Here is a 121436-nt window from a genome sequence, read left to right on the forward strand (position 1 = left end):
GAGTTTGCTGCACAAGGCTCCATAGCTGGGCTGATCACTAAAGCACCATAGCTGGGCTGTCTGAAGTCACTGACACACATACAGCAAGGAATAGAAACCTACAAACTTCAGCAACAATGTGGCTGTGACCTCAGTGTAACTCCCAGCAGTGTATTACAAATGCCTGAGAGTGCCTTACCCCCCTCCTCTCCCTCCATGCTCAACACATTTCCTTAACTGATGAGTCAGGGTGTTTTTTTGAGAGCAGTTTTGAGCAAACACAAACTGATCATTGGCTTTCTCCAGCACACTGAGCCACATTCTTCTCCTGTATCAGCCATGGACTCCTGTAGCAGGCTTGATCACTGGCCTGGACTGAGCACAGCCTACAGGCGCAGGCTAATGGGAAAGTCACAAATTATATGGAATCATTCCCATTTTTGATTCCTGGAACTGGGGAAGGGGCTGTTGCAAGGCAGTTTGATCAGCTCCAGCAAAGCAGAGAAATGCTGTAACAGAAATCTGGACAATTACATTTGGGAAGCTTTTCTAGTATTTGAAAGCTTTACTCCTAAGGCAGATCTTCATCACCCAATTATATTCCTTGTTCAGTTCCTAGCAGGGACAGTGCTATCCTACCATATTTTCCAAAGAAGGCAATAACTTGGCCTTCGTTTTGCCTCCTCTGCACATCCAGGGATGTTTTAAAATGAAATTCTTTACGACACTGATTTCTCCAGAAGGTTTAGGAAACATCTGCAACCTTCAAGAAAAATAGGCCTTTTTGCATAAGCAGTGAAGCAAAGCCTAACATGAATTGCCATCTGGGGACATGACCAACCTTTACTGAAGTGGAGGTCAGATTAGCAAGAGCTTTCATGCAGCTCATTACAAAAATCAATGCAAGAGACAGGAAGCTCAAGTGCACAACTCTCCTTTTTCTGCCCAACATCTCTGTATCACTCTATCCCAACAGAAACTGCACTGGGGGGCATCTGAATCTCTACAGCTCCAGCAAAAGCAGAGCTGACATGTTAAACCCAAGAGCAGAATTTTCTTTGTCTGGTGCCCACAGAGGATGGCATCACCTGTTAACCCCATAAGTGCTTACAGGATTGCATTCATGCTGGCACATCTCAGACAACAGCAAAAACATTTTTAAAAGAGCAGCAGATTTTCTGACCTGGAAGGTACCAGTAAAAATACGAACATCTGTAGAAATAAGAAGTGCAGTTACCAGTTACATGTACTCTGCCTGCACAAGCAGTAAAAAGTAGCTCTAACGGGGGGCACACACTCTTGGCCTGTTCTGTGGTGCACAGGCAGCTGTGTACAGCCTAAGCACACACAGGCTGAGAAACCTCTCACCTACCACCACACAGCTGCTGGGAGGGAAGGCGACTAGGAACTGGCGCCCACACAGAAGTCAGGTGTATGGAGAAAATACTTATAAAGACCAGATAAAGAGAAAAATATAAGAGGAAAAAGGGAAGAACCACAACATGAACAGTAAGTCAGATGGCAATTACTCCATGCCATGATGGGGTAGGAGGTTCCTGCCTTGCAAACCGTTCAGTGGGGCTCTGAATGGAGCTGCCCTAGAAAAAGAAAGGAAGAAGTAGGAAATAGCATGTGAATGTGCAGCATTCAATGCTTCTTTGGCAAGCACGTATTTTGGAGGAGGAAAAGGATTCTTTGAAAGGCTTTTAAGTTATTAAGTACAATATTAATCTAGAGCCCTATGAAATCAGCACTCTCCAGTATTTGCATGACCAGTCTCATGCTGACCCAGTGCTGAATAAATTGCAAGCATCTGTCAATTTCTGATGTTGATTACATTAAGACACTGCCCTCAGAATTGTCAGGATAGAGAATCCCTTTATTGGGGCTTTGTTCTGTGGTTGTATTTCATTTCATTATATTATTACTGATGCTTCTGTTTTCTCAGGGCCAAACCAATTTTATTCCTCTTGGTTTACTAGCATTTCTCAGTCATCCTTTTTCTTGCAACCCCACAGCATGGCAAGATTACACAGCATGAGAACTAGTGGTGCTATTCCCACCCCACTTTATTTCTCTCTTTCTCACACTCACACATACTTCTCACAGGATATATCTGCTCTTCCTGACAGATATAGCTCAAGGGAGGGAAAGACACTTTGAATAAAAATATCTATATATAGAGAAAGGCTTTGTCCTTGTGTCTCCAAGGTCTTATTTAGCTAGGATTCACAAAGAAGCATTCCACGGGATAAGAGGGGCACTCTTACCCAGCTCTGGCTGCTACTGTAAAGAGGCTGGGTTAACCAGAGCTCTGTCTCTGACTAGCTGACACCCAGTAGTTCATACATACGCCACTGCAAGGTTTTGTTGCTTCCTTTGCAAAGGTTTGGCCAGAGATCCAAAAGCAAATATAAAAAAGACATATAGATTAAATCTACTTTAATATGACTACTGGTTGAATTAGAGAAAGTACCCAAAATAGACATGAGGTTAAGAATATGGAAGGTAAAAAAATCTGGATATAAAATTCCTTGGCTGAGTAAACTTGGTGCCAGTATGATTCTCGTTAAGACCCTTGCTCAGAACATCACTGCTGGCACTTTTAATCCCTTGTTTTGCTTGCTCTTAGCTTCTCTTAGACACTGTTATCCAGGCTTCCTCCTTTGGTGAGGTTACCAGTTCGTATTTTGCCTCCATGACTTGTCCTTTCACTGGGTGGAGATACAGCTTCCTTACCAGGACACTCAGCAGAACTGTGGCCACCATATAGGCAAACCTGAGGGAAGAATCAGGAGAAAAAAAATAAAAACCTTGCTATGATGTAAACTTGCCAAAGGACAGCATCCAGCTTGAACAGGTTGTCCCAGCAGTAACACCAAGATGCTGGAAGCACCTTCTCTCCTGTCTACCACACAGACTCACTAAGACCTCCTTCCCTATGCTCACCTCAGCTCTGGGCACTCCTGGCTTCCTGAGAAACCCAACAAGGAGAGGTTTTTCATGGCTAATTCCTCATTGAATCTGTCTGGGTCAAACCTATAAAAGATGAAACACATTAGGGTTTTCTGAGCAGGCACAGTATCCTTTTCCCAGAAACACGTACACGTACACACAGTAAAAAACTGGAAATGAAATAGAGAATCTCACTAATTTGTTCTCTCCAGGTCATTCCACACAAATGTATGAAGGTAATTGTGCATCCATTCCATCAATGTTCCCAGCTGGTCAGCTGTGTCCCATCTTGGTCAAAATGCTGACAAACTGAGGTAATGTGAGACAGGGCTGGAACTAATGTGCAGTACACAGCTGAGCTGCTGCTGTTACCTGCCCTCTATTCCTCTCCAGGGCACATGCAATCTCATTTGTCTGTCTCTCTCTCCCCCTCTCTCTCTCTGCCCCTCTGAGTCCCTTCCTTTATCACTTCCAAAAAAATTTCCCTTTTCTCTTTGCCCCTCACCCTTCTCTTCAAGCAGCTGGTGTGTATGTGTATGTGCTGGGGGAGGGAAGCTAGTGACTCATTCAGGTGAGAAAAGTGTTTTTTTAGGATGGTAGAGGCTGTAAGAAAACTATTATCGAGGGCTGACATGAGTTAAAACAAGGGACATTAATAAAATAACATTCAATTTCAATATTAACCCCCCTCCAAATACAAAATTTGATGGACAGAAGATGGTTCTTTTAAACCTTTCTGCTAAATACTTCAAGCCTTCATTTCCCTGCTTAAATAGCCAAACTCTGCTTCTAACAAGGTGAAAGGGCATATGGGTGCTGATCTTTAGATCAAACTTACATTTCCCCTGAACTAAAGTGAAAATTACAGATTTTGTAATAGGAGAGAAAATGCAGTTGCCTAGCAAAGAAGTAGGGAGGGTAAATAGTGTTTTTGTATAGCAGATGGGTGAAAGGATCACAAAGTCTCCTACTTCTGTCATGGAAATCTTCATCTACCTCAAGCTAAACCTCAACCCCAGCCTTCCTGAAACAAACACACAACGTTCATAGCAGTCCTCACTGTCGGTCCCATGGGGCCCCAGCAAACCTGAACACAGTTGTGACCAACCTTGGGAGGCAATCCCTGCCAAGGTGCTCACACAGTGGTGCATCAATGCTTGACCTCTTTCTAAAAAGTGTAATTGCAGGAGAGGACAAGCACTGTTCTAAAGGCTCAATTCTTTCTCCTAAATCTCAGCTGTCTATTCTCTCTGTCTAGAATAACTGACCCACATTTTTTTGCAGCCCAAGTGAAGTAAATCAGATACAGGTTAATATTTGCCACCTGGAGGCCACAGAAAGCTATAGTGATTTTTTTTTCTTAAACCTCCAAAACACTGGCCTAGATCCACTTCCGTTTTCACAGACAGACCAAAATATTGAGGTAGCATTTCCCTTCACCCTAGAAACCCACAACCTCACACTGACATTTCCTCCCTTGCACCACTGTTTCATGATGACAAACAGTGATTTCAAAGCCATTCAAGTCACTGTTTCACAGAAAACCTTTAACAGAAGCTACCAGGATTAGCTAGGGAAGCTCCATGTATACACACAGACAGGTTTTTACTAAACCCACACGCATACAAGCCCCAAAACCATGCCCATGGAGACAAACAAACCCAGACCTTCATGAACTGATTTTCTTACAGACTCCCTTTCATCTCCAGAATCTGCTTAAGGCAGGCCCTGCAGCACAAAAGGCTGTGCTGTAAGATCTAATTTAACAAAGCAAAGGAATTAGCTGCAATTCAAGTCGATTCTACATACTTGTATGGTGATGGCCAAGATGAACTATCCTGCTGCATCACACCAAGAGCATAAAGCACGAGTGTCTGCAAAGAGAATTACAACACATCAGTGTGGAAGGAAATGCACAGTTAAAGACACCTCTCAACAGTTCTGCTGGATGATGGTTATTCTGAGACTACTCACATTTAGGTGGATTAAAAAGACAATTATGCAGTATTCATCTACAGATTTTCATAATCCATGCCCACATGTTAGGATTTTAACTTCTAAGAACCACACTGCAACTATTGGTGGTTACAGAGGGTGTGACCCCATTTCTCTATGCTTGCTGAGATGTATGTATGGACTACTTTACTCTCTGGAAGGCGATATGATGAAGCCTGAAACAATGCTCTTTTAAGCATAACTGAGCCCATAGGCCCCTTCAAAAGCTTACTCATCCCTTGTGGAGCCAGAAGCAGAAGCCAATCTGCTCAGCAAGAGAACATGAATTTGCAGAGCCTATCCCACAGAGAAAGTGCAAGCAAACTTTGAGCTAAAGTGTACTTTCAGATGACAGAGCACCTGCTCAGGTTCAACATTGTCAGCAGAAATGGTCTTCCTGCCTTATTCTGGTCTGGAAGAAGAGGAAACAGTAAATTCCCCTACAGGAAAAGAGAGTGGCCTAGTGCTCCCAGCACTGCCCTACCTCTTTGGGGATAGTATGCTGGTCCACTCTGCCCTCCAGCTCCTGCAGCTGTGCAGCAATGGGAGTGAGCTTTGCTGTCCGCACTGTCTCACACAGCACTTGCCGACAGTACCTGCAACAGTAACCCTTGGTCAGTGTAATTCCCAGAGAGAAGCTTGTCCACATCCTTGTGTCAACTGCTGTATTTAGAGGCACTTCCTTTTTTTTATTTTCTGGCAAGGAGTCCCAACATCTTTGCAAGAAGCATTAAATCTCATTAACAGCCTTTTAGAAGGTTGTCGGAATCTCTCTCCTTTCAGATTTTAAACCAAACTAAATCTGCTAAAATGCGTGAACATACCAGCCCTTTTCCTGTACCTCTAACTCATACAAGAAGCAGCAAGAAAACACACTCAATATTCCTTTACTGAAACTCTTAACACTAGTCCAAATACAAAATGCACCTGGTTGCAGCAATGTAACAAATGCAGAAAACCTAAATGCACACTGCTGACCAGTCATCATTACTTGTGGCCCTTTGAAAAGAAGACTGGTCCATGCTTTCTCTATAAATACCTCTATACTCAACCATGAAAATGACTGATTACTTCTACTACTTCTGGAAAACTAGGACAGAAACCAAAGAAGACAGTGAACAAAATGTTGGCCTGGCAGCCAGGGAACTGATTCTGTGCTTTTCCTCTGCTGATGAACCTAATGGGTTTCCTACAGACACCCTAAAGTGAACACCTTGGTCCCTCTGTCTGGAGCGCCAGCAGATTCTGTGTTGCAAGTCATCCAGTGGTTTTATCACTTCCAGAAAGAAAAAAGGGAGTAAGTAGCTTTTGGATGCCTTCTCCTGGCCTAGTGCAGGGTAGGCATCAGACTCCACATGAAATGCCTGTCCCCACCACATGACACAGCCTCCCTCTGTGTTCCTGCTGCAGGACCCACCTGAGCTGCTCAATTTTCTCATGTGTAATTGGTCCCTTCCCCAGAACACGGTCCATCTCCTTGTAGAGATTCTGCTGAACATCTTCAGAGGTTGTCAGGAAATAGACTGCCCAGGTACACACTGGGGAAGGAATCAAGACAAGACTGGACCCAGAAAATTCAATCCTTTACAAATGGCATTCAGTTCTCTTACTGCCTGTATTTTCAACATTACCTTTTGGCCTAAAAAAAAGGTGACCTCTGTTTACAGCAGGCTGTGGTGATTCTGTATTCAGTGGTAAGAACAGAGGCTGAACTCCTGTGTAACAAGAGGCCCTACAGGCTACAATTCTCCTTCTGATGCTATAAGGAGCTTAGGAAGCTGTGCAGGACACTAAAGCACTCAGCCCCACAGCTCTGGGAAAGGGACCACACAGCCCAACAAACCCTGGGGAATCAGGGCTATTACACCAACCATGCAAACAAAAGGCTGGATTGTTCAAAGCTCTAGAACATTCTCTTATGTGGGGTCTTCCCTAGCACATCTCAGGCAAATGCTCCAGACAGCCAATGCCTGGGGCTCCTGAAGGGAGCTCTCTGCAGATGTTGGCAAGCAGTTGTCCCCCCACATCTATTTTTTGAGGTACTTGAGATTATCTTCAATACCAGAGTGAGAAAAAAAAAACAAACAAAAAACTTGCATAAGAAATAAGTGTGTAGGATGCAGTTTCCCTAAAGCTACAAGGACATGTTTCTAGCTCTCGAAAATGTCTATTCATAAGAACTATCTGGAATCTTGGACTTGATGATCCTTGTGGGTCCCTTCCAACACAGAATATTCTGTGATTCTGTGAATCCATGTGGATTCAAGCCCCTTAAAACTACAGTCTTCCTGGAGTACATGGAGAGGATATTCTCTGGAGAAAGTATTACCATAGTTGCCTGATTTACCTTCCACATTCTTTAACACCTAGATGCACCTTGGAGGTCTTCTTTGGAGTCCCAGCCCCACTGGCTGAGATAATCAAGGCCAGATAATCATCTCTTTATCATAAGGTATTTTACACAGCTTCAGTTTGTATTTTTATTTGTTTGGGGTTTTTTTTATAATCTTTGCAAAAATCCCAGAGTAGCTTCTTTGAAAGTCCTCCATGCATGGAACACATCTATCCTCCAGAAATTCAAAGCACCCAGGCAGCTGCTAGCACTCTAACTTTCTTGCTATGTGCCTGAGCCTATTTTACAACATGATCTTTGTGGCTTATTTATTTTGGTGTTCTTTTCATCAAATTTAGCATCAATTGCCGGGGTTAAGAATGCAAGCAAAAATCAATAGGGAGAAATTCTAAGGTTCACCATAAGACTGGAAAGGTTGTCAAACACAGCTTAGGTTCAGCTAACTAACTGAGGCTGTGTCAACAGTCTGATGTAAAAATTAGCTTCTTCTATATGTCTGTAGTTCAAGAGAAAGAATAATTAATACAACTTTTTATTACTCTAGGGGGTAAGTCTCATGTCATCACACCCAGGAATGTAAGGATGGGAAGTTACGTACAGTTCCTGTACTTACAGTTAGCAGTGATTACACATCCTGCCAAAGAGAAGATCATTGTATCCTCCAGAATCTAGGAAAGAAAATCTACTTCAGGGAACAAAGTCTATAAGATTGTAAAGAGAAAAAAGAAGTGGCATACTCTCCACTCAAGCATATTAAATCCCTTTAGTGCAGAGAGCAGGAAATACATCTAAAAGACATAAACTGAGTTCTCTGTAGAACTTCCACTGGAATTGCACAAGACATACTTAATATTAACATACTTCTGGTTTATAAAAATAGCTATGAAGCAGTGGCAAGGACATCTACTGAAGTCTAATGCAATCAAACATTGCAGGACTGGAAAAAAAAACAACTAGAAGCCCTGCTTTGGTAAAGAATCTAAGCTAAGATGCAAAACCTTATATTAATCAAAGGCTACCGTGTAATGAATTGCCCATCTGGCAAAACTCCATTACTGTGTAAGGAGGTAACAGCTGCACAGACCTGCTGGTCACTCAGGCTCCCCTGCAGCAAGGTGTCTATAAAGACATGCCTGTTGAATGATCTGCCTCGGCGCTCCTTTGTCACCTTCCTTAAGATGGATTCCATCTCCACCAGAGCTTTGGAAGAAAAAAGAAATGTTTATTTTAAAACTTGGTCATCCTGGTGCTGCAGAGAAGCAAATCCATCTCCCCAAGCAGATTTTCACACCAGCTGTCCCTGCTGGGCTCACTTACAGAAGCAGCCTCTGTTACATGTTACTGTCAATTTGGAAGGCAGTATCCCCAATTTAGTTGAAAATGCAGGAACCACACAACACAGGTTGCCTATAAAAAGCCATCCTTACAGGTATAACTGAGATGTATACTCTGCCAGCTGAAATCACATAAGGGGAAGACAAGTAACACTGCTGAACCATCAGAGTTCAACATTTCATTATTTCTATTCATTATTCTATTTCATTAGCCCCCATAAAAACATGTATGAGCTGTATGAGCCACACAGCTCTGGTTACATGACGTGCAGAGTTACAATTACTGCAGCACCAGGACTGATGGAGCCCCTTTGGCCAGGCAGAGTGTGAAAGGATGGCTCTGTGCTAAAGAGTCTGCAGAGACAGACAGAGGAATGGGAGGAAATGTGGGAGGGTTTTGGCACAGAGCCCACATATCTGAAGGTATGTGAGTGCCTAGCTCCTGGTGACTGCTGTGGGAACCAGGGGGAATTAGGGACCCAGATACCATTGCCTGTCTGGTCTAAATGACCTACTAAGGACTATCCAAGAAACATGGAGCAGAATTTAGGTCTGAAACTCCATTTATCAAGGCCCAGTTCAGATGCTTTGTCTTAGAATTACCTTCCTTCCTCCTCTCTGCGTAGGAAGGCCAGCAACACCCAAACACCAAGGCTCACTATCTGGAGTGTGTGAAATTGTGTCCTCATGCAACATCATACTACAGCTCAGGAGGAGAATGACCATGGGAGGAACCCAACTCGATGGAGCAGAAGTTGTCCTAAGGTTCTGAAACCCACAGAACCAGAAGTATAAAGAAGGAAACACTGGTTTTGGAAGATTTACAAGCAAAACTTTAGTTCCAGATACAATCTACTTTAGTTTAGTGTCTTATCAATCAATACTGAAATGGTGTAATTATTAAGAACAAAAAAAAAAAAAAAAAAAAAAAAAAAAAAAAAAAAAAAAAAAAAAGATAAGACAACTTAAAATTTGAATAACTTACTATAAAATATATGAGAAACAAAAGTACTGCTGTAACAGACCTGAAAATCATGTTATCTTGTAAGAATACATCAGGGGCTCCCTGACGGTGTATCCAAGAAGGTGGATCCAACAAAGCAGCACCTCTGTACTTGTGTCTCCCAGCCTGTGAGTGACTGTCTGGCAGTACAGGCCCCAGATGGTGCATCATCTGAACGCCCTACAGGCCAAATCCAGGGGCTCCATCTGTCTCCACCTAGCACAGCTGCTTGCCTCCAAGAGAGGGCAAAAGTGGACACCAGGGGACAGAACAGGAAGGGAGGAAGCACACCCTGATTCTTCCCCTCTGTCACTCTCCAGACCAGACAGACCCTAGAACTGGACCTGGAACTAGAGTTCTAGTCCTACAACTTCTCACATAAAGGCAGCTTGCCACTCAACTCCAAAACAATGATCTAATGTGAGAGTAAGTATCTGGTAGCTTTTGGCATGATGAGCAACTCTGAAGAAAAGCCAAGACAACTGGGCAAATGAAGTGCTTTCACATGCTAGCTAACTCCTAAGGATTAATCAGAGTGGGAGGAAAACTGCAATTTTGTGAGAAACCTACCATCTTCATAGTGCTTCTTCCTAGTCATGTTTTTGTCAAGAGACCCATCCAAGAAACCTTTTCCAATCTCTGACCAGATCTGGAAGAAGAACAGAAAGAACAGCACCATCATTCACCATAGGCTGAGACTGCTGGGACTACTCTCTTCTTCCCTACTCAGGAAAATGGAAACACTAAATAAAAATAAGACTTCCTGTCAATATGGAACTGGTCTTCTCTTTAGGACACCACATCCCATTTCAGACGCTATGTCTATGATAGCTGGAATTAGGCTGAAATTAAACAACTGTAATTACAACTGTAGAGAAAACGCTACGGGAATCTTAAATGGGAGAGGAAACTGGTTTTTTCCCACCCTACCACCAGCATATTTAACATCCCCACATGTGGATGCAAGTGAGATCTCCTCAGATTTTCCTTTCTCCACAATGTCACAGAGCCTTCAGAAGATCTTTGAAAGGGAGAAGTTCCACTGGCAGTCCCAACAGAGTTTAACTGATTTAGGTACCAAAGACCTCCTAACTGCCATTGGATCTGGGTTCCTGACCCCCATGGATCCTTTAGAAACACCCCCTACTAATGACAGTAGGATCAGCAGCAGGATGTTTCTAACAGTTTCAGCTTGGGACAAGTGAGGCAGAGCCCTCAAGCTTGTACTTGAAAGACTCAGCAGTAGCTTGTACTAAACTGTACACAGATACAAGCTCTGTGTTTTAGTTTGGAAAAATGGAAAAGGAGGTTTCGTGGCTCTTTGGGACACTTACTGCATCATGGTGCCTGCGGAATCGGATGACTTCCCGGTCATCTTCAAAGCTGCTGCCCATGGCTGTCTGCGTGACAGACTTCATGGCAAAGCCCAGCATGTGCTGGCAGAGTGGCACATGTTGTGCCTCAGGGAGAGACAGCCATTTGGCCAGTAGCTCTTCTGACAGCTTGAGAGGGAATGAACCATTAGTTAGGAGTAACACCAGCAGTCTATTTACCAAACACACCCTGGACACATTCCCACCCGCTTCCTCAGGCAGACCACACTTCCATGGCTATGGAATAACACTAAACTCTTTCCAGGTTTCTTCCCATTATTAAACAGTAACACTTTAGCCTCCAATCTTCTGCTTCTTTCAAGGCTCTCCCCCAACAAAGCAACCCTATTCCCCTCTCTTGTTTCCTCTATCACAAAAGAAACCTTAAATCCTTTAATAATGACAGCTCCAAAACAGGAAAACAGATCATATTCTGGCTGCTGGACTAAATCAACATCATCTCTTTGTGGCCCCAAAAGCTGGTTCCTTGCTCCTGTCCTGGGAATCCAGGTGCTCCAGTATCTATAACTGCATCTGCTATCCTGGCATAAAAATTAAGCAAGTTCAGCCCTTCCCCCAGGCCACTGGAGCTAAGAAAATTCAAATATTCTCACCATGAAAGGCAAAGGCTGTTTGCTACCTCAGATGCTTATAGCTCCAGCACTAATTTGAATGCAGATCCTTTATCCTAGTGATCATTCTCACTAAACCTTCCTCTGTGAGCCATACAGGGCTTCTCTGCTGTACAAAGGCAGTTACCTTCTGGATGAGAGCAAAGTTACTTTGCAAGGACTTGGTCACACCATTTTCATATAGTTTTCTCCTCATGTGGCTCTCTCCTGTATCCCCATTCAGGCTGGACTGGTACCTCAAGAGGGATTTCAGCATTGTCTCAAAGGGATCCACTGAAAGCAAACAGATAAAACACCATTCAAAAGCCACACTACACAGGGCTGAGGAAAACAGCAGCCTCTTGAATAGGGTATTGCTACTTCTGGGCAGTGAGCAAGGCTCCTTCCCCCTCCCACAGTCTTTTTTGTGTGCCAAATTTCTCTTGCTCAGTGTGGGCTTTTTTCTGGGGCTGATCACCGTCCTGTGATCAGCTCTCCCTGCAGAGCTTGCCTGCTGGCTCTACCAAGTAACTCTTTAGCAACAACACCTTCAGAGCTTGTTCCCCATTTGCCAGTTGCCAGCTGGTTCTGCCATCTACTTGGTGACAAGAGTGAGTGTGGCACAGCCCTTCCCCTTCTCTTCCAGCCTGACCTGCAGTCTCTTTAGCACATTCCCCTTCACATCTGGTGTGCTCTCCTGCCTGAAGATGGCTATGCACTCAGGACATACCAGCTCACACGACAAACTTAGCCAGAGGTTGCTCTCTGCACTCCTTCCTTTGCATCCCAGACCCAGGAAATCTCGTTTGATCCCCTACTGCTCCTGCATTTCTCTTGTGTGCACTGAGTTTCCTGCTGAAGAGCCCTTCCCAAACTAGCACCTACCTGCCTGCCAGGGCTGCCTCCAGCACAGAAGCTCAAAAGTTCCTATAGAAAACCATACCCCACTAAGCTACAGGATGCTTTATACTGCTGATCACCTTCTTTCCATCTTGAACACACAGACACTTGCATCAGAGTACGAACTAGACAAAACCATGTCACTTCCCTATCCCTGACTCATTTCAGTTGGATTTTTAACTGAATTTCACCACCAAGAATTTCTATTTAATAAATTTGCTAAAGTATATTAGGTGTCAATGCAAAACTGAGCAATATAGCATGGCATATGTTTTTCCCTTTCTGTAAGCCTTTTAGCATGTCTTGTGGAACCAGCAGAGTCTTTAAGGAACTATGTGGTAGCAGCAACCATGGTTTTCAAGAAGGATATTGTCACTATTGATCACACAGTCTGTTATTTCTCCCAGATGGAGAGTGAAACCTCTGAGGCACCAGAAAACATTAAGGCTGGGCTAGGGACATATGACTTTACCAGCTGTGGATGTATCCAGGATTCCCCACAGAGACTGGGGCCTCATTATGCTACTAGGCAAACTTACAAGAAGAGAAAATTCCCACCTGCAGAGGACTTACTACCTAAGGACATAAAAGCAGCTAACGAGGCCAGAGGCATGAATATGGTAATCTTTCCCAAATGTTTTTCTCTCACATCTTTTCCTTTCCAATGTTTTTAAGCTCTGCATCTCACCCTCTTTCCCACTTTGAATGACAAGGAGCATGAGCATGTGTCTTTTGGCAGAGCAGATGGTACCTGCGGCTCTCCACGTGGCGCGAGCTGTTATGTGACTCTAGCTGCTGCTGCTAATTCCTCCTCCAAGGTACTTTGCCACGGAGCTGCTATTCATGCCACAGATCCCTGCTGACTGGCACTGGCACAGCCAGGCACAATACTGGGTAGCCAGGAAGACACATGGCAGGTGGTAAAGCCCACACAGAAAATTCGGCACGCAGAGGCATCTGAAGAGCTGGAGGATGCTTAGAGGCAACACCTGCTGAAACTGCAAAGTTTTCCTGCTGCACATGAAAGAAAACTGCTGGATTAGCCATGGGCTCTGGGTTTTTCTCTCCCAATGTCCCTAGACTAAACTGGCAATCCCACACCACCAATACACACTCACTGCTGTGCACTGAGGGCTGCAGAGCCTGGGCTGCCCTTTTGCTGAGGGCTGGCTCTGCCTCGCACTGTTTGGGAAAGGGCTATTTCTGCACAGCTGTGGGAGGCCAGTGACTCCACAAGGCATGAACTGCCTCTGTTCTGCCAGCACTTGCACAGACTTCATCCTTTGTCTTTGTTTTGAAAACATCTCCAGGGTCACAATTTCGGCCCTCCTAGTGATACATATCAAAATTTCAACTGTTCTTTTCACTTACTAGGAAATCTCCCCATCCCAAAAACCTCAGACTGCTGCCCTGGACACCACTGCAAGTAAGTACAGAGGAAAAAATCTAACTGAGATCAAGCACAACTGAAGATCAGAGACAAAAAGGACCTCTGAACCTGCACAGTAAAATGCTGACAGAACAGCAATGAAGTCCTGCTCAGACAGGCAGGAGCCATGGCTCCATCTGCAGCATTCAATGTGCTTCAGGTTCACTGCCCCAACCCAAAAAGCAACATCAACTCAAGTGAGCTTTCCAAGTTGGTCTCTGAACCCACTGCTCCTGGCAATCCTGCATTAGCCCACCCTCTTCACATCCACATCATCTGTAGGCCTGAACTGCTTCCCCAGAGCCACCCAGGGGAATCATCAGTACCAGCTGCAAAGTTTTACTTCCTTTGAATTCTCCTTGCAAATTAATCTCAACCAAGCTTTAAGAGGCTATGAAAACATACCAATTTCAAACACTGCTTGAAGCCTAAGGAAAAGGAGTCTCCTGGCATTGGAAATGCTTATAACTATGAATCAAATTAGATCAAATTAGTCCAGCTTCAAGGCTTTGATGAGAGAAATGCATTATCTGCCTCTCTCTCTCTCTGTCTCCAAGAAGTTTGGCCACACCTGTGACACACATATGAGATGAGAGGAACCTTTGCATGATACTTGGAGCCAAATCCTGTATCTCAGCCTTGGAAACCAAATGTCAGATATCCACAAAGAAGGATGGTGGCCTCAGGCACTCCAGCTGACTGAGGAAGAGTCACAGGGTGTGGGTTTTCAAGTGGGGCTGAAGAGTCAGGAGTGGGATATAATGCAGTCCACTGTGGGCTGTCTCCTGTCCCACAGCACTGTGCCACAGAAGAGATATGGGCAAGACCACATCTCCAATAAAACTTGATGCTCCCCAGAGCCAGTTTGTGGCTGAGACCTACTACAACCCCTATTCCCACTCACCAAGAAAGAATACAGGAAGAGCTTTGCTATAGCTACTCAGCTACTACTGTTCATACCTCGACACTTCAGGAAATATAACCTCTAAGATTCCTCACCTCTAATAAAGTTTGAGCACCTCTGGCAAGCATGAGTGCTAAAAGGAAAGCAGTGATACAACTTATATTGCTGCTCTTCCAGCTCTGAGATCATAAGAACCCTCCTTCTCAAGCCTGTTGCCTTTATGATGACCCCCTCACAAGCCCTTTCTTTGTCTGGGCTGAACACACTTTCCCTGGCTTCTCCTGCAAGACAGGCTCCTCACTTCTCTGAGAGCACCGGCAGCCTTTATTTGCACTTGCTTTATTCAAAAGCATGCCTGAGTACAGAGGTCAGAACCACACACAGGACTTCAGGTCTGACTCATGCTCATTTTGTGCAAAAGTCCTCTTTTTACAGAAAATCCATGACTCAAAGTGTCCTTTTTCTTCCATGGCCATTTCATCCCACAGGCAATTCACTCAGCCCTGTTTCTGTTCCTGCTATTCCAGCCCACAGGGATATCCATCTCACTCTGCTGCCCTGTGCTGACAAAGGGTTCCAGAATAATGCTATCAGGGTAGGACACTAACGTAAGATGGAGTATTTCATGTCCCCCGCACTGCCTTTCACTTTTCCAAGACAATCCAGCCTTGATCCCCCTTTCATTTATCAGTATCCAAGCAAATTCTGAACTGAATCCCTGACATAAACACAGTTCCATCACTTTCCTTGTCTAAAACTCTAAGTATCAAAGTATAACATTCATTTCCCATTTATCCCCCAATCCTTAAAAAAGTATGTTTAGCCCTTGACATAGCAGGATACTAGGCTAGCTCAAGCTGTCTGGGCCACCTAATTTCTTGCATTTAAGCCCAGGCACTGTATTTCTCTTTCTCTGGTACTCAGATCCTCCCAAATTCAGAACATTTATGAGAACGTGCCTGTGCAGGGGCTTGTCACCACTTCTCTGAGCTTTGAGAAAGTGACTGTCTGCTTAATTTCCCCCAAACACATTTGAGAGCATTCAGATCTTTCAGGGTGGTTTTCCACCTTCTGGAGTGTCATCTTTATCCAATGTGTCTTGCTGATCCTCGTTAACTCCCACTTCTTTCCCAGATTGTCACAATTTCTTTTTTTGATTCTGTCAGGCATGTACATGAAGCTTACCCCTCACGACCCCAGCATAAAGTGAGCTGAGAGACCTGCCTGTGCCTAAAGACAGCCTACAGGATCAGGTCAGAGGTGTGCACCCAGCACCTCAGTCAACCTTGTGAGATAAAAACTGGGAAAGCAAGAGATTAAACCCAAATGTCAACTGAGTTAACTTATTGAGTGTGATAACCTTAGGAAGCAAAATGCCCTAAGAGGCTTAGGCCATAAATTAAAATACTCTCCCATGACTAAGAGGGTCAACTCAGCTATCAGCACCACCAACCACTTCCAAGACTGGAAGATCCTTAGGAGTTTTCACCACAAATGTCTACACACCAAAAGAAACATGAAAGGTGAAGAACTTCTCCAAATAATAGTTTGAAAAACCTCCATGCTGAACCATGCAAGGCAGTTATCACAAACTAGCAGAGCTATTTTCAGACTTAATTTAGCAAAGTTTACCCTCATAAACTGTATTTCAAACTGCTTTTAAAATGTATGCCAAATGGCTACAGGATGTTCACCTTGCTCTATGAAGTGACTAATGAGCATGATGTTTGCCTGTAGAGAGATGGTCAAAGACACAAGCAATACTGATTTCTTGATGGCCACTGGCCAGCAGTAATCCTCGGTCACTGATACTCAAGTCCAGTAAGCCGGACCAAAGTCAGACCTGAACCACCATGTCAGCTACAAAGTCTCCTTTTCTTTCAACCTAGAATGAAACTCCAACTTCCCCCGACAACCCTCCTTTGGTGCCCAGCAAGGGCAGAACAAATGGACTCAAAGACAATATAAAAGACACTTACACGACCGGTTGGGGTTCACGTGTTGTTTCAGGAGATCAATGGAGCCGAGGCTGACAACAAGACGCCTTCCAAACCAGAAGGAGACCAGTGGCCCATATTTCTCATGAAGGTTCACAAGAAACTCATGTAAACTGCTGCTGACAATGATATCTGGCAGGTTGCCATCCCTGAGAAACACAGAGGATATCTGGTCATGAATAGCATCCTCTGCCAATGCTGAACTTCACCAATGTGGAGACAGAAAACACTTACTTTTCATCAGTTGGAGCCAGCCCAGGGATACCTGATGCTTGCCTAGATGCCTAGAGTAAAAGGAAATGCATCAATCTACATGAACTTCACATTTTATACAGGTCTCACAGCCTTCCAGCAGGAGAGATGAGTTTTCCACACCAATGCTACTACACTACGTACAAACATGAGACAGAAGCTGGATATGCTACATCTGCAGGCTTTTAACCTGCTAAGCCGATAAACCCCAAGTGTGTGCCTGGTGCCACTGGCTAAACCGGGATTACTCATTTGGTTAGATGAAAGATGTCTACATAAAGATTTAAAGGGTCAAGTCTGCAATGTAGGATGTTACACAGCGATCTGCCCCGGGGGCCTGCAAAAACGCGAGGCGAGCAGAGCGCGCCTCTGGAAAGCGGGATTCAGTCCCGGAGCAGCAGAGCCGCGCTGTCCCTGAGCGCCCTGCCCGGCAGCTCCTCCGGCAGGCCTGGGCCACGGCCCGCCCGGGCCCGGGTATGGGCCAGGGGCACCGCCCGAGCCCGGGGGCACCGCCCGAGCCCAGGGGGCACCGCCCGAGCCCAGGGGGCACCGCCCGAGCCCAGGGGCACCGCCCGAGCCCAGGGGGCACCGCCCGAGCCCAGGGGGCACCGCCCGAGCCCAGGGGCACCGCCCGAGCCCAGGGGGCACCGCCCGAGCCCGGGGCACTGCCCGAGCCCAGGGGCACCGCCCGAGCCCGGGGCCATGGGACGGGCTATGGGACGGGCCCGGGCTGCCCCGGCCCGCGGCCGCTCGCTCTCCGCCCGCCTGCACCGGGGCCGGGCCGGGGCCCCCCGCCCCACGGCCGCAGCATTACCGGGTACAGGTAGAGCACGGCGCCCACGAGGATGAGCAGGAAGGTGACGGCGAAGATGGCGAAGTCCAGCATGGCCGGGCCGGGGCGGCGGAGCGGCGGCGGCTCGGCCCCACCCCGGGGCCGCCGGCGGGGCAGGAAGGGGCGGGCCGGGCCGGGCCGGGAGCGCCTCAGTTCGGCTCGGCTCGGCTCGGCTCGGCTCGGCTCGGCTCGGCATGGGGGGCCCGCGGCGCCTGCTGCTCATCTCCAACTCCACCCTGCACGGAGGGGGGTACCTGGGCCACTGCCAGCAGCACATCCAGAGCTTCCTCGGGCAGTAAGCGCCGTGCGGGGCTGCGGGAGCGCCCGGCCCCCGCCCCGCCGCGCACACCGCTCTCTCCCCTCTCCTCTCCTCTCCCAGGAAGGTGAAGCGGGTGCTGTTCATCCCCTACGCCCTGCACGACCGCGACGCCTACGCCCGCACGGCCAGGGAGAAGTTTGAAAGCCTGGGTAAGGCGGGAGCACCGCCGGGCACACGGGCTGGGCTGGGCTGGGCTGCTGCGGGACGGGCAGCGGGCAGCAGGAGGCGGCTGCGGACTTCTGCCTGGAAGGAGATGTTTCTCCCGGAGGCCATCCTCCTGCAAGCACTTCTACCCACTCCGGGGAGGAAGAGTTTATCCCTAACTATTCAGTGGCATCTTTTTATCCTCCTTAATCACATGAGGGAACATTTCTTCCCATCTATCTTAAACCTCTGCTTAACCTGTGCCACCACTGGTGTTAAGTGAAGACCATTAGTTAAAGCACATCAAGGAGCCAGATATGATGGACAGCAGCTGAACTTTGCTTGGAGCAAAGATCTCTGCAGAGCAACCTACAGGGAGACCTCCACCTAGTATCTGTCACTGTCGAGGGTAACTTTGGACCCGTTAGTGTAGTAATAATCATTACTACACTCATAGTGTACTAATCAGTACTCACTTCTTGGGCAGCACTTTGCTCCTTGACTTGCAGGAAGATTGCTGCTATCAAATGCCCCTGTTCTTCTGTCTCTCTTGACACTTCCTGTACTCAGTGACATTTCAACAGAAACAATACTCATATCAGGTATTTGCACAAGCAGTGCTAGAACCAACACATCCTGTCGGACTTCAGCACAGTCAAGCTGAGGACTAACAGCTTTTTCCTCATTTTCTAGTTACCTGGTAATGCTCAACAGGATATTGTGCCTTGGCCTGCACCTGCTGAGTGAAATGCTCTGTTCCCAGACACTGAGTGCATATATCCACAAAACAAACATTTCCTTTTGTAAGCCTGGATGCCGACGCCCTGTAGTAGTATAGGATAAACGTTCTGTGTTATGTTGTACAGTTCCAGAGAAATTTCCCTGGTTGAAACATTTGGCTCAGGGTTGGAGGAGGTGGGCAGGGAGGGATTGAATGTATCACATTCTTCCACCAAACTGACGTGGCAAAGGTAAATACTTTTTCATTTAAGGTTATGGGCTGGACAGCATTCATGAATCTTGTGATCCAGTGGAAGCCATAAGGAAATCTGAAGCAATATTTATCAGTAAGTTTTAGTTCTTACTCCCCAATGAAGGTTTATATAGGGCACTGGATTAGTCCTGCTCAGAGGTGGCACTGAAGACCAACAACTAAGCAGTTAGGCCTAGTAATTAGAAACTACAGAAAACAGTACTTGGGAGCCCAAAGACCCTAAATTTAGTGGTCGCCTGGGAAGTAGTTTTATTAATAGAACTTCATGTCCAGTAAATTTCAAATTATTATTTTCAACAGTACCTCAGTGTAAAAACATGATCATAACAGCTGTATCATCACTTTAGCTGTATCATCACTTTATCATCATTAGTCCTAATACCATTGTCCTGGGTATTGGAAGAGAGGTCACTGTCAGACCGTGGCAGCCTTACAAGGACAACTCAGGGCATGCCCGTGGCCTGCCCAGTGACCTTTCTTCTGAAGCTTCTGGTTTTACTGCTTCTCAAAGCAGAATACTGCCCTGCACCTGCCAAGTTTGTAAAGGCTTCAATTAAAACTGATGGTGAAAGCATGTTAAATAAGCTGAACTTTCTTTCTGCAGGAGGTGGGAACACATTTCGTCTCCTGAAAGCTCTTTATGACAACAGTCTGATACATGAGATCAGGAAGAGAGTTCTTGAGGTAAAACTACAGCTTCTGGCCAAGTCTGAATGGCAGGATCTCATGCATGAGCTTTTGTTCAGACAAATCCAAGCTGATTTTGCATTTTTGTCTCTAATACACTTCAAAATGTCAAGCCATCTCAAACAACCTGGTGAACTGAAAACCATGGCCAAATAAGTCTGTCATTGAGTCACTGAAAAGACTTAAAGTCAGCAGTCTGTCTTCCTAGAGCAGTTTTCTAGATGCTGGATTGCAAGACCTTGGGATGTACAATGCTACATAGAACCCTAGAAGTAAATCCCTGAAAATACTAGTCAAAAGACCAGTTCAGGATTTAATCTGTGTCCAGAAACCCTGTTTTTCAGCTTGAGATGTCCACTTTTTATCTTATTGATATAGATGTGTTCGTCTTGCAGGTTGTCTCCTAATGAACTGGTGATAAAATTGGATCCATACATGCCTTTTAGACAGTGTCCTGTTGATGTTGAAAAAATTACGTAATTTTTGTATCTCCTTGGAACTGAGAGGTGTGAGTGCCATTGAGCCCCTCTGGTCAGCAGCACCAGTCTAGCTGGTGACTCTCCTAAGGCACAGCAAAGATATACCATCTCTGGAGGAGATTAGAAGCAAGGTATTCCTTAGCAATGTGGAATTGCAAATGACTTTATGCAGATTTATACAAGCCACAGTAAGGCCAGATGCCAAGAATAAAAGTCAGCTAAGTTTATCTTAATATATAGAAATTCAACGTCTCTTGTGGGAATGAAAGCCAGAAAATGTCCAAATTACCAGTTACTACTTGGTTATAACAGAGCTGTCTCAAGACAGCTCTGTTTTTACAAATTGCTCATCATTACCTGTATAGTTGCATATTTGTGCAGCATTCTTCTATGTACTGCATAGTACTCAGTACTAATACCTAAACAGTGCTAAACTGGTCATGGTACTGGTAAGTTGATGCTGTGACAACATTGCACTGAGCTTCTGAGGGTCTACTCTCTTCAGAAGCTGGTTAAAAGCCAGTTCAGATATTTCCTGTAACTGCAATAGAGGCAAGTCTCTCCTCTTAATAGCGAAGTCCAACATGCACTGACAGCCTGGTAAGTTCTCTCTTGGGGGGAGTCACAGAGTTTTGAGTGCAAGGCAGGAAGCAGTTACTTCTCTGACACAGAAGCTACTGCCCACCTCAGAACATGAATTCTTGTTCTGCTTTTCATCAGTAAAGTTAGCAGTGAGATGAGCTAGAAGGACTAAGTCTGATCTGACTGATGAGTCTGACACTGATAGAAGATGCTATAAAATTGAGTTCCTAGTTGTGATACTGCAGACTAATCATTGCTTTTGTCTTTCAGGATGGTATTCCTTACATGGGATCCAGTGCAGGAACGAACGTTGCTACCATCAGCATCAATACTACCAATGACATGCCAATTGTTTATCCACCTTCCCTGAAGGCTCTAGGATTAGTTCCTTTTAATATTAACCCCCACTACCTGGACCCAGACACTAAAAGCACTCACATGGGTGTAAGTAAAGCACACCAGAACTAGCAGAGTGACCAAGGTGTGGAGGAGTAAAAAGAGTGTACATTTTTGAGGCCCTACAATGCTATAGAATGTCAAACAGCTGCTCCCTATAGAAACTGTAAATGCCAATGAGGTAATAACACTTTACTTCCTCCTAAAACTTAACTTTGCTTGGGAAGAGGAGTTGGCAACAGTGTTACTGAACAAAGTGTTTTTCACAAACATAAGCTCTGCAGTGTCTGAAATAATGTTGAAATGCTTGATATCTGGCATGAAATGGGGGAATTAAAAAAAAAAAAAAAACAAAAACAACAAACCCCAAAAACCTTAAGCGTTAAGTTGCAAAGCACTGTGGTTCTGGAAAGTTCTATCTTACCTGCTGCTTGGGAAGACCTAACTTAAACATAGACTAAGAGGCTTAAATATCTGAAAGTCTGAAGAAATGATCAGACCAGGGAGATCTTGAGATTCATAGAGTTGTTGTGTAAGAATGTATCAGGGCACTGGCATCCTTGCAGGGAGCACAGCCTGTAATGTCCAGTACAGAGCGAGCACATGCACTATAGCTGAAAGAAAAACACTTCAGCCATCAAGCACAAAGACAGATTTCCATACAGTGGGGAGGAGCTCCTTCTTGCATAGCATGTCAGCTAATTGCTCAGGGAACAAGCTGTGTGGTGCATCCTTTAACAACCTAATACTTTCCTCCTTGTAATCAAAATTCCATGGTTACAGGAAGTATTAAGGATTAGGGAACAATGAAGAGATGGTGGATATGGGTGTGCTTCTAGAATTTAGAAGAAGTTGTCGGTATTCATTTAATCAGCTTGTCACTAGATAAGCAGGCAGTCTATTCCCTATAAATAACTTCTGCTCTTTCTCTCAGAGGAGGCTAGAAGCTCTGTGCTGTACCAAGTCCCAGCTGTGTTCCCGTTTTTATTTCTTTGCTGTTGATTACTTCAGCAGCAAACCTCAGGAAACATGACAGAGCTGTTCACAGAAGGAAATTCTTCTGTGTAATACCTACTTGAAGGCAAACAAGCAAATACTTAATCACTGAAACTCCATGATTCACTACTCTCTTTCACAAAGGTAGCACCTCAGGCATTTGCTTCTACCACCTTCCTGGTAGTATTAGTACTACCTCTGCACACACAGATAGTTCTAATTAAGGAAAAAAAAAAAAAAAAAAAGAATGAACTGAGCAGAAGTAAGTTTTAGGCTTTTCAGGGTTGGGACTGTGAGTTCTGTTTGATCAACCTGCAGTAAATAGCTGCTAGTGATGAAGAGTAAAATACATATGTATTAAGAGCCAATCCTGCCAGCTCATTGTGCTTGAGGGGAAGTGTCTGCTTTGTTTAATGTTATGAAATTGTCTTATGTCATGCTGCCTGGATAGCTCCAAATCCTACCTTATGGCCTGGGAAGCTAAATCTCTGCTCATTATTGGCAGGAGACAAGAGAGGAAAGAATCCGCCAGTATCATGAAGAACCAAACACCCCTCCAGTTCTGGTGAGTAGTAGTTCTCCATCAGAAAGCTGTAGCATGATAAAGATAAAAATTTTAAATGCATTCATGCTGGCTCTCAGTGTGGGTTCCCTGCCTGTCAAGACTTACAGAACCATGGCTTGGAATGATAATTGTATTTCTGCTAAGAGCTTCAGCCTTGGATATTGCTCACTGTAGAAAACGGGTTAGGGCCAATGAAATGCAGACTCCTGTCAGTGTTGCTCAATGCTATTTTAGGCAGCTCTGATCTTCCCAGTCACTGGCCACCATATATTGTGTATTGGGGGTGGTGTGCATGAATATGGTACAAAACTCCCCCAGATACCTTTAACTTTAATCTCTGTAATACAGTTTCTGAATTTGCACATTCAGTAGTGTCTATGTAATTTCATTATGTCTGTCTGGAGAAGTGGGACCCCTACATTTCCTGTCCCTGTGTTTGATCTTGTAGCATAGTCTGTGCAACTAACAAACCCAACTGACTGTTGCTCAGCCCAAACTGGATCTAAGAATAACTGGGGTAGAAAACAGTTTCCTCTCCTCCGGTTTCTCCTTTAAGAGTGTACACTGAAATAAACAAGAAAATCAACTTCTAAAACAAGATAACTGACATAAAATTTTGTCTTTACCTCTTTGTTAGGTAAGCGAGAAGGTTTAGTCTGTAGCCATGGTGGCACTAAGACTGGCCTGCTTGTGACAAGCATTCTACCCTTTCACTTGAACATAATTTTAAATGTTTTCACCTCCACCAGGGCTTGCGGGAGGGTACGATGCTGTTAGTGGAAGGAGATAAAGCCACGCTGCAAGGAGTGACAGGAGCACGTCTGTTTTTGAGGTAAATGCTTCACTTGAATTGATATCCTCCTTCAGACAGAAAGGAAAAGAGGCTTCTGTTAGACTCCTGGCACATGCTGCCTGTCCCCCACATCAGAAGTTTACTTAACCCCTTGGCTCCATTTCTCTTTGGGGAAAATGTGAGTATTGTTTAATGCTCCAAAGGAGCCCACAGCACTCTAAAGGATGTCTGACTTAGCCAGTGCATGCTTTGGCATCGCTTCCATTGATACTTACGTTTCCAAATTCCAGTTACCTTTCACAGAAAGAGCCCCAATAACCAGCTCCTTTATTGAAAGCCAGGGAAATTCCAGTTTGGCCCTAATGCACTGAACTCCAGAACAAGGGAATCTATATCTAGAATTACATGGACACTATTAGGAAATCTAAAATAAATGTCACATGATGTAGGCAAAAAAGGGAGTCAAAACTCTCTTGTTCGGAAAAAGGGTGCCTTGATCCATCCCTAGTAACAGATAGAAGCAGAGTAGTCCCACCTCCCACTGAAGTTCACAGCATGGTTTGTCTTGTTTGCAGGGGTAAGAAACCAACTGAACATGAGCCTGGAACAGATTTCAGTTTCCTCCTGACTGACAGCAAGCCCCTCAATCCGTAGCCTTCCATATTCTGCAGCAGAAGTTACTATATGGAGAAGACAGTGAGGAAGAACAAAAGAGATGCTTGTAGTCCCAGGGTGGGTGGGGAACTTCAGCTTTATAAATAAAGATAAATGTGCATTAGTGGACTCTTTTCCTCACCCCAATGCATGTCTTGGACATCACCTTCCTAGCAAAAAGACAGGTTTTATTGCAATACTTGGATAATCATAGCTATTCAAAGCCTGAAGAGGCTTGTACAGTCACATATCCACTTTGATTCCTTCCCCACCAAAAAAAAAGTTGCCTTAACACAATTAAGACAGGAGGACACTGAGTCAGCTGTTCCCACTGCCTGCTTTTACCTGCTAAATAAAAGAATTGTTCATTCTGTGTGCTCCCACACTTAGTTTAATTTTTGTGCTATTAATAAAGGGAGAAGTTATGCATTCAGTTACTTTTATTTGCTTCAGACTCAAATATATACAATGCTAATTATGTACAAAAGTGTGCATGTTAAAAATTTTCAGGTTACAAACTTGCAAATCCTAGAAAAGTGCAAAATTTTAAAACATCTTCCACCATGCTGTACAGGAAAAAATCCATCATTAGCCAATATACACACTCTTAAAACATATTGATCAAAACAAAGTAAGACATACAGTATACTCTTAAAGCACCCAGAGGGAAAAAGATATTGCACAGAAGACAGACAGCAAGTTCATTACAGTGCCTGAAGGCTCATTTCTGAAAGTAGCTATTTCCAACACTCCTTAGAACTAACATTTAACTCTTTAAAAAGGCATTTTTTGGCATTTAAAGATCCATTTGTAATCACATAATTGCACAATCTGTAAGAATTATCAGAAGATATGGTTAACTGTTGCTGTAAGGTCTTTGCTTCCACCCCGATTAGTGGCAGCAGAAATTCATCAGGCAAACTGAGTAGCATCACAACACTGACCAAAGGGAGGTTAAGTCTCACATGCAGCATTTCTCTAATCTTGTACTAAGCTGCTCCTGCAAAATCAGAATATGTATTGCAAGTTTTTCTGGAATTCCTTTCTCCCCTCATGGCTTTCTTTAAGAAACAGCTCACAGCTGTGTATGATTAAAGTAGTATTGTCAGGTGCAAGACTTAAGTTTATTTTAAAGCTATTTCAAGGCAAAAGATACGCCTCCCTTGAGAGGAAAATACTGACTAGATAGGAAGCTAAATAAACAAGTGGCCTCCAAGTTCTGTTAGATCTATGATATATATGGCTGGATGTTTTATATTCCAATCTCAAAACACCTTAGCAGCTTTAAACCGTAATCTATACTGACAATCATAATAATCTGCTTCTGGGGCAGAAGATGTGTGATGAAATTGTCTGTGTTGAGTGTAACTACAGACCTAAACTCTAGAAATACCTGCCAAACTTCTCAATTCCACTGGACAAAACTAGGAAGAACACACACTGAATGATCTCTACTGAAAACAATTGAAACACCTGTTTTATTTGGGCCACTTAGGTAAATGGCAGCTAAAAGAAAAACACATCACTCTTCTTCCACAGATGCACAGCAAAAAGGGGAGTTAAAACTGAACAAAGGCTACCTTGGACTAAACACTGCAAGCAGTTCCTCACATATGGGGTGTTCAAGACTGCAGTGAGGTGAACGGCACTCAACTGAAATGCAGAACATGCTATGGTGCCATTCAGAGGCATTTTTACATTCAGGCATCTGATGATTAGAACACTGAAGAAGGGAACAACAGGGTTTTACCAATTTAATTTATTTTTTAACTGTATTTATCTTTTTAGAAAACCCTTGCTTCCTTCAAAAGTATGTGCATACAAGGGCAATTTAGTAATAGTAAGATTGGCTCCTTGGAATGAAGGGAAAGACATCTTCCAAACACTTCAGTTGACTCTAACATTGGCATACAATGTACTCACATGTAAATTATACCATGGAAACTTACTCTCCCCAAAAGGAGACTACCAACAAGTGTCATGTTTGCAGCCAAAACCAACACAGCTTTTAAGACAGAAAGCATAAAAAGACCTAGAAACCACTGAAGTACATGCTTGAATTTCCATTCAAATAAATATAACCCTATGTAGTGCTTTCACATAACAATATTTATTAGATCAGGCCCTAGGCTCACATTAGGAGATGCATTTATATGTGCACACTTCTTTTCTTTTAATTCTTTGAAAGAGGAAAACAAATATTCACAGCACCTTGGCTCAGCATTTAAACATAGTCAGCAAGGTGCCTTTAGCAGTGGAAGACAGGAATGTTCCAGGTGACAATACAGATCATGTGTCTACAGAGACTCTCAATATATGAGCAGGAGGAGATTGACATCTCTGTACCCCTTCTAGCTCTAAAGCTCCCTACCATTCTATAATCTGTATATAGATAAACATTTTCAACTACATACACGTACACAGTAAAAGCTTTGTGCAGCATTTGGTTCCTTTGCTTATCTTTAATGATTTTGTTAATTAGGACTGGGAAAGGTTTGCAAAGGATACGGAGAGGAGGAAGACATGGTTTAGGGAAGTGAGGTATATAGCTTCCATTGACTAAAGCAGGAGTTAAAATACCTACCTGATCTGTGTATTACAAAAATAAATTTATCATTCCTGCAGGACTACTTTAAAGCAGACTGATGTTACCAGTCCCATACATAATTTTTCCAGTGCAGAAACTTAGTTCTTTGCACTTATTTAAAGGACAAAGAAATACAATTTTCAAGGGGATCCCTATAAAACAGCCAATGGACTTGGCTATTTAAAGCCTGTGAAGACTGACAGACCTGTTTTGTGATAATATGCATGATCGGAGGTATGCAAGAGGAGAAACTTGTTTAAATCAATGTTGTAGATTAGCAAAACAATTGTAATATGGATGTGGCTAAGTTTGGTTTTTTTGGAGGTGAAGTTGTGGGGGTTAGGGTGGTTTTGTTTTGTTTTGTTGATTTTTGTTGACTTTTTTCTTTTTTTTTTTTTTTTTTTTTTAATATCAATCAATTATTTTCCTACAAAAACCTAATTTCCACAATGTGTATTAACCATCAGGACAAATGCAGTTACTTTAGGACTGGGATTGTTATGTTGTGCTGGTAAGGTACACGGTTGATAGAAGACGTGGGTTCTAGATACCCTATGATAAGTATATTGGTACAGAAAAATTTACCTAAGTCAGATGCTAACTTGAAGAGCATTTCACTTCGTGTATGCTTGTATAGTTCAAACCCAGCAAAGACTAGATGGGATTCTTCACTACAGCTAAAAAGACAACTAAAAATACTATCAAGAATTATAAATAAATTGATCTAGAGAAATTTAACAAACATTTCACCTGAAATAAAAGAGACATGTCTTCTAAATATCCTTTGGTACGCAAGTTCAAAACTGTGCTACGAAGAAGTTAATACTGCTAACTACTTGATCTCACTTATATACAGGTATGAAAAGTAAGTCCATTTTCAGTTTCTTTTAGATATATATATTTACACTCCTACTTACTTATCTTCAAAGGTAAGCATACTTAAGCTTTGATAAATATTATTAGAGTTGTTCCAAAAATTAAACAAATGAAGACATCACAAAGAAATCTTGACAAATGTAGTGCCATGAAACAAATGTCACTTAAGACTTGTTTGTTCTAAATTTCTCATTGGAATAATCTCATCTCAAAACTTTACCTTTTACACCTAAACAAATCTTTGATCAAAACCAAAGGAGAATCTTATTTCACCAACGCTACCTGAAAAACAAAATGGGATCCTAAACTTTATTGACTTGAGGAAATCAAAGAATTATGAAAGTCAGTTCACCAATTCACAGTGCACTGCACAACAGGCTGCAATTCAAGTGACCTAAATGCGGATCAGAAAAATTATTTTCTATTTTTAAACATTATTGTCTACTTTGTATTTAAATAAGGTAAACCTAAAAGAAACAACATACCAGCTAATGCTCACACTTACAACTCATCTTTTCTTTAAAGCTAGCTTTAAATAAAGGCAAAGTGCACACCTTCAGAGCTCTGGAGGTCCTTCCAGATGGCCTCTGGCAAGTATGCCAAGTGTGATGGTGTACACCTCCTACCCCAAGGACCAGATTCAGATTCAAAGGCCATGGATGCTGCCATTCCACCTGGGGCATAAAGCAGCTCAGAGCTCACCTGCCCTCTCCTCATTCTGCTGCTTTGTACCGAGCACAGACTAGCCTTGAGTTTGAGAGCCCAAGAATGTCCACATTTAAACCTGTCCCAGGTATTTGTGATGATCACCCAGTGCTTGTGATGCACTGAAATTATGGTATTTAAATGTCAAAGGTCTTAATCATAAACTATTTCAATTATTGCAACATTATATTTTACTTAAACTGACACACTGTATTTGGTATTAATATTGAACTACTAAAAATGTTAATTCAGCTGTTGCATAAACGTACCTAACCCACAATAGCATGTTTTCAAATGTCTATGCAAACCGCTCTGTGCAACTGACAATAAAAACTGTGCTCCCACCAAACACTACATAAGACCCATCTTCCTTTTTGCACTTGATTCTCATAGGCTAAAACATGGTAATTTCCTGCCCCCTTCCCCTCCAAATAAACACTTAGCCTTGTCTATGCATTTAAACACAACATTTATGCATACATATAAAACCCATCAATTCAATCGCTCAACTGAGTTTTTTCAATCTCCCCTAACACAGAAAGATCTCTCACTACGAGCTGAAATACTTCTAAACTACTCTCTGAAGAGCTCCCCTGAAATCCCTTCTTCATGAAATCGTAATGGACAAACATACTTCACATTCTCATGAACAAACTTAATACTTCCACAGCATCCTTAGTATTCTTACTGGATTGGTAATTGATTAAAAATAGTGTTTTTCACTTCTCTATAGCTTATTTGAAAATACGGGACGTGGGTCAATTTACTTTTTTATTTTTACATACATGGAGTATGAAAAAACCCACACCACTCTACTTTTGGAAGTTTAATCCTCTCTTGGCAAGTGACTCAGGAAAATAATTCTTATTTTCTCCTAACTTTCCAGACAATCCAGTCTGTCACAGTGATTAGGCAGAATATTGCAACTATGCATAGACCCACTTGTTCACTAATCTGATTTATTATTTCATTTACAAAAGTTAAGAAAATGCAACAGAACTTTCTTTACAAAGTACACCAATCAGCCATCAAGAGGGATTTTTTTTCCAGTAAAGAAAGTGAGGAGGAGAAATCAGTTTGAATGAGACTAACATAACTTGTAAAGATTATCCTTTAGCAAGGGTAAGGAGGGTATTATTATTCATATAAAATTAATAAATATTGTGCTTAAAAGCTAATGAAATGAGATTATATATTATGTTCCTCAGGTAGTTCAACAAATCCCCAGCCACAGGGAATATCTGATACCATTTATGAGAGATACAACACACATTCATTTCAATAAATAAATAAAAAATAACAAGAAAAGCGATGGCAGAGGGAAGAAAGGGGGACCCAAAAGGAAACATAGTAGCTAACAATCACTTACACCTGCCTTGTATCTGTGCTCCCCTCACCCCATGGGATTGATTTTCTTCTTTTAATACATACATGAATATACATATATACACACACACACACATATATACACATACACACACACCCCTTCACATGCTGATCTGGAAATGTGTATTTTTCCCTCAGCACCTAGCTTTTCTAACAGTATAGGGTTTATCATTTCAATCAGTAATATTAGAAAAATATCAGATTGATAGGAGAACACACACCCTTCTACCATCATGTATTGCTAAACAAACAAAAAAAATCAGTAATGGCTTCTCCAAAACATTGTAAGCAATTGGATAATTGGATACAGAACACATAAGGATCTGATATTTTCTTTTACCAGGTCTTAAATGCATTTTGAAAATAGATATATCATCTGTTTTTCCCTGCTTATTTTTACAGAAAAAAAATATGGCTAACAACTGGTTTGGTGAACACCAAGCCAAGAAACAAACAGGTGCTATTTTTAATTGAATTGTGCTGCAATGTTGCATAATGATTCTGCAGTGGAAATTTATCTTTTGTTTGCAGGAGTTGCCTTACTAATGAAGCAGATTGATATTTGACCAATATAGATAATAAGTCTTCCTGGGTATTTCTGCAAGATATTAAATATATAATGGGATTTCTTGGTGTATGTCTTAAGTTTACTTAACAATATAAATAATTTTCAGCAGCAATATTTCCTACCTCCTTCAGCTCCTTCACCACCTCCAACTCCTTTGAAGTTATTCATGTCTGTACTTAAAACAATTTCTGATAAAGTAGTGCAACACAGATGTTCCTTGCAGAACAGCCTAAAACTGGAACTACACAGAAGAAGAGAGCAACATCCATCTACACAAACAAATTGAATAAAGTTCATTAGGCTAATGAATGCATTGAAAAGGTCGTAACCATTTTCTATCCAATTCTGAATCCAACCATTGCAACTACCAGAGTTTCAATTTAGTGGGGAATAACAGTGTTGTCAAAGCAAAGCCAAATATCTTGTTTGTTATCAAGGAGCATCTGGCCCTACTGGCTTTAAATCAAATGCTACTTATCTTAAATTCAATTAGTAATCTGAGGGTTTGGAGACTTGTGGGGGGATTGTTCAGGGGTTTTTTAGCCCTCCCAAAACACAGTTTTAGCAGCTGTTGAGAGAGGGATTTTGCTGTGAACCAGTCAACACAGTTCAGGACAGATCTGCAAGCAAGCTAACTTGCATGAGTACATATGCTTACTACTATACCTCTACCATAGGTTCTTCTCAACAGACTTAAGAATCAAAGCCCTAATAACATATTTATACATTTAAAGTGACCAAAAGATTAAACATCTTTCTGGAATCCATGAGAGAAGGTAGAAGCAGCAATCACTTGGGATCTTGAGTGTTATATTCAGTCTCTCCTGATGAGATCTGGCTGAGCCGTTTGCTTGATCCCCACAGCTTTCGGGAAAGCTGACCTGAGCGCATCTGTTTAAAAGTAATTCAGAGAAACAAAAGGAGGGGGAAGGGATAAGGTGGATAAATTAAAAAGGAATTCAGACACTGAATCTGGTGAAATGCAGACACTACAATGTACTGTATAAACAAAATATACCAACAAAAATTTTTTGAAAATAAACTAAAAGTTACACTTAGGGATGATTCTTGGGACTGACAAAAAACAAGACACAAAACACTAACAAAAACCACAGTCTTCTCTGATTTTGAACAGTTAAAGGGATATTACCCACTAATGTGTACTTATATGCTTAACCTACTTCAAACGGCTTAGAAAGAGTGTTTAGATCGCTATTTAGATAGGAAGGGAAAAGAAGAGGTGAATGCCAAGCAAAAATGAATCAAATGAGAAGAAAGGACATTTTATTTTAGAGATTTCAAACAGAAATTGCTAGAAGTGGAAAAAAGAAAAACAGCCAAGATGCAGGACAGTGATAGCAGAATAAAGGAAAAAGAGAAAGGTTATCTCCTGGTGTTAAATTTATACAGTCTTCCAAAGATCCTGGGTGAAGTGTTCAGAGGAATGTTTAAAGCAGAAGTAATTCATAGTGAGTATTCCACAGGATAAGACAGATAACAAGCAACCAGAGGCCATATTAAATCCAGCATCTGGTAGGTGTGCAATCTGACAATAGTTTGTAAGAAACTCTTAATTACCTAAACACAAGGTTGATGATTGGCCAGTAGTGATCAGCCTGGCAGCTGATTAGGTTCTGAAATTCCTTGCAGTTCAGTAAAGAAGATCCATGCCTTTTCAAGTTTGAGAATGGTTCCTCACAATTACTACTACAAATGTAAGCTGCTTCAGAACTGTCTCAGCACAGCAGCAGTGTTCTGGAAAAGGCACAGCACTGACCAGGATTAACACTAACAACTGATAACTGCCCAGAATTCTGCAACATCCAAAACAGCTAAGTAATGGTTAAAAATACAAAAGTGTTTATTTACTCCATAGGTACTGTCAGTGCAGAAACACTAAAGGCCAATCTTAATACCAAGCAGCATTTCACTTTTTGCACATTAAAGCAAGTCTGTGCTAAGGATCCAATCCTCTGTCCTAAGGATCAGTATTACCACTGAAAGCCAAAACTACAACACTGTCTTCTCTATATGGATAAAGTTCCAGGAATTAACACATTCCTTCCAAACTAAAAGTAAGTCATTCAACAAATGAACACCCCACATACACACACTTTTCAAATATATTGATTGATGCCATTATAGAAAACTAGAAAATCTGGGACATAATGTTATTTCTTATATGTTTGTGTTTAAAAAAAACAAACAAACTATTTACACAGATAAAGCTTGCATATCATCTGATCTGTAAACAGAAAATCCTGGGAAAAAAAGTCATTGGAAAGCCTCTATAAGCAGAAAAAGAATCCAGTCTTTGAAACAACACTTTCTGCATAGTTAGAAAAATAGATGTGATTAAAAAATGAAAATAAGAAAACAAAAAGCCTTCAGTCTAATGATACAGCCAAATTTCAGTCTACAAAAGATCTTTTCTATGGAATAGGAAGCTTAGAAATGACAATGACTTTAAAACTGCTGTTACAACCATATGTTTAACCACATAATAATCATCTCTTTTTCAATTCTACAATAGAAAACTGAAAGTCAGTAGAAAGCTCCCCTCCACATCCAGTGCAAGCAAAATCAGACTACCATTGTGTGAAGCCTTTTTTCAATATTAAACTATGTATCTCCTAGCAAAAGCATTTAAAAATACTGACAAATAAAGTTGCTCTGTTTCCACATTTAAAATATAAAATTGAATTAATACACACTTTTCTGGCATGTACTAAAGATCATGCAAAAGTGATAATCACAATTTCAAATAAATACATAGCAGCACAACAGAGATTGAGTTATAAAGATAATAAGCAATTTTAAGTTAACTCAAGTGCTTTTAAAGTCATGACAAGAAGTAATTAAAGCAAAAACTACGTTTTGCACAGGAAAATTTGGGCATATCTATTTGAGAGATGGATGCTCTGTAATTCATATTGCATATGCAGGACCAACCAAGTTTATGTTCACCATATGGAGCACAGGCATACTGGAAACCTACAGAAGTGATTCCTTGGGCATTGCCATTAGAGACTCTCAACAGAAAGAAATAATACCTTTTTCCCCAATGTCAATCAATGCATATTAAAAGATATCTGATAGAAATCATAAAAAAAATAAAGAAAGTAGCTTGCTCTCTTTCATCTCCAATTTTCTTCTGGAAAATTATTTCATCAAGAAGAGGCTGACAATACTATCCCATTCAGAAAAGGTTAGCTATTATGACTTTGCTTATTCAGATGTGAGTGATAAAGTCTGGAAGTTAGTCCAGCTGAGGTTCCCATCTGCAATCCCTATATATCTCTGAATCTCAATCAGAATTTTCAGTAGAGCAGTCTCAAAAGTTACTTGTTTCCCACTGAAAACTGAAACTTGCTTTTAAATTTACCCTGCCATAGAGGAGACCTCTTGCTCAACTGGAAAGCAGAAATAAGTGAACTTCCCACTGTTCGGTAGAAAAAGTTCTTGATGGTGGGTTTTACCTCTGCTGGTTTGCCAACACCAACGATAATCAACTTGCCGTCCTCCAAGCCAACAAGGATGTGGCTGTACTCTTTGGTGACAGAAATGCAATGGATTGGCAGTCTCATGGCTAAGGGAGAGATGCTCAGACTCAGGCTGAAAAGAACAAAAATCACAGAGAGAAGTACATCATGTATTTGCTTGCACATACTGCAAAAAATCACACACAGGTAAAATTGCCATCCACAGGATGCACTATAAAATACAGTTTCCCAAGGATATAATTTGCAGGTTCAATTATCTAATGGTATCGTAAAAACTAATTGTAGGCCAAAACAGAGCTTCAATAATAAGAACAGATGTGCATAGGTTAAGTCAGTAAGCCAAGACATTTTCACTGAAGAACAGTGACATTAGTCCCATGCTGCCTAAGTGATAGACATCTCTCCCATTCTGAGGAGCAATGGAGCTCTACAGAGCTAAGCAGTAAGTGGAGCTTAAAACTCAGTGCAGAACTACATGAGGCTTGATCCTGCAGTTGCTGAGGTCCCTGTGACTAACCAGGGGATCAGCACAGTTTGCAAACTGACACCTCCTCCTGTCAGTTCTAGGTGTTTAATTGGGATAAATGTCTGGGAAGAAAGAGATCTGTTACAACCTCTCATTTTATTTTTTCTCCATTTATTTTATTTTTAGTTCCTCCAAAAACATTTTTGTTTAGGGAAACACAGAAAAAGCAACAGCTATCACCTATAGCACCATGCCAAGTTTACTACAAAGCCATTTCTCTATAAGCCTCTATACTTGTATCTCAGTAAAAATGGTAGTACATTACCTGTAGAGATCCCGTATGGAAAGAAATCCCTGCAAGCTGCCCATCACGATATATTCACCAGTTACACACAGATCAGACACTTCCTCCTTCAGAGTCTCAGAACCCAGGTATTTCCCATTAACAGAATAGAGATGTAATGCATTCTTGTCCTGAGGAGATCAAAAATAAATATGTCACAGAGGAGTGATAGGATAAAGAGTGTTGTACTTATATATTTTGCTCATTAAAAGGCACTAATTTGGCAACAACCCACACAAATGGTAATGCTGACAACAGCCTCCTTGTTGAATGATACAAGAGTAGTGAGCCCATACTCAATGTGTATGGAGGTAAGGTCCTGTATGGAAGTTTTTGAAGTTACCTCTTGATGGAACATTATAGTATCTTACTCCATTTAATCAATTCTAAATTTCCTGGAAACATCCATGGATTTAATATTCTGGTCCCTATTTTATAAGAACTTTTGTTAAGAAAGAAAAAAGTAAGACTGCACTCAGTTTGAGCCTTGCTACAACCATTGTTCCCTCCCCTGCCCTCCCAAATCCAAAAGCAGAAGGAAACAAGCATATTTCCACAGTTATATCCAGAAGCATTTTCTAGACAAGCCAATGACTTCTTGTTGGATTACAGACACAACTAAAAAAAACTATCTTAAGTTCTTCCAGCCTGGCATTACCTTGAATCTCTTCTCTCCCTATCTTCCTAATGTAGTTACTATGCCTACACCAAAGAGATTTGTTTTCCAAGAAATCTCCCATGTTTAAAGAAATCACAACAACTCTAACATTATTAAAGCAACTATACTGCTCAAGAAACACAAACTTATACTTGTATCTCCAATCTCAAACTAAGAAACTGTGTAGACACTGAGCATCTTGCACCCAGAATTTACTGGTGCCCTTATAAGCCTGTTTCTGTGCACTGTGGAACTTGTTTCCCCTATTTTTTCCAGTCCAAAGTGGCTCTCCCAGGAAGATTTATTATTGTATGCTTGAGCATCTTCGTTGCAGGTGTTTGGAGATTTTCATGAAACTCACAGGAGCACTATATGCCTGTCACTTACCCTTTAACCAAATTTCACTCAAATTGGCTCACAAAATTAAAAAAATTCTAGAATGGAAACTGACACTGCACGCTCAAAAAGCCTCATTACTGCAGGAAATTAAAGTTAGATACACTTATGATTAAAATCTTCAGTGACAGAAACAGAGGCTTTCCACAAACTTAAGTACCTTGAGAGTAGTCTTTCCTTCCACACTGGTGTGGACCACAATATGGCCTTCCCAGGACACAGCCAGATTGGGAACAGTCAGCAGGAGAGAACTCTCACACGGTGGTCGCAGAGTCCTCACGTACTGACCTCTGCGAATAGTGCGGACAATGACAGTGCCGTCCTGCAGGGGAGTGACATCCAGCACGAGAGTTATCACAGCATTTAGGATTTACATACAGAGGATATGGGGAATACTCTGAAAGCACTTAAATCCTTAATGGAAGGTAAGGATTCCTGAGCATTAGGAACTCTGCACAAAGAAGCCTTCCCCTTAAGACCATGTACTATAGGCATATGAAAAAAAAAAAGTAAGTAGGGCAAGAGGGAGGACAGACAGCAAATCATTCATTTCACAGGTCACATTGATGAGTAAGCATTACGTGGAGTACAAAGCCACAGTTCAGCAGCCTGCCTGTGCAGTATAGTAATGCAGACCATGAGCAAGTGGCACAGAACCTTCAGGGTTAACACAACAGGGAAGAAACAAACAGAACACTGTGGCTATGAGAAGCTTAAAATCTCCAAGCAAGTCCACACGTATTAAAGCTCCTCTGTTCAGAACAACACCACATAGCTGGTGAGGCTATGCTCTGCATAGCAGTTTGAGACAGTGTGATTTAAGCAGGCAGCAAAGGGGATGGCACATATCTTCTTGATAAACAGGGCTGAAGAAAAAGATTGTGAAATAATGACTTTTTTGTATTATTTTTTTGTATTACTTCAAACACCTTATATGGTTTGAGCTTGGTTGAGAAGAGGCAAAAAAATGGAGAAGTAGGAAAGTGCTTACCCTGGATCCTGACACTGCCATATCCAGTTCCGTGCTAATGCCAACACTTGAAACTTCATCAGTGTGCCCATAAAGGATCTGTAACGGCTTAGGTGCCAGGCCTACAGGCACTCCTCCCTGAGAGTAACAAAAAGTGCAATGACACATTCTCTTGCAGCTGAAGGACAAACAAAAAATGAAATTCTGGTATCTTCAGTACCAGTTGTGTGAGCTGTGTATTTGACAGAGGCCAAAGCCAAAGGCCTAACTCACCACTCCAATATCAATGTATTACACCTTACTTACTGAAATCTCAAAAATTATGTGTGGGTGTAAGAGACAATGTTACTTAGCTGACTCCTTCCTATCCCTGCAGGTGTCCAGGAGTGCAAGGACAACAGCAAGCAGTTGTAGTTGTTCACTACTAGGAGTGAAAAACTGTCTAGAAGCGCAAAATTCTTATTTGCCTGCTCTGAAAATCATTTATGAAATCTTTAAGAGAGCTTCTAAAACAGTGCACTTCAGCTACACAGTAACTAATATGTTTAGTATTTCAGAGAAGACAATGAGAGTAAAATTACGAAGGTAATTGATTTTAATGCACTATTTCCCTACAAACCTGAAAAGAAATCAATAAAACATAATAGAAAAACAGCAAAAAACCCTCAAACATCCAGAAAGTACTTCGGAGTATGCCTAAATAACCCACCTGCTGAACTATTTGCCATATTATACAGGTAGTATCTCTGGAGCCTGAAATTAAATGAATTCCACAGTGGTCTATTGCCAAGCAGGTCACAATATCTAGAAAAAGAAAAGAAGACAATGTTTTCCCATGGGTAATTAAGACTAATTTCCCACAGACTGACACTGTGGATACAATTTGTCACACTGTATCCTGATTTGCAGTCAGCATAAAATACTCCACTGTGATAAGGGCTGGTGACACTATTAAACAATTAAATCACCATACAGCCAAGTGTAGCCACTTGACACATTCAGCTTTGCTACCTAAAAATAGCAGGCAAGCCTTATTTTGAAACTACATCAAAGCACCACTCCAATGACTGAAAACCCATGCTCAGGTAATTCTGTATAATCACAATTCTAGCATTCTTCTTGAATTCTTCTGTTCTTATGCTGCCGTCCCTTTACAACTGTGTGCCCAAGTGACGTCGCTGTATTCTGAGAACACCAAATAACACACAACCCCTTTCCATTTCCCAACAGAGAGTGACTGACCCATGTGCCTGATGTGCTGTCCCATCAGTTTGCCTTTCGTAAGGGATGTCACTCGGATGCTGTTGTCCCAGTGTCCGCCACTGAAGAGCAGCTTTGCGTCATGGGACACTGCAAACAGCTTGGAGGTGATCTCCAGCCCTGGGGCAAAAGGACCACTCATGCTGCGCTGTGTTCTGTAGGCAAACGATGAGCAGTTAACATAACCTTGCTTCAAATCCATGTATTGTGCACTTCCTCTACCTTTAAACATCAGTTACGAATTTCATCTACAGAAGAAGCTACATACATGGCAAAACTCTCACTGTCACCACTGACTGGAAGCAAGCCTTCATTTTAGATTTTTTTCAGCCTTTTACACAATTGGATAACTCATGTCCCTACTAGGCATTGTAACATTAAAGACAAAAAGGAATATTCTAAAAACAACCCAAATTCACCTCATATATATACCTATATATTACTACAGCATAAGAATGTATGAAGACTATCTCAGATTTCAAGATGAGTTTTTATGCTTTATAATTAGAAAAAAAGTAGCTCTAAGAATGAAACCTAAAATGCCACTTACATAACTCTACTAGAATGCTATTACAGACTAGAGGTAATATTAATGAACATCAGAAGATGCACTCTTAGGTGAAAACTCAGACAGCAAATAGAGCACAACCCACTGATTTTGGACAATTACTGTATTTCATTATTTTAGATGCATTCATCTGTACCCATCCTCAAAATTTGCTTACTTGGGATTTGTCACTGTTGTATCTTTGATGAATGTAAAATAGTTGGAAATATTTTTGTCGTAAGGCAGCCAACCATGAGTTCCAATAATGCAGTTCAGACTTGTTGTTACCTAAAATAGTTCGATGAAAAAGTTGATGAAACCCAGAGGTTTATTTTCTGCTTGCCTTGATGCTAATGGAGCTTGCATAAAGTCCAGCAGAGGCTTCTTGAAAACCTACCACAAAGGAAAGAGCACAGGCACCTCTCCCCAAACAAACAAATCAATAAAAAATACCTCTCAGATGAGTTAATCCACAAGTGGTACATAGAACCACATTAGAACACTATGTTTTACACAGGTTGGAGAAGCTGGGGTAGGAAAAATGAGAGGAAACAACTAAAATTCCCAGCAAACAAACCCCTCTCAAACATTTAATTACAAGTCAGACATTTAGTTTAAGCTTCTCCTCTTCTCTGAATCTAATTGTTAATAGTAAACACTATTAAATAATTAAATAATAATTATTAAATAATTCTTAATAATTAACACAGGAAGTTTAACATTGTACTACAGTTTCATTTCTGAGGAAGTAACAAAGGAATCTAAATATTCAAGGTTATTTTCATTAGATATTTATGAAAAACACAAGGAGAATTTTAGGTGTGTCCAAATCACCTATGAATGTACCACATTAAGCCAAGGCAATAATTGTGACATACAAAATAGGAATATTGAAATACTCTTCCCTGCAAAACAGAGGTATTATTGCACTGGAGCCAGTGTCTAGGCCTTATATACAGATGCAAATACAAATCCACTGTTCTCCTTTCATTATTTGCTATCTGCTACAGTTCAAGAATGTGTCTTAGTGCAAGAGTTAGTTTTAGGAACAGTACTGGCCTTTGGAGTGTGCATGCACCAGATACAGCAGAGTTTAATATATGGCTTGGAAAGTAGTGACAAGCAATGACACCATTAATAACTCAATGCTGTAATTTTAAATCTGGGCTGCATTGCATTAGCAAATTGGTTGTTGCAGGGAAGTTGATCAAGTGGCAACTTGCAATATGCCTCACTATAATTTACAGTCATGTCTCATCGGCTCTTAAATGCCATTCAACAAATCAGCCTAGCTTCTCCTTAGAAGACAAATATTTAACTTGTAACTGACATTTGTCATAGGTTAAAGGAACACATTCGAAGTGGAACAGTTAAGATATGTTTCTCTACAAGCTGCATGAAGAAAATACACCTATTTGACTACTTGCAGTTTAAGAACAGTATTGAAACATGCAACTCACCAAAATCTCTGGGCTTCCCTGAGAAATAAAGGAACGTGACTGATTCCTGGGGACAACAGCTTTGACAATGGGCACACCATCACTAATTCCCTAAGAGAAAGGACATGGGTTTGATCTAATTATATCCAAAAGCTAAACAATCAATCTAGAACCTGTGAAGAGTAAGACCCAAAACTTCTGGAACCAGTGTCATACCTGTAGAGCAGCCTAAGGCATAGGTACCATTCATTTTGTGCAGGTAAGCTTTATCACAAACACTGCAAATGAAACCCTGACCCTAATCAGGGAGTTCAGCTACCAAGTTCAGTGCGTCCTCACACACCACTAGTGAGGTTTGCAGCTTTCTTGCTGTGGTGACTAATTTAATACTCAAATAACAGCCACACAAGCAGCCAGCAGATTATGGGATTCAACCTCTGTGAAAGCCAACTAAAAAGACAGAGCTCATTTAATACACACTGCATTGCAAAATATTTTCTCTAAATAGGAAGCAAATTTATTTTCATCTAGGTTGTGACCTTTTGTTTCAAGTACATCAGAACTTTCAAATTAGACTTTAAACAATTTCAAGTAACACATCTACCTCTATGAAGAATGACTTCAGCTCAGTGAGGTGTTGGAAGAGATTCAGAGTAGAGGTATCACTTTTGGTTAGTCTTTGCACTACCTCTTCTGCTGACAGCCTTTGTGGATGGGGCTCCTAGGAGGCAACATTTGCAGGAGTAACAAATTAGACTAGTTTATCAATTTGTTCAATGCACATGAGATACTCAGTATCTTAATGGGAAAACAGTCTTAAATACCCAATATCCCTTCTTGAAGTAAATTATTTTTATTTTGAAAATGGATTCTTTGGTAATGTGGCTTAATGTTGCTAAAATTACAAACCATTACCTCACAAATCACTGTTTTTTCAGAAGTCCTTGTAATAACTCAGTTGTATTTAACCACAAAGGTCTGGTTGAGAGGGAGCAAAAGAGCAGTACCTTTAACAGCTGACAGGGTGTTTGCCCAAAATTGTTTATCATCCCTTCTAAAGCCTTCCTTTCCTTCTCATCTGTTAAAGCATCCAAATCCACAGCCCCTGGATTACAACCAGAACGATGAAGAGTCGGGGGGAAAAAGAACACAATCCAAACAACTTATTAAGAACCAATATGGTCAACTAACATTCCAAAACTTAATTTATGTGCAGCATTATGACCCTTTACCCCCAGAAAAGCCCCAAGAAAATGCCTCCATTTAAAATACAATCTGAAAACTCTACTCTGCATGTGGAATTTTAAGTCTATCTGTCAGGGCAAGAATTGCAGGCCTCTGTCTTAGCAAATGAATTTAATATACTTCATTGCAAGCAAGAAGCACACAAAACCCATCCAAATGCTAGGTTTGAAATTAAGAGGTTAAATTTGTCTCTAATATTAGTTGCTTTTAAAAAACGTGCCTGAACTCTAAACCACAAGAAACCTCTTCCCACAAAATGCTTAAATTTTAAGCAAGCAAATAAGTGACAAGAAAACCCAGTAACTTTTAGAAAAAATACAAGAAACTGTAACAGCCCGCCTCTTAAAAAAAACTATACTTTTTTTTGATGATACATTACAAGGTTTGCTGCCATATCTCATCTATAGCTCTGCTGCCTTACCATATGCTACTGAATGGTATGCCTGCAAATCAAGTGTCTTCTGTCTAATAATGAAAACTCACAAGCCTGATGACAATGACAAGAGAACATACTGCTTTGTACCTTCATAAGTACAATAATAGAATACATTAAGCGCCTCCACTGCAGCTGGTCCCCTCTGCTTGTAGCCAAAAATCAAATCTATCCATTCATGAAGATGAGCAGAAACATACTCAGATTCCTAGAAGGAAAAAATGCTCTTGTAAGAGTAAGAGAAATACTGCTCCCATCTTGAAGTTTTTACTATTTTCTGTAGAAAAGATTCAATTCCTAAATTAAGAGTATCCACAAATTAGGTATTTAGCAATGTATAGGGCAGAAACATAAGAATATCCTTGTGTGTTATGGGCAGTAACTGCCACCTAGGTAAGAGGGAAAATCAATACGAGTGACACAAGAGATGTGCACTATTGAAATGCACATCTCATAACCTGTCAGCTCCTAACACCAGGCAGAATCATCTTTAAATAGCAAAGGAAGCCTACTCACCTACCTCTGCATTTCATCTCCTAGGACAGTAAATGCCCAAATCATTAGTGCCCAAAATGCCCAAGAGATTGATTAAATGCTCTTTTCAGCATTTTAACAACATGCACAGAGCTTTTAACTGGAAGTTCTAATGGTACTTGTAATGTCAAATGCAACCACAACTTTAGTTTGAATGCTATCCCACTTGTTTTACATTTAATAATGTGCAGGTGCCCTTCCTTTATGATTATGTCACATATACAATCATCATCTTACCAGAGCCTTCCTGTGTTTATAAATAAAGTCTTCTGGGGAGTGGGCCCACTTAGGCAGAACAACATCATTTACCACCTCTTTTGACATTTGAAGCTGCCCTAAGTTAAAACCTGGTGAATAATACAGAAAAGTTTTAGAGTTGCTATAAAATATTTCAAGTACCTTGATTTCTCAATGAAGATTAAAAATCATTCTTTCCTCAATACAAGAGAGGATATTGAAATAACTCTTAATATAAATCCCTAATAACCCTACCACTGACATAGGAGGCTAAGTTCTGTTCTGCATGCTCACAATTCTAAATGATAAAGGATAATTTACCCAAAACATCTAAATGATTTTGAAACTAAAGTCCCAACCATAAAAGTAGTATTAATCTTTTACACACCATCTGTAAAACCATCTGCATTTTCTTTACCAGGGTTAAGAGTCCAAAACACTTCAATAAGGGTTGCTCATAAGAGGGGAGTTACTTAGAAGTTTAAATGGTTATAAAATGAAGGCTTTTAAAAAGTCTGAAATCTCACCAGCTATCATTGAAAACAACTCCAAAACCTTAAATGACTTGAAAGTCGGACTTGGGAGTTCCCGATTTTTCTAAATTAGAATTCTAGTAGATTGTAGCAGCACAAACATATAAATCCATTTTCAAATTATGCAAAGGTAGAGAAACAAATCACTAAACAATTAATGTGAATTAAAAAATGTCTAGGGGTCTCATGTTAGAATGCAGGATACTATCTTTTCAATCAGCATTATAATAATTAATCTCTTAACTTTTGCTAAGTATTTAATCAGTATTAACTATTACTAACTTTTTTCAAACATTCAAATGAGTATCTCTGATACTTTCCATTGGGTAAACACTGTTTTTAGCCATCCTTAAGCCCACAGTCTGAATTTTAAACTATGTGTAGGCTGCTGCTTAACACAACTGGTATCTTCACTAAACAGTTTGAAGACAGCATCATGATTAACGTCTACAATCACACCATAAAATTTAAATAACAAGTGTTCCTCAGTATTCACATGTGGCTGTAACAATTCTTTTCTGAAGAATACAGAAACAGTTTTCTGTGAGAATATTCTTAGCACTCAATTTACCATTTTGATTCTCCAGGAACTCTGGAAAGTAGAAGAACTCTGGGATAAGTTCCTTGACATCATTGGGGTTGTCCATGAGTGCCTGCCAGGTGGCAGGAATAGAGTGGAACTGTCTGTCAGCACAGTCAAATCTGTGGATCAGAAAATTCAGGTTAGACTTTGATGATTCCCTCAGTAAAATGACAAGGAAGAAGCAGAAGAGGCTGCTTGGGAAGAAGCAGGAGGGGCTGCTTATTTGCTCAGCATACCTGCCACTCTGAAGCTGGATATGAAGTGTTGTGAAAGGCTCGACCCGAATGAGGTAATGCATGACACCAGCAGCATTTGAGTAATGTGTGCCATAGTGGAATTTGTCAATCATCCCAAGAGGATCTTCAAAATTCTCGTATCTAAAAAAAGAAATCTTTGTAAATACAGCTGAGACAAAAGCAGATAGGCCTGATGACTTTATAAAACAGACCAACACACTCCACATCACTAAAGTGAATATTTACTAGTGAATAGACTTGAGATGGTTTCCTGCAAGATTTTGGAAGTGTTTTTGACTCTGCAGGATGGAGAAGAGATCTTTTTCACACTCATTCCCATTTCCTTTTCTACTAGCAAACTCACTCTATCATGCCACCATCTGGCTGATACATTCCTCAGCTTCACAAGGCTGGTAAGAGATATTCCAGTTAAATATGCTTACAGAGAATCCATTTCATTACAGTCAGGATAGAACCCAATCATTCAAAGGACATTCTCAATGTTACAAGTTTTCAGAAAATTTTGGAAGATACCTGCAGTCTGGTAAGGTAGCACACTCACTCCCTGAGATCACTACACTGCTGTGTGGGGGTAAGTACCTGCCATTGGTACCCACAGAGGACTTGCTGAAAGTCATTTGAGACATTTATTACTTTGAAGATAATAATCTATGCTTGAAAAAAAGAGGAAGCACAGATTTAGGGTCAATGCTACCTCTTAGCACAGGCAGCTCAACTCAGCAGTATTATTTCATATTCCTTATCTTGAAGCAGACATGGGACACATTATGTCTTTTCAAGCTGCTGGGCCATTAAATTGTTTCTACAGTCTTTCAGTTTTTCATCTCCACGATGGAGAAATAACCGAAAATTTACAACAGTAAGTTCTGTCCTTTCACTGCCATATAAAACAGTCAGATTATACCAGGAGCAACAAACCAACCACATTTTCAAATTCATCTGTTATGTCATAAACCAGCTTCAAAAATTTCACTGTCACAACTTTATTTTTTACATGTTTTATTAGCCTGGAGACTCAGAAAAGACAAAGAAATATAAGCAAGTATTCAAATACGTACTTCTCTTTCACAGTCTTAGCATTCTTCTCATTTACCACACCTATGGGCTTTGACAGGTCCCTAAATACTGCAGGATTATTCAGGTCCAGTTCTTCTGAGGTGTAATCTCGTAAAATCCAGGGGAACTGAAAAAAAAAAAAGTAAGTCAAACATCAGATAGAGATTAAAAATACATCTTTCAAAACAAAAAAAACCCCACAAACCTTTGGCAAAAATTTAAAAATTAACTTTTTAATTACCACAGGATATTGAGCAAGGTCATTGTAAGTTCGTCCTGCCATGGTGTTCAGCTGAATAAGGTAGTCAAAATTGGATATTTCTCTATTCACCCATTTCTGAAAGATGAAGAAAGATAAAATGGAATTCAAAGATATAATTATTGCAAATTACACATCTTGTCAGTATCTGCCAGAGGACAGCACTGGCAAGTGAAAAGCACATAAAATGTATGCATGTCCAGATTCAATTTTTCATACTAAAGTTTTTTTTTTCCCTTTGATTCAGTGACTGTGCTATCTATATTTCATTGAAATTAGGTCCTGATTGGTGACAGTACTGTTTCAAATACAGAGCAGCAGACAATTAGCAGCCTTGGTAAAAAGGAAAAGAAAAATAGGAAATAAGAGAAACAAAAAGAAGGTAAGGACACAGGTACTGATAAAAAAGAGCACAGAATTTGAAATCCATTACAGTGCTAAGATCAAAATTTATTTATAAATTCTTCTCCTACTGGTTAACAGTACAGGTTAACAATTTGCAAACTAAATTGTCTGTGCACCTTTGGTTGCTCCACTCATATTCTAAACCAAAGAACAGACATAGCGGTATTCAGAAGGGCTCAGTATTTGTCTGTAGAGTGATGGAGGTATGTCATGACAGATGATATTTTCTCTGTGTAAATATATAACCCGATAGTTTTTATTGTTAGGAAAACAAAAAACAATCAAAGTATTTCCAATATTTTAAAGTTATTTGTAAAGCTTCCTCCCTCAGAGAAAAAAATTTTGGCCTAAAGATAAAAATACATTCACTATTTGATCAATTTACAATTTAAAAATTTATCTGTGTTTATGGTAATATGGACATTTTGACATTTTCTTTTTTTACCAATATTACTAATTCCCACTTAATCTTCATGTGGGTTCTGTTGAAAGCTCCATCATGAAAAGACAGCAGGGAAAATTATTTGCACATTCAGTGAAAGAAGTTTCAAAATGGCACCAAGATCATAGACTAAAACCAGAAGCAAATTTGCCACGTTTTATATTGATGTTAAAATACCTGTCAATCACATCAGAGCCTGGCTACACCCATTCACCTGACTGTAAACACAAACCAAACCATCCTAACAATATGAACATGAAATTCAGGGCCAGGCTGAGGGTACAGAAGTTGGCAGCTGCCATCTATACACTGGAGGACTCCTTGAAAAGGTAGAGGACAATTCTTTAGACCATTTAGCTGAAGTCTCTTACCTGCATCAAACCTGAGGCTTTGAAAAGCTCCTGTGGAGATCTGGTCCCAGAAATGTTTGGAGAGCGCAGGGACAATATCCGACTGTATACTTTGTTTCGTACCTGTTAGAAAACAGCACTAATGAAACAATCAATGGAGACTGAAGCTGACAATTAAGCAACTTATCTGCTAATTAAAATCTGAAATAAAAAGGACATAGTTACACTTTCAAGTACTTTAATCTCTTGCTGTTTAGAACATTTGGATGTGGATGGATGTGACATCCTCCACATCAGAACCAAACCGCACAACATTTTCTAAGAGCTGCTCATAAACTGACCTACTTGTATGTAACTCACCCTAGGTTCAGAAATTTATCTTAGTCCTTCATAAAAAGTATCACTGATATTACCCAGAGGGGAAAAAAGCTCACTACTCCTCAACCATGGAGTATCAATGATTTCCAATGTTGTAAAAGAGAAAGTCCCCTTTGATTTGTAATTAATTTGCTCAATCTTCAAAACATTTAGGTTACTACTGATGTGATTTTAGTTAAATAATCATTTTGTGTAATAGAGAGAGAGGGAAATGGAGAATCTTGTTTTATCTATCTTTTCACAATTAATCAGTTTCTACATGCCAGACTGCAGTCTGGTTTTGCCTAATGATTGTGTAAAGCAAACCTTTTGCTATTAGTGTTACAGTATTAAGAAATGTACCAGACTCAAATAAAATCACTGATCTTAAACTTAACCTTGAACTTATTAGATAAATCCATGAAATTTAGGAAAGCCATACCTCCTTATTGAAGTTGAGGAAATAGTTGGTCTGATCTGTAAGGAAGATCTCCAAAGCTGACCTCCTGAGGTTGTACCGACGCAAATGGATCTCTCGAATTTGGGAAAGGTGCCATTTGAAATCAAAACCTACCCCTAGGAGGAACATTGTTTATTGAATTGGAATATATATGAAAAAAGCACCTTTTCATATAGAAACAGTGCAGTCAGCTCCAATCACCTCAGGGTTATTCCTAGAAAAGGGAGGTCTTGTAGCTGACTTGATTAACCATTTTGCTAGGAAAATATTAACTTCAGATACTGTTGAGCTGAAAGAAATGAAGCAAGAAATACCTGATGGAATAGAGAACTTGCTTTTGCTTTCTGATTAAAGACATATTATAAACGTATTCTGTTGCCAAAGTATGAACCAACTCCTTTTGCTTTCTTAAACAGGCTGAAACAAACTTTTATGTTTAGATTTCCCAAAGGCTGAATATTTTGGTATATTGATTTGGAAAATTTTACTATTATTTGTCCAAATTTTCACTTCAGTGTTTTCATAGCCAGCTGTGTATGTTCTGTTGAAGTTCCCTAAATTAATATAGATGATTAATGCTTACATACTACTACTACTTTTTAATCAATGCCTGAGTAAAACATTATTTGTCAGGGAGAACAGAGGTGCTGTTTACAAAGCAAATTAGAGGCAGTAACTTTTTTTAGTCGGCAGGTTTTTCAGTAAGTTATTTTTAAGAAATATTAGGAATAGTCAATCAATTTACCAGCTCAGAAAGTACAGCTCCATGCTCTTGATTCTGAAGGGATCAGTCAGCCACTAACCATCAACTGCAGTATTAATTTTAAGTACAGCACAATAATTTGTCTCTTTACAATTACTTTGACACTAGTTTTCAAAACAAACTCACTGTACTGAAAGCAGAATGCTGAACCACAGTGAAAATAAAGAGGTATTGATCATGCTTACCTTCCTCTTTCTCAATACTACCATCAAAGAAATAGATGTGCTGGGTAGTGACCTCCAGCCTGCCTGGTATCACATCAATTACTGTAATGAGTTCACAGTCTTCAGACAATATTAGCTTTTCTTTCTGACTTTCCTCATCCTTCTCATCCCTGCAAAAACACCACTAAGTGTTACAAGGCTGGGTAGATTATACTGTTTGCTTAGGTCCTTGAAAAGATCAAATTTGAATGATGTTCAAACTGCAGCATAAACAATTATATAAATCTGCTTTCATCAGCGCTCTTGGGTGTTTCAGACTAGACAACAAACATCATTTCATCGCATCACTCTTCAGTCTTGATATTTTGGTCTCAGGCACAACGGGCTTGACTTCATCTGAAGTATGAAAACATCAGGCCGCATTTCCCTTCCTTATTTAATTGTTAGGTACTTAAGTCCTCTGGCCCAGAGCAGAGCTGGGTTCCAGTTCATGTGACTAAAGTTATCTTCAGAGTTATACCATCTACAGCAAGCATTTCATAACCTTTGAAGTACAAAAATGTACCAGTATCACTCAGAGTGCCAACTCTCTACTGGACTTACATAGCACAGACACACACAGATGCATGCACAACATGACATGTCCAATTACTGAAGCAAAGCATTTGCTATCCTCCCTCAAGTCCCCTTTCCCTGCTCTCTCTCCCCTGCCCTTTTCTTTGGTTGCAGTCACACAAGTGATGTGAAGGAAGCACAGCAGGCCTTCCCTCTGGAGTGCTCTTATACACAAGGCACTCTCCAGCACTTAAATGCCAATCACACAAATTTTCATGCTCTGCAGCTGACAGTGGAGTGAGTGACCATGGCAACTATGGACAAGAGGCAGCTCCAGTTTGGTCCATGTCCTTACAGGGCAGATTGCCTCTTGAGAATTACAATCAATACACATAGTAGAAAAGCCTCAACAATTCTGTAGCTTCAGCCCACCTGTGAGCAGTGATTCACTACTGGATTCTCACAAACTTCTGTTCTGCATGCTTTCCCTGCAGCTTTTATTGTCTCAGTGGTGACAATAATAAATCCAACAGTAACTTTACTGGTCAAAACTGCCCTGGATTGAATTATTAAGGCTAGACAAAGAAAGAGGGAAACTTCAGATGCTATTCAATTCCCAAAGTTGTTTCTCACTCCTTATCCCTAGCACAGAAACAAATGACAATTGTTTACCATGTTCTACTTACAAATTGGAACTGGCTGCTGTGTCTTCTTCTGGTAGCTCCAGAACATCATCTTCCAAATCACTCACCTTCACCTGCTTCACCACCTCCAGAAGCAGAGACTCACTAGAGGGCTGTGTCTGGTGCACACCTAGCATAAATAGACATAACAGCTCAGAACTTTTTCTGCTGCAATACTTTTGGAAATCTAACCTACCAAGCTTATCTTCTACAGCTGAATGTTGGTTTTAACCAAGTAAGAAGCAACCAGGCTTCTTAAATATTTTTGTGGTTAAGTGGAACACTAAAAACAGTCCTTGAGCTACACAGTAGCTCAATTATGACAGTAGAAAGGGAACACAACACAAGAAAAATTTAATTTGAATTCTGATGTGGACACTTACAATAAAATATTTTGCAGTGTTTTTCCAGACATTGCTAAAGCATGCAGATTTAATAGAAATGCACTGCATTTGCTTTTTGGTTATGTGGGTTTACAAGAGTGTTTTGGTTTTCTTTTTGCTTGAGCCTTGATATCCAATACACCAAACTTAACAGTTATGCCCCTAACTCAGCTGTCTGGCACACTTATGAAACAAAGCACTTCATATCTATACATTTTAGTCACAAATTCTAAAAGGCTTTGAATAAACACTGCTTACACTGATCTCCTTGCTTCTTTCTTGAAGAAATAATCTCATAGAAGAAAGATGTATGACTTCTTATTTTAAAACAAAGGAGTTAACTTCCATTTATTGTGCAACGAGCCCCCACATTTCAATGAATCAGGGCAAAAGAATTCTACTCAGTAAGAAGATGCTGTTTCAGGTCAAAGAACCACTCTCATATTATACATTTTACTATAGATGAAATAAAGAAAAATCAAGATTTAAGTACCTAGCATATACTGCTTATTAAACACAAAGAGGAAAGTGGGTATCTTTTTTTGGTAAGAACTCAAGTGAGATAGCAAATACAACTTTACCTAAATTATCTCTCAGGTCACTAGCATCCTGATGAGAGTTGAAGTTGTAATTTTGCACTAGTTTTAGTCTCATACGTGAAAAATTTTCCACATTTGAAAGTTTCCAGTGAACAGGACGCTGTTTCCTAGGAAAACAAGAATATTCACAAAAACAATATGAATAAAGACCTACAGGAGTGAACTGATTACAAAAGAGAGCATATTTAGAAAAATACTGCTCATCTACTTGAACATTGTAAAAAACCAAAATATTAAAATGCAGTTTATTGCTTTTGTTTCACATTGCAACTCTGATCATCACACTTTATTTTGTAAACTGTATTTATTCTCACAGAATTAGCAAGGTTGGAAGAGATGTTCATGATCATCAAGTCCAACTGACAACATACCACCACCATAATCACCCCAAAATCACTTTCTGATAAGAACCTTCCCTGACACAACTTGAGGCCATTTTCTCTTGTCCTGTCCCTCGAGACTGTACATCTCAAGCACGGTTATTGCAGTCAATCTGACCTGCTCTTAACCACATGAAGCAGTCATGTCAGCAAATTCCTTTTAAGTATCAGACACAGTTTAGGAACTCCAATCTCACCTTTCAGCCCAAGGCCCCCGCTCAGAGAACAAGTACAGCTGGGCTGCTCTCCATTGTCTCAGTGTGGCTGTGTGCTGACTGCTGAGCTGTTTCAGCATGCTGTTGTACCGCAGATTCTCCTGCCGAGCCTTTCTGCTGAACGGCTCCACAAAGTGCTCCTGAAAGACCATTATCAATAGATCTAGCACTGAATTAACTCTGACCTTGGAAAACAGCTTTCCAAGAATTCTCATAAAATAAGAAGAAATGGAAAAGACTTAGCAATAAAACATTCTGAAATTTTAAGGTAATACTTCGGAGAGAAGTTTTAAAAAGCTTAGACCTACAAGAAATAGTGCCAGACTTTGACTCAAAGATGTGAAGAGAGCATTATCAATGCTGAATCCACTCTAAAGCAGTTTTTCATCATCAGAAAAGCAGTCAGTATTAGAAATCCTACTATAATAGGTAGGATTTTTCTTAAATTCTGGTATTCCAGAATGTGACTCCCATTGTATTTTTCCTTTAGCTACTTAAATAAAATAAAACTACAAGTTTTGTTATTAAGAAAGCAAAGAGCTGTAACTTCACTATGGTATTTCCTGTAATTACCCGTTAGCCCTAATGCTGAAACTCAATCTGGACCTTATATAGAAAGGTCAGTTTAGAAGCAATTTTTCCACACATTAAATAAGAATTGTTCACTGTTTTAAGTGTTTTAATTGCACTGAAATAGGGCTAAAGAAAAAAAAAAAAAACAAAAAACAAACAAACAAAAAAACACCCAGCTCATAATGGAAAACAGGTTTTAATAATTCAAAACACAAATGAAAGTAAAAGAGGATGCAACTTATGGCTGAGCATATTTCTACCTTGCTGTATGAAAAGGAAGACTTATCGTACTGAAATAACTTTGATTGCACATAAGACTCTTAATAGACGGAGCAGAATTAGAAAGCATATCCTAGAAGTGCATATAGTCCCACTGCCCATAAAATCTTAATACAATTAACCTGTTTACAATTACTTGAACTGGATCATCCTGGAATTAATTTTTTCCATCTTTTAGAAGGCAACTCTTGAGAGAGTTCTTTTAAGAGAACCTTGCACTCACTGAAAGCCTTACCTGAAATTTAAGCTTACTTTCTCCTCTTTCTCGGTCTCGCTTGTGCATGTTCACCATAAATGCTTCATAACAATCTTTCCAATAAAGTGCCATCTGCTCATTATCATGTCTGAATGAATTCTCTTCATATTGCTTCATATTTGGAATAATCTGGTTCCACCAAAGCAAAATAAAAAATACCATATGATTTCTGAATTGGTTCCTCTGCTTTAATGGCTACAAAGAGGGAGGAAATGATACAAAGAGCATTTACTACTTACATATTTGTCAATATAAACTTGCCACTCATCAGATCTGCAGTATTCTTGAAAGTCCTCAAAGAAAGACGGGCTGCCATTGGTAGGTGGCAATGAAGGAAGGTGCAGGTTCATAAAGAGAAGTTCATAAATCTTGGATACCAATGTCCGAACAAGGGGAATCAAAAATGAGTAAGTTTCTGTCTTCTCTTCAATTGACCTACTCAAAATGCCTTCCAACTTCCCCAGGAGGTAGCATGCTTCAGGCTGGCTCTCAATCACTTTGGTCTGAAGGAGGGTGTTTAGTTTGGCTGCTGCCATAGCACAGACCTACAAAAACAAACAGCAAAAATAATCAATGTGATCCTCCTTGAACACCTGTCTTTTTGCTGCCACTCCTGCCTGCATATTCCCAGCCTCAAACAGAAGCCCTCCACCTCTTTCTTGTGCTCTGGATGTGTACATTGACAGGACGGTAGAGTAAACCTGCAAAAGGTAAGAACCAATAAAACATCTTCTCAGAAGAATGAGGGACTGCCACTGTCACTGGTATGACATAAACCCATAAACCACAATTGTTACATCAAATGTGTCTTTAAAACTCAAGCACCGCTTGCAAGAATTTGAAACAAACCTGTAAGTTGTCTTGTGCAATGAATCCAAGGAGCAGCTGGACTTGCACCTGTGAAAGCCTAATGGCTTCTAGGCCAGCAGAGTACCAGACTGACAGGCTATCCATGAGAGTCACTAGTTCTTCCAAGAGCTATTATAGAAACAGAAAATTTGCATAAAATTCAAATAAATAAAATAAATAGAAATAAAAGTAACAGTAACTACACTAGCAGAAGACACAATCATTTCAAAGACCTGAAGAGGCTGTGTTCACATTTGTAACTTAACCAAACCCAGAAAATCATCCCAGAACACTGCAGTTAAACCAGTAATTTAAAGAAACTCCTGACAACAAAAATCTACCTACCCCAGTATGTTAAGCCAAGTAACTCCCCTAAGTAAAGCATGTAGATATATGTGTGTGTGTATGTGTTTGTGTGCAGGAGAGAGAGAGATAAAGAGAGAGAATATATATGCTTATTGTTTTTCCTATAAATTAACTCCAGTAAATGCCATATCCTTAGACAATTTAAGAGACTCTACCTCTAGGAGCCACTTCCTTCTGTCAGTATTTAGAAAGCAAAAGTGAGACAAGCCCTGTGAAAGGTGGGTATTCCCAAGGCAAACTGCTCATTTCGCTATTCAGATGTGTTTGTTTATAACTAATACACCTTGATACATTCTCTAACAAATTATTCAAATGTAAAACCATTCTGACTGAAATATCCCATTTAGGATATGAGAGTGCTTTACATTCTCCCTGGGCACAGTGGAAGATAATTTATGACAGTACTGTTTATTTTCAATTCAGAGTTGGCAAGAAGGACAAGTCTTATTGCTCCAAAGTTCAGCTCTCATTTCTAATTAGGTTTCCCAACAGAAGGCAAGGCTTGTAACAAGAAACTTTTTTAAAAACAAGCAATTTAAAGCTTTAAACTATGTTTACTTATAAGCAGGCCTTTTGGAGAACAGCATAGGAGTTACTGTGTTAATGACTCTTGATATTGCACTTTTTTCTTAAAGAAAGAAGCCTTAAAAATATTTTTTAACGATTTCTAGTGAAATAATAATGGTTTCCATATAATCTTTCTCCCTTTTTGCTTAGAAAAACTGAAAAGCGATGACAACTCAGACTGTAAAGGAAGCATGACCAGTGCCAGAGATTACATAGATGTTGAGATAAATTATATGTGTTGCAATTCCAATATGGGTCAAGATCCAGAAGTGATATTTCCCAACTTGCAATCAAGAGCAGAGTTTTGGCTGGTCTTTCATTCAGGATGCTCAGAGTCATAAATGCTGATAAACAGTGCCTAAATCTGTTTAGGCTACAACTGCTGCTGTTTCATTAGCTTTTACATTTTCTAAGTATTTATCCAGTATGTAGAAACCTGGATTCTCAGTAAAGAGTATCAATTCCATGTCTATTTAATTTGCAAAATTAACTATATTCCCTGTGGTAAATATTCACATTTTTATTCACAAAGGGGCACTCTAATCCATTCTACTATAAATCCTTACTCTGTAATATCTGTGGTTTAAAAACATATGACAGTGTCCAAACCAACGACTTTCTTGTTACCATTTCAGCCCATATACAGTACTTCCATTATGCAGTTACTGTACCTTCTCTGTCCATAAATTTGAATTAATTAGTCCTTCTGCCTGCAGAAAACCTTGTACAATTAGCAAGAGCTTGAAGGCATTTTCAGCATGTGTAGGGAGAGCTTTTGAATCTCTGTTATCAGTGACTGACCATTCTAACATCTTCTCCAGCAAGCTGCATGGAAAACAAAATCCCAAAATAAGCATTAGATGTTCTAAGTGTAAGTGGCTTTTTAAAAATCCAATTAAGTATTTAATTCAATCTCTTAGTCTTAGGCAATTATAGAACTGCCATCTTCTTGATAAGCCAATGAGATAAAAGCGATTGAAAGACACATGAAAACAGTGATAGTTTTAAAACCTTCTGACCACAAGACATTCCTAAATTTGCACTGGAATATATTTCTGACAGTATGCGAAGAGACAGCAGAGAAAAATACATCTTGCTGGGAAACACCCACCCCTTCCCAGCTTCACTTGTGTCCCTCACTTCTGTTTATCCTCAAAAGGGATGAACTGTACACTCACTTGAGTTTTATTTCATCAGAAGGCCGCAGCAACTCATTAGACATCCCCAGTTTGGTGAGAGCAGAGAACACTTGTCCTCTCTCAATCCAAGCATCATCATCAGACCTTTCAATACCTTTCCACATTATACACAGTAGGATGTCTGTAAGTAACTGTACAAGTTCATTATCACTCCCCTGCAAAAGAAGTGAAATACTTAAAGTCCTTCTAGAACAAAAAACCTTCAAAACATTTCTTATTCATCACAGCCCCTATGCTTTCACGTTTCAACATTTGAAACTGTTTTTTTTTTAAACATCAAAGCTATCCCAACTGGACAATCAAAAAAGAAGACACATTACAAAAGGAAGTACCCCTATTCACTATGAAAGAGCCATACTGTTTTGCTTTTCTGTTGGATGATGGGAGAGACAAAAAAAGTAATAATCATTCATTAGGGAGATTGAAAGAACAAAAAGGAATTTCCACAACAGTTGGAGAAACGAGTCACATAGTTACTTACTCCTTGGTTTTCAAATAGAGAAAGCTCAGCACTGAAGCCCACGTCATTTGTAACACCCAGCTCTTTGTCAGGCTGCCCAGAGAAGGGCTTTGTGCTCTCTGTGGGTGAGGGAGTGCTGGGCTGGCTGTCTGTCATCTGATTGCCAACATCAGCCAGTTCATAAGAGTCAACACTGGACAAATCTAAACTCAAATGTGAAGGATTACTGTGCCACAATTCTTCTCGGCCATCTGAACCAAAATACATCTCTGCTGTGGATGCATCTTCCAGTGGCATAACAGAGAAATGGGCAGGGACATCCAGGGATTTGTTGTCTTCCAAACTCCACTGATCAAACAGACCATTAACTGATGCAGAGCTGCCAGCTTTCTCTGTCTTATCAGTTTGATGTTTCTGAACCTCTTCAGTAGGAGGCTTTTTTTCCTCTTCCCTGAAGGAATCAGTCCTGTTCTCCTTAAAGCCAATCCGGACCTCTGAGTTTTCTTTCAGGAACAGTCTAACCAAAGTGTCCTGCCAGCCCAGCTGCTGAGAAATCTGTTGTGCAGCATCCAATTGGGAATGCAAAAGGTGCAAAATCTAGGACAGAAGATATTCCATATCTACACATTAATTTTAGCTTGTAATTGCACCCAGCTGGCTTTTCAATTAAACATTTTACAATCTTACAACTTCTTTGCTTTGCCACAACCTTATATAAAGAGCCACTAATAATAAGCAAACCAGTCACAAAGTAATTTTTCCTCATAAAAAATATGTATTTGAGAAAAAAAAAAAAAGGTAAAACATTCTCAGGAGCAGAGGAGAAAAGAAGCTATCAAAGCATATTGGTAAGTTGCTGTATTTCAGCAACTCTTCTGCAACAATTCCTTCAAAAGCCAATTATCTCAATAAATAATCCCATCCACCCATAGTCTAAAAAAAATTTCAAGTAGAAAATATGCTTGATTAGGAATTATTAAATAGATAAAATAAATAAAATTGCAGTATAAATAGCCTACTGATAGTGTACATTATAGTTTAACTTCTTCATTTGGGGAAGACTATAGTCTAATATAGTCAGTACTAATTCCAGTGATACAAGCTTTGAGAAAACTCAGTAATTCAAGCCTACTATCTCAAACCTGTAGAAAATACAAGCTATTTGAGAATCATGATAGAGACTTCACCTTTTGTTTCAGCTTCTAAAAGTACTTGAGTACACAAAATTCAACAGTACGCAACAGATGGATATAATTTTTAAAATAAATCATTGCTAAAGAAAACAGTAACAACAAATACAGCCACTGTGTTCTAAAGAAATAATTTAGTTATCACACTGTAGTTTATAGGCTTGAAGGACAATATTCCAGTTCTAAAGAAGAAAACTAACCTTTCTACAGATAATCACTCTCATGTTTATATCTGATCTGTGAGCCAGATACACGACAGCTAGGAGATCTTTGTAATTCACAGCAGGATCTGTAGGGAAGAAAGAAAAAACCACCATAAACAATGTAACACAAGAGAATGTAATAGATAAATGTTTAAAAATTGCCTTGGAAGTTATGACTGCATCCAGGGATAGTAAAAGGAACAAACTTCAGAGAACTAAGAAAACATTAGCTGAGACTAATAAGAACTTTGAATACAACAGCTCTACAAGTAACATCTCTGGCTTTCCTCAACAAAAACCAGGTATGTTTGCCTCTGAGCAGCAGAAGTGTGCTAATGTCAGACACAGCACTTGCCAATTACCTGCATACAGAACTTGGTTAAGAAGGTTTTTAATAAGAGAAACAGTGACTGGTGATTCATTCAGGAGGAGTCCCAGCCCAGAGTACCCCACTTCTCTGAGTCTCATCCGGTGCTTGCTCCGTTCATAAACTTTGGTGCATTTCAGCATCTCTTCCACAATCTGTAAGGGAAAGTAGACCCAAACACAAACTGAACACAAAAAAGCATCCAGATCTCTCAAACTTGTGTTTGATAAAAACTGTGGACCAGCATGTTGTAAAGTTTATTTGGTAAAATAACTCAAACAACATGGATTGTTTTTTTAAAGATCCAAATACTTTATTTTAAGAGAACACTAATTCCTTTGTGACAATGCCATCTAGCTAACATTAGAGAAAAGAAAAAGGCAAATTTGGATGATTAGTATCTTTGTAATTATATACACTTCTGCCAGACCAATGAAAAACACAAATTTATGTTCAACTGATTAATTTAGGAACATATAATTCAATTCATTACCTTGAACACAAGTTCTCTAAGCCTGTCAGAGTATCTTTGATGCAACAACAGAGCATAAAGAATATCAGCATTCCCCGGTTCAAAGAGCAATAAAAAAAGCTGGTCTGGGGTTGGACTGGAATGAAGTAGGCTGAAGAGAACGCCCAAAATTCCGCAGAGCTACAAAATTAAGACAACCAGATTAATCCCCAGTTCATTCAGATTTTATGCTTTGTTTTAGGAAAACTTTCTTGATTTCTAAGTTTTACCTTTGCTGGTTAATAGACATTTTGTTGCTCAGTATTACTGCATTTAAACAATCTTTAATACATTTTTTCTCTCTATAGAACACCTTATCAAATTAAGCGGAGACACAAAGCAAGTTCAAGTGTTGCTGATGCTACAAAACAGAAACTACACCGTCACAACTCCTGGTCAGTTGAAGGTTAATTAATTTGGCTTTGTAAACTAAGATAACTTTTCTAATGGCACGTCCTTATCTTACCTACATCTCAAAAGAACCACACATCAGTTAACATTTTGCTTTTGGTCATTTTCTTCTTTGCTCACCCTTCTTTTAAGTACACAATGCAAGATTTCTAAATGCCAAGATGCAAAACCAAAACATGTCCTGGTTAAACTATTACTTTATGCCATGTTGCATACCTGCTCCTCATCACTAGTGGCAGCTATGTATCCTACAATGCTCTGAATTTCTTCATGTGTTCCACCTTTGCTCAGGAAATATTTGATCAGTCCATACAGGGATGTCCGTATTGTTCTCAGGTCATCAGGAGCCAAACCACTGTCTTTACAACCAGTCCTGTGTGCCAACAGACCAGAAAAGCAACCTAAGGAAGTTCTTCATGGCTCATTAATACCAATTTGATGGTGCCAGTTTGGTAATTTTTCATCTACCCAGGCATCATGCACAAGTTTTCAATTCTTACTAAACTCAAGCAACTGAACAGTAATAAGCAGATCAGACTTTGCAAGTCTATAAAAGCCCTGAAATGTAGACTTGTACTGATCTGGATAGAGGTCAGGATTGCAGATTCCCACCTCCCACAGGAAACAGCAAAGTCTCAAGCCAATCTTCCTCAGGCACATAACTATATTCATAAGCAGATATAAATCATCAGCACTGAAAGGTTAAAATTATAAATTTCTAAAGAAGTCCTACTTCAAATTCTACAAGCATTTAAAAGAACTTAAAATGCTGAACATTTTATAATGGTAATGATTTACAACATAATTTGCATTGTTGAATATATGTCCTACAATTTTGTAGTTTTAATTACACTTACAAGCATTCCTAGCATCACTGACAAACTTTACATAATCTTAGCATAAAAATTCAAGGCAAGGAAAAGTAGTAAGTCGAATGGGAAAAAAAATTAAACGCAATTTTGTAAATTAAATAAACCATCAAAATCCAACTTGGAGTTTTATTTATTTTCTCATTAGAATGATGGCAAAAAAACCCAAGAGTTGCCTACAATAAATGAGGAGTCAGAAGTAGTAAAACTCATACCCATAATAAATCCTGAGTGTGTCTAGAAGAAACTGCACACCATACTTCTTTCTGAAGAGTCTTCTACTGTCTTTGATGATTGTAGAAAGATACTGTATATGTCCTACAACATAAAGTTTTCTTTTAGAACCAAGATAAAGATTTGTGTCATGTGAAGAGTCCTGTGTCTTCACACACTTGCCCGAGGCCAGGAGCTCACCGATTCTGAAGGGAAAGTCACCACTGTTCCAGATGCTGAAGTCAAAAAGTAAGTGGTGATACATCTGTTGCAAAAGCTGCATGTTCTTTTCTACTGAGACTTGTTCTATCAACAACTGTACAGCCATCAGGACATTCACATCCATTAAGATGCTTGGCACCTTGCAAAATAACAACAGGTGTTAGGACAAATTACTGAATGTCCTAATAAAATCTGATTTTAAAAAATGGACGTTTAAGTTTCTTTTATCTTCTACAGCAATGTCTGCTCCATTACAACAATACAATAAACACAGAAGTAGTCTCATTTGAATAACCAAACAACACAATATCTATCTCAAAACAGAACATGAAAAAAAAGAAACACTGTGTTTCACTTGGCAGATAAAGACCAACTTCTCACATCTTTTTGCTTTCAGAAACACAAGGAAGAAAATACTTACTAAGGAGGCCTTTAAAGACCCTGGCATTCTGGCTATGCTTCAAAATAATCAAGACCTCATCCAAAAAATTCATGACTAAAGGACATTTCTCAAGCTTGCTCACCTTCTGTAACAAGGCTCCTAGGGTAGCAACTCCATGGGAGTGAATGAGATTTTCTTGATTAACATGATGTCCCTGAATAAAGTGTTTTATCATCAGGATGAAAGTTGCAACTATGTTCTTCTCCAGACGTGCTTCTGCAGAACGGAACAACAGTAGCAAAAGTTTTATGGTTTATCATTGGATCACTGCATGAAAATAGAGGGGTAAAAAGTAAAATCCAATGTTTATATTCCTCACTATTTCCTGAACTTCTCAACTTCTGTTCCTTAGCTGTAGACTGTCTTTAGATTTTTCTCCTGTGCAGAACCATAGCCTTTCCATGCCTTTCCAGAACAAAGTGATCCCAGTCCTGACTTCAATTGCTTTATCCATGGCTGTAGGTTACAAACTTCTTTGTTACAATCTTTTGCATATGCTGCAGTTATTTTCCCTCTGGTGTTGCAAACTGACACTTTCTAGCCATGGTATGCAAAAAAATTAGAGACAGAGAGAAGACCTATTTTTTTACTTTACTCCACCATTTCATCTTTGAAACAGACAAAAAAAAAGTAGTGTTTTCCCTTGCAAGTTCTGATTTCTCAGTGGTTTTTGTTAAGGTCAAAGTAAATTCTCAATACTAGCAATTTATTTTTTTTTAATCTATTCTTAAGCATCCTTTCAGTTTCTTTTAATTTTAATTCAAAATGTGACTTCATGTGGAAGAAGCAGGAGCCTGAATATTTTATTAAGAAAATATAAGTTTGGCTAAAGGCTAAATAGCACAGTTCTGTTGCTGCCCTTCCCATGTGGCTGTGTGACCCAGCACTCAAGCTGTAGGAAAGCCTCTCCTGTTGCTACTAGCAGGTTTTACATCAAACATAATTCTCAAAATAGTCAGAACAGAAATTAAAACAATGTCATACCTTGACACTCATAACAGTAAATCATTAAAAGGAAAATAATGCTATTAAATATATGTATACTTGAAAAATGTTGTATTATTTTTAATATAGTGCTGAACTCAGTATCCATGTCAGAGGTATCTAGGAACAGAAAGAGCCTTTCAGCTTTACATAAATGCTCTGGAAAATCCAGCACATAATAAACAGTTTTCTGTAATTCAAAAAAGGACTTGTAAAATCAAGCTTAAAAACTAGTTCACTTCAGCTTCGCTTCCTTACCTGATGCCTTTGGGGATGAAAACACCACCCAGTCACCCTCTACAGGAGTTACTAGTTCTGGAGGCAGAGTTTCTCCTTCAGACTTCTCAGCAATCTGTCCACCAAGAAAGCTGATCTGCTCCAGCAGTGGAAACAGCACATTTATCCCACCAATACAGTTGATCATATCCTGAATCAAGAGAAAAGGCAGGAAAAACATCACCATAAATAAAATCCCTTCAACTGTAGCAAAAATTTACTCAGCATACAGGAGTACTCACAAACCAATCAGAATGTCTCACATGCCATTTACACATGGGCCATCCTGTCAGCTCTTGTTCTAAAAGTATATTTTTTACATTTCCTTCCTGCTCCCCCCCCCATAAACACTGGAAACTGAAGGATATAAAACTTAGGAAGAATCTTCCGCTAAGTATATTTGAAAAACAAGAAAAACATGCATCTGATTTCTAAGTTACTTGCAGCAAGCAGTAAGAGAAGATTAGACACATCTCTGCTTTAAGACAGAGACCTTGGAGATGTTTAAGGACATACTGGATGAGGCACCCAGTGCCACAGTCGTCTTAACAAGATGGTGTTTGGTCCCAGGTTGGACTTGATGACCTCAGAGGACTTTTCCAATTTAATTGATTCTGGATTCTGTTATTCAAACAACGCTTCTTGTGGTAAGGTATAATATATTCAAATCACAACATTTCTAGAAGTGATTCACAACCACTTCAAATCAATTCAAAATCTCTGAGTAGCTTGCTAAGATACTCAGAGACACTCACTCATTTCCCCAGCTTAGTCCAGACAAACACTGTGTGGAGTCCAAGCACTCATTACTGGGCAAAGAGGACAAACTGAAGTGTTTTAGAACTACTCATATCATAGCAAAATTAACCAACAAGTGTCTGAATTTTCTTAACATCAGTCTCAGCAAGTGATTGTAGAGATGTGCACAGTGGATATGTACAGTGTAGCTCCAACAATATTTCCTTATTAATCAGTTTGCCAGTACATCAATTATTCACTGTTCTTGGAAAAAAAGTCTTATTTATTGTTCATGCATTTTCCTCAAGGTGAAAAAACATGGTATTCTACTGACAAGTCACAAGTGTTAACTAAACCCTTTATCGAACTCAGAGTTTATGACAGCAAGAAAACCACGACAGAATTCCCCAGAGATTGCAAAATACTCTTGATACACAACATGCATTCAACATTATTATGAAGAATAGTCAGCCACCACAAAATATCTTCATGTACTATGACAGTAAAAGCAGTGGCCCTCATAAGTTTTCAATAAAGGTAATGTAAATGCAACACTACTCCAGCTACAGCATTAGCCCATGAATTCTCAGTATAAAAACTTGCTGCATCTGTTAAATATAATTTGCATTATGACAATCATTTCCAGCATTCCAAAAGTTACATGAACACACACAACCACTGTCATTTTTACATCAGGTTCTGCCTCTTCACAACACATTTACCTTGATGTCCCAATTCACTACTTTGTTTCCAGTTAGTCTTCCATGTAAAAGATTTGCAGACAGGTCAAGGCAAATTGGGTTTCTGCAGGCCTGTTAAACAAATAAAGAAGCCATAATATCACCTAGGAAACAAGTTACAGATGCTTGAACACAAGATTTTATGCCAATGTGTTTAATATTAAAGTATTTAAACAACATGAAACCCCCAGAACATAACATATGCCATTTTAGATTTGACATTCTCTATTGTAAAAGATAATTCCACCCTTTTGCCAAACCTACTACATCTGCACAAGACTACAGTTAAGGAAAGCTCTCACTGTTCCTTATCTCCCCATAAAAACCACAGTGCAAACACTGAAAGTAATGCACACTGTGTAGTCAAACAGAAATTATGTCCAGTTTCATACCTTTGGTGTATAATGAAGCAGCACCTTACTGGGGAGATCTGCTACTTCAGCTTCTTGAGACTTCCATGGAGTTAAACAGTTTGGACCTATAAATATAAGGTATACAAAATCATATGATATGTATTTAAGAGTCCAGTGGTTAATGCTGCCCTTTACAAATTTTATAGTTCCAAACTTGTTGGAAGAACAAATAGGGCAGTCTGAACATTATCTGAGACATGCTTTGAAGGAGAGTTTCTGCGACTTAAATCATTCATTTCAGAGAGTCTGCTTAAAAAGAAACACATTCTATATGAAAAGCTAAACTACACAAAGAAGAGGTGTTTTTATACCTTCAAACAACTCTCATGTTTGTCTTTACAAATACCTATTCTCATATTTATCACTAATCTCTGCCATCAAGCCTAAATGCCCAGAAAAAGAGTAACCTTCAAGATAGTCTTTTTTAGCAATATGAAATATTTCCTTTAAATGATGCAAGTGTTTCAATGTCAATCTGTGACAACCTTGAGTCATTATGGAACTTAATACTTTTCACACTTTGAACCGTACAACACAGCTTTCAGAGTATTTTCTTTAAAATGACCACTTAATTATTGATTCTTATGGAAAAATCCTCAAGCATAAATAACCTTTAAGTGGCCTAACAAATAAAGGCAATACTTACAGTCTCAACTGTAAGCATATGTAGGCAAACAGTAGTAAAAATTCAGAATTTACAAGTGAAATTATTACCTAACATTTTAATTTTGCAGGTCTGCACATATGATAAACAGATGAGCTTATGCAAATAAAATATTTTAAAATCAAACTTCATAACACGCTTATTAAATGTTAAGCTTATTTGTTTTAAAGCCCTCTCACTTAGGTCAGCTCTGCAGCTCTTCTGGATTGTAAATTCTTAATTATGTCTGTGTAGAGCAAAGCTTAATGGGGTCATGTTCATAACTCATTCCTTTTACTTTGCTAAAACCAGTACAATCACCACGTACCTGCTAAATATAATGCTTTCACCTGAGAAGGCTGCAATGCTTCATGGAAGACAATAACTGATCCAAGTTGGCCCTCCAAAGATGTTGGACACCCCCATTCACTATCCTGAGTCCCTGCTGAGATCATTTTGGTGATGAACTCTGGTTTTCCAAGCGCCCCACCCCAACTTCCTGTAGCGAGAATGCCCCCGAGCGATGTCCGATGAGGCATGACCGGGGAGGAGAAAGGCGGATCTGGGATCTGAGATGGAGGAGGAGTTGTTGTTCTTTGACCAGCTGAACCAATGCAGCAAGAAGTAAAAGACTGGAGGGGGGTACATGGAAGAAGGAAAACAAAACACACGCTGTAAATCTAAGCTTTAAATCTGAAGACTGCATCTGGCAAATCTGAACTTAATAAATGAAACCACAAGCAACAAGTTCTGTCAAGCCTGGAAAAACAAGCAATCCATCGCAGTAGGCCAAAAACTAGAGCATATACTTTTCATAACAGGAGAGAACACCCTTTTTCCAACTAAGAACAATTTGCTTACCTCAAGTGTTGCATGACCTCTGGCACAAGCACAGCCAGGAAGGACAGTGCTCCTGATACCCCTCTGTAAGTACTCCTCTTCTAGGTTATATTCCAAAATACTAGCCCACCATATCTGCTACTGTGCATTTCTCATATCAGTTAGCCCACTCAAAGAGAGGCTCTCGTGGTAAGATTACTTGCCCTACTTTTAATTACCTTGAGATTTATAATGTTTATTCTACAGATGGGCCAAAACCAGAGTTTTATCTTGAAATGAAAACTACACTTACTCTTACTTAATTTTTAAGTTTTATACTGATTTTACCATTACAGCACCCAAATTAACTGTTTTTTCAACATACTTAACAAATATCAAATTAGAACTTAAAAAGAGGGAAGAATGGGTGCTGTAGCCCAGTTGAATATAAATTTCTTCCCCAAAAGGAATGAACAAAGCTTACAGAGGAAATTAAACAGGGCATACACTCATTTTGATGGCTAGTGTATTACTAAATGTGTACACATCCAAAATGGTTAGATTAACTGTATGTAAAGTGCTTGTTCAGTCACCAAAGGAATAAGGAATAGCATATTAAGGAAACATTCAAAAAACACAAGTAAAAAACAAATGAAAATACTGAAAATAACTGGGAATATTCCTCATTGAGTACTGTTACATCAATCCTACTGGCAGAACTGTCATTTATTAGGATGTCACCATAAATTATGTCAATATGCTCAGGCAATTATTTTGCGGAAAACCCCATGATTTAATCAATGTCATCTAGTAGAGTTTTTTGCTTTGTTTTTAAATTGAGATGACTAAATAAGCACTACTTAATGGTTAGTTACACTCCAAAATTATATTCTGGCCAGTATCCAAAGCTGAACATTATTAGCAACAGTCTGAACTCTCATATGAAAGCTCATCCTACCAGGGAATAGCTCAGAAAGGCACTTACTTCATTCATTGCAGGGAATCGAAGCGGGGCAGAGACCTTCTGCTGTCCATTGACATAGATATACACAAGGCTCTGACCAAAGGGTCTCTTCCCAGGCACGTGAACAATAGTTATGTTGTGCTGGTTAAGCAAGAAAAAATAATTAAGTCATTATTAAGAGCAGGGAAATTACTATGTGAAACTATTTAACTTTATCTCTACTAAGCTGGTGAGGAAAGCACTTAAAATAAATCCAAAGCATCAACAAGAATATAAGGTCACCTGCTGCTTCCATTTTAAAGTGGTAAATGTAATGTTTACATATACATAGGTTTTTGAAGAGAAAGATACAGCTCTTTTATAGTAATGCACATCAGTTCCTAAGTACAGGAATATAAAAGGGTAAGGCAGAAACAGCACCACAACCACCTATGATTGTTTTAATTTAATATTAAAAAACTTCTAATGCTGTAACAAGCTTAATCAATAAAAAATGCCTAATATACATGCATAAATTAGCTCAATCAACAACTAATCTATATGAAAATTTCTTGCATTATTTGAGATTAAATCTGCTCTTCTGCAATGGATTACTGCAATATTATAAAACAGACTTTTTGTAAAACTATCAAAAAACCATAATTTTGACTTCTGAGCTAACAATATAATCCTAAACAAAGTATTTGTCAGTATCAAATCTTACCCAGAGAGAGTCAAAAAAACAGTGGTCAGGCAGCATCACTGTTGCATATTCCCTCTTTGTGCACACTGCAACCACTAACACCCCTGAGCATGTAATGAAGGCTTCAAATCCCATACCACTTCCTGTAAAAAAGCTACAAAAGACACACAATCAAGGACTTGCTTCATCAAAACTACCACCTAACAATACATACATTAAGAAGAAAATCCACTCAATCCAGTTTGGTGGTGGTCCAATATTTACTATGTGACTGTTACTCCTCTTATTTAAAAAAAAAAAAAAAAAAAAAAAACAAAAACATTTTGTTTGCTTCTGTTAGTACCCAGAAAGCTGAATTATATCAAGAAGCATTTCTGGCAATATGCGCTACTTAAGCACCATGAAGGTGCCTTCTCACTTGTGCTCTTCTACAAATCCAGACTTCATTGCCTTTACAACAAACTGTGTGAAGGCTGTTCAGGTTTCAGCTGGTGGGTTGGAGGGATTGGGTTTTGGTTTTTAGCACAGCTTTGTTTACGCAATGAACCTTACCATAATTTGGAGTCATGGATGTTGAAACTGTAGATGACAAGACATTACAACAGAGACACTACATGTTATTTCTGTGACAGAACTTGGCTCTGGTGACAGCTGAAAGCTCTCCCTTTCCAGACTAGGCATCAAGGATTGCCCTCAATGAAGACAAGCAGAAGCACCACGTGTCATGGGGCACCATACAGCACAGATGGCCGACACCTGTAGGTTGCAGCAGTTACAGTAACCGTACCTATATAGCTGCTTCCTCTTGCCACTTTTGCCAGCCGTGCCGGGCTCCACGCGGTCCTGGTCGAGGCAGAGCCAGGCGTTGAAGGAGAAGGCGGAGCCCGGCCAGCGGTGGATGGCGGGCAGGGCGATGCCGGCCATGCTGTGGTGCAGGTTGAAGTACTGCAGGGCGCAGGCCAGGCCCTGCTTCCGCGCCATGGCCAGCAGCGCGCGCAGCACCGGCACCACGTACGGGTGAGCGCCCCGCGGCTCCTCCGGCCGCAGCAGCCGCACCAGCTGGAGCAGCTCCTCGGAGCCCATGGACTGGCTCCCCAGGGAGCCCAGCAGAGCAATCAGGTTCTCTGCACAAGCGCAGTGGAGCACCGAGTGGGAATTGAGGGTCTCGATGATACGGATGACCATGTTTGCGTTGACACACGTGGCGCGGCTCTGTCTGTCAATGCAGCAGATTCGCCTCAACCAGTTGGAGATGAAAATCTGCAGCTCATGTGATTCTAGTTCTGGAAGCCACTGGATGAGCAGCAGTAAGGGCTGGACATTACTAATGCCAAGTATCCCAACAGCCATGTGGTCACCTTCAACAGCCTGAAAAACAGCAGGGAACTCAGACATGAAATACAATAAGGCCGGGACAGAAGTACTGTTGAAGGATGTAAGCATTTCTGCTCCAAAGCAAGCACAGCTCACCATATTCATGAGTTCTTCCAGCAATTCCCGAGATGGTTGACCCAGTGACTTCAGTACCTCATATATGTGTGCGTACCCAATCCTCTCCTTGAAGACCTCCTGAGGATAAAAGTTCCAGTCTCACTAACAAATAAAACGGACAAAAAGTGCTTGTCTCTTGCAGCAGGTAGACAAGCAAGTTTTAATTTTAATTTAGAAAATTTAATGCAGTATTAGACAAATAATAATTAGAATGTAATAATTGCACGTTAGAAATCTATTTTTGATAACCTGTTCATTCTACTGTCCCTAGAATGCTGCAGGTGAGAAGCATTTCACTGCAGCACACAGATAAATAAAAGTTCAAAGTATTATTTTATTAATTACCTATGAAAGAATATAACTACTTTGGTATAACCCAAATGTTAATAATATCACAAAGAACAAAAAGCTTCATTTCTCATCTTTTTAGTGCAAACTACTGCACGAAATGTTTACATAGATACGCAGAAGTATTCAAATATTAATCTCTTAGTAAAAGTTTTTCTAGATCAGATTAAAACCACCTGTCCTAAACCCTTTAAAAATTAGAGGAGTGTTCCAATGAAGTTTTCCTGAAAACTAATTGACTTTACCAAAAAAAAAAACAAAAACACCAGCAAAATTCAAATGGTAGTATCCACTTATGGTTTAATTATTAAACAGCCAACACATCATATAGAATGGATATCCTTCTCCTGGCTATAGTTGTGCTGAAACTGGTTTTTTTTAAAGAATAAATCTTCCAGAAGAAGTGAGGTGATTACTTACGTAAACATGGAAAGAAAAAATACATACATTACAGCAGAAGTACAATTGAAAACTCTGACTCTGGTGAATCCCAGCTAGTCCCCACCTCCAACATACAACTCTTCCCAGGCTTTCCAGAGTCAGCGGAGGTATAAGCTTTTTCAGTAATGCTCTGCAGGAGCATAACAGCTCCTGTTGTCTCTCCCTTAATGCGTACCGCAAGTAGCGACAAAATAAATGATTCTCACTCTTCCTTTATCCTCCAGTGTACAGTCACATCCCTTTAACTGTGCCAAGTCAAAGGAATCAGTCAGCTAAGGGTTAAACTTAATGAACTCAGCAATCCAGGAATAAATATACTATTTTTCCACAGGCTTAGATTCCAGTCAGAATCACAAACTAACCACAACCTATCCATTTACCCGATCACTGGTAAAATAACTACCAAGGAAGGGCACAGGGCAATGGCATGACCACCAGCTGGACAGCAATACTGTCCTGGCTTAGTTTAAAGCCATGTGAAACCACAACACAAACAGTTGCCAGAGAATTCCTGCAAATACCCACTAAGTCTACCCTATATATCCATGGGACAAGTAACAATGTACTTCCTTTACAAAGGTTCCATCTGCCATCATACTCAGATCTTCCAGTTTTGGCAGAAAGATGACTCAGTGTCCAGCCATTAGACAAATATAAAGGGATAAGGAATGCTAATCAGCTATTCCTATCTGGCACAAATGTGTGACCACAATCTGCTCATCTCCATTAGCAAGATCTACCAAGGTATTGTGATAAAAACACTAACGGGAAACAAGATCAAGAAACTGCAAACAGCCCTCTGCATAGACACTGTTACCTTTGCAGCTGGAGACTTGTGCATTACTGCTGTGAGGGCTTGAATGGTTGATACTGCCAAGGAGTCCAGGTGTCCCTGAAACACCTGAAAGGAGCAGGTACAGGAGTCATATACAGATATGCAAAGACAGTTCAGCTCCAAAATCTGTGCTGTGCCCTCCTGCCAGGAGGGAAACCAAGAGTTTGGTAACATGCTTCAAAAATCAGTTCCCCAGTCAAAATTTCAAACCCCACAGCCTACAAGAAATTACATCACAGTGGACAACTAACCACAGACTTCAAGAGGAGAGAAGCATTCGCAACACAAAGTACACCTCAAATATTCTGATGGACAAACAAGTTTTCCTCATGCGTCTAATGGACAATCTCAAGAGGGAGGGAGGAAAACAATAAGGAAATCTCTTGCAGTGTATGTGTGTGTGCTGCTGGAAAATCTGCAGTTCATATAAAAGGACTTATTTTCCATCCAAGGCTCTGCAAACCAATGCAGCACCTCACAAGTGTAAGAGATAAGTCACACCAGCACAGTTAGGTGGCTGCCTCACCCATAGCCTCATTGCACTGATTCAACACCTCTCTCTCCAATTTAAGCAATCTCTTGAGGTTTTTTTTCTATAATTCTTATTTATATTGATATTTCTATGACGGTTTTAAGAACAAAAATGCTGGAGCACTCTTTTGCATTCATCAGTAAACCTAATTAGCAACACTGTGCAAACAAACATATTGTTTCACCATCTCTGAAATACTACATGCACCTCAGACATACTTTGAAAGTGAAATGTCAAGAATCAGAAGACTATTAGATGTGAAGAAACATTTACATGCGGTTAGAGCATTGTGCTGTGTCCAAAAAAGCCAAAGCTATTAGTTAAAAATCGCAATTTGTAAATAACCATCCCTTGTATTCAGCATTTTTTTACATTTTTAATCAGAACAAATAATTCTACCATAAAATTAATACAAAAATGTGTATTTTAAACTTTCCACAGTATTTGGGAAAAGTGAAGCAACAGGCTATTCCTACCTCCCTGATTCAGCCTGTCCATTGTTTTGTGAACATCTGTTCTTGATGACAAGCAAAGAATCAGGACACCAAACACAACCATTGAGATTCACAAACAAGGCCCCAGAATCCAAAACACCACAGTGCTGAGACAAAGAGCAAAAAAGAGGAAAAGGAGGGGAAAAAATCACCACCAGGTTGAGAGAATTAATTTGAATCCCATTCATGTACTTCACCTTTTCCTTAACAGAAGCATAACTGATCCTCATTCTATTGCTAATATCTGCAGTTTGAAGCAGATGAATAAAACATGGACTGAATTCAATCTGTTGTTCAGAAAAATCATTTTTCAGAGACAGGAAACACTGATCTGTGCAGCATCGTAAGTTCATCTTGCTGCAGAAAGCTTAAGGAGGATGGTTAAGGTGAAGCACAGGAATCAATTTTCCTGTGATTGTGTCTTGACTTCAATTGAAGCAAAATACAGTTTAGGTAGGTACCTGGTCCTCATTCATTTCTGTCAGTAATTTGTTGGTAAGGTCTTTCTCACTCTTGTCTGCCACTTTATTGTTAGCATTTAAAAACAGCTGTTAGAGACAAGAATAATGGAAATAATTGCATTAAACAGTTACCTGCAGCCCAATCTGTGGAGGCTGCCTTAGATTTGTATTTTACATACAAAAACAGAAAAGGTGGGGGGGGAAAGGTAGAAAATAAAGCTCTCACACTGGCAAGACAATCCTCCATTAGTTTTAGTCTTCTGTTAATTCTTAAAATACTGAAGATTACATTGCATTTTTGCTGAAGAGCAATTACTTTTTTTCCCCCAAAAAAATAAATGAAAATATGTAATCACTGAGACAAAGAGAGAGATTTATCTGGAATTTATACTCGTCTCTGGCTTAGCAACTGTGATTTCATTCACAATATGCAACATGACAGAGTTCTAAGAAATTTACTTGTAAGAAATAAAGACAAGAGCGGGGCATTAACAAGGAAATGGATACAGATGTTTCACCATTTTCCACCCTAGGTGAAAGCTGAAGATACCTAGACAGAATATTTTCATCTTCAAACAGCACAGTAGCAGAATTTCTGGGGCACACAGTCTTTGGGACAGGAAGAAGGGCAAAATATCTCTGCCATCATCCTAAGAATCAGACAGGTTGCAAATAGCTTTAAATCAAACATATACCTAAACTGCACCTTCATCTAAGGAGCTGTTCTGTGTTCAGTAGCTAAATTCCTGGTCAGTACCTGAATTTGACAGTTTCAAACTCACCCAAATTCATAATCAATTGTAGTCAATTTGTGTGCCAAATTTAGCTCTAATGTAATCAGAACTAAAATTTACCTTCTTCTGTTTTAAGATTCTATTGAGGCATTAAAAAAAACCCTGACCAAAATGTTCCAGAAGTTCCTTTAAAAAAACCCCACACTTTCCTTTAGTGAATAAAACCTAAGCATTTCCCCCCCAAACACACACACACATTTTGTTCCATTATCTGCTATCTTAGTCTCCCTGCAGAGGAACAACCTGAGAAATTGACTTCCATAGATTAGGGCAAAACAAAGAACAACACTCAAGGTACAACTTTGACTTACATATGTGTGAAAGCACATAGTTAGAAACACTTTCAAAGGTACATCACAGTTAAGAGCACTTAACAATGCAGAGTAACTATAACATGTCTCAGAGGACTATAACACTAGCAAGAGTAAGAACATTAAACAAAAGCAAATGCAGACAATGCTAAAATGAAGAATCCATCAAGCTTTTGGTATGAGTTTCTTCATTTCTCATAAGGCACATGAAAAGGAAAAATAGATTTCTTTTTACAATGTCTACAAGGTTTTAATTTTTTCATTTTAAAGCTGTTCAAAAAACACATCTTTTTCTTTCAATCAGACTTACTGTCAGAGGTCATTGTGCTTTGCTCAAAGACTGACCTCTGAGACAGTTAAACAGATGAGAAAAGATTCAGCACCGACATACCAGTTTGTTAAATGACTCTCAGTGCAGAATAAGCACCTCCTGATACCTCTAAATTACAGTCCCTCTTTTTGGATATCACTGGCAAAAAGTAACATTCATATCATCAAAACTTAACCAAGCAGTTTTGAAAAGCTTTTGTGTAGATCTAACCCTAAAACATAGTTAAGGAAAGATAGTTTTCCCATGAGCCTTAAAACCAGCAAATATGGAGGAAAAAAGAGGATTTACATCTTAGAAGATCGTTATACAGCAAATGACTAGGAAGTACAAGTAGAAATACAGCCTTGAATACCCCAAGTTCTATGGGATATCTTTGGCAGAAATAGTGGTATGGATTTTCTTTACTCCTCCTTTCCACAGAAATTACTTGCATTTCAAGTTTGCAGAAGATCCAATAGCTTCCTGAGTTTCAGATATGGGTATGGACTCTCATGCTCTCTGTAGAAATGCAGAACATGCTTTCCATACACAGCTTGCTCAGGAACCCAGAGGCAATTTTCACAAATGAAGGAATAAAATCTAGAACTAGGGTCTCCACCCCCAGCTAATAGGGAGAAATCCTAATTCCACAGCTAAATCCATCTTTGCTCTTTGGCTTTGAAAAAGAATGGAGACACAGTATTATTTGGAAGTACAAATATACTGCAACACCTGCCCTGACTCTGTCTCTCCCACTTCTCATCTGGGGAGGTATTTTGCCTGAGAAAGACTAAAAAAGCACACTGTGTACCAAACTGGCAGCACTGATCTCTAAACAACACAGTGGTATGTGAGACTGCATCCTTGGAAAAAACCTGAAAAGAGCGTATCTTGTAACATACAGACAGGCAGAATAAAAATAAAAACAGCAAACTGCAAGAAAAAATAGAGCAGCTGTTCCTGCTTTCTTTAATTTCACCACTTGTTTATGAGGCAGGAACACAGCTAAGAGTCTCCAGGAAGAGGTAAACATCACACTGTTGATGATTTTAGAAGAAACTAAAAAAGGAGTTTCTTATAGAGTACAAGGTTAGTACAAAAATAAGCAGCTTCCCAAACACAGAAGAATGGAAAGGTCAAACAATGTATTTTCATGTATTTTCAGAAGGACATAATAAAACTACAGACTATTCAAAACACTTCAAGTCAGTTGGCATTCTGCCACTGATTATAATTTCAATTAGAACATAATCCAAACACCTTTATTTTTAATACATCATAGCACTGAAATACATTCTAATCCAGAATCTAAATGGATTAGAAACCAATTGCACACCATAGCTAGCATTAAATTATCTAGTATCAGAAGAGCTCCAAACAGCTATGTCACTAACATATCACAAAGAGAGAAATAAAACAGTGCAGAGAGTTACATCATATCTGTGTTCTTTCACACCAGGAAAAATTATATCAGTGCAATCAGTGGAAGTCTGCAAATTATGACCATTTGTGGTTGATATGAAAACCCTAAATCCTATGTAGAAAAGGAAAAATTGAGGAACATTTTTAACAGCTTGAGCTCATGTTTTATGTCAGCCACACACAGTTTGAAACCCTTACAGTGGCATACCAGAAAGATGTTTTTTAAATGGAAAACCATTTCTTTGAAATTAGAATTCAGACCTCCATCTGGCAGCAGTTGTAAAGTGACTTTCTAGTAATCCAATGGTAGAATATAAAAGAAATAGAAGCAAAAAAACCAAACCCCACGATAAAAACCTAAATAAAAAGGCTGGGGTGACTGATTTTTTTAATCAGACATATTCTTAGAGGTCATCATGCTTAGCTCAAAGTCAGACATCTGAGAGATTTTAACAGGAAGAAAAGATTCAGCAGAGATTCAAAGATACAGCATCATAATAGATTTTAGAGCCTGAACAGGGTCTGTAAAGGTATTTTGCTCAGGACTCAAAGTAAGTATGCATTGCTTTAACCACAAGACAGACACGAGACACCTCAACTTCATTAGTACTAATACAAGGCAGGTTTTGTTAAAAATATGCTGATAAGGGAGAACTTACCTTGCAGTTCTGCAGCAGCCGAATGAGATGCTCAAAGCAGTTACTGTTAAGGAAAATTGCCTGTAGAACAGGCCTATCTGTGCAGTCTAACATGGCTGTGATGGTATCTGTAAAATCAAAACAGAACTGCCATTAAAGACAAAACACCTCTCAAATCCATCAAGCATTTTTTCCTGCACATTTCTTAATACACGTCAGGAAAAAATTAGACAAATTATATGCTCGGCATTTTTGATCAATAACTATATGCATTTTAAGAAAAAATCGCTGCGCCTAAAGCTAAACATTTTGACAATTTAAAAATTACCACATAGCCTAATATTATGGAGAAATTTCAGCTAATGAAGATCTTTGCTTTGGGGCTTTGTTTCAAGTCATTGCCAATTGTGAGTACATAAGCAGCATTACTGGTTTTTTTTACAGCACATGAACACTTGTTTCCTCAACAACTAATTACTCTGCATTCTACAGCACCTTATACTGTAAGCATTCTCCATGGCCACAATACTATTCCTCAGTTTTCTCGGAAGTATGGGAAAAGAAACACCTTCATTTCCCACACCAAACATGAAAATGGAATACCTCAAACCCCTGAATTCTAACCCAAAAACTTACACTCAGCTCTTTCACACTACTACTTTTTTGCCAATATTTACAACAATACCATTTGAAAATCACACTATCACAAAAAAGCACCACATGGCTATTTTATTACACAACAGTTTTATTCTGCAATTGCTAAGGTTCTGGTAAGTGTCACTTCTGCTAAGTGTCACTGCCTAGCAAAGTTTTTGTCTTTTAATGGAGACTTTCAGTCTATGAACCTTGACACTCTGGTTAAACGGCAGCAATCTGATGTGGTTTCTTCTATTTTTTTAATTAGTAAATGATTAAACAAGAAATATCTAAGAAGAAAGGATAGACATTTTTCAGTTGCTTAGCCAAGTCAGTATTTTTTGCTTCAGAGTTATTGTCTGAAGCATATTTGAAGAATATGTGAAGGAACTGTGTACTCACTCAGCATTTGGATCTGCAGTGCTATGAATCTGCTCTCCCACTGCCTGCACTTCCTTGGATTGGGTAAGGCTGAATGGTCTGAATTAAGCAACTTGAAATAGTTCTCCAATATTGTACTTGTCTCGACCTGGCGCTGGTCAGAACTGCTGGTCAGGAGGATATGGACAACTTCTGTCAGGCACTTCAGAGTCAGCTCTGCCTTCCTGCTCACTTCCTCAGGGTTTCTGTCGTCCCAATTGTCACAGTCTGCTAAAACACGCATCAAGACTTCCATGGTGGCAGGAGATACTGCTTGAAGAGCATTCCTCTGAAAACCATTAAGGCAAAAAAATAAAAAAAATTAAAAAAAAAAAATAATAATTTAGAAGAATTGAAACCTCTTCAAACCCAGTTGCTTCTACTTGAGTTATCTGAACCATGCAATATACATCATTATACCTACTAACTGTGTAGTGTAGTTGTTAAATAACTAAGAAACATTCTATTTGGATTATACTGATGGCTACAGATGAAATTCATCCCATCTTGTTCACTTAAATAGGATCTCTTTTTCAAAGAGAATGCTTATATAGAAAAGGAAATATAATTTAAATACATGTTACAAATTTCTTATAAGGTAGCCCAGATAAACTGCTAATTTGAGGCAAACCTTCACCTGAGTCTTCATTTTAGGTTACGAGATGCATGATACTTTAGAATATGTAGTAAGAACATAATGATTAGCAAAGGTTTGCCTGGGCCCTGAATGCATTTTCCTCACCTTTCTTCCCGGGGCCTGACTGGATAGGCACAGGAGCCCAGGCTTGTGGTGAGGTTTGAGAAGCCCTGTCAATGACTCCTTGCCCTCTGTAGGGAGCTGCATCCAAGATTTGGCTCTCACCCTTTTCCTTGTTTGACCTACACTGCAGCCATGGCCATGCCTGGCCATGTCATGCCTTGAACCTGACCCACTGACTTCACTGCAGCTTGACCTTAGCCCTTATCATGGCTTTGGATGGGGCTGGCAACCCCTGGCCTCCTGACTGACTCTAGTTACCACCAGTAGAGCAAACCCTGACTCTGATGTGCTGACCAGACTGCCTGGCTTGACTTTAGGCTTTATCACTACAGACTTGTCTAGTGGGCTGGGCTGATTGATCCTAGTTCCAGTCACCACAGCTGCTCCCATCACTCTGTCTGGGTATAGTGAGATCACACCCTTTACCAGTCAGGTCAACTGCCGCTGGCCACCCTGCTCAGACTTCATTTGCCTTCCATGATGGAGCAGAGACTGGCTTTGCAGATCCCTGGCAACATTTAGAAACACCCTCTCTTCAAGATCATCAGAAACAGCAGCTGCTTGTAACCAGACTAAAGAGGACATTACAGAAGTCACATGAGAAAGTGGATGTTGGCTTTGCTGCTGATGAATACCTTCTTTTCCTCATATTCTTTTGAGGACTTTAAACAGCTTCCAAGCTATAAAGACCTCATGCCTCAAACTGAAAACTTTCATCTTTGCAGGTGGAAATTCCTAATCTAGTTATGCACATTTTTTCTTTAAAATATTACAGTAAGTTCATATGAACATGTAGTTGTTCTAAACAGCAAACTTCTATGGTTACTTGAAATCGGGACCCAGCTTTTAGCCTTTAGGTATTATTGCCCAGAATGATCCCAAAGTTCCTAACACAAAAAGAATCAAGCATGGATAATAAATTCTTCTCATTTACAAGTTATGGAGTATTAAAAAGTCTTAAACAAGGGATAAGCATTTGGAGGTTTCAGCAGCTGAAAGATTTAGAGCATCCTTACCTGACCACCAGCCACAATAGCTCCGAAGAGATGCAGCAGGCAACATTTTAGGCTTTCCTTGAGATGTTCACTTTCTTGAAAGCATTCTGATTAAATAAAAAGGAGATTTTCCTCAAAAAAAAAACCCCTACCAACAAATAAAAAACCTCTCCTCTATTCCCTGTCATCATACAAACTTAAAAAAAAAATCAACTGTATCATCTCCACTTAGTTTTATATAACTCAGACACAAACACACCAATTCCAGCATTATCAAAGTAACACAACATTACCACATTTATCAGGAATTCACAGGGCCACACCTTCAGCTTGCATAAACTTCGCATGCCAGCTGACAGAACTATAGACACACAACTTTTGCTCTTGATTCATAATGTAAAAATGAGTCCATTTTGACCGTGCTAATGAGAAATAGAAGGACATTCTAACACACAAGTTATCAAGCATGACAAAGTTCAGAGACTCTTTGGCATGAAAAGTCTGATGCCACAGGCAGTGCAGGTAGCTCAAAATAACACTCCCTGAGTTTGCTGACTTTAATGCCAGAGAATCCTGCGCAGATCTGTAACCTTTCTAGCAGTAATTTCTTTACTGACAACTATCCTGCATCTCTTCTTTTGCCATATGTGATAGAAATTAGTCCCAGACAGCCTCAGGAACTCCTCCTAGCAATAGATATAACCTGGATATTGTTGTTACAGCAATAACACTAGACCTAACACAGCAGCAAGAAACTACAAAGGATTCTTTTTGGAAATACCACTTACTGGCAAGTAAGATTTTTGACTATATACTGAATGTCTAAGCCTGTTTTAAAGGAAAAACGCAGAGCTATTTTTCCGATCTGTTCTCCAAACAGAACAAAGCTTATTCAGATGATCACACTGTTAGTGAGCTAGTATCACCACTCCTTGACTTACAGCCACTGGATCTTTGTAGAACCTCAGACAAAATGAAAAGAGCAGCAGCTAGCAGACTGTGAATAAATCATTAGGCTGGGTAGACTGAAACCACCCCCCCTCAAATTAGCCCTGGCATGGCAGAATGCTTAAGGCACATGCTCAGCAATTACTCTGTCCTTTCTGCCAGCTGGCCAACAAGCAGATGAGTATCTGTTGGCTAATTAACACACTTTTAGCTCAGTGACTTTGTATGATATTTAAGAGACTTAGGAGGAGCCCCAGGAAAAGGCACTGAATAGAGAGGAGAGAACCTATAGATGACATTCCCCAGGAGCAGCCTTTAGAGTGGGTTTCCAGGGCTCTGGCACGTACATAAGGGCATTTTACTGGCAGCAATAATTTGCTCTTTTTGGCAACTATCCTATTTTTTGTACACAGCAATGGCATCTCAAGGAACAGGAGCTATGACTCAAACCTAGAAAAATCAAATTCATAAACACTAGCACTCCATGAATAAAACCTTTTTTTTTTTTTTTTCATTTTCAGCTAAAACCAAGTTAACAGATAGTTGCGAAAAGGGCTGATTTCAGTCCTTCACTGCCCATCCCTCCAGCTTAATGGCAAAATAGTGATGCTCAGAGCAAAGAACAGGCACAAAAAACCAAGCAACCAAAGTAACCCACTTCATTCAGCCTCAGAAAGCAAGTAAAGAACTTCTACACTATCAGGCACGCTTAGGAGAAAGTTACTCGGGCTCACTAAGTTCATTCCTCTAAAAAAACCTATTTTTTAACAGGCTGTTAAGCAATACTTACGGTAAAAGAAAGGGACAAATTCAACAGTGAGGGAAGCTGGTTTATACTTCTGTCTGCTCCTTTCAACTGTACTGAGGAAACGTCTGCAATCACATTAAAAACATACACCAAAGAAATTAGACATGATACCTGTGTTTATGAATTACTTATTAATTTATGACTTATAATATGAAATTACAATATGACATAGTAGAAAAAGCTGCCAAAAATTAGGAGTTATCTTTTGCCTACAGGATGAAAAAGAATAGTGAAGTAGTATTTCATCCTGAAAACATGAATCACAGCTAATCACATATTCAGTCTGCACCTAAAAATGCTTAACATTTTACAAAATGGTTTAATTAAAAAAAATAAAATAAAAAAGCCAGCAATCTCTTATTTAGTCCATGCTTATTGTACCTAGGCTGGAGGGAACACACAATCAAATTAAAAGGATGTCATCCTACTGATAAACTTATAAATTTATTTTCAAAGATGTAATTTATCTATAATACTTCAATAACCTCTTTTGCCTTAAAGCAGGTCTGCCCACCACATTCCTTTTGGCTTCTTTGTTCCACTAGCTTAGAAAAAAGGCCAATTTTTGGAAGGAGAATGTAATGTAAGCACCTTCATGGTGATCAGTTACAACCAATTACCTCTTAATATACCCTCAAATTTAATTTTCTTTTAGCTTTTATATTAACAGTAAAAACATTATAATTTTTGAAAGTTATTTAAATCATATCCAGTTTGAGAAAGCCTAACATGTTTCTGTGGTGTGACTACTGATTCATGGTTAAAGCTCTCACAAACCACAGTATTTGCAATACTAGTCCACACACACCCTGCAATTCGCTGCCTCCAGTTTCGATATGGATCGTACAGACTTTCACAGAAAGCCAATGCATGTCTCACAAATTCTTCTATGGGGGTCTGATCCTCCACTTCTTTTTCTTTTGTTTTGCTTTTTAACTGAGGAGAAAAAGAAAGCTACCGTCAGAATATTTCCAGAAGTTGAAAAGTAATCTTGATCTCCCCCAGAATAGTTCTGAGGCTACAAATTGCTCCCCACATAACACTATTACTGAAAGAGCAGATCACATAAAAAGGGGCAGGAGGTATCAGATAGCAGAAATCCAGACAAGAATTATTAACCACGTACCTGCTGAATGTACAATGTAGTCATGGTGATAACATGGTTAATGTATGAACACATCCCAATCTCTTCCACATTAGCCAAATTCCTGTGAAGACAACATAAAAACCACAGATTGTACACAGTGTACCATTTGAAGATAGTTCAAACAGTGTTTGTTTTAGCATTCTGTCTACATTCATACAAAAGGATGCCAGCATTTTAAAAATACTCTCCAAAAGACTACACATACTTAAAAGTTTATTTCTGTCACTGTTACAGAGCTCACAAGTTTTCATCTAACAGGAAGAAAGATTCAAGTCATTCTGCTACAGGCCAATTCCATCTGGAATTTGGGGTTTCAGAGGTTAAGCAGATTCCCAGGACACTCTAAATAGAAAGCTCAGAAATGGCATCTGATAACAAAGACAGTAACTTCCACTGTACTAGTGCATACAGTTTCTAAAACTTCAGGAAACATTACCTAGAAACATTTACTCACTTTAAATTCTCTGGAGCAAAACAAACACCTAATAAATTACTTTAGAAAATAAAGCAACAACAACTAAGAATTCCTAAGAATTAAAGTTTTGACGTTACAAAGATCAGATACCGAAGTGATGGTGTAGAACTTTTCAGCAAGTAAAGGTGACACCAGTTTGTACTTCAGAAACAGATTACCACCATCCACTCAGCTTATATTCAATATTCCAGGATACTTAAACACTGCCATACAGCTCTTTGTATTGTTTTAGAGGTAAGGTGATTCAAAAATGCTGCTTCAAACACTTCTCACTAAAGGAGATTCTCTATTGTATTTTATCCGCTTCTCTCTAAAAGCATTTTGCAACAGCGAACTGAAGAAAGTGAGGAATGGATTCCTAAAAACAGTTTATTCAGTTGTGTCAACAGAATTACACTATCAGGCAGAAGTTTCAGAAAGAAATCAGCTGCATGAGTAGTGTAATAATAAGTTTCACAAGCTGTTTATGGAATTATAAGCATGTTAAGAATGTGAAACAGTTCTTCCTGTACAATTCTCTCAAGTTATTTCATAGCTAACACTTGTTAGAGTGCACATTTTCTTTTAGAAGTATTTCTTATATGAGGTACATAGTATCTTGAATTCCCATAGATTTATCTTCTATAGCTACAAGGAATTTAGTGCTTAATCTCTTTCTATTCCTATTGCAAACATTATTGCTAAGATGATTGCATTGCTCCCCTCTCTTTTATCCCTCTGCCTTTATTTTGAAGATTGTGAGAAGTGTCATTTCTCTGTATCTACTGGAAGGTATCAAATCCCATCCTACGTGTCATTAAAATCTGTATTTACAGGCTGCATTAAGATTTCTTAAACAAAACAATAGCCTTGCAGAGGTAACAATTAGAACAAATACCTGCAAAGGATGATGAAGAATTTGACAAGTAAAAGTGACAGAGTCTGCTGCTGCTCTTCCAGGCCATCTGACATTTTCTGGACACACTGTAGCAGCTGGAGCCTGAGGACCTGAAGAATGTTATCAGGAAGCAGCGATATTCCTGGTGGAATGTCATCCACCCTAATGACAAAAGCCAGACACAAAATTGTTAATCATACAAATGCCAAGCTGCCAATCGATTTCCATGTACTCATGCAGTGTTCCAGTAAAGTTCTGTGGGAAAGGTCACCCACCTGACACATCACAAACACTTTCTAATGAACCACAAGGAAATATCTGGTGGCAATACGCCACCAGCTTGAGCTTCCTTTTACCCAGCAATGAACAACACTACAAAAAAAAAAAAAAAAAAAAAAAAAAAAAAAAAAAAAGAAGTGTTAAAGTTCCTTAAGTGCCTTCCTAAATCCTTCTCCATGCAATGAGCTGCCTTAACTGCCAGAAAGAAATTGCATGATCTTCATCAGGTAAACAGGTGGCCTGTGAAATCCCCAGCGACAGCCACAGTGGAATGAAACATGAGAACAGAATACATCTGGAAGAACATTTTCAACTTTCTAGTGAAGATTGAAAGTGTCCAAATAAATGAGATGCCAATTATTACATAGTTATTTATACCCAGTTGGTATTTGTCCACAGCGAACCTCATGTCATTCTTACATAAATTTCAAAAAGCCACACAAAACTACCTTTTGCCTACTGTTTCCTGCAAACTAAAACATTTTTAGAAACATACCAGGGGGAACTAAGACATGAAGAGAAGAATGGGTTTATTTGTGGTTGAATTTTTTTTTCCAGTGATCCAAAACCATAGAAGAAAATGACCAGGAACAACCATAAGGAAACCCATTTCACTAACAGTAGAAATCTACAGATCTGTAAGAACATTTTTTGGGATGAAAACTGTTTATCTGCTGTCCACATGCTAAAACAGTTAACCTTTGACAGCAGCTTTTTACTCTGACACATCCTCTATGAACTCTATGCAGGAAAAGGAAGACACAAACAAGAGCCTTACGGGTTACAAAAGCCTTCAACATAACCAAAGACAGAGGAAACTTAGAACAAAAAAATTCAGCAAGCTCAAAACCTCACTAATACGACTGCTGCATGTGTTGCATCTATGCAAGAAAAAACACAAAAAAGACGTGTAGAAATGCAGTGACTAATCCTATGATCACTATTATTGGAGGAAAATGAGGAGCAATCCATTGTTTAGCTTCTACTGTTGAAAAGGAAGCCTTTTATAGGCAGGAAAATCAGAGACACAGTTTAGTAAAACACCTAGACAAGTATAAGTGACAGCTCCCATATCCTAGAAAACGAATGTTACCTACACTTATACAGACAACCACCTGCTGTTCATTCCGTTGCCTCTTCATACAGTCGTGCAATTCACTTTTCAGGTCATGAAATCAAGGGATTCAGAGAGTTATAACATAAATTTTATAGCCTAGGCTCTAAACTGACAGCAACACTAAGCACAAACTGAGAGCAACTGCTTTTTGTTCAACACAAATGCCAAGAAAGAAATTCTAATTTCTGTGATAGCAACTTCACCCCTCAAGATGCTGGCAGATCCACACTCTCTGGAACTACAAGTGTGGTTTCTCATAATACGATAATTCAGATTCTCTATTTCAGATTCTGATAATTCCCTCCCAGTATTGGGAAAACGGTAATTTTTGAGAGCTGAAATCATATCTCCAGAAGCTAATTCCCTAAAATGGCCAACAAGTCTTTTTCAGTAAGATCATGAAATGCTTTACAAGAGACCAAACAGCATACCCTTCGTGCCTCACATCCCAAAGAATGTTTTCCTTGCAGTAGCTGCCTGTGTGTTGCACAACCCATGAGAATTAGGGAGAGATGTATGAGACTGACATGAGAAATCCTAATTGGCATTACACAAAATGAACACACTATAGAGTATATAAATAAATGTACATATTCATAAGTAATCAAGCTTGGTTTTGCCCAGAGAAAATTACTACTATAACACCAAAAAAGCCTTAGATTTAAAACAAAGATTTAAATTTGTTGACACATAGTACCAATTTTTCCCAACCAGACTCTCTGTTTAAAGTAAGTACTCCAAAAGAAAGGAATAAAATTAATATACAAAACATACCCTATCTGACATTGTTATTTGACTGTTAGTACTCTACCTCAAAAATATGAGAAAGAACTCGACACATTTGGGATCTTTTTATTTATATTTTTTTCATTATGTTGACATGGTTATGCAGGCACGCAAACTGCGTTAGGTGTCTGAAAGGGAACTGAATCAACCCCCATTGTATGTGCCTATTCCAGCTCAAACACACACTGGGAATTCTCCTCGGCCAGTCAAAAGCAGTTGGCAACAAACTGCTGTAGCAAACCAGGCACTACTTTTCAACAATCACCATGTAATCACACAAACCATGTAATCAGCATTCCTATCATGATTTCTGCATCATTTTTATGTGGATTTGAAGTCAGCAAGTTAATAAAATACAGTTTCTATGGTACTTTGCATGAGCTTTTTAAGCTCCTTTTGCTCAAGGATCATACAAAACAAAAGCAGAAAAAAGTATGACAACACTCTGGAGGCCTTTGTTATTTTTAAAAGTATTGAATCAAATGACAATTCCTCTCCAATGAGGAGAAAAAAAATCCTCCCATCAGCTGGTAAAGGTTTTTTCCTTTTTATGGTAAATACATATGATATGGATACATGTTTTGAGGGAAATAACAGGTGTGCTGCTCTTTTGTGCTCAATGAGCAAACCATTAGCATTGTTATATTCACCTTTTCAGCAAAACCATTAATAACATCATCAATGGGCCATTTCATACAGAATAGAGGCATCCCTATCTTTCATACAAAGACAGGGGTAGAATGAAGCTATCTAAGCCTATAAGCTGCATAACTGTATAAGCTCTACTTATACAGTCAAATCATACTGGATACACACTATATTTAGAGGTTTCCTAATTCTGTACTGCTTAGCATCTTTCACATTTTCAAAGCAGACTTCAGGAAATTAGGTATTCTAATTTAGAGAGAAAAAAACAAACAAACAAACAAACAAAAAAAAACTCTTATGAGTTAAATCAGCAAGTGGTAGTGCCAATTAAGAGTCCTTCTTTCAGGAAGGGAAAAAAAACCCCCACAAACCTGTAATAGAACCTCTACATTTCTTAACTGGTATTTTCTTGGATGCTAAAAACCCCCACATGTGTTTTAGATTGACAAAATTTCATGTCTGTCTTCCAAAAAGTTAGTCGTGTCCAGCAATCTGTACAAGCCTTCTCCCTAAACAGCTTCTCATAATTTCCTGGCATTAGCCCTTCACTACACAAGGTCTCACAGGCATATAGCTGTAAAACACACCAAGATTTATAGAAGGAGAAAAAGAAAAAAAATATTGGTGCAGTCAGTTTCTCATTTTAGCTAGCATCATACTTTTTTTTAAGACCAAAAGACAGAATTAGTTGTCTAGTAAGAAACCCAGTTAAAACAAAAAATAATAAAGTGAGTCCACAGGGTCCTGTGGCCCCTGGAGTCACTGGAAATCAGCATTTGGCAGTTCCACATTGACCTACTTTTCTTTTCCATGAGCCCAGTACTACTGTTTTCACAATGTAAAGTCCTGCAATACAAATTGATAAACCCCAAAAATATGCCACTTTTCACATGCCTGATTATAACACAAATGCAAGTATGGGCAGAAACTGCAATTCTTTATTAATTCTAGTATCTGAACACCATGGGGTTTTTTTAACGCAGACATAAAAGCACAGGAATGATCTGCCTTCATCCCTGTGTTGTTTTGATGCTTTTTCTTTACATCTGTTACACAAATGAGTCTAAATCCACATGGTTCTATTCTTCCAGACTAAATCACTAATCCTGTCATTAAGCTCAGAAAAACACACATTATTTTTACACTCACTAAAGTCACCATTTATCACAGTGAAGATGCTGCTACTGTTCTGCATAAATAACCTTTATGTTGCAGAAAAAAAAAAAAACAACACATGAAAACCATGAACACATACACTAAAAACCACTTAAACTCAGAGTACAAATAAATTTTAAAAACTTAAAATCAAAGTACCAAGACATTCTTGTCTTCCAGTGTTTGTATTTCAATACTAAACAGTATGTTAAAGATAACCTGTGTCAAAGGACAAACCTTTTTCCTCAACTAAATGTAATAAGATTCATTTTTTACACTACAAAGGAATAATTTTTTAGAAAGAGCACATAAATAATTTGAAGGTTTTACTTACTGGTAATTGCACTCTATATTTTGCATTCATATAGGCATTATGAGGAAAATTTTAATACAAAGAGCTGGGAAGTCCAAGTTTTATCTGCTGAGATCCAGTTGCAGCATTCTTCACTTCCTTGTTACAGTTGAGGCTATCACTTGCACTTCAAACAGGATCTGATCCAAAGCCCATTAAAGAATTTCCATTGATTTCAACAGGGCTTGGAATGCAGCCATCATGCAAGGAGCACCATTCTTTGCTTTCAAACACCATTAGTGCTATCAGCTATAATACTGACACCAGTTCTCATGAAGTCTGAATCCTTTAACATTTGGTTTTTCTTAAAATCCCTAGTTCATCCAAGCACCTCAAAACCAAGAGAAAACATCCAATGCCTAAGTTTTTACTAATTTTTAAAGTTAGACATGAAAACACACTCATGATAACACAGCATACAGATTTAAAATACTAAATATGAAACTCTGAAATTAGGATCCAACAGGCCCTCGTGATTGTAAGGGGGAGGAGCTTTTGGTCAGCAACATGAGGGACATCAGCAATACTCTTACCTTGAAGACTTCATGGATGCAAGGAAATCACTCTCAAGTCTGTAAGTGGTGAGTATTTTAATTCTTAAATGCTTTCAGCTAAAATACCCAAATCTTTTATTGAGCATTTAATTCATCCTTTATCTTAAAGCAACCCCTGAAATAAAACTACATACTCCTCACCTACATCTTGGTTCTCTTCTGTCACTCCTGATGCAGATAGTAAACACTATTTCATATGCAACAATCAATGAATACTTATTCAAAAGAGTTATGAGGGACACAAGCAATAACAATTATATTTCTATGAGCAAGAACAAGAAGTACTCATGCCAATTTCCTAATATAATACCAGTATTTGCCTAGTTTCATCATTCCCAACCCAACTTGACCTTCAAATGAATGGAAGTGCCACTTGACAACTAAAAAACTTTCTTTTGTTTAAAGGCAGCACTGCCACTGAACAAGACTGGCCTCTCAGCCAGGTCTGTTTCAGATATCAGGGAAAGATGAACAGCTCTGTAATTCTACATACCTCGTTGGCAGCTTCTCAAAGTCCACATCCAGAAACTGTTCATAGCTAGACACAAAACTATCCAACCAGAGCTTCAGATAATCTGGATCTTTCTGTAAAAAGGAAGAGAACATTAGGCAATATTGCACTCAAGGTCATCTATCAATAACTCTGTAGTTGTACTGCTTCAAATAAAAAGCTTCTATTGAATGCATTTCAACTGGAAGAAAGGAGGGAATACACATTTTTTAGAACCAAAAGGAAAAACAACCACCTGCGTACTTTGAAACTTTCAGCTACATTGTGTTGATGGGACATTTTTTCTCAATTAATTAATGTGTCTCCTCTCCTTGGCACCAGTGCTAACCAAAGCATTTTAGCTTTTCCCCTCACGAACAATCTTAACTTATTCTCCAGAGTCATCCTATCAGCTTTACAAACTTACTAGAATGTGTTCTACTCTAGATACCATAGGTACTAATACACAACAGTCCTTATGGCTCATAAAATTAAATAAGAACCCTAACAGGGAGCTTAATCACAAAATAATTTTCTTTTTCCTTCACTCATAGGTTAATATGGCAGATAACAGCAGATTAGAGACAGATGGTGTTCATAAAGACAATATAGAAACTGTGAGTCGCATACTAGATAGTTATAAAACAGATAGAAAATTGTATTTAAGCTTCCTAGTTGTTCCTAGTAAAGCACTAAGACTGTGTTTGTGACCAGCAGTCCCTCAGGGCTGGACACTGTCCCAGGAACTAGGACAGATATTAGACAACTGCAAGGCACACAGGGAAATTCTGTCAAAATATGCATCTGAAGTGGTCTTACTTTAGAAGTCAAGCTGCTCAATTTTCAGAAACAAGTTGCCAGCCCACAGCTAACATATTCCTCTGCCAGGACTGTGCAGTCTTGTCCATTAACACACATACACACAGTCCCACATTCTATGCTACAAATAATTTTCAAAACAGTTTTAAATTTTTTGCCTGAAGTATTTGAGATTACAAATTATTTCTGAACCCACTCCATAATTTATAACATTTTAAAGAAGTTTAAAACATTTTTCTTCATCCTTTTCCCTCTTCTGTATCTCCTCCTTTTTGTTTGTTGCCTTTATATTACCATAACTGTTCCCAAATAAGATAATGTTTCCCTGCAGAGTTAAGATCGAAGAGCAAACAGTGATTATCTCTAACACACACACTCTTCTGCGCTGCACACACACTGCAATGTCAGTGTAAAAGAAAGTCAACAAGAAAGACTGACAGACTGACAGAGAAGCTACCTACAAAAGAGCCCCCCACAGGGAAGAAACCTAACAAGACAAAGTTTAAAAAACCCACACAAACAAAACAACCTCAGAACAAAATAAACACATAAATCCAGAACTTCAAGTGGTGCAAAGCTCTTCTCAGAGTATCTTTCCAAGCAAGCATAGGAGTTATAAAGCATAGAAATGCCCTTCTCAGTCTAGACTTTACCCTTCTCTGTGTCCTCAAAAAACACCCTCAACTTGAGCAAGAAGTGCCACAAATATCCAGACACAACTGACCTCACTATCACTAATTATATATAAAATGTGTTCAGGTACTGTAACAACAGGTGCCAAATAAAACCAGCTAGATACATATATCTGATTAGTTGCTTCTGCTGACTTTATGGCATTTTCTTGTTCACTTTTCCTATTTGTCTTATTTTCCCTTCTTCTCCTTAATTACTAATCTCTCCCTCCTTCATAATCTGTCTTCTCATCTCTGCTTTTATTCACTTTTCAATTATTGAAGTAATCACTCCCTTTTTTTTTTTCCTGTTAAAAATTTGTGAAAACAGCACTATGTTCTGCAAGAGTAATGTAGCCTTGTTCTCATGTTCAATATGCATGGAACTACCAAACAGTTACCTCAAACACACCCACCAATTGTCCTCAACATGAAACTGCAAAACACAGAATGAAGGAAGTGGTTGAGATAAAGAATAATTTCAAGGTTTCCAAGCTACCGGTTTAAGCTTTGAAATCCAGGCTTAAGCCAACAGAGGATTATCACAAGTAGATGAGTATAGAACAAACATTTCTCAGGTTCAGACATCAAACATATTGAAAATCAACCCAAAAGTTAGACAAGAGGTAAGACTTGCCGAAAAGAATGATTCAGAAGTAGTAGAAGACACTGTCTTCAGACAGCCCAGCTTTTCAAAAATGTTCAGATATTTAAAGCTTTAACTTTCTTGTATTTCACAGCAAGTAATTTTAGCTTCAAGCAAGCTATTTCACAGGACCATAAAGACAAGGAAAACCAGGATACCATTTTAGTAATTACAATACAGCTTAGGCTACAAAGGACGAGGCAACCTCAGGGAAGTAATGAACAGGAATGTTGCCCTGTCCATGTGTCCAAGCCTCTGATGATAACAGCCACATACATGCGCAAAAATTGAACTTATGCGAGTTTTCCCCTGTTGAACAAACTGCTTTTTCGTTGGCATGAGAAACTTCTTGAAATCCAGCAAGAAATACTAGATTGATTCTATTCATATTCCCAAATTAAAATTGTTTGTTGACACAGCTCAGGCTCATTGCTAGTTGTTTAAAGTAAACTTGTGTAAAAAAACTGTTTCTCTTGGTCACCATGAAAGGAGATGTGCAAATAACAACATTATCTGACATAAAATTGCTTTCACAAAAGTCAAGGGTGAGAAAAGGGTAAGGGTAGGGCAAAAGACAAAATTATATTAAATGCCTGCTTGCTCCTTTTTAATGATACAGCCTAAATCAGTTTAAAGCTTCTTTATCTTTGAATTACAGTGCCTTTGCAAAGCTGTCAGTACAGACTGGGAATAAGAGAACACCAGCAGACAATATATGCAAGAAGCAGCATTTATACAGATGGCAAGAGTAAACCACATGTTATGAAACAGCCAAAAGCTTTGCCCTACCTGTAGAGCACAGACTGCTCCATTTGCTCTGCCACTAGAACACCTCCTAGTCCTGGTAAAAAACAACTGCAGTACTGTCTGATCATTCCCTGCAGCACACTATTCAACCCAACTCCCTTCTATCTAAATCTCCTGCCAGTCAATTAGTAATGTAATATTCCAAGTTATTAAAATAATTAGATTTGATATCAAAATACCAGGTAGCACTACTGGTATGTGCCAGCAGAAAACAGTTTATGCAATAGTTGACTCAGAGTCAAATCTAGAGATTTCCATCCAAGCAACAGCACTAACTCCAAACCACTTGGACAAAAATTTTTTTTAAAAAAATCATGAAGGCAAAAAAGTAAACAAGATCACTTAGCAACATGAGAAACACCAAGAAATAGATCTCCATTATACTCCAGCTAACAGAGGCATGCCTCCTTTCCAAAAAGGAACAAAAATGAAGACTTGTGAAGAAGTAGTTCATTCCAGGAAAAAGTGACAAAATATTTACCAGAAGGGCTACAATTAAGATATGTAAGTGATTTCAAAAATGTTAGAAACAGAAATTATAAGCAGCTTTCAAACTTCGAATCTGGCCCAGGTTTTCTTTTTTCTTTATTAGCAACAATCATTACAGATCCTAAGCACCAGTCTCCGGTTGAAAGCTGCAAGAAATCTACATTTTACTGAAGCAGTTTTAAGAAAGGAAACTGAAAATGGTAAATGTTACCCTTTGCAAAGTACATATAAATGTCCTAAAACACAGCTAAATACATACAACCTTTCTGAAGACCTGCCTATGTGAGTCAAATGCATCTTACATTCTTCCAAACCAAAGGCATCATAGATTAGGAGAAACAAAGTCTTTTTACAGTGGTTTAAAATACCAAGTTCATAATAAAACCAGGCAGTAATAACAGGTATCAGCTGTTTTGCTTACACTGTGATTTTATGGACAATGCAATTATCCTACCCAGCATCTTTATCTTGAACTTAACTTTTTCTTGAGGCCAGCTGCTCCCATTTAATCTGGAGTTTAAATTTGGTGGAATGAAAAAAGAAAAAGAACGCATTTCTGTTAAGCTCTCCCCCCATCCACCTTTTTAACTATCTTCTATTTTCCCACAACAGAAGTGGTAAACCACATTAACAGCAGAAAACAAATTATCCTTACTGTAACATAAATACATTTGTGTTCTACAATGCCAGATCAACTTTCCAAGCCAGTACATGTCACAATATGACAAATATTTGTTATTATGTGTCAGAAGACAGCATCCCATGGGATCCACGCTGCTTCTGAAGGCAATAAATCACTGAACTGTAACCTCAGCTCCATCTGATTCACTTTAAGTTGCGAGCTACTACATTACATTTGTGGTCCTCCTCAGGAAGCAGCAGAACATCAGAACAAAGCATCACAAATACCCAGAAGCCTTGCTACCAGTAGAAACAGCAAAAACAACGGAATGTATTTCCCCTCTTTGAAAATTACCCTTTTGTTATCATTTTGAAGACAGGTAGCTGGAGGCTGTATACCAGAAAACAGCCTCAAATTGTTTTCTGTGGTGCTGGTTGAAGATGCACTTTTAAAGCACAGTTTACAAAGCAACTTATGCTTTGATAATACACCACAAAGCTAAACTGTGATAAACCAGTGTAAGGATGGGTATTCTTTCCCAGCCTCACCACACACACTCTGCAGACATGTCCTGTGAAATCAGCAAGAAATCAGGAAGGACATCTTTGATTTCTACAGCAGCAGTAAAAGCAGGAAGAAGCTTGTAAGTGGTAATAAAATGCCTTTCACCACTTACAACTTTCCAATTACTACAAGACAAGAAATAATGTTTTCTGAAACCTTAAAGCCTTTTATGTTACAAGCCTAAGCCTTTCATTTATCTACCTGAAACGTGCCTAGGTTTTGTGCAGGACAAATTTATGGAACTTATTTGAATAATAATTCACATGTAGAAACTGCATGCCTTAAAACTTCTGGAAGATAATTTCCCCGTGGCTTGAACTCCAAGAAGGTAAAATCCAACTAAAGCCAGCCATTTCTCTTCATAGTGATAAACAGAAACAACCAGAGTTTTAACAAGCCTATCTTAAAAGTGTTATTTTAAGAAAAGTGAAAACCTATGAAAAAAATCCTGAAAAACAAAATAAAGAACTCAGGAGTATGAAAGTTCTTTCGTTGATAGCCACAAGTTTGCAGAGGCTAAACCTAGGCTTCTGAGCTCAGCCCATTGTAATGAAGGCCTGTGAAACTGCTGTAGCAAGTGCACTCACCTGCACTAATGAAAAATAAGTCCTTGGTGCCTATTAAATCAAATGTAGCTCAGAGCACCTGAAAGTAAAAATACTTCCTTGTTCCTTCCCTTCCGTAAATACCTGTGGTTTTCATTAAAGAAACAAACAAATAACCCAACCCAGACAATGACACACCACCCTTCAGGCCTCCATGTCCCTGAGATCCTCCTGGCACAATAAGAGTCACTACAGCTCTTTACGCTGCCAGGCCTGAGCAGTGGAGTGTTCCTAACAGGTACTGAAAATAACCTCAAAAAGCACTCAAAACCATAACACACTAAACCTATCTCCCATGAAACAGCCAGAGGAGGGTTAGGTTGCTTTTGTTTTTTTTTTTTTTCTTTTCCAACATAGTACAATGCTAGAAAGAAAAACAACATTTGCTAAATAAACCCATTGTACTGATCCCCAGTATGCACTGCAATACTGTGACTAAACACTACCAAACAATTATCAAGATTCCCATGGAGTGTTAACACTTGCAATAGGATCAATAAACTCTAGCAATGCTGCTCTTAGACATGGTGGAACTGGCAAACAAGCTCCCAGTTCATCACCTTCAGCACTGAACCAGGCTGAGGCAAAGCAAAAAATGTCTGAAGCAGTACAACATTTTTCAGATCCATTAAGAAGCCAGGTAGTACTAGTCTTACAGCTATCTCTCACTTAAATCAAAGTATTTTACACAAAACTGGCACTGAAGCCCTCCCAGCTGAAAGTGTTCAGCCCTGTGCCTGTGGAATACTAGCACATTTACCCAAGACTACTTATGTATTTATAGAGAGAGTTTCTTTTATATTTAGTAGCAACTTCCTTTTCTACCAAGGCTTCAGGCAAAGAACTGGAAGGGCAAAGCTCAGTAGAATTATATAGATATGTTCAGGAAGTATTAGTTGCTAAAAACAAAAGCTGGATCCACCCGAGGCCCTTTGCAGTGTCACATTCCATGGTCTAAAGGCAAAAATTCCCTGCAGGGCAGTTCAGAGTCCAACTATCAGACAAGCCCGACTTGTTCGACGAGCCAGTTGTTTGAAGTCGTTAAATTTAACATGCAGCCATCAAACAGCCAGCCGGGCCTGACTCCTGTGCTAGCTCTCAGTCAACCTTCAAAGTGCATTTCAGCTCAGAAGCACTACCATAAAATCTCACTGGCACTGGCATTATTAAAACTAATCCCCCACCCCCAAGCATTTTATTTAAAATAAGAACAATCCTTTGGTGTCAAGGTTGAATTAGATTTACAAAATGTAACATTAGAAAACTAAACATGAAACATTGCCTTTAGATCACTGGTGAGTTTACTCATCTTTAAATTAACTGAAGAAGTCTGCATAATGCAGAATTGCAGAACATTTCTCAACACTGTTTGAAATAAACTATTCATTTGGGAATTCGAAGATTTGTGTTAAGAGAGCTCTTTCCTCTTCATGTTTTCAGACATAAAAGGCTACATTTCCAGCACGAGAACTTGTAGCATCCTTTACTCTGAAATACGACACAGTGCTTATGCTTTTTGTGAACCTTCCTTATAAAATGCCTAAATAAAATATTAAAAGCTTTATTATAGCAGCAACACTGCATTTAGAATAAGTAAAAGACTTCATGATAAACCATTCTAAACTAGCAAAACTGCCTTGATAAATACAATCACCCAATTCTAATTGATTGGGGAATCGCCTTTCGGCACAACTTTCCATTATAATCAAAATACTGACTTTTGAATCAGTGGATCCAAAAGAAGAAAAGCTCCTGCCAAGTAACTATAAATCTCCATTTTCAACATCCACACAAACATTTTGTTCCCTTTCCAGAATTAAAAGCAAAAAGAGATGGAGTGGTGATGCTTTGTTTTATAAATGGAAGTTGAAGTGAATCATGATAGAAACAACTATTTTGGGACAAGTTAAAAATTCTCTTTAGCATGGAGATTTATACCAAAATAAGCCTATAGCTGCCAATCATGATAAAATTTAGCTCACAAACTTAAAAGTTTAATATTTTTCTTGTTTTTTTTCAAAACAAAAATATTTATAATCTTCTAGTATTGCCTTAAGTTGAAGATAATCCAAGCACTTTTATTCATTTTCCTTCTTACTTCAGACCTCCAACAAAACTGGAAAACCAAAATGAAAATTTTCTTACTAAAATACAAGTAAAGCCTCTACTTTCTCTTGCCTTTTTTTATTGTTGCTGTTGTTTTTGAATGATGATACAATTACAGCCTTGTAGCTTGAAACTGGCATGTGACTGATGCCATCCATGGGATGAATCTAATTAATGTGAATTCAGATCTTTATGTCTTCACATTTGACAGAAAGTGCCACTGGGCAAGCCCTCTCTACAAGTTGGTATACCCTATGTCAGCCTTCTGAAGTCCACTGCACAGAGCACTTATCAGGAATTTATCATATTGTAACAAATTACATTCTATTAACATTCAATTTTCCCATCAAAGTTGGCATAGTGAACCAACTGGAAGCTGTATTTTAAGGGGAACAAGAAGCATCCAAAATAATTCTAAGGCAACTAAAATAACATTTCAAAAGTCCACAGTGTCAAGATTAGTCTAAATTTAATGAAAATTCAAACTATACTTCAGGAAAGCTCTAGACTAACTCTTAATTGCTTTAAAACTCCAAATTATGCCATTATTTTACATGAGAAAAAGGCTGAATTCTAGCAACAACACACAGAAAGTCAGCTTTTGCCCCACTAACTTTCTAACTTTCAATGTAGTGCAAGAGACAACACAAGTTTATCACAGACAGAAAGGATGCAGGATGATGCTACAACAGTAAAACATCAGCCTATTTCACAGTATCAACAGCTAAACATTGTCTAGCCATGTCTTCCAGCAGATAAAGGTTGAAAAGCCAAGTACAGCTTAGCAAAAAAAAGTCTGCATTTGTTTCAAAATCTCATGTGATTACACCGATTTAAACTAAAACCAATTTCTGTATCTTTAGCTATGGATTTAACTATTTGGTTTTGCCTCCTCAGTCTTGCCTGGCCTTACATACTGAAGGTATAACTCATGTATACACTGAGGGAGTATCATTTCAAAACCGCAAATCCACTTTTCAAAAGCACACTTGAAAAAAACCCTCAAAAACTATGGCATAGCAGAATGCAGGTTACTTGTCCCAATGCTGTTCAGCATCCCCTGCACTTCTGCTGGTTCAGTTTTTAAATGATTAGCACAATTAACTAAAGCCGGATTTCTGTAAATATAACACTTGTTTTCTATACCCCGCTTTACTCCCAAGAGCTTTACCTATCCACTATATATTTAATATCACTTATTCCCATTGCTTACCAAATGCAAATGTCATCCTCAATTATAAATTAGATTATCAAAACTACTTTAAATATCAGAAAATACATCAACACACACAAACATCTTACCAGCAGAGAAAACTCACTGTTAATGTTTACATTCATGGATACTTGGAGAAGCCTGAGATATCCAACTTAAGACAGGGTTTATGAGGAGAATAATCAAATACAGTTTTTGTTTCTTGGTGTTCCCTGTTGTATCTCTTATGGTCCTCCACTGCAGCCTCCCATTTAGTAGAAGATAAATTGAAAAAGTTAGACTTGAGCAAACTGGTCCTTTTTTAAAGAAAAAAGCTGCTTATCTGTACTGTTGAGATGTGCATGTTTTGATGTTTGTTCCCCTATTCACATATAATTCTTTCAGTAAGAAAAGCTCAGTAATCAGAGAAGCTCTCCTCTCTTCTACAGCAGCTGTTTAACCTTTCTGAAGCCTGTAAATATTTTATCAGTATCTATTGACAACATCTGAATTCAAGCCTTAAGCTTCAACGCTCTTCAATGGGCAGCTAGCAAGCCTTTCTGTCATTTCTGTAATCAGCACAAACACATTGCATATTTGAGTTGATTTGGCAATATTCTTTTATCAGGACACACATTATCCCCAGATCTGCCCAGCTGATCAAGTTAAAAGAGCCATAACTCAGCCACACACAATGATCCAGAGCATGTTAAATTTGCTCTATATTAGAGCATCAATACAGAACCAGAAGCCTGTGTTTGTAGCTTTGTGATATATCATTCCATTTAGGAGACACTCAATTCTTCCATGCCAATAAAAGTTTGATCTGAATTATATTTGTTGGCATGTTCAGAACTGGATGTTTCTCACTGATTCTGTAAAGTGCTGATCCACAAACCCGTAGACAGGAGGGAATTGTAACCTCATGCTGGACACCACTAAAGCCCTGAATCTTACATCAAAAACATGGACAAACCCCAGACTCTACTTCATCCAGCAGCAGCAGCTACATATAAGTACTGTCAAATATATTAAAGAATAACAATAATTTCTTCATAGCTTGTAAAATGTTATGGTTTTCTTACATCTTTGCCTTTTATCTACTGCCTCACTGCAACCTGAAGTCTGTGTTCTCTGTCAGACTCTGTTCTGCATCTGAGCAACTATCAGCACAAGGTCACACTGGCCCATAATTAAAGCAGGAAACAGCCACTCAAGAGACTGATGTCTCATATGCTCATGTCAGTTATTTACATGAAAAGTTCTATATTTGTAAATATCAAAATCGTGTTAGTTCTTGGACTAGGAGACATCTCTTTAAATAGCAGCTAATTCAGAATTGAAGACCAACTGTTGTCGTTTATTTATATCCATTCTTAATTCAGCCTCTTGAATAGAGACAGAACAAAGATATTTTTACCACCACATGGCCACAAGTGACTTGTGACATGATCTTCTACAAGTTACACTCCCTAGGAATTCAGAGATTTACTTAAAACAATCCACAGAAAAGATATCTTACACAGCAATTCCTCACAAGACTTCACTCCCTAGTCTCAGCAGAGGCATGAATTTACATGACAGTGAATTATGAAAAATTACTTTTACTGAGCATTTGGCTTGCTCAAACATTCATCTAACTGTAAGCTGAATACTTCTTTATCAAATCTAACAAAGGCAATATATAGCAATGTGATCTGCATCACTGACAAGTCACCAACTACACAAGAAGGAAGACAAGGGCCAGCCAAGTCAGGATGAGAACACACTTGGGATGCAAAGGTCAGTGTTTCACATGGGGCTTACAATTCAACATCAAAGATTATTATATTCTTCTTGAATTATATGTTTCTCACCACAACAAAGCATATTTTGGCTAAATCCACATTTCTTTGAGAAACAATGTTACAATATTAAATGAGAAGATATTTATAATAGACAAATATCCTTCACTGTGCCAGAGAGAAAAACCACAACATATTTATCTCAATACAATCAGAATTTGTAAAAACAAACAAGAGGTACAGCACGAGGCAAGAAAGTACATTTGAGATAACAGCTCATGCACAGGTCTGCTGCTCTTAACACAGCGAGGGATGTGATTGTCTCAGCTCTCTCCATTAGTAAGCCAGACCATTATGATCAGCTAACACACAGTCCTGACTACATCAATGACACTAGGGTTGAACGTTCCCTCTTTAAAATGTGAAGTACAGGCTCCAACTGAATGACAAACATTCACAGCTTTCCCTTCAAACCATTGTGTCATCTCACAGGAAAAGGCAGTGTTCAAATGGATCAGGGCTATGTTGAAGACAAGAGTGTAAGAAAAAGCTCAGAACCATTGTAGTATCATGAAAATTAAAGATTTTCTGATGTGCATATGGCAGCCAAGTGCTTGCATTAATGCCTTTGAAACCCCTTTTGAAGGCAACTAGGATCTCTTTATTTTCATAGACTAGGAAGATCTCCATATAAAAGGCTGTCTGAACACCTTCTGAATAAAATCCAAAATATCAGAAATCCTGACATGCTTTTTTCTCTAAGAGTCTGAAATATCTACCAGAACAACTGGAGATGAACTACATATCTTATGTAGTTCATATTCTATGGACTTACGTATATAAGTTAAAATCTTACAGATAAGACAGAGGTTGAATCTCTTTAATTTGAATCTGCAGCAAAAGTTACTTCAGAGGATTATGAAACAAATTTTCTAAACTAATATATAATTAATATCTAACAAAAGGTTACTCAACCAATATTACAATAGCAACATTACCATAGTAATACGACAGCCATGACAGTCTAATGTTACACAACAAAACTGGTAGATAAACTCAGTCACATAAACCCAAACAAGTCACAGACACACATGAGAGCATGTCCTTTTCTTCTACCCAGTGGAGCTCTTCTCCTGCTGTACACTTACATTAGTAAAGCATTTTCAGGTATCTGCTCTATATGCACTTATACAAGAAATGTTCCATGCTCCTCTGTAGGTTGTTGAAGGCTTTAAACTGGCAGTCCACTGGAAAACATTTCTGCTATCTATTCTACACAATTCAATTATCTTAAAATGCTCACATTCCAACATTTGGATGAGAAGACAGCAGTTTACATCTATATCAATATTTGAGTAAAGGCATTGTACATTAACAGTTCACTGAAGAGAAAAAAGTCCCCCAATCACTAAACTCATTTGAAACTGAAAATCATCAGGAAGTTACATCCTTAACATCCCGCAGTCTTTGCAGAAACTTTAACATCAACCAATTGAAAAAAAGGAAGAAAAAAACCAAAATCAATAAAAGACTCAAGACAAAAACAGACTTGGACTGTGAATAATACAACATGGTGATAATGACCCCAGTGACTCAAATCTAAATTTTACTTAATCTAATGAAGTTTTAAACTGCTTCCATGCAACATCAGAAGCATTGTAAATCAAATGTGGCTACTACTTTCATCTGTAACAGTAGACTGTAATCTGGGGCTTTTAGGGAAACAGAAGGAGAAAAAAAAATCCTAAACCAAATCCCAGCCTTAGATTAGAAACTGCCAGATGAAAAACAATTGAATACCAACTAAAACCAAACCCTTGCAGACACTCAAATATTTTCTGTAAAAAAAAAAAAAAAAAAAACAAAACACACACACCCCCACCAAAAAAAAAAAAAAAAAAAAAAAAAAAAAAAAAAAAAAAAAAAAAAGCCCAGAAAAAATAAGCCATCCCATATGTGGTGTCTTCCAAAGACTGCTCCTGCAGAGGTCCTCATTAATGTTGTTGTCTGCCCAAATCTCCAATTCCTTAACTGCACAAGAGGCAATGAAAATGGAGAAATGCCTTCCTAATGTTGCTTTGCACAAAACTAAGTGTTGCAACTGACACCTGATGCTGCCAGAGATGTCAAGGGATCACAAAGAACAAGAGTCACGACCCAGGATAGATGGTAAGATGGTAACACAGCATTATGCAGCACTTGAAAGCTGTGAAAAGCCTTGCTGCTTTAGCATAGGGTGCTGTATTTAAAAGATTATCATGAAAGACCCGATTATCAAAAGACAAGACTATTAGCAACAGTCTGAAGCATCACAAAGGAGTAGCTTGGATTTCACTGTTTCTGTAGCTAACGAGACTGCAAAAGTTAAAGCCACATATTTGGGGTTTGTGGAACAATAAATTCCTACTTTACTCAACTGTAATTCTCCAGCCATTTGTCTAGTCTGAAGGAATTGCCTAGCTTTCTTTCCCAGGATGTCATTCTGGGACAAAGTCATTGCAGTGCAACATACTACACTTCACTGGGCAGTGCCAGGTATAAATAACTTTTCTCTAAGCCACTCTATCTTGTCACTGGTAATTATTACTACACCTTCCCATTCTGCTAGATGCTCTGAGAAGAACAAAGCACAACATACAGATGTTTCCAGTGGACTGAACAAATTAATTTACATTAAGGCCTCCCATATTTCACATCCCAAGATGGAGACATAGCTTCTTCATCTGCTCTTAACTTCACCAAGCTTAATCCAAGACTCTAATTCTGGATGCCTGCCTCAAGCAGAGTAAGATATCATTTTCACCCAAACCAGTTGAGACATAAGGAAAAAAAAATTGGTTTGTGCCTAACACTTACTGAAAAAGTGAAGACTCCCTTTTTCTGAATCACTCCAGTTGCCCTCATATTTTGAAGACACTCTATTTTATTTTTAAAATGTATGCTTTGTTACTTAGGAACAAGCCCTTACCAACAAACAAAGTCATTTAATTATGCCCTTAATATACGAGTCTAAAAGAGGCCCAAATAGTCACTGATAACTAATAAGGAGACAGAATATAAGAAAAGATGATTTTTTGAATAGCCCATCCTCTACAACCTGAGATCTGAGTAGACTGTGGACACATCATTCCCATAAAGAAACTGAACATCCCCTAAGTGATCTAAACTACACATTTTAAATAGCACTCCCTCATGCAAACTTCCTGCTATGTGAACAACATGGAGATGGATAGTATACAACCTGAATGAAAGGTTTCAGCAAAGGGGGAGTACGTCCAAGACAGACAAAGCAATATTTTGAACAAAAAGGGAGGAAAGAGCCAAAGAACAGCCGAGCAAAGAAATTCAGAATTTGGCTCATCTCTGAGGCCTTAATGTCTCTCAAAGCTGAGTCAAGTCTGGATTCTTTGAGTGTATTCCAAGTGCATTTGTTCCTCTCACATCGATGAACTCACTGGCAAAACATCCATCTTCTCCAGTGCTACTCCACTTCCTACTGCCATTACCATTACTACACTGGTTTAAAAGGCAAAGGTTCAGCCCAGATCACCCACACGGCTGCAGTAAGAACCGTTACCACGCTTTTATGCTTGCACTAGTTTTAACAACTTGTAGAGGATTAAGGTTGCACAAAAATTAGGAAACTGTACAATTAAGACAAGTACTTTATGCACTTGTGTTAAATGTTTTGTACTTAATATCTCACATTCTACGCCCTTGAGATGGGCATTGTCTAGAAATGAGGTGGGAAGAATAAGGGAAGGACTGTTCTACCCTTAATGTCCTACTGGATTGGAGACTTAAAGAAACTGAAATCCAAACGAAGCATGAGACTGCAAAAAGGCAAAACAAAACCAGAGATTAGGCCATCGAAAGCTACCCTTGCCACTGAGCTCCTGTATGACATTAGATCAGTCCTTTCCTCCACCTTTACAGCTATTTTTTGCATGCTACTTATTTTACAGCTACCTATTCTGGTAATCTGTAATCCAATTTCTCTACATACTCAGCACACCCGGCAGCAATTAAGAAGCGTTTTAAACACATTAATTGCTTTACACTATAAAATGCAAATGGAGGCAGGACAACATTTTTGTATTATTTCTGCCAAGTGAAGGAAATTCATTACGAATGGAGTATGTAGATATTATGGCAATAGCCAGCAAAGGCAGATTCTGGAGTAACTTAATAAATCTGCTCTTTGGGAAGGGTTTTGCTAATGAAGTTTAAATAAAACTGAAGCTGTTCAGAAATCAGTAAGTACAAAGCTAAATACTAGGCAGCACTGAATTAAATCAATACAGTACACCTTAATGTGCTACAAACGAAAGAATTATATAAAACGTATGCATTCGCAAAGTTAAAATATATAGCTACAATAACAGCTTAAACTGACCCACGAGCACTGCACTTTTCATCTCAAACATTAAAAAGACCAACCCGAATAGCAAACCATAGGATAAGGCTGTAAATAGTGTAAGTGCAAATTACATCCTTACAAGAAGCTAATCATGTCCTCGCAATTTCCAAGATAAAAGATACTACAATTTAAATACCTGACTACCAAACAAGAGAGGATAAAAGCAAACAAACGCAAGCCCTTACCTTGTTGCAGTAAAGCATCCAAAGCTCATACAGCCTCTCTCGGGATGCCATTCCTCCCCTTCCTCTTCCCGTCGATCCCAGCTACTTTTCTCCTCAAGATCCTACCATGCTCAGTTCCCAGGCACTCTTCCCACAGTTTTGCTTTATTATTAGTTATATCATAACCCGAGAAGAAGCCAAGTAACGAGGTCTCAGTCTCTCCTTTTCGAGTAAACAACGAAGTGCAACATAAGCAACTGCAGACAAGTGTCAAGCATGTCCGTTCTTCGCCAGTGCCGCCTCGGTTTTAATCTCTGAAAGTGAAAACATACCCTTCAGGCCTTTGGCGAAGGGAGGAAAAAACAAATCCGCACTCAAAGCGCACAGACAGCCTGGGGAACGGGGCGGCGGCGGGTCGCACCGCTTTGCTCTCTGACACTGCTCCCCGCTGACGGGGAGCTCTGGCGTTTAATGTTCGTGCCGCTTTCTCGCTCTCTCAGGGGGGGAGCCGCGGGGCTGCCGAGCGGGGCCGCTGCCGGCCCGGCGGTGACAGCCGTGCCACCGCCCTTCTGCCCCGGGCCCGGCTCCGCGGCCGCTCCGGACCCGGCGGGCCCCGCGGGCCGGCGGCTGCCGGGATGAGCCCCGCGCTGCACCGCCGCCCGCCCCCGGCCGGGACCGGCCGCCCCGCGCCGCCACCTACCGCGCCCCGGCCTCCCCCGGCTCCCGCCGCGCTGCCGCGGCCTCTCCCGCAGCCGACCCGGGCCGCGGCGAGTGGCGGCCGGCGGGAGGGGCCGAGCCTCGCCACATCGCCCGCCCCGCCCGCGCTCCGCACACGCCCCGGGCCGCGCCGAGGGGCGGGGAAGCCGCGGGCGCCATCTTGGCCGCGGGCACGGCAGGGCAGGGCAAGGCAGGGCAGGGCAGTGCCCGGCAGGGCAGGGCCCGCCGGGGTCCGAGCCCGTCCGCAGCCTGCGGCGCCTCAGCCCAGAGCCCAGTCCTGCCCCGTCCGCAGCCTGCGGCCCCTCAGCCCCACAGCCGGCGGTGCTGCCCTGGGCCGCGCCGGGAGCGCTCCGTAAGGAAGCGGCATCCCCGCTCTGAGCACGTCAGGAAGCCTCCGCACTGCTTTGCTTCATAAGTAATAAAGGCTACCAAGCACATACATGTGTTTTACATACGCTCGAGAGGCTTGCCAGCATAGCCTGCGGAGCAGGGATATATCCGTACATCCAGCTTGCTGCGCCTGCAGGGCAGACCCCCGCCTTGTGTGCAGAGCTCGCACAGGACTGAGGAACCAAAGTTAGATTTCGTAAAAAAAAGAGTTGGGTTTCCAAAGGAGAAATGGAAAAGACATCCCTGAGCTGGCGGGTGGCCCTGCCCCAGCACAGCGGCCTGTGCCTACACCGCCCCACCGCAGGGAAGGGCTTCCCTCGGCTCCTTCGGGAACAGGATCCGAGCGTGACCCGGGCGCTCCGAGGGGAACAATGGGCGTCCCTGCCTGTCCTCCTGCTCCCTCGGAAAGTCAGGCTGGACATTAATGTCGTGTCACACTCCAAAGCCGGGAGGGGGCAGTTTAAGCAGACATGGGGCATCTCTCCAGTTTGCTGTGAGAATCACTTTTGGCCACAGCCCTCATCCTTCTGCCGCTGGGTCATCTCCTCACTTGGGTTTGTACAGCTTTGCCATTCATTTCGGAGGGCTTTCATACCAATGCAATTCTTTAATATAAGATTTGGAAATTCTTTGCAAAGGAATTGACCGGGCAATATCACTGTAGTGTCTGACACATGAATTTTTTCTAGGGATGGATAAGTATCACCAAGAGCCCAAAGACAGATTGAGGTATGTTCCTGCAACAGGCCTTTGCATATTTGTGTTGTTTTTAGAAGATCAGTGAAGTTTCCCCGGTGAAATTTAGGAGCTAATCTCTGCTCGATGTTGTTTCATGTGGATCACCACTGTGGGAGTGGTAGAAGTATCTTTTCCTGCAATATCTAAACATAGTATCTAGCACGGATGGAGGGACACTGACAAAAATGAGACAGTAAAATTATTTTTAGCTGTGTGATACATATGTTCTGCTACTTGATGCTACCCACAATATTCTGCTGCCTTGAGGATGTAACATAATTTTTTCCATCAAGAAAAAAAGAAGAGCTTAGAGTCTAGCTCTGTCCCCAGGGCAGGATCTGCTGTGCTTAAACCACCCTGGGCCCCCTGCAGTGAAATGTGTCTAGGACAAAAAGAGAGCCTGCCTCCTCTCTGAGAGACTTATCTCAGGGCTTGAGTTACTGCTGGGAGTTCTTCCCTAGCAGCCAACCTGCATCACCTTTCTAGCAAATGCAAACCACTGTTATTTGGCCCTTCCGCAGTAATTCAATAAAAGGAAGCTCCTTCTAGCAGCTCTTTGAATTACAAACTCTTATCACAATTTTGGGGTGGGTTTTTTGCAGCCTTTTCTAGACTAAACAACAGTTTATTTCAAATTTCTCTTACAACTTGCTCCCTTTGAATAAGTCAGGTCCTAGCAAAGCCATGTAAAAATCTCAATCCTCCCTTCAGATATTGCTCTTCTTTCTTGCATTACTGACTCCTGTAAAAGCAGCTGCTCCTACACACACCAGTCCTGCAGCAGCCTTCAATGAAGCAATAAAAATCCATCCTCTGACAGAAATGGGAGACTCCTCCCTGGCTAAGTGGTGCCGCCTCTGTAATTCGGATGCTCCCAGACTATAAAGCAGCCGTTTTCCACTCTGCTGGAGTTGTAGCAATGTAGTTATTTTAGCGGGCCTAGGCAATCAGTGCTGCTTGTGTAGGCAGTTCTTGCCTTATATAGGTGCTCTAGATGGAAAGTAAAGCATTTGTGGTTTGCAACAGAACAGTCTGTTCTTGTGTCATTCAGGGTGAGTGGTCTCCTGGTCTGACCTTCTAGAGGATTTCCTAAGCCAGGTAGCTCCCTGTAAGGTTGTTGAGGTGGCTTTGGGGTGTCTGCATCACTGAGTGTAGGTCAAGTTTAGTCTCATTCTGTACAGACAGACATTTAGCATTTGCTATGAGTTTTTTCTTACATAGATAAATGGGCAATAATGGGAGAGGTCTGTGGAAAAAGGTGGGTTACAGGTTTGTCTCTGCAGGTGGAGTATAATTCTAGGTGAATTTATATTTCAGTGTACTTACCTACACAAAGACTCAGCAAAGGATATGGAAATCAAAGAATGGAGGAAGTTGTAAAGAGAAGCTTTGCCAGCTATGGATGGGTACTTCAAAATCTAAGTGTTTATGATTCGTTTCGGCTGTGAGATAATTATTAGATTTTTCATTGCCTGCTCTTCCATAATTATGTATCACTTGTTTCTTGGACCTTAAACAGTCAGGTAGGCAGTGTTCATTAGTATTTCATTGTCCCTTAGCTGCTGTCTTGTGGTTACAACAGTGGTTATTTCTCATACTTTGTTTATTGCTTGTGGGTTTCAATGTCACTCAACAGGAGCTGTAAATTAGTAACTCAGTCATTTTACTATGGAGTGAACTTATTTGTCAGCAAGTCCAGGGAACAGAATGAGTAGAAAGAAGAGTGTGGATAAGGAGAAGGCATTAATTTTATGTCAAGGAAAGATTTAACAAAGCAATGGACTACACTGAATTGTAACTTTGAGTCCAGGAACTTCTGAAGTGGCAGGAAAAGCCATACGCCTTATAGTACTGTTTTTGTGAAATTATACTTATTTTCTAGGCATGTGAATTAAACAGGCAAAAATCTGTATTTGACTTTTAGATATTCTCAGGCCTGTTGTTTGGCCCTAAGGCTTCTACTGAAACCAAGCCCTAGACCAACAGAAATTATGCTGAGATGGATGTATGGCAAAGCTTTTAGCTGAGCTTTCTCTTGACGTCTTAAAGCTAATGCTTTGTTTACCAACAATAAAGACCAGAAATAGACTTAGAAATTAGTTTAGAAATGAACCTGCCTCTCAATTCTTCCACCTTTTTTCGCAAACAGGCTCTTGCACAGAAGCAAGGAGTAATCTTTACAGTGTAAGTAAACAAATGGCCTTGTGGCTGCATGTAAAATTTCCGTTATCAAAATACCTTTGGCTGAATGTAAAGAAATAAGACTTTTTGGATGCTAGTTTCTGGACATTCAAGCCAAAATAACTTGAGATTGGATTTGGTGTGACTATTGGAAAGAGGCAAGCTGGTCCTTGTAAGATTCCAAGGTCTTTGTGATGACATTTTGCTGAGGGTGATTTGAATTTCTCTGGCTATGATTGCCAGATGAGTTCGTAATTATTCTGTTAGGTTAAGTCAGCAAACCTAATGTTTAATTTTCCTTTTGTTACCATACTCACTTTGTACCCCAGGTAATTCAGAGCTTGTTAGTTGTTCATGAAATTGGAAAATGGGAAGGAATTTGTTTGTCCCTTGATATATAAATGGTATCTAGGGATTTTGGTTGCTTTCTTTTAAAGTGTTGGAGACTGGCCACAGCTAAAGCTGGGAGGTGATGGTCTGGCTAATAGCATTAAGTCCCCCTGCCTGCCCTGCTTTCAGATATGCAGGGTTAAGCCATTCACCAGACTTAAATTCAGAAAGGAATTTACCTCAGGGTAGCCTGAGAGCCTGGTGAGTATTTTTGTCCTTGCCCGTCCTTTCGGCTTGTTTCTACAGGGGGCCTTCAGTATAATGACTCCACCGCTGTCAAAGGCTCAGGCAGGGACTTGATCTCTTCTGCTCCCTTTTTTGGAATATGGGCTCCCTTATCACAAGTCTTAAGTTTGCAGCTGTGCTAGGAATGTTCTGTGTGGGTACCTCTTAAAGACCCTCTCAGACTAAATAGATAGTATGTGTTTATAGGCTTTGATCTGCCTTGGTTCTTAAACTGCAAAAATTCATGCATGAGAGTTGGGTCTTAGAACTGTCCCTCTCCTCTGCTGTCATTTAGATTAGCTATGCAACAGCTAACATGTAGATTTGTGCTACAGCTGTCTTTCTCTTGCAGATGCTTGAAGGCACCAGTTGTTACTGCACAAGACTGCATCATAAAATTGTTCTCCTTCCTTCACTTCTCACTCAAAGTAAGACATCCTTTACTATACAATCTTAGTGCCAGGGGTCAGTGAAGTGCCTTCTTGCACTTCGAATCGTTCTGCTTTAGTTAAGAGGGTATTTAATGAATTATTTCATTATGTTGCAGTGCTCAGCAGTATGGATCTGCAGCATGATTCCTGAAAGCCATCAGTGTGTCAGGAAAAAAACCAGCATAGCATAGCAGCAGCCAAGACTGAAGGATGTGTAAGGGTTAGTAGTCTCTGTTGATCTGTTTGAATTTAATTCCCTCTTAGCTGAGCCAGGGCGAGGTTGTCTCAAGGGTGTCTGCTACAGCAACTTGGAGCCTACCTTCTCTTGGTTTGGGGACGAAGGCAAATGAAGGGAAGTCACTAAGGGAAAATGGGCTTAGGAAAGCTCTAACTTTGATTAGAGGTGTGGTTATTGCAAAATATTAGTACCACAGCCTCCCAAAAGTTAGATGTTGGCTGCAAACACACTGTCTGTTTCTGAGTGGGATGTGAAACCAGAGGTGTGCCCTTGTGAGTACCCCAGGGACTTGGCTAGATTAACTCCTGAGCACAGAAAGGGTATAGAGACCTGAATGATGGCTACTGTTCTAAAACTTGAAATGGAGTTTTAAAGATTCTGCAGTGTGGTGTAAACAGTGTGCTGTTAGAGTATTTGAGAGACTTGTGGGGGCCCACTTGCACACTGAACTGGTTGTAGAATCTTTAATATAACAGGTCTCTCTTTTGGTTTGTAACCCCAGCCCTAGGGAAAGCTGCTACTTCTGTGCTCTGGAGGGTCAACATGAGTTCATGCCTCCAAATGGTGTGAGGTCCTGGCTAAACAAAAGAGCACAGTGTAGGCCTTGAGCTGGAAGTAGGAGCAATTCAATCCTGTGCAGAAATCTGGATTTAATGCCAAATGGTAGCAGGAACTATTGGGCACTAGGACTGTTTGTTTGTTGGGTGTTTCTTAATCATGAAGTGAATAGGTAACTGAAAGATTTATTTTGGTATCTGTAGCATTTCAAATAGTCATTGCTAGAACTATTTTTTATTAATAAACTTGGTAAATACTGTAAATGCCTCACTCTGTCTTAAACCATCCAGTGTCACAGCTGGAGGCTTGGTAGGCAGATACTGTTTGCTGTCCGCTTGCCAGTTTACTCACAGAATAATTCTGTGAAGGCCATTGCTTTTATGGGGCAACTCAAGATGAAAGGTACATCCTTTAATGAATTCAACCATGGAGTTAGTCCATGGGCTCAGTTACAGGTGGAGTTTGTGATTTTCATCATCATAAATGAAGAATTTTTTTCTCTAAGGTCTGAAAGTTTTTGGGTTTTTTTTTGTTTGTTTTTGTTTTTTTGTTTTTTTTTTTTTTTTTTTTTTTTGGGTTTTTTTTGTTGTTGTTGTTTTTGGTTTTTTTTGGTTTTTTGCTTGGTTTTTTTTTTTTTGCTTGTTTGTTTTGTGGGGGTTTTGTTTGTTTTGTTTTGTTTTGTTTTGTTTTTGTTTTGTTTTTTGGTTTTGTTTGGGGTTTTTGGGGCTTGTTTTGTTTTGTTGGTTTGTTTGTTTTTACATTGAAGCCCACCCAGTGCTGGCAGTCAGGAGAGATTCCACCTTCAGGAAGTATTGATGGCCTGCGTAGCTGGGACTTTCACAGCTGGATTCCACTTTATCAGCACTTGAGGAAGGCATGCATGTCTGATGGGTCTGTGGTAGTGTCACAGGAGCAGCCCTCGAAGAAAGATATCTGCAATACAACAAAAGTACTCCCAATCACACTGGAAAGTACTTGAAAGCTGACTGGGTTTTGCCTGGGTTGTACAAAGCAATCCAAAGACTGCAAGGGTCCATAGGGACACTTCTACTGCACCCTAAGACAAGCAAAGCACTTCTATCCATTTTCTATAGGATGTGCACACCCTTAATGCTGCCTTCCTTTCTCTAGTAGTAGAGAACGGTGGATGTCGCTTTGGGACTCTGAAAGTGGAGAGAAACTGTTAGCATTATTTAATGCTGAAAGTATCCTGTTAGCAGCCTTTTGACAAGTTTTTGGGAGCATTTGGAAAAAGTGAAAGCCCATTTGCTCTTTGATAGCTCTGTGGATGATTTTCTTTATCACATTCATTCATTCAACTTTGTGCCCATTTCCTGCTCCCACTCCTGGGTACCTGGAAATGTTCTGTAATATGGAAGAGAAACAAAGGAAGGAATAATTCTGCTATATCTGAATCGTGCTGAAGCTTTCACATCTCTCAATGATACTGGAAAATAACCAAGACTGTTCTGTCCAACCCAAGTTAGCCCACTGAGCACTTTAGGCCTGCTGGACTGCCATATCTTAGCAGCAGTAAAATCAAGTTAGAAATATTAAATTCAGTGGTATTGTTTGGTGATATTCCTTATATTTGTTTGATATAGGTTATTTCAACCTTATTTTCCTGACATCTTAAAAATCTAAGATTATATAAACTTTAAGTCTCTTTCAGCAGTTGAAAAACTAAAAGGCAAATTAGCCAGAAAAAAACCACAACCAAAGTATTTTTATGTGTAGTTGTTTTAATATTTGAAACCTGTCAGGTACACTATAGGCTTTCTTTAGTAAATTTATCAGAGATAGATAATAAAACAACCACTTGAGGTTCCCCCTCTGCATCTTTTGTTGGTAGACCAACTAAAGATGTTTGCAAATGTACTTGCCTACAAGATACACCCATGCTAGGCTGTTTGCTCCATTCACTCCACTCTTCTTATTTTGCTATTTTTGCTAGGGTGTAACTGTGACACCTTTTCTCTTGTACTTGCCTTTCTTTCCTCTCCTTCCACACTTACCTTTGTTCTAAACTTCATAAAATTTATTCATGTGCAGTACATTTTCATGTTTCTTGCTCATACTGCATGAAAGAACTTCAGTCTTTTTGTTCATTGGCTTCTTTTTCAACCAAAATGCTGCTTGTTTTGGGCTTTCTTGCATGTATCTTTCACTATGAGTCTTGAATGGTGATTTAATGAAACTGCAAAACTTCAGAGACAAATCTGTAGCTATCCTGTTTTTACACAGCTCTAGTTGTGATTCTAATGGCTGTTGTAAATAGTATCACTATTGTCAGCCTCTCTCTTGGAGGTGCTTCCTCAGCTAGGAAATTGTACCCTTTAATACTGAATGCAGACTGAGGGAAGAATGTGTTTTGAGTCTGGCATTTGTTTCTGAACACATGTATGCTTTCTTTGTATCAAAAATAGCTTCTTCCTCATGGTTAACGCTAAGCAAATTGAATTCACTAACAGGAATAACTTCTATGTGAAGGCCTGTGCTTGTATTTCTCAAAGATCTTTGTCAGGCTCAAAAGTGTTACACTTTTTTTTTGTTTTGTTTTGTCTGTGATCATGCTTGCTTTGTGGAGCAGGTTTGTCTTTTGGATGCCCCATGGTCTTTCACAGATTAATACAGTGGGCACTGGACTTGGTAATGAAGTTTGGAACTTGAGAGACCTTGAACTTGAATAGGGCAGGTGTATGTAAATTCCTTATTGGAACAAATGTAGAGCAGCCATCATGGGTTAGATGGACCATCCAGCAAAGTAACTTCCAGGAGTAGGCACTGAGAGAAGGGTAGATATGAAACAAATATATATGACATTTTATTCAAATCTCAGAACTTCAAGCTTTTTTAGCTCAAGAGATTTTCTCTCTCAGAGCAAGAGGTTTCTTCTCTCTTTTTAAAAACTCTCAGGATTTGTCTTCCAAGTACTTATCCAACTTCTCCTTGGATCCTGTTCCTAGGACTCTATGCCACAGATGAACTGAGCACTGCAGGAAGGGTTTGTGGGTTGATCTTAAGCTCTGGAGCCAGAATATGTTGTTAGACAAACGTTATCTGTGGTCTGAGGAGTGTGGTTATTTCCATTTGCTGCAGCTGACCTCAGCCAGGACACTGTTATGACAGCTGCTTTTACATGGAGATCGACTGCTTTTGCACCTCAGAAAAAGTCCAGTGTAGGAGTAATCTGAAAATAGCAGTGTTTTTGTAGACAAATACAGCCTGCATGCCAGCAGCTGTGGTGCCTGCTACCAACCTTAAAGCAAGCTGGAGGAGTCTAGACAACTTGTTAGTGAAAACTTGGATGCTCTGAGAATTTCCAGTGTTCCACTACTTTAGCACCATTGTTCTTAACATCTCCTTGAGATTCTCTGAACATTTGCAAACAAAAGCAAGTGCAGCCTCTCAGTGGTCCTTAAAAACTAGGAATCCCTACCACCCCTGTCTCAGGTGGAAAACTTTGGAGAAGTTTAGCCACCCTAAGTTCTAGGATGCAGCAGAATCTAGAATCCAGACACCCTACCTATCACCCAAATCTTTGAACAGTTGTTTCTGTTGATTCTTGCCTTTTGCCAGAAGAATGCCAACCTGTAATCTACAGATCACTATAGAGCCAAGGTTCTCAATTGCACTAATTGAACCACTTAGTTTGTTGCAGTAAGTAGGCATATGTTAATTGCTGTCTGGAGAACTGGTCTCTTCTTTCTTTATTTTATTCCTGCTGAAGACAAATGAAATATTTGATTTCCTGTTCTAAGAAGACAAGAAGATACTGTGCCTTAACTACTGTGTTATTTTGCAAATCTGGGTTAGCTAAGCATGCTAACACACATATTCCTTACAATGTGCAGTTCCCATAAATGCACAATATTAGGTGTTTGTGAACAAGAGAAGACATGCTTTTTCACACCTCTGCCCTGAGAGCCAAGCTGTTCATGCTCCATTTCCCTCTGGCTGAAGCATGATGTTTTTATGTACACCAAACACTTGCAGTAGCTGAACAGCCTGCATGCACTGAAGGACAGGCAGGAGGGCAGAGATAGTGTCCTATGTACAAAAGTAAGGACAAGAAGGGCAAATAATAGTTCTGTTTTCCTCTCCAGTGTTGTCAGGGAAAGACTGGTGAGGATCACTAACAGGCTGTTACTGATGGGTCATGTGAGTGTGAAATAATGGCTAGATGAGGTCTCTGACATTAGCAAGGAGAGATGTGAGTTTTAAGCAGTCTACCTCACTGCTGTAAAAGTTGCTTGCTTTTATTCAAGGACGCTATTATCAGAATGTTTGCTAGGCAAAACAAAATCAAAGCCTACCATTTCAAGCCAAGATGAAGTGATTTAAAATTAAACATGTACTAGATAAGGTTGCAGAGTGTCCTAGTTGTTCTGTGCTCTCCATACTGCTTTCTCTTTCCAAAAGTCTCCAGAACTTTGCTGAAAAGAAGTAATATCCCTGGTAAGTATAGAGCTGGGATCTATTCCTAGATTGAAAACTTGTGAAAATAGAAAACGTAGATGAAAGAATTAGACCTTTCCCTTCACTTACCAGGGTATGGTAAGTGTACACTTACCAGTAATATGCAGTTGGACCTTTAACAATATTAATTTATCATGCCTTAATTTATCATGAACCACTGGCTGATTGTGAATATATTTTAAACCAATTCCTCCTCTCCTCTGAAAATGGGAAAGAAATCAGATTTCCCTGTGGACTGCACAACTTTAATTTGTTTGTAGTACTGAAGAAAGATTTGTTTAAACCAGGATTTTGGAATGCAATCACTGTTTATTTAGTATGAGAGCAGTAACTCAGTGTGAGTCAGCCAGCCTCTGCAAAGAGACAATTTTTGGCATTTACTGCACCACAGTCAAGAATTATTCTCTACTCCCTAGGTTTCAATAAATACAGTCTGCCCTGAAGTTAGTAATTTCATACAAGATCCAAGAGCCACCTCAGGCACTGAGAGAGCAGATCTCAGGGAGATGGACACAGCTTGGGACAAATATCAGTAAGACCCAACATTTGACCTTGGGGCTTTTATTTTTAAAGAGCTGAATATTGTGGGAAACAGAATTCTGCAGTGGCAAATAGCGAAAATACAACTGTCAGAGCAGGGCACTGGCATACTGGGGTTTCCACTTCTCTTTCCTACTTCTGAAGATTTGCTGAGATGAAAGTCGAGAGCTGTAACCAGACATTATTTTGCTTTTATATACCAGAGTCCTAATGCCCCATCTGCAAAAAGTAACACAAAAGAGACCCATTCTAAACTGTGGGGATTTCTCATGTTTTGTCTTTATTGTAGTTATGATGTTTATTGTGTTTCCCACGGGGAACTCTTATTTTTTTCTGTGTTTTACATTGCATTTGCTGATGCTGTATGCAAGTTGAGTTATCATGTAACTGTAGACTACACTTTGAGCTGCTGGTAATTTTTCACTTGGGCCATCTGGCCCAATGGGAGATAGTACAAGATTGTGTATGAGTATATAAAAATGGTTCTTTATAGAACCTCTTTTGCCTGAAAGCTCTCTAACTCAGCAGACCTGAGCAGCTTCTGGTGAAGGTCTGTTCCTTTTCTTCCCCAACCTGTGGTGATTACCACTTGCCCAAGTTTGTCCCATGGCAAACTTTCCTTTTTCGACAGCAGATAAACTTTGCTTCAATTTCAATACTTTGTCACACGCTGTATCCTGGAGGCAGGAAAAGCCTCCATCTCATGTGGTGGTGTTAGCCTTTGCCTAACTAATCCTTCCTATTGTGTATGGATTTTGGCATAGATGTGTGAGGAGGAAGTAGTGATTAAAAGTTTCAGTCTCTTCCTGGTGTGTGATTAATTGCAGCATCCCTCGAGACTATAAAGATTGAAATCAAGTGGTTCTTACTAGATGTTTATCAGTGTATCTGAATTACTGACTAACCTTGTAAATCAGTGTGAGTTACTTGGTTCAGTTTGTTCCCTTTGAAAGTCTGTTTTAAAAATTCAGAGAGAGAAAACAGGATTAAACTCAAGCTGCTCTGTATCTGGAACTCAGAAGGATTGTTGTTTAATGCTAAAGCCAAATGCTTTTACTCTAAAGCACAGATAGTATGCTAGAGAAAACTGTATTCTTCCATTTTGAAACTTCCTCTGTTTTTTTTCCTGTTTGATGCAGGGTTGTAATAAACCTTGACTTGTTCTGTTCCGATTATCATTTTCTTGCATCTACATCTTAGACTCTGAAAAACAAACTGCTTCATGGAATATGCAAAGCTGGTTATAAAAGTGAATTATATCACCAGTAGATGAGGTTTCAGATTGAAACAAACTACTGCACTCCAAAACTGGATTAACAATCTTTCATATTTGGGGGAACTCATTCAAGCATGTGAAGACCTTGTCAACATGGTCCATTAGTAACTTGGCACACAGATGAACACCTTCATAGATTTAATTTACTTAAAAGAGCTTTATTTTCAACTACGTAGCCTCCACCTCCAATGGAACAAAGGAGCGTTTGTGGATGTAAGGAGGGAGGGCAGGGCACAGTTTGGGAGACTTAGTGGAGTGCAGCTTTGCTTAGGTTTCAGGCCAAAGAAAAGGGCTTTCAGTGCTGTAGTAAGAAAGGAAAGAGAAAGACAAGAGTGTCTTCTGGGGAAATGGATGGGAAACCTCCACCTTCATAGCCTTCTATCACAAACCACTTCACTGTTTTTTTTTTAAACTCACCATTTCCAAACAGGTTAGATACCCTTCTGTCCTCTTTAGTTTATTCAGCCCTTTTGTCCCAGACTGTGTTACCTCAGACCACCTGCCTTCATCCTGTTGGATTTCTTTGTCATGATGTTACTGTAAGGATGCTGTTCAGGACTTGATATTTGTCTGCTGGCAAATCCCCAAGAAAGGCCATGAAATCTAGCTCTGGATGCCTTTGGCAACCACACCACACACTTGCTTCACTTAAATGGATGATGCGTTTAGCACTGGTAGTGGAAATACCTGTGTGGAAGTACCTGGCAGATCACCTCCATAACAGCCTCTCTGGGCTAGTTTCTGTTTTGAGGACCTCTAAACACTCTTTCAACCCTTGTGAAAGCCAGCATCTTTAACAGTGTATTAGAGAGATGGAGTAAAACTGAATTTCTCATGGCTTTGGTAATTGCTGTTGCTACCAGCTGCCTCTTGAAGATATTTAGTCCTGTGGACTTACATTACGTTCCAACCTGACAAAATTGATGCTTTTCAGAACAGATTGGTTATATTTTTATCCAACAGATAAATTAGTTGGGGGCAGAAAAGATATTTTGCTTTTCTATGATAGATGCTAGATATCTCCACGTGACATTTGGCTAGGAAAAACCTCTTCACCATAATGAGTGAGAATTTTCAGACTAGCTAGAGAATCAGTAGTGACTTGTCTTAAAATTACTATAGCAGAAATGAGGAAGAATTTTGTGCTGGCTTGCATGGGCAGTACTCTAGTAACTCTGGCTGTGGTGTAAAGACACTGACTCACAAACCTGTGTGGAGCAATTGAAGAAGTTAGAATCTCTGGTCCAGCAGACGATATGTCTCTGCCTCAGCTGCTGTGGTGTCCAGTTGAGGGTGTTAGCTGAAACCAGCTGATCTCAGGGTCATAAACTGGGCTATGAATTGTGACAGAAAGTTGCCACCATGAGTCCTACTGCTGGACTCAGCCTCTGGGGTACCACTTTTCTCTTAAATTATCAAAGGAAAAGTGGATAATGCCCTGTTCAATTCCCCACTTGCGCCTTTTCCATGATTTCGGGTGCTTAGGAAGAACAGAGGCAGAATGGCCTCTTACCTTTCCCACTATGGGTAGCATTGCAGTGCAATGCTAGGCACCAAACATATGCATATGGTGCACATATGATCAGAGGTCTCTTCTGGGTCCTGCAGAAAAAAATTCATGACTCTGCATTGCATCTGAGCTCTGAACTCTGTCCATTGCTTTCTGCATAGCTGATGAAAGAGTTTGAAGTTGTTCTGACTAACTGATTTGGTCACTGAAAGACTTTTTGTTTTTCTTTTTCATTCTGGAGACAATATGGCTCAGGAAAGGAAGCATTTCCAGTCAAGGTAGCAGAAGGCTATGATTCACCAATCCTGTGGTGCACACTGAAGCACCTTCCAGCTCTCTAGTTCTGGCTGTCTGAACATGTGAGCAGCAAACCATATGATGTGCTGGCCTTGATTTTTGTGTGCAGACAATCAGATGCCAGCCAGCCAACAGGGAAGGGAGGAGCAAAAGGGCAGATACTTGCATTCTGAAAATAAAACACTGGGTTTAGGCTTATTAGCATAAGTAAGTAACTAATAATATAGTAAGTATAACATACTATAAGATTTCTGTTGCTTACTCCTCTTAACTTCACCAGTCTTATCTATAAAACCACAAAGTATCAGCCAAAGAAAAGCGAAGATCATGGCAGTAGTCTAATAGCAAAGACAGCACTGGAATAACAAGGCTAATCACCTATTTGTTAGTCTTACTGTTTATTTTATTACAGGTCAGTGAACAAAAAACAGTCATGAGATGTTAATCTCTCTAGCTGTTTAATCTTAACCACCCCCTCACCATTGCTCTCTCAGGGGCTGAGCAGCAATATCCCCTCCTCCCCTCTTATAATGACCTCATTTCAAAGTACAGTTTCTCTCTGGTATGGCTTTTAAGGGGTCAGATTGATGCTGTTTTAGTTGGAATGAAATTTGCTCAGGTCCTGTCACTGGCTGCTGCCTATGGTTCTACTGAATTTGTTTCAGTGGAGATTCACCAGTTAATTTGTAATTTGTGCATGCATTGAGCTGTGATTAGTGACAGCCCATCTAGGGAATGGGGAGTTGTTAGGCAGCACAACATGGACATAAGAGGTAAACCATTAGAGACGTACAAATGGGGATTGGAAGATAGGTTTCAGTGCTACTTGGCATTGCAGGGAGTTGCTTTTTCTTACCAAAATAAGAGCAGGATAGTTAAAGTGGAGAGCTGAGAGGCACAGCCCACATCATCCTGCCCAATGCTGGATCATGTATAAGAGTTGCAAAGCACTCTGGAAAAGGGAAAGTGTGTATTCTCTGCCTCTGAAGTGCTGCATCCGCTCCTTGTCTCTGTAGAAGTGGCATAGTGAATTGAAGAGCAGTAGGGATGCACTGGGAGAGTGTAAGCTCCCGACGTACTGGCAGGAGGAAGCAGGAGAGAAGAAGCTAATGGAAGAGGAATGGATGTCTTAGATGCAAGATAAGAGGATGGAGAGGAAGGAATATCTGTGAAGATTTAAAAACAAAGAAACAAAACCCCAACTAAAACACAAGTTGCAAATGTATTACCGAAGCTAAGGTGGAAGACATCAGTTAGCTCACCTACAAATAAGTGAGGTACATGAAGTCTAGGTCTTTGTTATGTCTCTGCTTCATTTGCTTTCCTTACTTTTGAGTTTGTTCCAGGCTTCCTTGGAGAGATTCCTTGTTTTGCTTCTGTAGCTCCCTGCAGGATGCAAATGTTAATAAGCGCAAGCACAGCAGGCAGGGCTGAATCCATCAGGAGAGATGGGGACTGCAGGGCAGATCAGCTTCCCTCCTGCTGTGTGACATGTGAGGCACACTCAACTCAGGGCTGTGGGGGAGCCCCTTACTCTAGTTCGGCACATCCAGCGCTGCTGCTGGAATGCTTTCTTAGCTCTGTTGCTTAGTGGAGCAGTGGTAAACAAAAGGCTTTAGCAAATCATGGACAAATAGAAAGGCAGAACCTATTTCATGAACATGCTAGGCTAATCTGATATACTGGGTTCTTTATGAAGTGAAGTTTTTTGTTAATTACTTTAAAAGTACGCTTTCTTTTCACCTAAAAGTGATGGTAGTAAATGTTTTGGGTTTTGTTGTTGTTGTCGTGTTTTTTTTTTTTTTTTTTTTTTTTTTTTTTTTTTTTTTTTTCTTTTTTTTTTTTTTTTTTTTTTTTTTTTTTCCCAGGGATATTAGGCAGAAGAATGCTTTCCGTGTGTATATTACTGGAGTTGACATTCCAGCTCACGAGTGACACCTCCTGCCAATGTCATGCAATCCAATTGAGAATTGACACTCCTTAGTGCTACTAAGAAACATCTCAGGCTAAAGAGAGCTGAGGAGGGTAGACAAGACTGGGACATTCAGTGTTGCACTGCAGAAACTGTTTTACTGGCTTGTGTGAATTATCCAGACCTATTTTGTCACCCTGTTGTTTTCCTCTGGTCAGTGTGTCCCCTTGCTTGCCATCCTTTTCAGCTCTCTTTGCTGAATAAGCACCTTGTTTTTGATGTGCTGTTGGTGTCTGGTACTTGATGCCTTGGAGGAGAGAGAGAGCCTTGTATCATCTTGGGCGTACAGAGTGTCACCAGGCTGGTTTACAGACCTACTGCATGGGCCCACTTGCAACACACGGTTGGAGGTAAGAGGTTCTGGTTTCAAATTCTTTAATGCTCCTGAAATTACTCTCATTTTTTGCTGCACTTGAAAAGAAACAGGCAAGCTGTAGGTGGCTCTCATGGGCCAGTAGCATAACTGACCTTTGCAAAACTTCTAGTATTAGTACAGGCTTAAAAGCAACCAAATAATTGACAGACATAAAGGCTGATTCTACTGGAAACATGTAATCTTGTTTACCTCTACTTTAGGAAAACGCACCTTTTGCAATTGTCATGAATTTCAGGAGCCTGAGCTAGATGCCATTTTTAGGCTACAATGACAAAGCACCTCTACATCCCTCCCATCCCCCAAGAGAACAGGCACAGCCCAAGGTTTACACTGTCTTTTCCACATGCAGCTGTTGGAGCTCAGCAGGCTGTAACTTGGTGGCTCTGCTGCCTGGTGTTCCCTTGCCCTGGCTTTGCAGGAGTTGGGGTGAGACATGCTCACTCTGCTTCCAGGCATGCTTTGGAGCTTCAGGGGCAGTCAGCATGGCAGATGGATGCAGGGAGATCTTGAAAGGTTGAATCCAATGGTCCTGAAAGGACAACTCATAGACTCATACACCTCCAGAAACTACTTGCTAAGACAATGGGCACACTCTTCTGGCCAGCAGAAGTTAAGGTAAGTGCTTCAGCAGTCCTGGTGGATAAATGAGCACCATTTATAGTGTCCATCCCAACTGCCTCAAGGATGTGACTTAGACTACCTAAGTAACTATATATCTTAATAAAGCTAGCACATGATTTTCAAGGAGATTTAAGCCAAGGCTTAAAAACTGATAAGGGTTAACAGGAAATCTCCACCAGTTTACTTCAGTGGGGAAAAAAAATCCACAGAGACTGAATTTTCAGATGGGCTGGATTCCAACTCTTTGAGCCTAGGACTCTTAAGGAAGCATAAGCTGAATTCCAAGAGTTACTGTTAATTTTAAACAGTAGATTTAATCTCTTAAATGAATTAGGACTTTGCAAAATAAAGTATCCTTAGTTTCCCAGCTCATCATTTCCATTCCTTTCTCATAGAGTGGGAATGATCTTTATGATTAAAACAAAGCAGTGTTGCTGGCTGAAACAGAAACGGAAGAGCCTGATAACATTGGCTTATCTTCTTCTTCAGAAGATTTTTAACTTTGCTACCTTGCGGTCATTAAGGAAGTATCTCTGAGTCCACAAGGGCCAAGATCTAGGCAAGCGGACAGTAACATGAGCTGAGCAGAAATACTATTTCTGTTCTTTCTTTGTCTCTGCCTGCATAATATCAGAATATAAAACAAAGCTAAAAAAGCCCCACCTCTCCTCCCACCAAAACCCCAAAAACCCACCAAAACCCAAATGCAAACTCAAACACCCCACCACAGGAAACAACATGAGTAGCTAGCTGGAAACATTTCAAGAAAACATTGCTCCTCTGCAGTGTATGGTAAGCACTCAAAACAGAGATCTCTAAAAATACCCTGACTTGGAAATTAATCAAGAAAATTATTCCTCTCCATAAGAACCAAGGCTGTAAAAATACACAGTGTAATATTCACAGCAAAAGGAGGGATAGTTGATCCACCCACTTATCCCAGGAGCAGAGAGGAAGATCCCTCCTTCTAAATAACATATTGTGAAATGTCCCTACATCAAAACTAGTGAGATTTCTAGTTTTTGATGTGGAAGAATTCAACTGACAGAGGTTACAGCCAAGGCTATTCTGGTGCATGTAACTGTGAGCTGGAATGAGCTCTAGCACTTTCTGGACACTGGGTGTCAGTCTGTCATTAATATTACAACAAAGCATGTCTGAGATGAAAAAAAGTTTAAGTGCATCAGAACTACTGTGAATTACATGTGAATCACCTGTTATAGTCTGACTACAATTCCACATCAACTTTAAACAGTTGCTTAGGAAACATCTATGAATTATGTTACTGAAAAAACAATCTATATATTCCTGAAAAAACAATCTATATATTCCATGCTTTTTCATTATGCACCTGAGTCATAGAGAATACTTTCTCATTATTTGAGTCATGAATTGAAGATTGTAATACCACTCCTACTTTTTAAAGAGCAATTATATGACTAAAAAGATATTGCTAGAGAAACTTTAGTTGACTTAACTTTATCAAATTACTTTTGCAAATGAGCTTTTCCTTGCTAAAAAATCAGCAAAATCTTTAACACTACACCAAGATTGGCTATTCACAGCGAATTTCTTTAGGTACTCTTTTCAGTAGTGGGCTTTTATTGGCCATTGTAGGGACAGGCTATTTAGCTGTACCAAGCAGCCATCTTTCAGAGTTCTCAGTAGCTCTGCAGTTATAGAGGACAGGAAGTAGGAAGTCTGGTGATTACCGTGTCATCTAGAAAGGTGGACTGCCTTTGTCCTCTTGGATCAAATGCTTTTTCTCGTAATCTGATGCCAGCATAATCTCCCCTTAAAGCAAGGAAACAATTTCTGAATTACAGCTGCTTCTAAGCAAACCAGTGCATAGGAAATGTAATAGATGACTCTAAAGCTAGTGCAAGACCAAGGCTAAATGTACTATGATTCAGGGCTAGGAGTCTGCTGCAGAATTTCTCACCAACAGTTTGGAAGGTTTGAAGCCTCTCTGACTCCAGGTGCTTATGAAGAGGAATTCTCTCTTGATGTTACTGTTCCTTTCTTGCCTCTGCCTCTCAGTTTGTGTGCCAGGGAAATTAAAATATGGCTTCATGCAGGATGGCTGCTTTCTCATGTTGTTTAGAAACAATGCTGCTGAGCTGAGAGAAATTAAAAGAAAAAAAGTGGCAAATCAAAATCACCACAGAGAAGAGGTTAAAACTTCAGCTTGTGTTATCAGTTTCAAGCTAGATGACTATTACACTTCTAGGCATTGAGTTTCACTGCTGAGTGGCTGGTTGGAAACACTGCAGACCTGCTAACAAGGGAGGCAGAGACTATTCACTGAGTTTTCTGATGGATCAATTACTTGTAAATGAAACTACCAACTTCTACTACTGTTTCACAATTCTACCAAATGGGACAATGAAAAACTAGACTTGATACCTCCCCAGAGCCCATCTAGGGTTCTATTTCCAATGTTGGGGACATACAACAAGGATCCTGGCTACTTGTTCTTTCATCAATGTTATGTTTTTGCTTACAGTATTGGGAGAAATTTTAACAGTCAAGAAATCCCGACATGCTGTTCTAAACCCCACTGTTGTCCTTCCAATGGATGCAGGGCGCATCTTTCATGGGATTGCTGATGATAGCCAATCTATAATGATGGCTAGCAAGTCACAGAGAAGCTATGGGGTTTTGTACATTAGGAAGGTTTGCAGGCTGTAGTTCTGAATGAATGAGCCATTCCCCCTCCTTGGAA

At 39.6% G+C, this 121436-nt stretch overlaps 3 protein-coding genes across 8 annotated transcripts; 1 reads left to right on the forward strand and 2 right to left on the reverse strand.

The window, feature by feature from the left end:
• Positions 1-1721: 1721 nt before the first annotated feature.
• Positions 1722-18013, reverse strand: CYP20A1 (cytochrome P450 family 20 subfamily A member 1). 2 transcript variants are annotated; one of them, XM_083865473.1, is made up of 13 exons: positions 17900-18013; positions 17068-17117; positions 16816-16982; positions 11752-11897; positions 10954-11121; positions 10190-10268; positions 8367-8482; positions 7896-7950; positions 6347-6467; positions 5414-5525; positions 4744-4808; positions 2929-3018; positions 1723-2758 (listed from the first exon to the last, which is right to left on the reverse strand). In XM_083865473.1, exons 1-13 carry the CDS (start codon positions 17969-17971, stop codon positions 2608-2610), a joined length of 1392 nt encoding a protein of 463 aa, XP_083721599.1. In that variant the 5' UTR covers positions 17972-18013; the 3' UTR covers positions 1723-2607. The 2 variants fall into 2 exon arrangements, with proteins under 2 accessions (XP_083721600.1, XP_083721599.1); XM_083865474.1 differs by lacking the exon at positions 10954-11121 and having other exon boundaries at positions 1722-2758.
• Positions 18014-18052: 39 nt separating this feature from the next.
• LOC310911667 (alpha-aspartyl dipeptidase-like) lies at positions 18053-27576 on the forward strand. The gene is made up of 8 exons (XM_083865475.1): positions 18053-18212; positions 18297-18385; positions 19373-19447; positions 19979-20058; positions 21393-21566; positions 23020-23079; positions 23829-23911; positions 24448-27576. Exons 1-8 carry the CDS (start codon positions 18112-18114, stop codon positions 24524-24526), a joined length of 741 nt encoding a protein of 246 aa, XP_083721601.1. The 5' UTR covers positions 18053-18111; the 3' UTR covers positions 24527-27576.
• Positions 27493-102946, reverse strand: NBEAL1 (neurobeachin like 1). Of its 5 annotated transcripts, XM_083865470.1 has the most exons (56): positions 102473-102537; positions 101794-102086; positions 86887-86978; positions 81503-81664; positions 80130-80211; positions 79812-79939; positions 78986-79068; positions 77269-77354; positions 75475-75781; positions 74458-74564; positions 70962-71048; positions 69457-69540; positions 67830-67928; positions 67147-67727; positions 66381-66513; positions 65699-65818; positions 64223-64526; positions 63231-63316; positions 62821-62910; positions 61343-61511; positions 60183-60316; positions 59638-59797; positions 59439-59541; positions 58571-58727; positions 57926-58084; positions 57428-57587; positions 57063-57151; positions 55694-56269; positions 55192-55367; positions 54685-54838; positions 53081-53209; positions 52471-52776; positions 52211-52360; positions 51106-51263; positions 50511-50635; positions 49550-49676; positions 48330-48478; positions 47364-47497; positions 46586-46687; positions 45350-45445; positions 45111-45235; positions 44032-44172; positions 43784-43914; positions 42680-42789; positions 41999-42116; positions 41238-41335; positions 40835-40951; positions 40252-40341; positions 38970-39079; positions 38227-38399; positions 37694-37788; positions 37006-37122; positions 36175-36336; positions 34943-35091; positions 34128-34263; positions 27493-31539 (listed from the first exon to the last, which is right to left on the reverse strand). In XM_083865470.1, exons 2-56 carry the CDS (start codon positions 101842-101844, stop codon positions 31438-31440), a joined length of 8169 nt encoding a protein of 2722 aa, XP_083721596.1. In that variant the 5' UTR covers positions 101845-102086; positions 102473-102537; the 3' UTR covers positions 27493-31437. The 5 variants fall into 5 exon arrangements, with proteins under 5 accessions (XP_083721596.1, XP_083721597.1, XP_083721598.1 ...); XM_083865471.1 differs by lacking the exon at positions 70962-71048; XM_083865469.1 differs by lacking the exons at positions 27493-31539; positions 102473-102537 and adding an exon at positions 102930-102946 and having other exon boundaries at positions 33982-34263.
• Between the last annotated feature and the right edge of the window lie 18490 nt (positions 102947-121436).

Source organism: Zosterops lateralis (genome assembly GCF_965231275.1).
Source record: "Zosterops lateralis genome assembly, chromosome: 7".
Taxonomy (NCBI): Eukaryota; Metazoa; Chordata; class Aves; order Passeriformes; family Zosteropidae; genus Zosterops; species Zosterops lateralis.

Coding starts and splice junctions, on each gene's coding strand:
- CYP20A1 (XM_083865473.1), bottom strand. CDS start 17,971: ATGCTGGACTTCGCCATCTTCGCCGTCACCTTCCTGCTCATCCTCGTG. Junction 17,118..17,899: donor CCGTGCTCTACCTGTACCCG/GTAATGCTGCGG, acceptor CTTTTACTCTAG/GCATCTAGGCAAGCATCAGG. Junction 6,468..7,895: donor ATGTGTAATCACTGCTAACT/GTAAGTACAGGA, acceptor TTCCTTCCCCAG/TGTGTACCTGGGCAGTCTAT.
- LOC310911667 (XM_083865475.1), top strand. CDS start 18,112: ATGGGGGGCCCGCGGCGCCTGCTGCTCATCTCCAACTCCACCCTGCAC. Junction 18,213..18,296: donor ATCCAGAGCTTCCTCGGGCA/GTAAGCGCCGTG, acceptor CTCCTCTCCCAG/GAAGGTGAAGCGGGTGCTGT. Junction 23,912..24,447: donor GGAGCACGTCTGTTTTTGAG/GTAAATGCTTCA, acceptor TCTTGTTTGCAG/GGGTAAGAAACCAACTGAAC.
- NBEAL1 (XM_083865469.1), bottom strand. CDS start 101,844: ATGGCATCCCGAGAGAGGCTGTATGAGCTTTGGATGCTTTACTGCAAC. Junction 63,317..64,222: donor GAAAGCATTATATTTAGCAG/GTACGTGGTGAT, acceptor TTATATTTATAG/GTCCAAACTGTTTAACTCCA. Junction 51,264..52,210: donor AAAGTAAGCTTAAATTTCAG/GTAAGGCTTTCA, acceptor ATGGTCTTTCAG/GAGCACTTTGTGGAGCCGTT.